The 144,179-nt window shown below is 45.1% G+C and overlaps 3 protein-coding genes across 14 annotated transcripts; 2 read left to right on the forward strand and 1 right to left on the reverse strand.

Moving 5' to 3' along the window:
- Positions 1 to 3,751: 3,751 nt before the first annotated feature.
- Positions 3,752 to 6,272, forward strand: CCIN (calicin). Its single transcript, XM_007066298.3, has one exon. The coding sequence runs from the start codon at positions 4,452 to 4,454 to the stop codon at positions 6,225 to 6,227; it is 1,776 nt and encodes a 591-aa protein (XP_007066360.2). The 5' UTR covers positions 3,752 to 4,451; the 3' UTR covers positions 6,228 to 6,272.
- A 9,587-nt stretch (positions 6,273 to 15,859) lies between these two features.
- Positions 15,860 to 39,715, forward strand: CLTA (clathrin light chain A). 4 transcript variants are annotated; one of them, XM_037902219.2, is made up of 7 exons: positions 16,036 to 16,349; positions 28,292 to 28,329; positions 30,472 to 30,589; positions 33,314 to 33,425; positions 36,704 to 36,757; positions 38,195 to 38,230; positions 39,261 to 39,715. In XM_037902219.2, the coding sequence occupies exons 1-7, from the start codon at positions 16,124 to 16,126 to the stop codon at positions 39,430 to 39,432; spliced, it is 756 nt and encodes a 251-aa protein (XP_037758147.1). In that variant the 5' UTR covers positions 16,036 to 16,123; the 3' UTR covers positions 39,433 to 39,715. The 4 variants fall into 4 exon arrangements, with proteins under 4 accessions (XP_037758149.1, XP_037758148.1, XP_037758147.1 ...); XM_037902220.2 differs by lacking the exon at positions 38,195 to 38,230 and having other exon boundaries at positions 16,024 to 16,349; XM_043546299.1 differs by lacking the exons at positions 36,704 to 36,757; positions 38,195 to 38,230 and adding an exon at positions 33,633 to 33,732 and having other exon boundaries at positions 16,037 to 16,349; positions 39,261 to 39,427.
- Positions 39,716 to 42,950: 3,235 nt separating this feature from the next.
- Positions 42,951 to 99,973, reverse strand: GNE (glucosamine (UDP-N-acetyl)-2-epimerase/N-acetylmannosamine kinase). 9 transcript variants are annotated; one of them, XM_037902216.2, is made up of 13 exons: positions 86,391 to 86,405; positions 85,370 to 85,666; positions 76,451 to 76,653; positions 71,134 to 71,585; positions 69,288 to 69,440; positions 68,370 to 68,582; positions 67,450 to 67,537; positions 66,661 to 66,871; positions 63,760 to 63,889; positions 56,914 to 57,135; positions 54,891 to 55,073; positions 53,787 to 53,903; positions 42,951 to 46,785 (listed from the first exon to the last, which is right to left on the reverse strand). In XM_037902216.2, the coding sequence occupies exons 2-13, from the start codon at positions 85,382 to 85,384 to the stop codon at positions 46,550 to 46,552; spliced, it is 2,223 nt and encodes a 740-aa protein (XP_037758144.1). In that variant the 5' UTR covers positions 85,385 to 85,666; positions 86,391 to 86,405; the 3' UTR covers positions 42,951 to 46,549. The 9 variants fall into 9 exon arrangements, with proteins under 9 accessions (XP_037758144.1, XP_037758141.1, XP_037758142.1 ...); XM_043546297.1 differs by lacking the exon at positions 42,951 to 46,785 and adding an exon at positions 51,318 to 52,754 and having other exon boundaries at positions 86,391 to 86,407; XM_037902213.2 differs by lacking the exons at positions 85,370 to 85,666; positions 86,391 to 86,405 and adding an exon at positions 99,626 to 99,973.
- Between the last annotated feature and the right edge of the window lie 44,206 nt (positions 99,974 to 144,179).

Here is a 144,179-nt window from a genome sequence, read left to right on the forward strand (position 1 = left end):
TGTCATTAGATCCCACCCAAATTCTGCCAATGAGTGACTTGAGACTATGAGAATGTCCATGTTTCACTCTATGCACTTCTATTAGTACAGTTTGACTGCAAGTCAAATAATGAGCTCTTTTAAAGCTTAATACTTTCTAGCAATTCAAAGATTCCTAAAGCCTTTGATGGATACACATGGTTAGGTGCAGGCTTTTGCAGTCTCATGGGAGTTGCAAAATCTTTTCTAACTGCTTAGAGGGGAAAGTGTGAGGCTGAGTTTGACTTTTTTCCCCCCCTATTGCAAAAGCCTGTTTGAACATTGCCTCAGAGAATCATTGCCTAGGATCAAGGCAGCTGTCTTGGATTTAGCTTCCTACCTGACACCACTAGCAGCGCAGCTGTACCTGGGACTCATTTCCCCCATCCTCAGTCTTCTTTTTCCCCTTATATTCGGCTCAGGTCTGAAATCCATAGGTGTTTCCCTTAAGTCCATCAGACTGCAGCCCTGCAAGCTCACATCTCAGGGGAGAGGACTTCCTCATCTGTGGTGGTCAGGCCAAGAATCCTGAGTTTCAATTAGGTTCCATACATCCTTTCTTCCCTCTTGTTAGAGGCTGGTGGTGGTTTCACCTCACCTGGACAGTCTGTAATTCTGTAAGCAATAGCCTAAGACTTAATGGAAAACAAGACATTCTAAGCCTCCATTGCCATAGAATCTGAGTGCCTCACATCCTATAGTGTATTTATCTTTACAAAGCCCTGTGCCTAGGCAGGTGCTATGTTACAGATGGGTAACTGAGGTAGACACACGAAGTGATTTGGCCAAGGTCACATAAAGGAACCTGTGGACTTGACCCCATTTCTCCTAAATCCTAGGTTAGCACCCTAACCCCTGGACCCTCTTCCCTTTTCCCATTAGAAATTCTAGGTGGGGCACCTGCTATTCAGCTTCTCTGCCACTTCCCATTCAAAGACTGTTTTCAGGTACTTATAACTTTACCGAATTTCAACCATTTGGGCAGAAATTCTCCATGCTGGGTGTCTGCCTCAGGCTGAATTTTTTTGGAAAATTTTAGCCAAAATAGTTCAGATGTTTCTGAGACTCAGGCTAGGGAAAAATATAATGTTTAGCCTACGTTAAAAGTTTTGGGGAACCTTTCCTTTGAAATGATCTAGTGCCACCATGTTTTGGAGAAGGAACTTGAAATTTGACAGGAAGGTGGCCTTTGTGTCTGGGATGTGACTTTTGCTTCCCTTGTGAAAATCTGCTCAAATGTGGCCTTTGAAAAATCACAGTTTGCATATGCACTTTACAGATTTAGATTTTAGAAGCCAAATTCTCTGAAAATTGCATCCGTACTCAGCATGCTCCAGCTAGATCATACTCTCTAGAATTTCAAAACTGTAGGCATTTTATCATGGAAGAAGAGCCAAGAAAGAAAGAGGTGGGGCAAAAACAGAGAAAGAAGAGAGAGATCATGTGTGAAAGAGACCAGATCCTGGAAAAAGAAAAATAAAGCAGAGGGGAATTTTAAATTATCTATCTATCTATCTATCTATCTATCTATCTATCTATCTATCTATCTATCTATCTATCTATCTATCTATTTCAGGGGTGGCCAACCTGAGCCTGAGAAGGAGACAGAATTTACCAATGTACATTGCCAAAGAGCCACAGTAATACGTAAGCAGCCCCCCATGAGTCCTCCCCCCCACTTCCAGCACCTCCTGCCCACTGGCAGCCCCGCTGATCAGTGCCTCCCTGCACCTCCCGATCAGCTGTTTCGTGGTGTGCAGGAGGCTCTGGGAGGGGAGAGGGAGGAGTGAGGGCACGGCAGGCTCAGGGGAGGGGGCGGGAAGGGGTAGAGTGGGATCAGGGCCTGGGGCAGAGCCAGGGGTTGAGCAGTGAGCACCCCCCGTCACACTGGAAAGTTGGCACCTGTAGCTCCAGCCCCGGAGCCGGTGCCTATACAAAGAGCCGCATAGGAACTTCTGAAGGGCCGCATGTGGCTCTGGAGCCTCAGGTTGGCCACCCCTGATCTATTTTGTAAATCCATTAATCGATGGATCTCTTATTTTAAAAATAGCCACTATTTTGTAGAGACACAACAATGAATCGTGTGAGCTTCTCCAGCAGGTATGAAGCCTCATGACAGAGACTGGGACATGTCCTGCTCACCGTTCTCATGTAAGTAGACTCGTTGATTCCAAATGTGAATGGACAAAATTAGGGCCCAGTCCTGCAACTACTTACTCCAAGGCCTAGTGCTTACTATGGAGTGTAATCCTACTGAAGTTAATAGAACTATGCCGGGATAGCAAGCGCTCTGGACCCTGGTAACACTAGAAGCTCTGAAAGACTTCCAGAAATCATATCCCTACTCATCATGGCTGGTGAAATCCAGCAAAAACTAGCTAAGTCCAAAATTTTAACAGGGAAGGCCATCTGCCCACATCCCTGTAGCATCTAATAGTCCAGCGAATTTTCCAGAAACCATCTTTGGACAACAATAGTCTCACAGCTCACCACCTGCCCTACCTAAGTAAAATCATACAAACATTATCAATGATGTGACTCCAATAGAATGTACATTTGCCAGTATCCAAGAACCTTCACAAGCAGGGTTCAGAGCAGGCCACAGTACAGAAATGGCTTTCGTCACACTTATGGTTCCTTGTTGTGGTGGACGGAGCTGAAACCTCCATGCTCATACTTCTTGACTGAGTCACAGGCATCAGCTGCAAGGTCTTACTGACCTGCTTTCATCACCTGTCTGAGTGATCAGCATAATTCAAAGTTGCTTCTCTCCAACAGATCAGAGAGTAGAGATGGGCAACAGCTCCTTGTCTCCAAGCCCTCACACAGAGATCAGTCCTGCCCCCTCCTTTTCAACAACCCTAGGAAAAATCATTAGGCATCATGGACTCCAGGGCTGTCAATGTGCTGATGTCACCAACAGGCTTTACAGCTCATTCTCAACAGTGCTGGTGTCACAAAGCCCATGTGAGATAAGCCCACAGATAAGACACAGACATAACAATACCTACAGGAGACAAGCACCTGACTGAAGCTCAATCGAGGTGAGACAGAAGTGAAAGCTGGTAGGAAGAGGTAAATGATCTGAGGATCTTAAAAAAATATGACCCTGTCCTCCATCAAAGGCACCTGTCAAGATTGCTCAGGTAACATGAAGCTTTGGAGTACTGCAAGACTCATCCCTGCTTCTTGGGAACCAGGTAACAACAATACCAGGAATGCCTTCTTCCACCTCTGCGGATCCAGGAGACTTCACCTCTTTGGATCAGACAAAGACCTCACAATCCACCTTGATTATCATACACATTGTAAGGAGAGTGATCACTTTAGATAAGCTATTATCAACAGGAGAGTGGGTTTGTGTGTGTGTGTGGGGGGGGGGGGGGGGGGGGAGGAAACCTGGATTTGTGCTGGAAATGGCCCACCTTGATTATCATACACATTGTAAGGAGAGTGATCACTTTAGATAAGCTATTACCAGCAGGAGAATGGGGTGGGGGGAGAGAAAACCTTTTGTAGTGATAATCACCCATTTTTTCATGGTTTGTATGTATAAAAATGTCTTCTTTATTTTCCACAGTATGCATCCGATGAAGTGAGCTGTAGCTCACGAAAGCTTATGCTCAAATAAATTGGTTAGTCTCTAAGGTGCCACAAGTACGCCTTTTCTTTTCACAATCCATGTTTGTCACCTCTAGATCGGGTGACTGTAATTCCCTCCACTTTGGGTGATCAATGAGGGCCAACCCAAAACTCCAGCTTCTTCACCTGGCAGCAGCCTCTTACTGAGTTGCAAGGAACACACGACACCAGAGTTCCACACTCCCCTTCTGGGAATGGGCCCAGTTCAATATCCGGTCCTAAACCTCAAAATCTTTAATGGGCTGGGGCCAGGTTAGCTGCTCATAAGACCACAGTGCTCTTTGGGGACACGGATGCTCCTAGAGTAAGAATATTGGCAGCTGAAGGCAGGGTGAATTGGGTACTGGACCCTACACAGTGAAATAATCTACCAGGGGAGACCAGAATGCATTCTAGACTCACCATCTTGAAAGCTCAGTGCAAAATGCATGTTCCTGCAAACGCCTAACGTAGCTGTAGTAATGGGGCAAAAATGATTTTATATAAATACATATACAGCTCTTACCCCAGGTAGGTGAGAGAAGAGCCCAGCCTGGTTTGTCTTGTGCCTCTCTTATTTTATTATCTCCATGCCTGGCTACTACAGCAATTCATACTCTCTGTGTATCACAGCTAGCCAGATTGTTAAAAGACTCTTTTTCTACATGTCACAGGTGTTGAATTGTGACCTGGCCGCTATACTTGATGACATCACTCCTCTGTCACCGAGTGGGGCTTTCATAACACCTGACAAGTAGTCCTCCTACAGCTTGCACTCTCATCCCTGTTTCTTGCCTAACCATACTAAGAACATGAGGATGCAGTTCACAGAAAAGAACCACAACAGCTTGGTCTTGCAGGCCCTCAACAAGCAGAGAAAGAATAGGGAGTTCTGTGACGTGGTACTCAGCGTGGACCAGCAGGTCTTCTCTGCCCACCTCAATGTCTTGGCAGCTGTGTCTACCCACGTGAAGAATCTGATCTCAAGCAATGACATGAAGTTAGGTGATGAGCTTTTTATCATCATCGATGCTAATTTCCTGAACCCTACCTTGGTGGAGCAGCTGCTGGACTATTTCTACACTGGTAAGGTGTTGGTGTCTGAGAAGAATGTGGAGGAGTTGCTGAAGGGGGCTAACTACTTCAACTCGGAGTCTCTAAGAGCCCACTGCTCTGACTTCCTCCTTAGGTCCCTTAAGAAGAACAACTGCCTGCGCTACCTGTTCCTAGCCAACACTTATGAGCTGAAAGAGGTGGCAAACAGTGCCTATGCTGGTATCCGTGACAACTTCCACTACTGGTCGGGCCCAGAGGGAATTTCAGACCTCCTGCGCTGCCCCCACCAGATCTTTGGCAAGCTGCTAAGGGATGAGAACCTTCACGTGCAGAACGAGGATCAAGCCTTCCTTGCCCTGCTCCAGTGGGTGAAACACAAAAGGGGAGAAAGAGATAAGTATTTCAAAAAGTTCTTCCCCTACATTCATTTAACTGGTGTCTCAACCAAGACGCTGCTGGCTGCCAGCCGCGAAGTGCTGCTGTTTGAGAGTCACTCTGGCCCCCTGGCTCAGATGGAGACCATTTTGAGTGACAGAAAGCAAGAAAGTCCTCAAAGTCTGCTGCTTTTCCAAAGAAAGGGGGCCTTAATGGACTCAGTGGTGATTTTAGGAGGCCAGAAAGAGCACGGTAGATTCAATGATGGGGTTTTTGCTTACATTATTGAGGAGAACATGTGGCTAAAACTAACAGAGATGCCATATAAAGCAGCCGCTCTCAGTGCAACTTCAGTCGGGAGGTACATCTACGTCTCTGGAGGAACAACAGAGCAGATATCTGGCTTAAAGACTGCCTGGAGGTATGATATAGATAACAACTCTTGGACTAAACTGCCTGATCTGCCCATAGGTTTGGTCTTCCATACCATGGTGACATGTGGGGGAGTGGTGTACTCTGTAGGAGGCAGCACAGCCCCAAGAAAATATGTCTCTCACATCTACAAGTATGACGAGAGGAAAGAGAAGTGGACGCTGGCTGGGAAAATGAGCATTCCTATGGATGCAACTGCATTGATCACAAAGGAAGACAAGTCTATTTATATTGTGACGGGAAGATGCCTGGTCAATGGGCGTTTCTCCCGAGTAGGGATGGTGGATTGTTTTAACACTCAGACAGGGGAAGTGGTACAGTACCTCACCTTTCCCATTGAATTCAATCACAAACCTCTGTTGTCTTTTCAACAGGACAACATCCTGAGCATACAGAGCCACAAACAAAGTCTGAACATAAACCTGCAGAAGATTAAAGCCAACAAGTCCATGAACACAGTGCCTCTCTTGCCAAATAACTATACTTTGGATTTGTCTCATGCGGTATGTTCTATTGGTGACAACAAGGTGTTCGTGTGTGGAGGCATCATTTGTGCAGGTGACAAGCGACCTGAAGATTATTCTGTCAATCCAAATGCCTACCTGTTAGACCAAAAGACAGGGGAATGGAAAGTTTTGTCTGATCCTCCGGAAGCTCTGGATTGCCCAGCTTGCTGTACAGTTAAACTACCTTGCAAGATTCTCCGAAAAATTGTAATAAGATAATTTGGAAAAAACAAATACAATTCCTAGCAATAAAGAATGATTGAATCACTGATACAAACAAATGATACATTATGAATTCACTTTGTTTCTTTATGTCATAGCAAATTCCAGTGGATGTTACTATTTAGCATGCCCATCAGTGGTTCCTCATTCCAAGGAATAGTCACTTATTTGTATCTCAAAATTACAAATTTGATGTTCCTTCACTTTGAAGATTCTTTATTTCACCAACAGAGAATCATGTGCCTGAGATTATAGAAAGCATTCTTAAACTGAAAGAAGGAGTCTGGTAGTGTTTTAAATTTCATGCATGAATATTTTTGGGGTGCCCCTCATTTTGGGTCTCAGTCACATGTTGCATTCCATATTTGAGTCTGGCCAGGTTCAAAAGAATGCTGTGCAACAAAGGATATCTACATCTATTTACAAATCAAGGGCCTGCTCTTGTTCGCATGGAAGTCAATAGTTGCTTCAAAAAAGAACTAGATAAATTAATGGAGGATAGGTCCATGAATGGCTATTAGCCAGGATGGGCAGGGATGGTGTTCCTAGCCTGTTTGCCAGAAGGTGGGAATGGGCGACAGGGAATGTATCGCTTGATGATTACTTGTTCTGTTCATTCCCTCTGGGGCATTGGCCCCTTTCGGAAAACAGGATACTGGGCTAGATGGACCTTTGGTCTGACCCAGTATGGCCGTTCTTATGTTCTTATGCTTAGCCATTGAATTACATGGAAGTAAGATCAGGTTGGGGGTTAGAAGATACATTAATATTCAAAGGAGGTATATTTAGTTGATATGAGTGGGTAGTCAGGGAAAACTCAGAGTTTAAAAAATACAGTGGTGGCCGGAGAGTGGTAAGGGGATATAGAGTGTGTCATTAGCTTGACCCAGGGTCCTGAAGTGACTCAAGAGCCTCGTCTATGCTACAAAGTGATGATGGCTGCCAGCAATGGATCTTCCCGAATGAATGTTGATAATGCTTTCATGGCTAGTGTCGATGGTACAGAACTGTTTTCCTCACAGTTACAGAAAGTGTGATTGAGACTTACCAAGAATATTTGAGGCCTTGATGGACTCAGGAATGATTATTTAGAGGCCTAGAAGGAGCATGGTAGGTGGATTGATGAGGATTTTTGCTTCCATTATTGAGGGGAACATAAGGCTGAAACTAAGGGCATGTAATTTCCAGCTTGAGGAGACATACCCACGCTAGGTCTGATCAAGCTAATGCGCTAAAAGTGTAGCAGTCCCAAGTACAATCCCATCTGAGACCATAAGTATGTAAGAGGAAAAGGAGTACTTGTGGCACCTTAGAGACTAACCAATTTATTTGAGCATAAGCTTTCGTGAGCTACAGCTCACTTCATCGGATGCAAGGTGGCTAGTTCCTCCTGCTGCTGTGGCTACACTTCTGTTTTAGCTGGTATGTCTCCTCGAGCTGGAAATTACGCCTCCAGCTCCCGTGAAGGCATACCCTGAAAGAGATGGAAATAAAGCAAGTGGTGCTGAAATTGCTCTTATCCTACCTACACTAGAAGTAAAACCTTTTTCATGACCAGTTCAGAGGGTTCTATTGCGGACAAGTGTTGGCAGGAATGGGCCAGTTTCCCAATGTAGATGGAGTTTTATTCTTTACTCTCTCCCAGTTGGGCACTGGATTACGTGACATGAGTTGAGGTATCAGTCCTGTTACTAGTAGATAGGTGCTTACATCAGAAACCACCAGCACTGTCCTTAGCAGCTTCAGCAGAGACCCCAAGAACTGAACGCTATGGAGAATGAATTGCTCTTCCACTTAGGTCAAGGTTAAAGCAAATTGGCAGGCCAGCCTTTAGCTGGAGAACTTCAGTCTTCACTGTTGTTACTCAGGCCACTGATATTAGTAGGACTACTCACATGTGTGAAGATAAGCATGTATGTAAGTGCTTTGCTGAATGGGGCCTTAGTGTTATCTTTTCCAGATTTAATTCACTAACTCGTTATTAAGGAAGTATTTCCATGTCACTGTCTATTTCTAAAAAAAGAAAAGGAGTACTTGTGGCACCTTAGAGACTAACCAATTTATCTGAGCATGAGCTTTCCTGAGCTACAGCTCACTTCATCGGATGCATACTGTGGAAACTGCAGAAGACATTATATACACAGAGACCATGAAACAATACCTCCTCCCACCCCACTCTCCTGCTGGTAATAGCTTATCTAAAGTGATCATCAAGTTGGGCCATTTCCAGCACAAATCCAGGTTTTCTCACCCTCCGCCCCCCCCCACACAAACTCACTCTCCTGCTGGTAATAGCCCATCCAAAGTGACCACTCTCTTCACAATGTGTATGATAATCAAAGTGGGCCATTTCCTGCACAAATCCAGGTTCTCTCACCCCCTCACCCCCCTCCAAAAACCACACACACAAACTCACTCTCCTGCTGGTAATAGCCTATCCAAAGTGACCACTCTCCTTACAACGTGCATGAAAATCAAGGTGGGCCATTTCCAGCACAAATACAGGTTTTCTCATCCCCCCCCTTTTTCCCAAAAAACACACACACACAAACTCACTCTCCTGCTGGTAATAGCTTATCCAAAGTGACCACTCTCCCTACAATGTGCATGATAATCAAGGTGGGCCATTTCCAGCACAAATCCAGGTTTTCTCACCCCCCCACCCCCATACATACACAAACTCACTCTCCTGCTGGCAATAGCTCATCCAAACTGACCACTCTCCCCACAATGTGCATGACAATCAAGGTGGGCCGTTTCCAGCATAACATTGTGAAGAGAGTGGTCGCTTTGGATGGGCTATTACCAGCAGGAGAGTGAGTTTGTGTGGGGGGGGGGGCGGAGGGTGAGAAAACCTGGATTTGTGCTGGAAATGGCCCAACTTGATGATCACTTTAGATAAGCTATTACCAGCAGGAGAGTGGGGTGGGAGGAGGTATTGTTTCATGGTCTCTGTGTATATAATGTCTTCTGCAGTTTCCACAGTATGCATCCGATGAAGTGAGCTGTAGCTCAGGAAAGCTCATGCTCAAATAAATTGGTTAGTCTCTAAGGTGCCACAAGTACTCCTTTTCTTTTTGTGAATACAGACTAACACGGCGGCTGTTACTCTGAAACCTGTCTATTTCTAGATTCACTGGTGTTGTGCATTCTTTCTTATTGTGGGGTTGGGAATAAAGTAAGTCTATTTAGATGGGAATTTGAAGTTGCTTACATTCCCCAGTGGAGTTCCTCCATGTTGTAGTACTTTTATTCTTTATAATGCAGCCTTTCCCCTGAGGAAGAGATCATTCAGTTATTTGAAAAAGTGCTTCAGGTATGGCTGCAAACAGGTAACTTGCTCTTGTTTCTTAGTAGATACTTATTTCAAGCTGAAAGCGTTTTATAGAGAGTTGAAATTGCTGCCTGCTGGTCTCTTTGGCATCCGTTCTCATGCTGTATAAGCATCTCTGATAGCTCTCCCCAATTATTGCATGGTGATGGGGAAAAAATCTTTACAGCATTAGGAAATGCTGTGAGAATCAGTTTTCTTTCCTCATTTCCTTGATTCTGCATTATTCTTGCTGAGAAGCAAATACCCCAAAGAGAATAAATTGAAAATCCAGGGAGAATGCCAGTTTGGTGACATTTTTTGATATTCTAAGGAAACCTGCTGAGCCTAACACTACTTTTTCTTTATCCGTATCCTCTGCCTGCTGTGCTGGCTGTCCTTAGACTGTGAATTCCTCCATGCATGTGCTGTCCCTTCTTGAATGTTTGCCCAGTGCCTATGAGCACTGCTGTAAATAAATGATCATGAGAACATGCGATTGCCCCACACATCCAAGACGGAATCAAATCTCACTACTTCTTTGTCCAGAAACATCTCTAAAATCCACCCATTTCTTTCTATCCCTTCAGCCAAAGCTCTCAACCAGGCCCTCATCATCTGCTACCTTGGTTACTGTAACTCGCTGTGCACTCCCAAACGCTCACATTGGCCTCTTCCAGTCCAGTCATAGAATAGCTGTTAAGATTGTGAAACTACCAGGCAAAGACACAATGTCACTCCCTCTGTGACTCATCCCCTAGCTTCCCTGCCTCCATTCCATTAGTTCAAGCTTGTTGTCCTTGCCTTCAAAACCCTCTTTACCTATTCTCCCTGGCCTCTTTTGACATCGCCCCCCCTTCCCTCCCTGTTGCTGCTGGTGCCATTTGACTGCTTATCTCTGCTTTTTTCCACCCAACCCCTCATGCATGGAATGCCCTTTCTGAGCTCGTCTGCAGAGCCACTTCCTTCTCATTTGCATACCTCCTGAAAACCCACTGTTACTGTAACCACTACCAAAACCTAACCAGTTTATAACAACAGCAAGGGTACAGAGTTATTTGGGATAGTCTATTTGGGAAAGCTCACGAAAGCTTATGCTCAAATAAATTGGTTAGTCTCTAAGGTGCCACAAGTACTCCTTTTCTTTTTGAGTAGGAACTGTGCCTTTTATCTTTGGAAAGTGATTAGCACCCTAAAGTGATTAGCACTGGGAGAAACAGAGAATAGGGACTGAGAGGTTTAAACACACCCTTCTCTTCACTCCACCCTGGTCATCTACATTTAATTAACTCTCAAGATGACAAATCTATCTGAAGAGTTGAGTCATATCCAGGTCCACTAGAGTGGGGAGGGGAATTGTAGTGGAAAGAAACTAGGGTGACCAAATGTCCCAATTTTATAGGGACAGTCCTGATATTTGAGGCTTTGTCTTATATAGGTGCCAATTACCCCCCACCCCCTGTCCCAATTTTTCACCCTTGCTATGTGGTCACCCTAAAAGAAACGGATATAAAGGAATTGTATGGTAAGTAAAATATGGACTGTCCTTGTAACAGAAAAGCTTTCACAGCAAGTACATACATAAGAGACGTTCCAAAAAGAGGATAGGTATTTAGAAATTTGGTCACTCTCTTTAGTGTACTCAGAGAATCTAGAGTCTTTAGCCAGGTTCATTGAATATTAATACCTGATTCTGAATAAGTAATAAGGAATATATGCTGTAGTATGTTAACATTAATTGTATCTTTGCTTTAATAAAAATTCAAAAAAAAAAGAAAAACTAATAGAAACAAAGAGTCTCATCTTTTTCAAAGTATGTATCAAATGGCTCTAGCTAAACTGGAGAATATATGCAAGTTAGTTGTCACAGATTTTAAGAAAGATGAGGATTAGGAATATGATTTATAGTCCGTGGAAGTCCGTAGGAATCTTTCCATTGACTTCAGTGGGCTGTGGATCAGACCCTAGTCACCTACACCCACTTAATGTTAACTGTCATCAGTTTTTGATTTCTGTTCCACCCCAGCTCTTGTACATTAAAGTTCTGCGACTGCCAGTCATTTTCTAGATAAATGCCCGTGGTAGGCAGGGGTGAAAGTAAGATAAATTAGTTACCAGTACAGGGGCCTTGGGTGGAAGGGGTGGGACTGGGGGTCAGCCTCCCCCAGCCAGCCCTTCCATCCTGCTTGGCCTGTGCCGACAGGGGCTCCAGTGGCAATTTAAAGCGCCCGGGGCTCCGGCCGCTCCTGCAGTAACAGCAGCTAGGAGCCCCAGGCCCTTTTAAATTGCTGGGCCCTGGGGCAGCTGCCCCTTTTGCCCTGCTCAGCGGTGGCGGCCCTGCTGGTAGGGTGTCTACCCATCGGCAGCCCTGGGGAGGGGGCAAAAGGGCAGCGACGTTAAAGCACTGCCGTGGCAGCGCTTTAACGTCAACTGTGTACGGGCTGGTACGGATGGCCACTTCTTACTGGTACACCGTACCAGCCCACTTTCACCTCTAGTTTTAGGAAGCCTGTCTCATTTACATGCCTGAAGAATTTTATACAGCTTGTAAGGGTTGGTTTTAAAAACCCTACAATAATCTGAAAAAGACATATTCATAGAATCATAGAATATCAGGGTTGGAAGGGACCTCAGGAGGTCATCTAATCCAACCCCCTGCTCAAAGCAGGACCAATCCCCGACTAAATCATCCCAGACAGGGCTTTGTCAAGCCTGACCTTAAAAATATCTAAGGAAGGAGATTCCACCACCTCGCTAGGTAACACATTCCAGTGTTTCACCACCCTCCTAGTGAAAAAGTTTTTCCTAATATCCAACCTAAACCTCCCTCACTGCAACTTGAGACCATTGCTCCTTGTTCTGTCATCAGCTACCACTGAGAACAGTCTAGATCCATCCTCTTTGGAACCCTCTTTCAGGTAGTTGAAAGCAGCTATCAAATCCCCCCTCATTCTTCTCTTCCGCAGACTAAACAATCTCAGTTCCCTCAGCCTCTCCTCATAAGTCATGTATTCCAGTCCCCTAATCATTTTTGTTGCCCTCCGCTGGACTCTTTCCAATTTTTCCACATCCTTCTTGTAGTGTGGGGCCCAAAACTGGACACAGTACTCCAGATACTGGATACTCCAGATACTGGGGGGAGGGATAGTTCAGTGATTTGAGCATTGGCCTGCTAAACCCAGGGTTGTGAGTTCAATCCTTGAGGGGGCCATTTGGAATCTGGGGAAAAATTGGGGATTGGTCCTGCTTTGAGCAGGGGGTTGGACTAGATGACTTCCTGAGGTCCCTTCCAACCCTGATGTTCTATGATTCTATGAGATGAGGCCTCACCAATGTCGAATAGAGGGGAACGATCACATCCCTCGATCTGCTGGCAATGCCCCTACATATACGTCCCAAAATGCCATTGGTCTTCTTGGCAACAAGGGCACACTGTTGACTCATATCCAGCTTCTCGTCCACTGTAACCCCGAGGTCCTTTTCTGCCGAACTGCTGCCTAGCCATTTGGTCCCTAGACTGTAGCGGTGCTTGGGATACTTCCATCCTAAGTGCAGGACTCTCCACTTGTCCTTGTTGAACCTCATCAGATTTCTTTTGGCCCAATCCTCTAATTTGTCTAGGGCCCTCTGTATCCTATCCCTACCCTCCAGCGTATCTACCTCTCTTCCCAGTTTAGTGTCATCTGCAAACTTGCTGAGGGTGCAATCCACACCATCCTCCAGATCATTTATGAAGATATTGAACAAAACCGGCCCGAGGACCGACCCTTGGAGCACTCCACTTGATACCAGCTGCCAACTAGACATGGAGCCATTGATCACTACCTGTTGAGCCCGACAATCTAGCCAACTTTCTACCCACCTTATAGTCCACTCATCCAGCCCATACTTCTTTAACTTGCTGACAAGAATACTGTGGGAGACCGTGTCAAAAACTTTGCTAAAGTCAAGGAACAACACGTCCACCGCTTTCCCCTCATCCACAGAGCCAGTTATCTCGTCATAGAAGGCAATTAGATTAGTCAGGCATGACTTGCCCTTGGTGAATCCATGCTGACTGTTCCTGATCACTTTCCTGCCCTCTAAGTGCTTCAGAATTGATTCCTTGAGGACCTGCTCCATGATTTTTCCAGGGACTGAGGTGAGGCTGACTGGCCTGTAGTTCCCAGGATCCTCCTTCTTCCCTTTTTTAAAGATTGGCACTACATTAGCCTTTTTCCAGTCGTCTGGGACCTCCCCTGATCGCCATGAGTTTTCAAAGATAATGGCCAATGGCTCTGCAATCACATTCGCCAACTCCTTTAGCACTCTCGGATGCAGCGCATCCGGCCCCATGGACTTGTGCTCGTCCAGCTTTTCTAAATAGTCCCGAACCACTTCTTTCTTCACAGAGGGCTAGTCAGCTCCTCCCTATGCTGTGCTGCCCAGTGCAGTAGTCTGGGAGCTGACCTTGTTCATGAAGACAGAGGCAAAAAAAGCATTGAGTACATTAGCTTTTTCCACATCCTCTGTCACTAGGTTGCCTCCCTCATTCAGTAAGGGGCCCACACTTTCCTTGACTTTCCTCTTGTTGCTAATATACCTGAAGAAACCCTTCTTGTTACTCTTAACATCTCTTGCTAGCTGCAACTCCAGGTGTGATTTGGCCTTCCTGATTTCACTCCTGCATGCCTGAGCAATATTTTTATACTCTTCCCTGGTCATTTGTCCAATCTTCCACTTCTTGTAAGCTTCTTTTTTGTGTTTAAGATCAGCAAGGATTTCACTGTTAAGCCAAGCTGGTTGCCTGCCATATTTACTATTCTTTCTACACATCGGGATGGTTTGTCCCTATAACCTCAATAAGGATTCTTTAAAATACAGCCAGCTCTGCTGGACTCCTAAGAAATCTTCTTTTCCTGATCTTGACTCCTCGCAATCATGTTGTTTGTGAGAATGCAATCATTTCCAAAGAAATACACTGTGGTGTAGAGCCAGCCGCTTCTCAGAGAGACAGGACATCAGGAGAGAGAAAGAGAGAGAGGAAGGCAGAACACTCTAGCTGATTAAAGGAAAGTATTAGGAATGAAAGAATTAGGAATGAAAGAATGGTAGATGAGAGGCCTTGAAAGGGTGGAATTGTGAAGTGAGAACAAACTACATGGTAGGGTTGCTTAGGGCTCCAAGAGGAACATGGAATACACCCCACTGAACTTGGTTACCTTCTTCATAGGGTGACCAGATAGCAACTGTGAAAAAATGGGGCAGGGGGTGGGGGGTAATAGGTGCCTACATAAGAAAAAGTCCCCCAAAATGGGACTGTCCCTTTAAAAATGGGACATCTGGTCACCCTACTCCTTCATATAGTACTTTGTGTTCTATGGATGAAAAGTGCTATATATAAGAAATAGGAATTATTTTTATTTTATTGTCTTCACAAGATTATTTTTTTAAATAAATGCATCGTTGCTCTGACTTCATGTTGGAGTTGAATTGCAAAACCTCCAGGAAATTCAGCATCTTGCTTTGGTGTCTCTGACTTTCCCCTAAATCAGTGGTTCTCAAACTGTTGTACTGGTGACACCTTTCACACAGCAAGCCTCTGAGTGCGACCCACCTTGTACATTAAAAAGTGCTTTTTTGTACATTTAACACCATTATAAATGCTGAAGGCAAAGCAGGGTTTAGGGTGGAGACTGACAGCTCGTGACCCCCCCCCCCATGTAATAACCTCCTGACCCTCTGAGGGGTCCTGACACCCAGTTTGAGAACCCCTGCCTGAAATACTCTTTTATTACACTTTTGGGAAAAACTCTTCTGCCCTACAGGCCCAGTGTTTACTCGCTTATTTCATAATAAAACACATCTGAAGCAGGAGGGAGTGGTAAATCTGCATTTCCTTTGGGCGGGTGATGACATTTGGATGGTATGTGATGACATCACACCACACTAGTTGTTCCATTTTAACAAACTCACAAGGGCGGGAGGCCACCTACTTCCACTGTTTTGTTTTTAGCTGACTGTGACTGTCCCTACACGGGGAGTCTGGAACAGCATCGGAGCCGTACCCAGCTGGCGAGCCGGCCCTCCAACGCCTCTGTCTCTAATGCACAATGTAACAGACACACAGCGTTTCACACGCGTGTGCAAGCAGAGTGCACACGCATATTTACACAGAGCCACGCGGAATACAGACAATGTAACCCCCACAGAGGACACGTGTATACAGAAGACCGCCGTGCAATGCCCCTGGGTGCACAAGAGCACACACAGCGCCATACAACGTAGCACGCTCCCCGCCCCTACTCCTAGCGGGAGCGAGGAATGGAAGGGAGGAGGGGACGCTGATTGGTCCCAGCCCCAGTCCAGTCCCGGCTGAGGCCGCCGCTGGAGTCACGTGCAGGTTTGTCATCCCCGCCCTGCCTCTAGCTGATTGGCTGAGTGTTTCCTCTATGCTCTCAGCTCATTGGTGAGTGGCGCCCTCAGTCCCCGCCGGGCCCTCCCCGGCGTTAGATTTCCGGGGGAGCGAAGGGGAAGTGTTGATTTGGACCGGAAGTCGTCCTCGCTCGCGCCTCGGCCGTTGCGCTCCGTGTCCGTTGCTGCCATGGCCGAGTTCGATCTGTTCGGCGCGCCGCCCGCCCAGCCGCCGGCGGGAGACAGCCCGGGCGTGGGCAACGGGGCGCTGAGTGGCGGCGAGGAGGACCCGGCCGCCGCCTTCCTGGCCCAGCAGGAGAGCGAGATCGCGGGCATCGAGAACGACGAGGGCTTCAGCATCCTGGAGAGCGGCGAGGTGCCGGCGGGGCTGCAGGGCCACGGCGGGCCCTCGCCGGGTAGGGCCCCTCTTCCAGCGCCGCGGGGGGAGGCCGCTCTGCGCTCGGGCCCGGGGGCGATTCCCGCGGGGCCAGGGCCTTGCCCTGTGGGCCTCGGTGCTGGGCGGCTCGTGGGGCTCCGGCGAGGCAGGGCCGAGCCCGGCGGCCGGGCCGGGGCGCCCTGTCTGGCAAGGCGCAGCGGCTCCGCTGCAGTCGGTTTGTTCCCACTCCCCAGCCGTCACTCGGGCCGCTCCCGAGCTGCTCTGTAGCAACGCTTGAGACGTGGCCCGTCCAGAGCCACCGCTGTCGCCCCGGGAGTCGGGACCTGCCCAGACCAACCCACTGGCCAAGTGACCGTGGCGCAGTACCTGTGGCTTTGGCTTCTCCTGGGGCCGGGGCTCTGTCTGACCTCTCGAGTCCTTTGGGCCTTTTGATCTCTTCTGTGGTAGCACCTGGTTGCCGTTGCGCTTGAGTAGCTGTGTACAGAAGCAGGGGTAACCATTGTTCAGTCTTTCTAGTTCCTGCCTGAGCTTCCTAATTCTCCCTAGAATCCTGTAGATGAACGGATAAAACTAGTTTTGGCCAATAACATCACTCCCCTTATGAGAGTGGTAGGAGTTGCAACACGTCTGGCTTTGGGTAGTGGTTGTACAGTACATGAATGGGCATCTTTTCTAAAGCAGAATTCCCCAGGCAGAAGTATTCTGTAGGCAGATGCGCTGTCCTGAAAAGTCTGTTTAGCCCTTCGCTTCAGTGTGTTACACTGTTTAAGCCTCCCATATCGGTGCATGATATTATCATTTCTCCCTCAAGTGTTTGAAAATAGTTCCTTTTAAAAATTACTAAATCAATGAAATCTAGCAATTTCAAATCATAGAATCTCAGGGTTGGAAGGGACCTCAGGAGGTCATCTAGTCCAACCCCCTGCTCAAAGCAGGACCAATCCACAACTAAATTAAACTTAATATTGTAAATTGTGGAATTTCTGGTTTGCTAGTATTAATATTGCTTTAAAATGAATAGTGAATTCTGTTTAATATTTTAAGAATATCTTACTTTCCTTGCATCTTGCAAAACAGATTCTTCAGTACTATAGACCTATAGCTTAGTAACAGTACTTTCCCCATCTATTTGTGATTGGTTTGAAAGAACCATTATTAGCCTCAGTTTATGGACTTGCAAACCAAAATAGTGCTGCTTAAAACAGCACGATGGTCCTGTATTGAATTTAACACTTCAGTCTTAATTTTGTGAATCTTTAGCTTTACTCTGAACTGGTCAGGATTCCTGAGACAAAAATAGACCAATGTACCATGGATATTGGAACACTGAGATTTGCTGAAGGATGCATAGAAGCACAGACTTGATGTCACTAAATTAGTACGTTCTATAAAGTTGAAAAGATTTAACGGAGGAAGCTTTGATACAGTGACAAGCTCCAGTATTGCCCCCAGTACTGGAGTTGCATCCTTCAGGTTTAGTTAAACATTCTTCTTCAGATAAGAAGTGGAGGCTTGGAACCAGATGTAGAAAAGAGCAGTTCCTATTGAGAATGTTGAGCACTTATGAAAATCTGGCCATTTCATTTAGGTGCACAAATAGAAGCTGATGAGCTTGTCTGAAAAATGTAGATGAGACTGACTGATCCAGTATATACTATACCTTCTATTATTTCCACCAAGGACAAGCTAAGCTCTGAAGCATTTGTGATCACCTCTTTCCGTATAGCGTTTTTTAGCCACTGGGCTAATGTTTAATTTATGTAGCCTTCAGTCATTGTTTCTTAGTAACCTTTGTACCTCTTTCTAACTTAGAAAAATTGCCTTTGCATAATACATGCTGCTTTTTCTTCAAAGGAAAGGTGCTCTTTGTATTTCTCAGCAAGCTAAAATTTGTTGACGTATTAGTTATATTGAGTATGTTGGTCTTGCATTCTTCTCCATGTATGTATACAGTGTAGCAGTGTCAGAATATTAGAGACACTGTGGGTGAGGTGATATCTTTTATTGGACCAACATCTGTTGGTGAGAGAGACAAGCTTTTGAGCTACACAGTTCTTCAGGTGACCTCTTTCTCACCAACAGATGTTGGTCCAATAAAAGATATTACCTTACCCACCTTGTGTCTGTTTTTCTCCATTATGCTTTTATGGGTACTCAAACTCTGCTAGACTTGCTACTTGTTTCCATATTTTAAGTTGAATAATGTAATTTTTTTTAAGTACTTGATGGATTACAACGTCTCAAATATAAAAAATCCTCTTTCTGTATAGCTTTGAAGTCGGAGATTTACTGGATGATTGAGTTTGCTTTTTTCCTATCTCGTATAGTCCCTTAACTGAACACTTCTACTCTGTAGAGCGTAGCTGGGATGACTAGGTGGACTGGAAGAGCATGAGACTTCCAGACGTAAAGCTTCCATGGTGCTTACTGTTCCATTAAGGGCTACTTCTAAACTAGTCACGGATGCAGCCCTTCTTTGTCGGTGTTCATAATGGAGCCTAAAACCTTCTGTGCAGCGTATTCTAACAACTTTCTACTAGGGATGTTTACATGAAGTCATTTCCTGAGCTCTGGTGTTTGGTCCTGTTTTCTATTTCCTGCCCAAGTCCATCCTGCTCTGATAGCAATTAGTGCCTGTATAGATGAGCGACTTCACAGAGCACTCTGACGTCAACCAGGAATAAGCAGCAGATGAATTTATAAGGAAGCAAGCACCTTGTTTTTTATCATGAAGTCTTTGGTAACTGATGTAAGCATAGATTTTAATGTCTTAAAATGAGTAGGTCTCTAAATGACATACAGCTGTAACTTCTTTCCAGCCTAAGTGACTGTTTAAAAAGCAAGAAATAATTTCTTCATTTTCACAGAGAAGTACTTCCCCTATGGGGAGCTTCCTCATGTCCCATGCAATCTTTCCTTTCTCCAGTGGAGCAACTGTGAAATAAATTGGTCTAAAGTCAGCCTTTGCTCCACATCCATAGTGTGGCTATCTCACTGTTATGAATCCTTCTCTAATACAGAAAACCCTGGTGAACCTTCCAAAACTAATTTGGCTTGACATCAAAAACTCTAATTTTTTAGTAAGCTTCTCTTTTAAATGACAGTCACACTTCTGACATCCCTATAGAAAAGACAAAATCCTGTTTCTAATAGATTCTAGAACAAATGAATAGGAGAGGATTATAAAATAGAACTTGATATTTTAGCTGGGAAGATTGGTCATTCAGTTCCACTTGAATTAAAATTTAATGGGTGTTCTTTCCCTAAAATCCAGTACAGAAGGCTGACTTTCAGTTTGAGCTGCTGTAATTAGTTCTCATGACTCCAAGAATTTGAACCTTCCTACTGACCTGCTTCTCTAGGAGGTGAGGTTACTCAGAATCCTTAGTTCCACCTCTGACTATAAAACTGCATAAAGGTTACAACAAAAGTGTATCAGGACAGCTGTCCAACTCTTCTTGGTGAGATGTAATAGTTTTGCACAATACAAGTAATTGGCTGACTGCAAGCAAACTGCTTTTTGCACCCTGTTAATTTTAAATACTTAAGCGCAGCAGCAGGGGATTTGTGGATTTACTTTTTTTAACTTTAACCATTTAACTGCCTTATTTACAGACAATACCAAATAGGTTGAGTTATATGTAAGGCACTGTATTACCAGAATAAAATCTGACTTTATACAGTAGTCATGAAATGAGATTATAGGTACCTCCACAGGAAATAACTAATTACAATGTAAAAAATTATGCAGTGAAAAGTAATCACCAGCTTCAGCTTGGGTGTTCATGAAAGGGTATGCTGGAGGAGCTTGTAAGAATGCTTTTTAAATAAAAAAAAAAAAAAAAAAGTGCAGTGTTCAGCTGGCTGCTTGGGCATGTGAAAGAAATTCCACTTGCTCAGTTAAAAATCAAACCAAAGGAAAGGTGGAACTTTACAAGATTTCTCAAGACACGGGACAAGTGTAAAAATGGAGCCATGTCAAACTTCTGACCAATTTTGACCCTCACTATGTCTCTCGTTAGGCACCCCTTCCCCAGTGATGGGCCTGTACCTATTTTTCTGTGTGGAATCCCACAATCCACACCACTCTCTCCTTGGTTCCCCAGATCACCACATCCCCATCTACTAGTTGTTCCCACAGCTGAGCCAACTGGGTGTTGGTCCCTGCTTTAGACTTCCTCTGCCATAGGAACATAACAGGGAAAGGGTTAAAACAACAAAAGGATTCACTGTTCTCCATTTGAGCACTGGCAGCTGAACTGCAGTAACTGCCTGGTTATCTGGAGAGCTCCAGCTAGAATTAACCTTTAGTTTTCCATAGAGCAAGCTACTATTCAGAAGTAGATATCTCCTGTCTTCCAAGGTTGCAAAGATCTTCTGGTCGAACAAAGCGTAAAGAACTGTTGTGTGGGGGGCTTTTTTTTGTGTGTTGCAGTTCAGGTTATGAAAATAAACCGCCTGGATATTGATCTTAACTTCTATAGCAAGAAAACTGCATCAACATGTCAGCATGTTTTTTCTTTCCATAAGAAGCACTGTGGAAACCAACACCACACTAAGCTATATTGGTGTCTCACGCATAAGGCTGCGATTTAGTCACGGAATCCATGACTTCCAAAGCCCTCTGTGACTTCAGCCAGCCTCAGCTGGGAGCTGCAGGTCCCCTGCTGCCTGTGGAGGCAGGGAGCTGTGGGGTACCCCAGTCACCTCAAGTGGTGGGAGCCCCTGGGTGGCAGGGGGGGCCCCTGCAGCTGAGAGCTGCTGTAGGAGGGGGACCCTGTAGTTCTGGCCCCTCATGTGGTGGGGTCCCCTGTAGCTCCCAGCCCAAGGCAGATGCCCAGGCTCCACATTCTGTCATGGATATTTTTAGTAAAAGTCGGGGCAGGTCACGGGCTTCTGTGAATTTTTCATTATTGCCCATGATCTGTCCATCACTTTTACTAAACATATTTGTGACAGAATCTTAGCCGTATTCATGTATAGTGTGTTCCAAAACGGTTGCTACTCAGTTAATGGGAGAATAGTAAATATAACATGATTACTAGCAGAGATGGGCAAACTGCTTACTGGTGTCCCTACTGTGGATGTCAGTGGTGTCTAAAGAAGACTATGTGGGCACTCTTCGGTTGCTAATTTTCTTTCCAGTCACTTTCCCAGTTTTCACAGGGAGTCTGACTACCTCATTATTGTTCTTTTAGTGTGAAGTGACTATTCTGGGAGTGTTGCATTTTTGGTCTGCAGTTGCTTCTGCAAATGCTTTAGACTGGGTTTTTCTGAACTCAGACCTATCTTTTGCAGTTGTACATGCTGTAGTTTAAGGGCTTGTCTAAACTGGCACTTTACAGCACTGAAACTTACTGCGTTCGGGGGGTGTTTTTTCACACCCCGAGCAAGAAAGTTGCAGCGCTGTAAAGTGCCAGTGTAGACAATGCACCAGCGCTGGATGTGGGTTTTTGTTTGGGTGTGTGTGTGTGTTTTTTTTTTTTTTTTTTTTTAAGAGCGCTGGGAGAGCTCTCTCCCAGCACTCTGCCGCGACCACACAAGCCACGTTAAAGCGCTGACGTGACAGCACTTTAGCATTGCCAGCGTAGACTAGCCCTAACTTTAATATACTACTGTAGGAGCCCCCATATATATGCTTTTTTGGGAGTGTCTGTGTAACCTCGCTCCGAAGCCTCTGCAAACATCTGGAAGAGAAGGATGGCAGCAGTAGACTTCCAGCTGCCCTCTTATGAGATAGGGGTTGTATTGAAAACCTGGTAAGAATTAATGGGTGCTGAAGGGTAACTCACTCTTCTCTGGGAAGAGAGCAGGGTCTGGAATCTACTTTGTAGACCCTCTGCTTGTGGTTCTCTTTAGCAGCAGGACAAAAAGGCATAATAGAAATTGGAGGTTTGTGGGGTTGGAGAAAGCAGAAGGTTTCAGGTGGGCTCCCTCCTAAATAACTGACTGGCTGGGATACTTGAGTCTTCTCTTCATTACCTCTTCCACAGGAGAGAATCTTGTGGGTATTAAGTTGGAGCCTTCCAAGCAATGGAGGAGGCAGTGGAAGCTTTTATAGGGGGTGAGGTGGGATAGTCTTGATTTGGGCTGTTGTCTGGCTTGATTGCTCTTCTGCTACTGCACCCCATCAATGCTGACTGAAATGAAGAAAGCTGGGGGAGAGGAGTGGAATAAAACAAAAATCGAGTCTTCCTAAGAGCATATTTTTCAAGTGCATTTACTAATTTTTTCCCCTGTGGTGATGAAGTTGATGTTGTTCCCCCATCTGGGGTTAATGCAAAGGTGTCACAGTTAGGATGCAAGATTCTTGGGGTATTTGCTGAGCTGACCTTTTCTAGAATACCTGTTTAAAACTTAGTGTTTGCAGGTTTACCGGGCATTGGGTTACAGCTTAATGTCCATCACACTTGAGTAAGCTTGTATGTTCTATTAACTAGTGTAATTTGCAAGGAAGGAAAAACAGTTCAACAATGTTAATTAATATTTTTAAATGGGACATTGACAAGGTAGAAAGGCCTGTCCCCAAAAGTTCAGTGTTGTCTGTCCTTTGACTAGTCAGCCCTTGCTTTGACTTGCTGTAGTGGGGATAACATCTTAACTGCAGATCGTTTACCCAGCAATGCACACTCCTGGGAGCCAGCCAGTTAATAGACAGAGTAGTCTGACAGTATGACTGCAAAGAGAACTAACACAGGGGTCGGCAACCTATGGCATGCGAGCTGATTTTAATGGCACGGGTCCCAGCCACCAGCCCCGGTAGGGGCAGGGTGAAGAAGCTTGGTCCTGGCAGCTGCTGCTGCAGGGCAGGCAAGCTCCCCTGCTCTGCTGCCTCTTTCCTCCAGTGTGCTGGGTTCCTCTCTCCCCACCCCCGCCCCCCTCGCCCATCAGCTGATGGCCCTTGTGAGGAGGTGGAGAAGCAGTGCGCTCGCTGCTCTGGGGAGGAGGCAGAGTCAGAGAAGAGGTGGGGACGGGGCCTTGGGAAAGGGGGGTGGAATCGGGGCATATCCCCTCCAGCCCCCTGCCGTGAGCTGCTCTGGGCAGGAGGCTGGGAGCACCCCCACGACCCTAGCCCGCACCCCTAGCCCTCTGCCCTGACCCCTACACCCTCCACACACAACCCCAGCCCTGACTCTAGCACCCCCGCCACATTCCCACCTGCACCCCTCACACCAAATGGGAGCTGCCCAGGTAAGCACTCCACACCCAAATCTCCTGCCCAAACCCTGAGCCCTCTCCCTCATTCTGGCTCCTGACCAGACCTTACACCCCAGCCTGCACCTTCACCCCCAGCCCTGTGCTCAGTGTACTCCCACCCTCTGCTCAGTGCAGAGAGAGAGGAAGAGAATGGGCTAGAACTAGGGAGAAGGTAGGTAGCCATTCTGTGGGCGGGGCCGGAATCCCAGACCGGCAGTGGGCTGGGCAGGGCTGCCACCAGGACCTGGGCTGTCAGTCTGGGGCCGGCCTAGGTGAACAGAACCCCAGGCTGGCAGCGGGCTGAGCGGGACGGCAGTGTAAGATCAGCATTTTAATTTAATTTTTTAAATGAAGCTGCTTAAACATTTTGAAAACCTTGTTTACTTTACATACAGCAATAGTTTAGTTATATAATATATAGGCTTATAGAGAGAGACCTTCTAAAAAACATTAAAATGTATTACTGGCATGTGAAACCTTAAATTAGAGTGAATAAATGAAGACTTGGCACCCACTTCTGAAAGGTTGCCGACCCCTGGCCTAATATTAGGTATATGTTCCATTATAGCCCTTTAAAGGAATTCTGGTCCTATAAATAGTGTCAAGTTTCACAATTAAACTAATACATCTCAGAAGGGGAAATATGTTGTCATTAAATGGAGCTTCTTAGCTGGCTATGTAGGGGAGACAAGCTCTAGCTCTTTCATACAGCTTGAGTAGGAAAGCAGGCCTCATGTATTCCTAACACAGTTGCTTAAATTCTGCCAGTTACACTTAGGGTAACACGGTGGTGACTTCTCTTGGCTCTGTCTTTAACAGCCGGGTCTATTTCAGGTTTCTTTAAGTAATTGGTACGAAAATGAAACCCTTGTTCTGCTACTTTTGTTTAAATTAATGATTTAACATTAGGTAAGAAGTGTCTTCTATTTCCCAATTCCACTAGGTTTTTTGTTTTGTTTTCCTGATACACATAGAGACCACTCCTACGAAATGGTAGGGTCATCTGTGAAATCTAGTTCGGGGAACTGTTTTAGAAGTACACTAGAAAGGAAGGTTCAGGTAACTGTAAAATGTTTTACTCAGAAAAATAGGGTAGAAGACTAACCTGTTTAAAGGACAGGAAATGTGAAGTTGCCGCCTACTCTCCTCACCTGCCCCTTTCTTGAGTGGGCTGCCTCCGTACAGGTGGAGTTTCAAATCCCTAAATTTGTAGAAATCTTGGGTTCTATGCAAATCTTGTGAACACCTGTTAGAAGTCATGGCCATCTACAGAACTACTGTATGTCGTCCTGGGTTCCTGGCTGCACTGTCATGGTCCCTGCAGGGACTGGTTTCCTAAATTGGCAGCAAGCCCGGGGAGGGGGGGAATAGGACAGCTTGCTGATGTAGGTAACCCCTGTCCCTTTTTCAGGACTGTGGGTGGCTGTAGTACCCTCCCCTTCCTGAATGTGTAGAGACCTAGTTGAGCAGCTTTCATATGAAAGGCCTTCATCATCCTCTTGCTAGGAGAGCATGCCACAGAATCACTTCCACATGCCGTGGGGCTTTTCTGTGTAATGAAGGGGAACACTTAGTTTACTAGATTGGAATGGGGATTAGAACAGCTATTCAAAAGAGTAAACCCTCAAGGAAAGAAATATTCAAGGCGGCTGCAACTAGGAGTAATGGAACAAGTTGGAAAAATGCTGAATCTGAGCTGTATGTGTGAAGTCTTGAGTATAGTGTCTGACACATTGGAAAATGAACTGAAAAACCACATTGGACAGTGCTGTGGAAAACCACTCTGATTAGTAAGGGATGGACTAAATTAAGAGCACTGCACTGAACACTTCGGAAGTAATTGGATTAAATACTAATGGTCACTAGGGCATGACAAGGCTGAGTGCGAGTTGATAGCAATAACTGGCATGGCTTTTCATGTTAACAGTATGTGGTTTTATGTTAGTAACTGAGCAGCATATCATACTAAAGAGAAACATGATGAAATTGGTTCTGAACTGTTATCCATGAAGAGATCCTTGATCTACCAATTGGGCCTTACCTTGAGTATCTGGTGCCCTAGATAAAGAGCCTTTGGCTCTTTTAAACTGCTCCATGTGAAGACATAGCCTTAGCTCACAAATCTGATTTGTACATTTGAGAGTTACCCCAGCCTGGCCTTTGGGGCATCAAACATTAGACACATTTCCTTGCTTTTCTTTTGCTCTTCTAGATGTCTCTTTATTGCAATCTGAATTAAAATATTTTCTCACTAAGTCCTCTTTCAAGTCCTGTTTTTCCTCCCCTCTTTAAGCTAGCCCTATATTTTCCTTTGGCCTTTGTCTCCCTCCTAGCTTATGCTGCAGACCTCTGAAATGTGCAGAGGAAATTGTTCATGGCTCTTAAGACTCATTTTCCCCCACTCTTTCCGCTCCTTTCTCCCCCCCAACACACACACAGTGGGACATCTAAGAAAGTTCTCTACCTCCCTAACTCTAGCCTCTCAGAGCTTCAGCTTCAAGTGTTTTTCTTCAGGCTTTGCCACTGTCTTCTGCAGCCCAGATCCACTAACATTTAATTGACTCTGGGGTTCATTTGTTACATCTCAAAATGCATTGCATACCAGAGTGTCAGATCTCCTCTCCCTGCAGCTCCAAGCTGAGACTGTTACAGCAAGGCAATTAGGTCCCTCAAAGTGCCAGCATGCACAACAGGATTGGTTACTGGAGGGACTTCAGGATGCAGTGGCACAGGCAATTCTTGTAGCCTGTCTGTCTAAATCTGCCACTGGCTCCAAAGCCACACTGAGTGGCTTTGGTATTGTTGGCTGATGGAAAGGCTCCCAGGCAGGCTATATTTAAGTTTTTCTCCTAAGGAAAGCAGACAGACGCTCCATGTTTCCAGAGCAAAGGCTGGCTGCTGCACAACTCATCATTATTTGTACTGGGCCCAAGGCTGGCAAGCAGACAGTTATTCCAGACCGCTGTTACTGAATTATGTAAACACTGTACCTGAATAAAGTTGCAATAAGAGAATGCTTGGCTTCTAGTACTGCTTCTATTTTCGTGCTTTTGTGTTGGCTTGTGGTGAATATTGGTACTGTATACAGAAGAGGTAATGGTGGTACGCCTGGATGAGATGGGATCAGTATGCTGACTTTGTATTCAGTTGCAAATTTTGAGACGCTCAAAGAACTAACATGCAGAAAGGAACTTACCACCATCTTCACTGCTTTCTTCTGTCTTTACTGCTGTCTAATACTAAGAGAATTGCTTTACAATGTCTAGACACAAGTAGTCCTAAAATGCAAAGGTGCATGTACATCCTCCTCCTCGGGGACATTCCGTTCATACTTCTAGTCAGCAATATTAACTAATGTATAGTATTGAAATTCATCTACAGAGGCCATGTTTCAACAGCGGTGTAATTATACAAGAAAACTGAACTTTGCTAGAATTGCAAAGTTGAGCATTCAAAAGTTAAACTCCAGATTTAAGGTTGCTTGTGCAACCTCAATTGGCTCTCTCATGCATATGTAATTACATGATCACATGTTCCATACAACCCTGCCTCGTTAGCTCACTGAATGGTAGCTATTGAGAACAGAAATTCCTTGCGAAACTTGCATAGGATTCTATGAATCACTGCACACATTTCAACAACACTATACCAAAACTTTAAGCAACTCCTTACCTGCTTTATAATCTCTAAGAACATAAGAGTGGCTGTGCTGGGTTTCCCCCATTGTCCATCTAGCCCAGTATATTGTCTTCAACCAGTGGTTGGTGCCAGATGCTTGAGAAGGAATGGACAGGGCAATTTATCGACTGATCCATTTTCTGTCCTCCAGTTCCAGTATCTGGCAGTCAGAGGTTTAGGGACAACCAGAGCATGGGGTTGTGTCCCTGACCATCTTGGCTAATAGCCATTGATTGGACCTATCCTCCATGAATTATTTAGTTATGTTTTGGCTTTCACACCATCCCCTGGCACAGAGTTCCACAGGTTGACTGTGTGAAGAAATACTTCCTCTTGTTTTAAACCTGCCTGTTAATTCCATTGGAATTAATTCCTGGAATTAATTATTCTTCTGTGAAGAGATAAATAACACTTCCTTATTCAATTTCTCCACACCAGTCATGACTTTATAGACCTCTCTCATATCCCTCTCACTAGTCTTTTCTTCTAAACTGAACAGCCCTAATCTTTTTAATCTCTCCTCATCTGGAAGCTGTTCCATACCCCTCATCATTTTTGTTTATCCTTGGTACCTTTTCCAATTCTAATGTCTTTTTGGAGCTGAGGCTACAAGGACTGCACACCGCATTCAAGGTGTGGATGTACCATAGATTGATCTAGAGGCAATATATTTTTCTGTCTTATCTATCCCTTTCCTAATGGTTCCTAACATGGTTAGCTTTTTCGACTGAGCAGATGTTTACAGAGAACTATCCACGATGACTCCAACATGTCTTTCCTGAGCGACAACCGCTAATTTAGACCGCATCATTTTGTATGTATAGTTAGGAGTACATTTTGCAAAGTACGTTACTTTGAATTTATCACACTGAATTTCATCTGCCATTTTGTTGCCGTCACCCAGTTTTGTGAGATCCCTTTGTAACTCATAATGAAGTCCAAAGCTGACTACAGTCTCTTGAGGAGTAATTTTGTATTGTCTGCAAATGTTACAATTAATACGCCTAATCATATTAAGGCTTTGGTATTGTGATTTTTAATGTTTTCTTCAAGACCTGTCTAACTACATTCACTATTACCTTACAGATGCTGTCGATGGGGTGATGAATGGGGAGCTCTATCAGGTAAACTGAAAGGAGATCTCTCTCAAACAATTAAAACCTGTTGGGTGAAATTAACATTTAGGAGGTATTCTAAGTGACTTCTCAAAAGCAGTTTCTAGCCTTAAACTAAAGCTTAAACTAGCTTTCTTAATCTAAATAGAAATGTTCCCCACTGTTTGCCTTTTTATTACACTTAAATCTCCTGACTTATTAATGAAGGGAAAAAACTAGTCCAGTCTCAAATTTTGTAATACTCTGAGATTCCATAGCTGCCGGGCAATTTGAGTACACTCCATCTTCAGGTGGAAGACAAATTACAGCAAAAATCCATGTTGACATCCTATTTTAATTGGTAACATGCCTTCCTCTTGGAAGACTGCCATGTACTCAGGTCCCACGTTAGGACTTGAGTTGGTACCTAGGGCTGGCACTACATTACTAGAGGTGTTATGCTTTGACTAACAAGTTTAATCACGGTCAGCATTGACTAAGCACAAGCTAAAGATTCTGTGGCCTTCCATAAAGAGCAGGGGAGAACTCATTTTGGCAGAACTCAATGTTTGTTTTATAACTTAAATGCTTAAGCAATCATGTTGAATTTTTATAAATTTTCACAGCTGTGGGGACTTACGGGGGGTGTCATAACAATTTAATGACAGTAGATATTGAGTTTCAGAGTAGCAGCCATGTTAGTCTGTATCCACAAAAAGAAAAGGAGTACTTGTGGCACCTTAGAGACTAGTGCCACAAGTACTCTTTTTCTTTTTTTAGTAGGTGTTGAGATTTAAAATCAAAAGTTTATCACTGTTAAAACACTGACATCAAAATATGCAAAGTAAATATCCTTAAATCAAACTAAGTTCTCAAGTAACATTTTCTTTCTTTGTCCATCTATTAACTTCAGTTATCAATGGAAAAATTTGTCAATTTGTGTATATATCATACCTGTTTACCAATATTTGCTTATTAAAAATCCAGTCCTTCTAAGCCTAGAGAGAACACTTGACTAAGACAAGTATCCTAACATTAAACAGTTCCTTTTAACATAAAACCCAGTTTGTATCCTATGCTCACTGCATTATCAGATCCAAACTCACTGTGTTTACTATTCTTTAAAATAGCTTGGGTGAAAGCTGTGATCAGAGTTCTGAACCACTAGCCAAATAGGCCATTACTGTCCAGTATGACAGAATTATAATGGACACTGCTTTATCAAGTGGCAAAGCAGAACAGATATTGCTAAGACTCTCCTAAATAGGGACAGTAGTGTATATGGCTGGCTAAACCACTCCACAAACCCCTTTAAAAAGTCTGTCATAGGTTTGATAAGAATGTTCTAAGTATACTTCATTGTAACCTAAAATTGTCTTGGTGGTTCATTTCAAATGTCCAAGTTGTTGATGCTGTTGCTTCCTGGGGCAAAGGATTCGTTAGATGACCCTGTTCAAATGAGTGGTTGGCCTTTGGTCTAGCCACTTACACCCAAGTGAACACTTCATTTCTCAATGTTGCTTGAGGCTCCAAAGCGAATGTAGAACTGATCTCTGTGGACTTTTTATTGTGACTGGCAGTGGGAAAGCTAAAATACTAACAGGCCTTTTTGTGCAACGTGGCTGAGATGCAAAATGAGATCTCTTGAGTTCTAATTCCAGCACTCTCACTCACTGTACCCTTGGAAGGAACCCCCACCCCCCGTGTACAAGGGGAACAACACCCACGTATAGAGGATGAATGGTATTTGCAGTGCTTTGAACATCTTAATTTCACTAAGAGGAGTTAATTTCCTGGCTGCTTTTTCTTTCTAACTGCTTGTTTATCCTCTTTAGTCCCCCCTGCCCAAACACAACCTCTTGTCCAAACTCCATTTTTATCAAAGCAGTCAGTAGACCTTGTCCACCGTAATTTTGCAACTGTCTGTACAAATATCTGCTCCCTAGCCTAAGATTCTAGCTGCTTTCTCCAGTAAAGCACTAATCCTACTGCAAGCCTCTCCTTGCTAGTTACCCTTGTTCATAATCCACTATAAGCATCTGTTGCTGGCATGCCCTGTTAGCACTTGAGAAGGCTATTGGGCGTTTCTAAGGAACACGTTCCATTTGTGTTTAGGGTATTTAAAAGTGTTTGTTCTTGTATGAGACTTTCCAATTGTTTCCCATTTTTAAGGAGAGCAATGGGCCAACAGACTGCTATGCCGCTATTTCACATGTGGATCGACTGCAGTCAGAACCAGAGAGTATCCGTAAATGGAGAGAGGAGCAAAAGGAACGCCTAGAAGTCCTTGGTAAGGAAAAGCATGAGGTTTCTGTCTCTGTCGGGCTTGCTGTTCAAATTCTATCTTGATTCCTTCGTACAAGAGTTGAATTTTTAACTTTCACTTGCCTATCTGCCATCTTAAATTCTTAACCCTCAGTTCTTGTTGACCAACACACTACCCAATCAGACTCCCTGTTAATGGGGAGCTGGCTTGATGCTGCCCACTGGAGGGGGAAATCTCCTAGTTGCTTGAGCATCTGAGATTTCCAGCTTTGAAAAACAGAACTGGAAATCTCAGGCCATTTCAAAATTGCTCCTCCTTAACCAATAGCGACCTTCATATTGGCATCTGGAGACTTGAACAGTGTCTTGCACACAGCAGCACCCTTCTGCCTGAAACCTGTCATGGAGAGAGCCCTACTAAAAGGAAAATACAAAGCAGAGGGTACCTTTACTCAGCCTCTTTCTGCAGCCTGACTGGAAGGGGTTTTAGCACTGCTATGTGCCAGAACCTCTGGGGTGACAGGATCTGCTTTAAGACTTCAGCCCTGTCCAGCAGCAATGGGAAGACAAAGGCCTCGCCTCTAAATACAGAGTATGGTGTAAGTGTGGCTTATACAAGTTAGCTAAACATGGACCATCCCCTTGCTGTCTCTTCTGGGGTCTGTTGCTACTGGATCAAATTTCATAAGGCATTCAACTGAAGCTAACACATCTGAGTGACCTGCCTCGTGTTTTAATGGGTGTCAAAAGGAAAACAGCCTCCCTTCTGCCAGCAAGAAATGGAGGGGAGCATAGTGCCAGTTCATGTGTAAGCCTGTTGCCCCTCATTACAATTTTACTGCATTTGCACAGTCTTTAATAGGGCATTGAAGTCATTTATTACCAAAAGGATCTCTTAGCACAGGGGTGGACAAACTTTTTGGCCCAAGGCCACATCTGGGTATGGAAACTGTTTGGCAGGCCATGAATGCTCACGAAATTGGGGATTGGGGTGCGGGAGGGTGCTCCAGGCTGGGATTGAGGAGTTGGGAGGGAGATCGGGCTGGGCCAGAGGTTTGTGGCACAGGGGAGGGTCAAGGGAGCAGGCTCCAGGCAGCGCTTACCTCAAGCAGCTCCCAGAAACAGCAGCATGTCCCCTCTCTGGCTTCTATGAGGAGGCGCAGCCAGGTGGCTCTGCGCACTGCACCTGTGGCTCCGGTTGGCTGTGGTTCCTGGCCAATGGGAGCTGCAGGGGCGGTTCTTGAGGTGGGGACAGCATGCAGAACCCCCGGCTGTCCCTGCGCATAGGAGCCGGAAAGGAGACATGCTGCTGCGGGGAGCTGTGCGTAGTGGGGCAAGACCCCGACCCCACTCCCTGGCTGGAGCACGGGAGCAGGGTAAGCTTCCTGGTGGGAGCTTGAGGTCCAGATTAAAATGTCTGGAGGGCCAGATGTGGCCCCCAGGCCATAGTTTGCCCACCTCCATCTTAGCGGTTGGTTTAAAACTGTTTAAAACTAGTGACCTGTCAACTGACTGAGGAATTCCTTCCAAGCAATGTGAATGCTATCACCTAGAGTCTACCAGCAGGTCAACCTGGCCAGCTTCTCGCTTCAAGCAGGGGAGAATGTGTTGTACTTCAATAGCTCTCCTGGTATATCATGAAATTGCAGTGTTGTAGCATCCCCTGCCTCCAGTGGGATAATATCCTTGCTTTTTCTGCCCTACTTGTTGGAGTGGGTGGAGTTGGCCTTATCTGAAAGATAAGTGTGCATGCCTCTCTTAGGCTTCCTGCAACCAGGCCCCCACAGTTTGCTTCACAAGGCACTGAAGAGGTATTTGACCTAAGGAACGCTAATAGCAGCACAGAGCTATCCAAGGTGATCACCCCCTTACTGCCTGGCTGGCACTGTTCTCCTCTGCCTTGGTTGCTAGTCCTACTTCTGGCAAGCAGCCAGGTTTTTGAGAACCTAGTTGAGGAAAGCAACAAGTACCATCTTGTTTTTAAAGTGGCCTGCTAATAGGATTGCTCTCCAGTAGATACCGACCAGATGAAAGCCCCTGGCATGTTAACTGAACTTGTTCTCCTAAATTCAAAGTCCCACAAAGATCTGTCGTCTTCTGCTTCACTGATGCCCATAAGTACCATTCTGGTGCTGGTACAGCTGCTGTAGGAGAAGTTAGGGAAATACATTAGGCTAGGCAAGACAACTGCATCACTTTATACCCTTTGGAGAAATAAGTGATTAAGAAAAGTAAATGCAGTAATCAGCCAAACTGCATCCAGCTTCAGATTGGCTCTGTAGTAGCTGTGTATGAGTAGACTTGTTGGGAGCGTGGGGAATAGTTTAGCTAGTCTGCAAATAGGATTAACATAAGGCTATCGCATGTGGCCACTTTTTGCAGCAAGCCTTCACCAGCCAGGCTCAGTAGCACATTTAGCCTGTCCTCAAAGAAGAGGTAACCTTGAAGTGGCTACATTTTGCCTCTTGTATGAGGAAAATTTCAGCAGGAAATAAATGTCTTCAGCATAAAGCGATAGTTGCTGGTACCCCTTCCTTGAAGGGTTCTGTGGTGTGGAGATGTCAAGGCATCTGCCTAACCTCTTTTTACACTTCCCTTGTCTGATCAGTTTGGGTCACAGTACCGCTTAACTTGTGCATCATTTTAATCATGACATGGGGTTCCTGTCTGAAGTCTCAAACACTGCAAGAGCCCCAAACTGCATGGTGTTGGCTTACAAGCCATGTTACGGTGTCTCTTAAATCTGCAGATGCTAACTCTCGAAAGCAGGAAGCAGAATGGAAAGAGAAGGCAATAAAGGAGTTGGAAGAATGGTATGCAAGGCAAGATGAACAGCTACAGAAAACAAAAGCCAACAACAGGTAAGGATTTTCTGCAGCTCATTGGAATGTTTGGTTGTGGAAGGAATGAAACGTAGCCAGAGTGCCGCTGGCATCTTGTATACTTGTCTCTATCCATTGTCGGAATAAAGACACACTAGTGCTTTTGGACCTCCAGGGGAACTGTCAGTAAGATTTCAATTGGTGAAGGGGGTTCTTAGTTGTAAATGGGTGTCTTCATCTTATCAGAGATCTTGTGGTCTGTTCCATGAGGATGTTCTTGGCACCTGGAGATGTGACCTTGCTTAATGTGGCCTAGCAAGTCAGTGTAGTTAGAGCCAGCACAAAGGTAAGAGATTTAATTTGCGCTGACTGGATGATTTAGTGGGGGATTGGTCCTGCTTTGAGCAGGGGGTTGGACTAGATGACCTCCTGTGGTCCCTTCCAACCCTGATATTCTGTGACTGGCCTGCTCAGCCTAGCTGGCAAGAACATATTTTTTGGCTTTCCCACAATAACCTCTCAATACTTCAGCACCCCCACAGGGTAAGTTTAAATAAATCATCTTGTTCTGCCAACTGGGTGGGTAGAGACTTGATTGATTGGAAGGTATCAATACCCCAGTGAGGGGTGACCTCCTATACTAATAACATTCTAGTGACAGGATGCATGGTGGTGTGGCAGACTTTGACCCAAAATCTAACTCTGATTATAATTCTGACCTCCTTGAATTTGTAGCCATGTTCTAATGGCTGGAGCAGGGAGATGAGTCTTGGGTTCTGCTCCCAGCTCTGGCACTGGCTTGCTGTAAACCTGGCCAATAATTCTCAACCTCTCTGTTTCTCTCTGCGTATGCACAGCGTGCCTCAGGTGGCACGTGACCAGGATTCATCACTGAGTCTGGTCCATTGATTGGATCACTAGCTTCCCTGGCTTGGGCCAGGTACTGACAGGGAATGCGACATGAATGCTGATCCATACCTCCTTCTCAGCTGCTGAACAATGCTATATAAAGTCATTACTATGGTCTTAATTTATAAAATGGATATAGAAGTCGGGTTCTTAAGAATAAACCCCTCATACCAGTCAATGGTTTGCCCACTAGATAGCAAAATTATGTTGGAAGTACAGAGATTTGTCAAATGGTCCACTTGGTCTCTTTAAACTTGAGTTTCCTGGGGCAACTCCCTCATTGGAAGGGGGTCAGTGTAACTCCTTATCTCTCCCTCACCTAACCATTGCTCCCAGGTGAGAAGCCTCTGCATGATGGGAGCAAGAGAGGCAGGCCTGGCTCTTTGGTGAGGTGAGAGAGGAGCTGAAGCTCCCATGGGGTTGAAGAGTAATATTTTGTAATAATCAAATGGAGAGCTTCCCCTCTGAACTCTAGCACACACCCCTTACTCTGTTTCTCATGCAAATGAAGTTTCCACACTGCTCACATCTTCCTTCTGACGGGCTGAGTAACACATTGCTGGGTAGACTGACAGTGAAGTTCAAAATGTCATCAAAGCCTCTCCTTTAGCTCAGTCCTGGAGTTCAGGTACTGTAAACCCTGAGATAACTGATGTGAACTTGTAACTGGGGGATGAGCTCAGAGTGTAGGAAGAGGGGTTCATTCCCCTCCTCCATTGTGGTAATGGTGAACTTGGAAGAGCATAGGCCCAAATGGGTGTGATTGACCATCTTTACAGCCCTTCGGATGGCTCTTCTGTAAGACTTCCAGATGGAAAAGTGGGATCATCCAAAGTTACTAAATAGGTCTCCAATACAGTGGACATACACGCTGAAGTGTGGAGTGGTTAAAAATCTGGTTTAAAATTTTTTTAAATTACAGTCTATTAAAAATAAATAAACAAAGCATAGGCCCTAACATAGATCTCTTAAAATAATTTAAATACAGAAATCTAGAACATTTTTTCCAGGTTTTAGAGTCAAATCACTGAGCTGGTGGAAGTCACTGGCTGAATCTGTTGAAGTGCTGCATCAGCAGTTGTCCCTTGCAGGTGCAGAGAGAATATTTTTGACTAGAATAAACTGAAATGATTCAGTGCAATGACTAGTTCATTCAAAGTTAAGAAACCAGTTGAGAGTTGAAAAAGCAGGAAAGCTTGCTTTCATCTTCTGATCTATGAATTCAAAACTAGATATGCCAGAATCTACTAGCTCTAAAATCTCAAAGGGCATGGTAACTAGAAATCAGTTCACAAACTACAAATAATACCTCCTGATAAATGAGTTTGAAATGCAAATGTTTTGATAGACTTTTTGATGTTTTTCTTATGTTTTAGTGCACTTCTAATAGAACTTGAAACATCACAAGTAATTTTCTTAATCTAGTACATGATCAGTAATTTTTTTTTAAATATATGTTAAGCTATATAGTTGCTTAAATAAAGACACATATGGGTGCATTATATCCTCGGTACGCACCAAATCTAATGTAAAGGCTATATCTAACCATCAGAATGTTTTAATGGCCATCAACCTTTGGCAATCAACAAGAGCAACAAAAAAATAAAAGGTTTAGAAAGTCTGACCTGTGAGGGAAGGCCAAAAAAAAGGCATGTTTTCTTGAGAAAAGACTTTTTGGGTGGGAGAGAACCTAGTAGCAGTTCTCAAATATGTTAAGGACTGTTACAAAGAGGATGGTGATCAGTTCTCCATGTTGTCCAAAGGTAGGACAAAGTAATATGTTTAATCAGCTGCAAGGGAGATTTAAGTTAACTATCCTTACAGTTCAAAAGTAGCTAAGTATTGGAATTGGCTCCAAGGGAATTCTCATCCCCATATTGGAGGTTTTAAGAACAGATTGGACAAACATCTGTCAGGAATGGTCAATGTTTACTTGGTCTTTCCTCAGTGCAGGGAGTTAGATTAGATGACCCCTCAAGGTCACTTCCAGCCCTACATTTCTATGATTCTATGAAAATAAATAAAAAGTACAAATGAAAACAAATTCATTTAAATCAAGGTTTCCTCCTTGCTGTAAAATCAGTGATTTTAAACAGCTTTGGTTTAAATCAGTACATCCTGATCTGTCTCCCTGAACTAGTCCAGAGTCTCCAGTCTACAGCTAGGTATCTCAAAGTTTGTCGAGCTGTTCCTCCATGGGGAAAACTTGATGCAGAACATGCAACTGAATATTAGTCACTTTCCAGCTCAGCATATTGACTCCAACTACAGATTCACTCTGATTTGGTATCTAGTTTAATACAGTTCTCTTGTTTTACCTAACCTGTCTTCTGCTATATTCTCTGCTTCTCATTCTTCTCTCTTTTCTCCTGCCTGCTTGCCTTCCTCTTGGACTACTTGCTGCCTAGAGTGGCAGATGAAGCTTTCTACAAACAACCCTTCGCTGACGTGATTGGTTATGTGTATGTTGCCTAACTACTAATTATCTGTCTGATCCTCTTCGTTATCCTTCAGAGACAGTTAATATATCTGGTGACTACATTAAACTGTGTATTTGGAGTCCAGCATCGGAGGCTGATGGGTGTATATATAGCAGTTCTTCCTACCATACAGCATGGTATTTGAGCTGCAGTACTGAAGAGTGAAATGTTCCCTTGATCTGTAGAGGGTCAGCTGAGACATACTGGATATCACTTGTACTAACCCATGCAGCATGCGTACCACCAATAATACACGGCTAAATGACAGCAAGACTAAACTCCTGCTTCCAGGCCAATGGAAGCTTGGTTGCACACTAAGGTGTATTATGAGCATGGAGGTAACAAACCTCTCCTGTGTTGGTACTTTCTCACCCAGATGCTGCTTTTTGGCCCTAGCCACCTCTACAGACAGGATCTTAAATAGAAAAGCAACACTTTCCTACAAACAAACACTTGAGGCTGGAGGGCTTGATTTGAGGGAGGTCTAAAAGGATTTAACTTGACCATCAGAGCTGCTGAGCACTTAAAGCTTGTGTTGAAGTCAGTGAGAATGTCCAGTGCTCAGCACCTCTGAAAATCAAGGCAGTTATTTAGCACTTAACTCTGTGCAGTCAATTGTGGAAAAGTAGGCCTTAATATGCAATCAGGGTGGTGGAGAGGAAGTTAGGATTGTTTGCCCAGTTTCATCTGAGTATTATTCCCATTTCGGTAATCTCCCAAAGGATAGAGTGGTGAAAGTGCCATTACATGCAGCATATGAAACCAGACAGCCAGAACATTGGAGAACAATGCTGTGTGTGCAGACAGACAAGTAAGCCCATGGGCCTTTCAGTCTAGCTCTACTTTTTCTAAGTAAAAGCCCTGGTCTCCAACCCCCAAAAAATGATGGGCATTTTCACTAATGGGTTTAAGGATTACAATGTGGCTTTTTTTGGCTTGTTCATATGCTTTAATTTCTTCCCTTACATTTATAGACTTGAATTCAAAGATGACCATTTCAGATACTAAAGCACCTTTTAAAGGTGTACTGGTGAGAACAGTAGTATGGCTTTGTCTGAGTGAATTAAGATTGAAGTTCCACTGTGGAATTGATGGCCTAACTGTAGGTGGATGTAAGCCAAGACTTGTGAAATGCTGGATTTACAGGTGGTGTTTGATCTTGTTCTGAAGTCTCGAAGTTTCCACTGAAAGACGTGGTATTAAAACACTTGTTTCCTGTACCAGTCTCCATGTAGCCAATGCAAAAGGAAATGTGCCGTGTAACGGCTGCAGACTAAAACTGGCAGCATGTTTCCTGAATGTAGACTGAGCTACTAGTGCATGTCCAGCTAGCTTATCATCTGCATTAAGCTCATTTTCATTTTCTATATCTGACTTAAACTTTCTCTCCTTGTTTCTTTTCTTCTCTTCACCTTTAAGCACAAACATAAACCATCCTTGCTACAGCCTAGAACAGTTAAGTAAAAATCTTCACTGCCCCCCTTAAGTGTCTTGTCACATGAAGTAGCAGTGTTTGTAGTGACCCTTGTCTTCAGTGGTGTTTGTACTCGAATCATCCCTGTGCCCAGTGCTGCCCCTTCCCTTCCATAGGATGATCACTGTCATTGCTTTCTCTGTACTGCTTGTTGGAGTAGATGGATTTGGTTTGATTTCTCTCAGTGCTTACTGCTTTAGCCCTTCTGCGGCTACCAGGGCCCCACAATTTGCTTAACCTAGGCATCAAAGGGTTACATGTTCCTTGGAGCAATGCTGCTAGCGGCACAGGGATGCCAAAAGGATAACACTGCTTATCATTTGTTAACCTACCTGTTGAAAAGACTTCACTGAGTACATTTGGGATAAAAGAAGGGGAAATGTTATCCTTTTAGCTGAACTCAGTGTAACCCTCCCCTTTGCCAAAACATGCCTCGTAAGTCTATAGCAGATGCAAGCATGGGAGCTATGACTTAAATTCCTCTTCAGTCCACACTGCTTCTCTACACCATTGGGAACCATCAGCACACAGTTTTACGATGGCCTGCACACCTTGGAGTATCTGTAAACCAAATGGAAGTTATTCCTCAATCTTGCACTTCAGTAGATGGTAAACTTCCAGTTGGCAAATGTCCAAAGCAAACTGATAAAAGTTGAAGGCTTAAACAATAAATGTACCATGGCATTGCTTTAAATTGTCTTGCAGAGTGTCAAACTTTTTGTGCGCATACTTAGGCGAAGATTGCATAACTGCTCTTAAACCAAACACCTGTATTCCAACATTTTACACAGCAATTTTCTGCACTGCTTGTGCATAGCAGATTACTGCAACCTATTCATCTCCAAGGTTGGGGTTGGGGAGCTTAACAAGCCTTAATGTTCTCAAGCAGCTGTCAGGTTACATTTTTCTTATGAAACGTGTAAAACTGAACCGTATTCTATGGAGGGAAAGGAGTGGCTTCCAGGAGGCATACAGATCCACCATTAACATGTAATATTGGATTGCTTCTAGGGCAGCTGAAGAAGCCTTTGTGAATGATGTGGAAGAAACTTCCCCAGGCACCGAGTGGGAACGTGTGGCTCGGCTCTGTGACTTTAATCCCAAGTCTAGTAAGCAGGCAAAAGATGTGTCCCGCATGCGCTCCATCCTTATTTCACTCAAGCAGGCTCCACTGGTTCGCTGAAGGAAAAGCACAATGGAAACACTACAAATGCAATATCTTAACCTTACTCAGAGAAGCTGTGTTTGCAGTAATTGGATTAATTATGTTTAAATGTGTTTTTTTGGACCAAACCTCATGAAGTATCTAGAGTTGATCATTGTTTGTGATTGCATGTTCTTCCTCATGTTTCCTTCCTCTGTCCCAAATGGGAGGAGAGAACCTCCAGAACTGTAGTCTCTCTGTACTCTTGTGCACTGAGATGTCACTTTCAACTGTACTGGTATTAAAGGTCTGTTAAGAGTTACATGTCTGTCCTCTTTTTTTTTTTTTTTTTTTCATAGACAGAGGTAGCTTCCCCACCTCCCCTTCTAAAGGGGAAATGATCAATTCAGATAGTGTCCAGGAGCAAACTTCTAGCCTTGTTATAGTGGCAGTTTAACTTTCCCAAAGAAGATCTAAAGCACTGGCCTCCCCCACTGTGTGGCATTACAGTGAGGTGACAGACTGGTGGGTAGGAGGACATCTACCTTGCTGCCTGATGGCAATGATCACACCTTTAAAGCCCGCTGTGGCTCTAATCTCAAGCAGTTAAGCACCTCTCTGCAACAACCAGTTGAAACTGACTTGGGAACATTAGCTCCATCCTGGCTATCTTAGCTAACTAGCATGCCAGATGGAAGCTCTGGGGAAAAGGAGCAGCTATAGAGCCATGCTGCCCACAGCCAATCTACTGGTCTAACATATTGAAGGCCCCTGCTTATTTTCCCTTCCTGCTGATTCAGAGACAGCTGCTTGTCAGCAATAGGAAAGGGGCAGGCTGGTAGGCTTGCTCCATGTGCTTCTATGTCCTGTAAGCCCAGCTGGGGTGGCTAAGAGGAAAGGGAGTGACATCACAGGGGAGTGGTAGGATAAAGGTATTAAAGTGGTCAGGTACTGTGGGAGTGGGAAGAATAACAATCTATGTGAAAGCACTTTATCAATCTTGAATCTGCCACTTATAAGTTTTGTTGAGTGCCCCTGCTTTGTGTGAGAAAGGTAGAGCAAGAGCTCATAACTGCATCAAGTCCCCTCTTTGTCTTTTGGAGACAAATTCCCAATATTTTCAATTGCTCCCCAAGAGCGCCCAAATGTAGATCAAATGGGAAGGGTGAAGAATCTGTCATTCACCTTAAGCATATATACTTTTCTTTTGCAGCAAGGAGGTATGGATATACTGCAACTGCCAACCATGTTAGTTTCCTTATGTGTAAGCGATTACCGAGAGCTAGTTCTTTCCACTACCTCGTATAATAGCTGGAAGGCAAGGCAAGTGAACTAGGTGGTGGTAGTTGAGTACACGTGCATTCAACCAACTCTATTATGTTAGGAGAAGGGAAGTTCTTAGGGCAAACAGGAAAATGTGAGATACAAGAAAGGGATAATACTTAATCTCTTCATTAAGCAATTTAAAAAAACACTGAAGTCCATGTGTTTAAAACTTCATGTTGAATATCCCATAAGTCTGTCTGTTACAAAGTACAGTTCATGCAACATTACAATTAAAATGAGTGAACTATCCAGACAACTGAAAGTTTTAACAAATACCCAGAAACCATAGAGTAAATAGTAGGAAGATAACTGGTATGAATGGGAGTAAATCCACTCATCTTGCTCAGTATGAGTGAGCAATCCTCCTAAACCAGTTTTCAACTGACTTGCTATATAGAATCAGTGTAGTAAAAGTACCAAAATCTGCAAGGACAAGTACATGCTCCTACCATTAGATTCTCATTACCAATTAAGTTACAGATGGCTTACCTGTCTAAAACAGCTCTAAATAGACAAGGACCTTGTTTGTCTTCAGTGTTTTCACTGAAGCTTCTAACATTTTTACTACATAATGCTGGTTCTTGCCTAAAAAAGGAACATTCCTCCTATAAGTTCAGTGTAGCATCAATAGTACTACAGAACATTGTTGACCAAGGATTTTTTTCAAGCAGTTGCATGTGTTCCCTGAAGATATGCAATCAATACATGCAGATAGTCTGCCACTGTCACAAACAATGCACAGACTACTCCGCAGCATCCCCCACAACAGACAGGACATGCAGCTCTCATGTCACAATAGAACAAAGATCAAATGTCCCCATGTTACTTTCCCAGCATTGTGAACTTTACACCTTTTTTTGTGTTTTTTATTCAAGTGCAACAATGCCCTCTACTTTGCTGTAATTCAGGCACACTAGATTGGCAATTCATTGGAAAGTGCTTTAAGCCCCTTGAAAAGCTGAACCATCTTGTTATAGCAAAGCCCCACCCAATTACTTAATTGAAAAGACTTCTTTGTGCAACATCACTGATTTCTAAAGGGAAAATCCTGGGAGAATGGTTGTAGCAGCTGCACTGACATCATAGCTCCTGCCCAGTGCAGGTGCTAGGGACCCAATTAACACAGAGTAAGTTTCAAAGGCATCTAAGTCCCATTTTTGAAAGTACCCAAGTCACTTGGGGCCAGATTTTTAAAGGTATTTAGGTGCTTGAAGAGCCAGATAGACAGCAGGTGAAATTTTCTAAAGCATCTAGGCCCCCTCACTAGTATTGAAATCAATGGGATTTAGGCACTTTTGAGATGTTGGACCTTTACTAGCAGGCCACTGTGTGTATCCCCTAGTGCTGCACCACAGTACCCCTTCCATAGGTTCACCAAAAGAGAAGAAAATTGCATGGGCAGGGGTGGTCCTAAAATCCCAGGTCTGATCAAACTTTCCCTCAGACCTTATTTCCCCCACCCATTTATGAAAAACATCTACCCCTTTTGCTGCTACTCCTGGCCCAGCAGCAGGTGGCACTATGGAGCACCACTGGTCTCTTTCCTTCATTCATGGGGATACCAACACTGCAGCCTAGTATATTACAACTGGACCCAGAACTTACACAAAGGGCCCAACTGAATGCTTAATGCAGCCTTGCAATGCCTACCTTCCACACCCCTGAGTCACCAGTTGGACAAGAGGGTACAGTCCTGGCTACTTCCCCATTCCTGAGCAGAGGGTAGGTAAGGCCACTTTGTGCCTTGGACCATGTTTGCAGGGCTGGTTTAAGGATGATAGGGTGGCCTGTGCTCCAGGTTAACCTGTATGGCTAGTGCAGGGCCCATCTTGCATTAAGTGCTGTCTTTCCACCTGCCCGGGTCATAAATCAGCAGCTCCTTCTTGGAGCCATGAGGCCAGACATGGCACTGGTGTGGCTCACTGAGGCCAAACACTGCTCCTCCTGCTGAGGTTTTGGCTGCACTTCTCCCCACCTCTCCTTACCGGTGCACACCATGTTACAGGCACAAGGCCTCCTTGTCACCTTCCTGCCACTGGCCCAGCTGGCCATCCACTACCCTAGGAAGAGGGAGCTCACTGGGGATGTTCTCTGTGACTGTGGAGTCAGTCTATCCCATACTTCAGCACAGTGTCCCCTGGCACTTTGGACTCCTTTGCAGAGTGGTAGGGCCTCTGCAAGGTTCTCTGCTCAGTGTCCCGACCCTATCATCCACCCTCTCCCCCATTCCAGTTTTCTCTTTTTTTGGTCCCATGCAATCACTAAACTCCGTGGCCTCTTCCTTGGCATTAGTTCTGGTGTGCTCTACTCCTTGCCTGACCCAGCTAGATATGCAGCAAGCCTGAGTAATGGAAGTGAGCAGCAGTGAAACCACCATGTTCAGAGGGACCTTACTCTGAACAAGTTCTTCACTGAGGTTCTGATCTGCAACAGCCTGGCTACCCCTGCCTCAAGGGAAGCCAAGCCCTCTCACTTGTTTAGTACAGGTGTGTACCTTGGCCCACATAGCTCTGAGTGCCCATAAAGCTGCAGCCGAGAGGGGACTTTGCTGAAGAGCAGGCAGGATCTCACATACAGCCATTCCTACCCTGTTCAGACCACCACTAGGTGTCAAAGGGATGCTCCTAGGGAATTGTTCAGCACATCCCCCATCTTCTGCTAAGTGTCCTCTTTCTCTTAAAAAAAAGGGGGGGAAGAACCCCATCAGGTTTGGAGGCCACACTGGGCCCTGCAAGTAGAATCTTGATTGTTTCCTTCACAGAGAACAGTGACCATCCCTGGGATAGATACTGGCGGTCTGAGAGAGAAGAGAACGCAGCACCTCTGCAAAGTACCTGAGCATTGGGGGACGTGGGTTGGAGTCTAAGGTCTCCGTGCTGTATTCTTGTGTTGCTAACTGGAATGTTTAACTGGGCACAGACTGTTCTCTTTGCTCTGGTGTTCAGCGCCCACTTCACATGCCTGGCTCCCAGGGGCTTGACTGTGCCCTCTGCCCATGCACGGGGGCAGTGCCCCCTGCTGAGGCAAAGTGCTGGTGGTTCAAATCTGCTACTCCACACCACATAACTTATTTATAGATTTCCAGGAAGGCTAATTGCACAGCTGGCACCCCAGTAAGTCTGGCTGCCCTTCTCCCCTGTTTGACTGTCCTTCGCGAGAGTGCCTTTCTGACTTCCACTGGTAGGGAAGCCCCACTGGCCATATTCCCTGCAGGATGAACTCCCAAACGGCCTTGAGGAAGTCTGGGCCACGCGTGCACATCCATTCATGATGCCATCATGTTGGACTGCCTCTTCTGACGTCTGTCCTGAGCCCTGGTATGGTGTCAGTGAGCACCCTGGAGATGTTTTTCAGACCTCTCCTAGGGATGCAGAGGCTTGGGCTTACATTTATTGTCCAGTTTATACTGAGCACCAAGTGCAGGTTCTCCAGGGGCACCTGAAATAATATTTAACCCCCGTCTGCCAAAGAGCACTCTCCATTTAACATGTTAGCGTGACAAAAGAAAACTAGCCTCTCCACCCTTTCAGGGCCCTGCAGGGCAGCAAAGTCTCAGGGAGCTGGGGGAAGCCAATTCCATAACTGAGGGCCCTGCCTGGAGGGCACCGTGGCCCCAACCATCTAGGGCCTAGCTGCTTGAGAGTTCCAGCTCAGGATTAAGCACAGAGACGCTGTTCAGAGCCCCAGAGCTCTCCGGTGTGTTTAAGGTTCTGAGCTAGTAGAGTAGGAGGGAAGGGGCCCTGTCACTTCCTTGACTATTTCCTGAGTCCTAGCTAGAGTGTTTCTGGCTTTTTCAATGTCTGGAGAAACAGGATGAAAGCTGGTCAGGGTACTATGGGGCTGGGCTGAAAGAGCCCTAGAGAAGAGATGCAAGCCACATATCGAGGGGCTCCCTGCTGAAGATTTCAGGAGGGATCAAGGAAGGACACACTGCGAGGTCCCCACAAGGGAAGTTTTCCTGCGGCAAGAGAAGCCTTTGTCTGAGATGATTAAAAACTTCCCATGGGGCTGGGAAATGGGCTGGTTCTTGGTGCTGGCTTTGAGCAACGTCATTCCATTGAGAGCTGCAGCAGCATCCTTGCAGACTAGAACGGAGGAGGGATCCCATCCATTTGCAGCAGTTTTGGTGGCTGAAGATGACAGAGAGGACGCAGGATTGCTCATTCAGGAGCAAGCTGGAGGGGAGATTGCATGTTATCCTCATAACAGGACAGAGCCATACAGGGAGCTGAAAGCTCTCCACCCTGGATGAGGAGCTACAGTCTCGTCAGCTAGCCTGTTCTATATGGGCGCTCAGCTCCATAGTATCTGTGCACCTTCCAGCAGCGCATTAAGCAATGGGACTAACCTCTGTCACATGGTGGTTTGCTCATCCCCCTCGATGCGGAGAAGTGTGTTTTGTTCTGGAAGTTTTATACTAGCATACACACAGATACACTGGAAAGGGGGGAGGTGCATGTGTATGCTAGAGAAGACATGGTCCAAGAAATGCCTCTGATGCTTGGAGCGGAAGGTGGGGAGGTTTGTGATAGTCTCATTTCTTGGAGAGTCTGTTCCAGTCTCAGGCCGGCTCATGAGAAGGCTGTCTCTCCTGCTCAGATAAGCCTGACATGTAGGGTAGAAAGTTTCATTGTGCCAGAGGAGTGCAGTTGTCAATCACGATCTTCATACCAGAACTTTAGGCAGTCTTTTAGATACCTTGGGCTCAAGCCACAGAGCACCTTGAAGATAAGAGCCACGACCTTGAACATGATTGAGTAGTCCATACTGGTTTAGGGAGCAGAAGGCAGGTCTGATGTGCTTGTGGTAGCCTGGGTTTCCAAGGAGATGTGCTGCAGTATTCTGCTGGAGTTTCCTGAGTGCTGATGGCTTCATGCTCAGGGCTCTTGCACTGCAGTAGTCCAGCCGACAGGCAATGAAGGCGTGAATAATCCTGGCTTGTTAACATGGGACAGACTCATGCTGTGGCAGACCAGCAACTCGGAGAAACTGAAATCCTCCCTAACCTACATCCAAATTAGTGGAACAGGTCAAATTCAAATAACTCACTGCTGGTCACTGCCAGTTGCTGAGGAGGCACAGATGACACTCTGCTACCTTGTTCCCACACTCCCCAGTTTGTCTGGCCACATGTTGCATCTTGTAAGCTTATGTGGACAGGGACAGTCTTTCCTTTTTCACAAACAGGGCCCCGATCCCTGACTGGGACCCCTAGGCACCAACAATACAAATAAACAACAACAAAAAGAATCCTTCTCTGAGAGGAGCTCTGGCTGCCACGGTTGCCTCCTGAGAGGCAACCTCTGTGTTCTTTCCACCCAGCAGGATGACGCCCTATGGGTTAGGATTGCAGCACATCCACTTGTGCGTGAGGGCGAGGAAATTCAAAGCTGAGTCAGACCAAACCAGTACTTGTCTGCAGGGTTTTCTAGTTTTACATAGTTACGAGACAGGACCAGGGTCCCCAAGTGTTGTCTAGAACTTGGCACACCTCACCAAATATATCCCGGGAGAACACTGGAATGTGCTTATGGATAAGTCTTTCTAGCATTGCTTAAGCAACACCTGAGCTCCCAAGCTACAGAGGTGAACAAAAAAATGGAAATGCACATTACTTCATCTGAACTTGGCTAAAATGTAGAAAAAAATACAAAGAGGTATTACTACAATAAGGAAATACTGAAGTAGTAACTAACTACCTAAAACACTAGTCTGCTTTACTACAGAAGATAAAGCTGATGGTCAGCAGGAAATACTTTGGGCACAGTATTTTTCCCCCTCAGAACAGTTATACAGCTGGACTGTCCATTTCAGTAATTTTCCCAGGTACCTAGTATATTCGGCGTGTACTGTAATCTAGCACCAGACTAGCAGCTCCAAGCAGAGCAGGGTCCGCCAGATTTGAGACAACCACATCCACTGTCTCAGCAGAGAACAAAGCCTGCCGACGGATCACGTCTTTGACGATGTTAATGTAATGGCCTGCTAAAACTCCAGAAAGGATCACCAGAGAGGGGTTCATGGTGTGCAGGATATTCACCACTCCAAGGCCTAGAGCTGTGCCAGCTGTGAAAACAAAGGAAAGAGACATTACAGCAAAAAGACAATATCACAGAAGAATCTGAACATCAGGGTCTGACCTAATGTCTCTAAACACATGAATTACTCCTGGGAGAATTCTGTGCCACTGCATGCGCACAGCATTCATGTCCCCCACAGATTTCTTTGCTTCCCCGCAGAAAAATGACTTTCTGATAGGGAAGCAAAGGGAAACTGCAGGAACAGTCATGCACCCCTCTCCAGCAGTGCAGTCGTGTTGTTTTGGGTGTCTGTGGTGAGGTAAATCACTGCAGGGGAGGGAGTGGGGGCAGAAGCAGGGCTAGGGTAACCTCGGCTGGGGGCTCCTATGCTGGGCCAGTCTCAACTTCTCTTTCCCTGCAAGGACCCACCCCCAGAAACCTCCCCAGGCTGCAGGAAGATCCACACCCCCTGCCCCTGCTTCCCGCCCCCATCACTTCTCAGCCACAGTGGGAGGGGTCACTTTATGGGGAGCTGCTCCCTGGTCCACCCAACCCTGGTGCATCCAGAGCCCCCCATACCCAGACCTCCCTGATGAGTATCACTCCCTCTGCACCAAGACACACCCCCATGAGTCCCCTACATAAGGTGACCAGATGTCCCAATTTTATAGGGACAGTCCCGGGATTCGGGACTTTTTCTTATTGGTGCCTATTACCCCCACCCCATCCCGATTTTTCACACTTGCTATCTGGTCACCCTACCCCTATACCTGAACCCCCATCCCACCAAGCCTCACCCCCTGCACCCGGTTCCCCACCCCTGCACCCAGACCACCCCACACCCTGATGAGTCCTCTGCACCCAAACCCGCACCACACTGAGCCCCAAACAGCGGTACCTGGACCCAAATCCCACTAAGCCCTACTCCCCCAGCACCCAACCCCCGCACTGAGCCCCTTAGACCCAGACCCTGCCTTCCGAGCCCCATCCCCCCACACCTAGACCAAACCTGCTGAGTCCCAATCACCTTTACCTGGACCCCACTGCAGAGTCCCACTGCCCCTGCACCCAGGGGGAGGGATAGCTCAGTGGTTTGAGCATTGGCCTGCTAAACCCAGGGTTGTGAGTTCAATCCTTGAGGGGGCCATGTAGGGATCTGGGGCAAAAATTGGGGACTGGTCCTGCTTTGAGCAGGGGGTTGGACTAGATGACCTCCTGAGGTCCCTTCCAAACCTGATATTCTATGAAAGTGAAAGTAACACCCCAATGAGCCCCTGTGCATTGAGATTGGGCCACACAGAAACCTGGATCCCCCCCACACTAAGCCCCTCCACACTTGGATCCTGGTGTGCCAGGCACGGAGGGGCAGGGCCCCGGGGTGTTTCTGGGCCAGGCCCAGCCCTTGTGCTGTCTCAGAGTCACGTGCAGTCTCACTGCCAAGTCCATGCGCCAAGGAGGTGGGGGTGGGAGGGCCCTGCAGGGTGATCTCCCACTGCCACGCTGGAGCCTCCACATTTATTTATTGACAAATGAAATTTGAAGAATTTAAAAATATTGTGAGCGGAATTTTTAACTTTTTTGCTATAGAATTCCCTCAGGAGTAATTAATTCCATATGGCAGATGTTTATGATTTTTCTGTCCAGAACACCAGAATTACAACAGAATGTATTCCTTTTCTTGAGAGAAAGTGTTAGTGTATAATACTGGGACAGCTAGCGCTCATCATCCTCTTTTCTTTCAAGAGTAAAAGAAAAATTCAATTGTTTATAGCTGGGTAATGTTATACCATGATATAGATGAGAGAGGTAAGTCAACACATATTGCCGTGCTAGGGGGAACAAAGGAAAGAAAATACCTCTGTCGGCTATATTGGTTACACATAAGGAAACTGGTTACATTTAATGCTTGTTCTGAAAACTCAGAAAAACTGTGCATTGTAAAGTATTGTATAAACTGGAAAAACGCTTCATAGAAACAGTTTCATTTTGGTTGCCTAGCGTATATATTTAGTGGCCCATCACTGAAGTGTCCCATAATTTCCCATACCAATACTGAATGATCAGAACCTGTCCTTTTTTTCCAGTGTGAAACCAGAGCTATTTTGCTTGCCACAAGAAAAGGAAAAGCATGATGTGTTAATATTCTAATCCCCTGGAGCAGGAAATCCCAATCAAATCTCTAACACTGTCCCAGATAACAGTCTGTTGGAGACAGGACAGGATCACTAGCCCATTCTCTTCACAATTCCCCACTAGCCATTGGTACCACTCCTATCCATGACGCCACGCCTAAAGGGCCGGATCCCTCACTCAAGTGTAATTCTGTAGAAACATCACAGCTGCACTGAGGATTTGGCCTGCTGTGGTGAAATACCAATTCTACAGCTTTGAGAATTTCTCTCTCATTCTAAGCCTTGGTCTACACTAGGAGTTGAGGTCGAATTTAGCAGCGTTAAATCAATTTAACCCTGCACCCGTCCACACGACGAAGCCCTTTTTCACCCCAACTTAAAGGGCTCTTAAAATCAATTTCCTTACTCCACCCCCAACAAGGGGATTAGCGCTGAAATCGGCCTTGCTGGGTCGAATTTGGGGTACTGTGGACACAATTAGACGGTATTGGCCTCCGGGAGCTATCCCAGAGTGCTCCATTGTGACCGCTCTGGACAGAACTCTTAACTCAGATGCACTGGCCAGGTAGACAGGAAAAGGCCCGCGATCTTTTGAATTTCAATTTCCTGTTTGGCCAGTGTGGCAAGCTGCAGGTGACCATGCAGAGCTCATCAGCAGAGGTGACCATGATGGAGTTCCAGAATCGCAAAAGAGCTCCAGCATGGACCAAATGGGAGGTACGGGATCTGATCGCTGTATGGAGAGAGGAATCCGTGCTATCAGAACTACGTTCCAGTTTTCGAAATGCCAAAACATTTGTCAAAATCTCCCACGGCATGAAGGACAGAGGCCATAACAGGAACCCGAAGCAGTGCGGCGTGAAACTTAAGGAGCTGAGGCAAGCCTACCAGAAAACCAGAGAGGCAAACGGCCGCTCCGGGTCAGAGCCTAAAACATGCCGCTTCTATGATGAGCTGCATGCCATTTTAGGGGGTTCAGCCACCACCACCCCAGCGGTGTTGTTTGACTCCTTCAATGGAGATGGAGGCAACACGGAAGCAGGTTTTGGGGACGAGGAAGATGATGATGATGAGGTTGTAGATAACTCACAGCAAGCAAGCGGAGAAACCATTTTTCCCGACAGCCAGGAACTGTTTCTCACCCTGGACCTGGAGCCAGTATCCCCTGAACCCACCCAAGGCTGCCTCCCGGACCCGCCAGGCGGAGAAGGGACCTCTGGTGAGTGTACCTTTTAAAATACTATACATGGTTTAAAAGCAAGCATGTTTAATGATTAAATTTGCCCTGGCATTTGCGGCTCTCCTGGATGTACTCCCAAAGCCTTTGCAAAAGGTTTCCGAGGAGGGCAGCCTTATTCCATCCACCATGGTAGGACACTTTACCACTCCAGGCCAGTAACACGTACTCAGGAATCATTGTAGAACAAAGCATTGCAGTGTATGTTTGCTGGTGTTCAAACAACATCCGTTCTTTATCTCTCTGTGTTATCCTCAGGAGAGTGATATCATTCATGGTCACCTGGTTGAAATAGGGTGCTTTTCTTAAGTGGACACTCAGAGGTGCCCCTTCCTGCTGGGCTGTTTGGCTGTGGCTGAACAGAAATGTTCCCCGCTGTTAGCCACAGGGAGGGGGGAGGGGCTAGCGACGCGCTGGGGGGAGGCAAAATGCGACCTTGTAACGAAAGCACATGTGCTATGTATGTAATGTTAATAGCAAGGTTTACCGTGAAAGAGTGTACCCATTGTTCTATAAAATGTGTCTTTTTAAATACCACTGTCCCTTTTTTTTTCTCCACCAGCTGCATGTGTTTCAAGGATCACAGGATTTTCTCCTTCCCAGAGGCTAGCAAAGATTAGAAGGTGAAAAAAACGCACTCGTGAAGAAATGTTCTCTGAGTTCATGCTGTCCTCCCACACTGACAGAGCACAGACGAATGCGTGGAGGCAGACAATGTCAGAGTGCAGGAAAGCACAAAATGACCAGGAGGACGGGTGGCGGGCTGAAGAGAGGGCTGAAGCTGAAAGGTGGTGGCAGCGTGATGAGAGGAGGCAGGATTCAATGCTGAGGCTGCTGGAGGATCAAACCAATATGCTCCAGCATGTGGTTGAGCTGCAGGAAAGGCAGCTGGAGCACAGACTGCCACTACAGCCCCTGTGTAACCAACCGCCCTCCTCCCCAAGTTCCATAGCCTCCTCACCCAGACGCCCAAGAACGCGGTGGGGGGGGCCTCCGGCCACCCAGCCACTCCACCCCAGAGGATTGGCCAAGCAACAGAAGGCTGGCATTCAATAAGTTTTAAAGTTTTAAACTTTTAAAGTGCTGTGTGGCCTTGTCCTTCCCTCCTCCACCACCCCTCCTGGTGCTTCTCTCCTCCACCACCCCTCCTGGGCTACCTTGGTAGTTATCCCCCTATTTGTGTGATGAATTAATAAAGAATGCATGAATGTGAAGCAACAATGACTTTATTGCCTCTGCAAGCGGTGATCGAAGGGAAGTGCGGAGGGTGGTTAGCTTACAGGGAAGTAGTGTGAACCAACGGACGGGGGGTTTCATCAAGGAGAAACAAACAGAACTTTCACACGGTAGCCTGGCCAGTCATGAAACTGTTTTTCACAGCTTCTCTAATGTGCACTGCGACCTCCTGTGCTCTTCTAACCGCCCTGCTGTCTGGCTGTGCGTAACCAGCAGCCAGGCGATTTGCCTCAACCTCCCATCCCGCCATAAACGTCTCCCCCTTACTCTCACAGATATTGTGAAGCGCACAGCAAGCAGTAATAACTGTGGGAATACTGGTTTCGCTGAGGTCTAACCGAGTCAGTAAACTGTGCCAGCGCGCTTTAAACATCCAAATGCGCGTTCTACCACCATTCTGCACTTGCTCAGCCTATAGTTGAACAGCTCCTGACTACTGTCCAGGCTGCCTGTGTATGGCTTCATGAGCCATGGCATTAAGGGGTAGGCTGGGTCCCCAAGGATAACTATAGGCATTTCAACATCCCCAAAGGTTATTTTCTGGTCTGGGAATAAAGTCCCTTCCTGCAGCTTTTGAAACAGACCAGAGCTCCTGAAGATGCGAGCGTCATGTACCTTTCCCAGCCATCCCATGTTGATGTTGGTGAAACGTCCCTTGTGATCCACCAGTGCTTGCAGCACTATTGAAAAGTGCCCCTTGCGATTTACGTACTCGCCGGCTTGGTGCTCCGGTGCCAAGATAGGGATATGGGTTCCATCTATGGCCCCACCACAGTTAGGGAATCCCATTGCAGCAAAGCCATCCACTATGACCTGCACATTTCCCAGGGTCACTACCCTTGATATCAGCAGATCTTTGATTGCGTTGGCTACTTGCATCACAGCAGCCCCCACAGTAGATTTGCCCACTCCAAATTGATTACCGACTGACAGGTAGCTGTCTGGCGTTGCAAGCTTCCACAGGGCTATTGCCCACTCGCTTCTCAACTGTGAAGGCTGCTCTCATCTTGGTATTCTTGCACCTCAGGGCAGGGGAAAGCAAGTCAAAGTTCCATGAAAGTGCCTTTATGCATGAGAAGGTTTCGCAACCACTGGGAATCGTCCCAGACCTGCAACACTATGCGGTCCTACCAGTCTGTGCTTGTTTCCTGAGCCCAGAATCGGCGTTCCACCGCATGAACCTGCCCCATTAGCACCATGATGCCCACATTGCCAGGGCCCGTGCTTTGAGAGAAGTCTGTGTCCACATCCTCATCACTCACATCACCGCGCCGACATCGCCTACTTGCCCGGTATCGCTTTGCCAGGTTCTGGTGCTGCATATACTGCTGGATAATGCGTGCGGTGTTTAATGTGCTCCTAATTGCCAAAGTGATCTGAGCGGGCTCCAGGCTTGCTGTGGTATGGCGTCTGCACAGAAAAAAGGCGCAGAACGATTGTCTGCCGTTGCCCTGACGGAGGGGCGACTGACGACATAGCTTACAGGGAATTAAAATCAACAAAGGGGGTGGCTTTGCGAGAAACTGAATGGCCCCCTCAAGGATAGAACTCAAAACTGGGTTTAGCAGGCCGTTGATTTCACAGAGGGAGGGAGGTAGGAGAAAATGAATACAAAACAAATCTGGTCTATTTCTTGTTTTGAGCCACTTCATCTATCTTTATACATCTTGCTGGCAGCAGACTGTGCAGTACCACTGCTAGCCATCGTCATCTCCTGGGTGCTCGGCAGAAGACAGCGTAGTACGACTACTGGCCATCATCTTCTGCTGGCTGCAGATTAAAAGACAGTGCGGGACTGAATCGCCACGAGACGAAACAAGGGAAACGACCTGGCTGAGTCACTCCCATGTTTGCCCAGGCGCCTGGTTAAAAGAGCACCCAGGACTACGTCGATGACGGCTACCAGTCATACTACACTGTCTGCTGCCAAAAGGCAATGAACTGCTGCTGTGTAGCAATGCAGTACCGCGTCTGCCAGCACCCAGGAGACATACGGTGACGGTTAGCTGAGCGGGCTCCATGCTTGCCATGGTATGGCGTCTGCACAGGTAACTCAAGAAAAAAGGCGCAAAACGATTGTCTGCCCTTGCTTTCACGGATGGAGGGAGGGAACAGGGGCCTGACGATATGTACCCAGAACCACCCACGACAATGTTTTAGCCTCATCAGGCACTGGGATTTCTACCCAGAATTCAAATGGGCGGTGGAGACTGCAGGAATTGTGGGATAGCCACCCTCAGTGCAACGCTCCAGAAGTCGACGGTTGCCTCGGTATTGTGGACACACTCCGCCGACTACATGCACTTAGAGCATTTGTGTGGGGACACACACAATCAACTATATAAAAACGCTTTCTACAAAACTGTCTTCTATACATTCGACCTAATTTCGTAGTGTAGACATACCCTAAGAGGGCTTCCCACCCTAGGTCTAGGTTCTTACCTGTTCTGAGAATGCTCTCAGCCTTTGCATTCCCAAGTTTAGCTGCCTGAATGAGATGCACAGCACTAATGGTCTCTTCCGTCTTCACTGACATTCCGCCCACTAACAACAGGTCCTCTGTTTGGGGTGAAGAGAAAGCCCACAGGGAAACATTAATAACAAATCTGCAGTTGGAATAACAGGGTGTGTGTATCTGTAAAAAGGAAGGTAACTTTTAAAAAGAAAGACCTTATTTACACACTTAGGCCCTGATGCTGCAAACATACATGTGGGCCGTGCCACTGAACTCAACGGGGCTAGTCAGGTGCCTAGTTATTCATGTGTGTAGCTGTTTGATGGATCAGGGCCTTAATTATGACAGATCCATTGTGATAGCAAACTGGTTTGTTTTACAAATCAATCACTCCAAATATAGATGTAAAATATAATTAAGAGCAGAAACTGTCCACATTGTATTCAAGACTGGGGAGCTGTTGATGAGAGGTTCCAATTCCACAAGGAACAAACAACTGAGCTCATCAACAGGACATAGCGAAACAGCCAAGTGGCTAGTAAGAAGGTTAAGTATTTGCAGTAGTAGAAATAACATGCCACTGAGAGATCTAAAATCCAAGATATACAAAGGTGTGTTAGTCCAGAGAAATATAATTTTCCAAAGCTCACATGTAACATTGCCTTTAAAAGTATCACAATATATTACTTTAGTGCTCTTGCTGCTGTAAGCATTAATTGCTGGGGCGGGGGGGGGGGGGAGGAGTTACTAACCCTGAAACTAGGAAAAAAAAATTCTAAGGAATATTTTAAATTCAACACAATACATTTGAGTTAAAGCTACGTTTTGACTTCACTGGAAGCAGAATTAGGCCAATGCAGCACTTTCCAAAATCCCACCCTACATGCTCTCTCTCTCTACTGAGGTTCACACTTATTAAACCTATGATCCAATTTTACCATTGCTGAAGCTCCTTCAGAATGCTTGTTAAAAATGGCTGCCCCAGTGGCATGCCTAAAATGCCATTTTAGGCTGGACGCTCTTTGCATTTGCCAGCAGCATCACAGAAGATTGAACAACTACATTAAAAAGAGGGTAGAAAATACACCTACCATCATGTAGTTTTTTAGCTTCTCTCTGCAAGGCTATTCCAGAGGCATATGCTTCTATACATCCATGGCTCCCACACAGGCACTCTGGTCCTTCTAAAGACACCACAATGTGTCCAAGTTCAGCAGCACAAAAGGAACTTCCATGGATCAATTCATGTTGATGAATGATTCCACCTCCAATTCCTAAAAGCATATACAAATTTCTGACAGTAAAAGAACAGTCATGTAATGGCCTGGATTCAGCAGGGCACTTATATATCCTTATCTTAAAAGGGAAGGGGTTAAATATATGTATCTGTGCATCACTATATTAGGACCAAATAAAGGAGTAGTCATTACAAATCTCTTCTCTGCTTAATGCACTTGGTGCAATTAAATACATAAGTCTCCCCTGCCCCTGGATGGCAAGATGAACTTACACCTATAATGCATAGTTCATTGGTCATGTCATGGTATAATTTGTTTATGAGTTATTTAGCCAAAGAGGGTTATTGAGGGGCACATGTAGACATTATGTCTCAGCCTGTGAGTTCATAACTCCTGTCATAGTAGTTGTCATAAATATAAAGGGAAGGGTAAACATCTTTACAGGTGAAAGGGTTTTTCCTCTGGCCAGGAGGGATTTAAAGGGTTAAGAAGCTAAGATAACCTCGCTGGCACCTCACCAAAATGACCAATGAGGAGACAAGATACTTTCGAAGCTGGAGTGGGGGGGAACAAAGGGTTCTCTCTGTCTGTGTGATGCTTTTGCCGGGACCAGAGCAGGAATGCAGGTCAGAACTCCTGGAAAAAGTCAGTAAGCAATCTAGTTAGATAGGCGTTAGATTCTGTTTTGTTTAAATGGCTGACAAAATAAGTTGTGCTGGATGGAATGTATATTCCTGTTTTTGTGTCTTTTTGTAACTTAAGGTTTTGCCTAGAGGGATTCTCTAGGTTTTGAATCTGATTACCCTGTAAGGTATTTACCATCCTGATTTTACAGAGGTGATTCTTTTACTTTTTCTTTAATTAAAATTCTTCTTTTAAGAACCTGATTGCTTTTCATTGTTCTTAAGATCCAAGGGTTTGGGTCTGTGTTCACCAATGCAAATTGGTGAGGATGTTTATCAAGCCTTCCCCAGGAAAGGGGGTGTAGTGCTTGGGGGGATTTTTTTTTGGGGGGGGGGGGGGAGGAGAGACATTTCCAAGTGGGCACTTCCCCTGTTCTTTGTGTAACACTCTGGTGGTGGCAGCATTTAACCTAAGCTGGTAAGAATAAGCTTAAGGGGTCTTTCATGCAGGTCCCCACAGCTGTACCCTAGAGTTCAGAGTGGGGAAGGAACCTTGACAGTAGTCCTAAATTCTTTATGCATGAAACAAATATTTAAATCACCCTTAAGAAGCAAAATCTTATCAAAACTTGTAAATACTAAAGTAGAAGTCAATCACATCCTTCAGATGTGATGCATCTAGAATTCTTGTCCTAGAGCTAGTATAAAAGTGTGATTTGCATTACAAAGGATTGTTTATTGTTCATTAGCATTCTTCCCTCACTAATTCGGATGGCAATGGGCAGGCCTGGGTGACGCAATGCAGCGGTGGTGATATTGAATGTGCGAAGTCAGGATCCTTAGCTCAAGGTCAGCCCAGATTACATCTGTTAATATCTAGTCTACACTAGTAGAGACATAACTAGCCATGCATATGCAAGACTGGTTTGGGTTGGCTTTTTTGTTTTTTTAACAAGTGAGGATTCTTCAGCGGAGGTGACTGACACCCGTGTAAATGGTCCGTATCTTTTTAATCAAACAAGTGTGTCAGACCCACCGTCCAAGTGCCACAATGTGCTACTAGGATGATGTGTCAAGCTGAGCTCCTCATTCAGATACTCCATATGGCTCCAGATCGGACCTACATTTTCTGCAGCCGGAAGGGAATTATATTACAATGTTGGAACTGGAGGAAGGCCCTCACTAATGCAGCTGCTCTGTGACATAAAGACAGCAGGAATTCAGTGCTTTCATTTCCAGGTGTTCACACTTACCTGTACCAGTGATTAGCGTTACAAAATTTTCCACTCCTTTTCCATGCCCAAATTTCCTCTCTGCCAGAGCAGCACAGTTGCCATCATTGTCCACCCAGACTGGTAAGTGCAGAGCATCAGATATCGGGGTTCTCAGATCAACAGAACTCCACTCCTGAATAAGCTTTGTGGAATGAAGCACAATTCCTTCTCGGGGATTCACCCGTCCACCTGTAGAAATACCTGAGCCCCAAAACACATAAGAGAAAAATCAAGGCTAAGGCTAAATAACTCTGGAACAACCATCTATTTGCTCCTCGGGAGGAAAAGGATTTTTATTTTTAAACACTAAATGATATATTTCTGAATCTAAACAAAAACAGTCCTAAGCCTCACTTGCAATACATTACATCAGTTATGATACGAAACAAGAACTAACAGAATTCTACCATCCTTATCAATATGTGCTCAGTGTCCCAGCTAACCAGCTGGGAGGTGTTATCATTAGCAGCTGAAAATGCAATTTCTTATTTTAGGCGGTGTTGGGTAAGTTGCTTAACCCTTCTGTGCCTCTCCTTAGCCACATATAAAAAAACCTGTATAATACCAAGGAGTTGTCCATCTTAAAGAAGTGTCAAGCACCCCAGACTTGTTGAAACTCTCTGGGTAAGGATAAAAGGGGTAAAAAGCAAGGGTGATGTCATTGTAGGGGGCCTACTACAGATCACCAAACCAGGAAGAAGAGGTGGATGAGTCTTTTTTTAAACAACTAACAAAATAATCCAAAGCACAGGACTGGTGGTGACGGGGGACTTCAACTACTCAGACATTTGTTGGAAACACAACAATGCAGGGCACAGATTATCCAACAAGTTCTTGGAATGTATTGTAGACAATTTTTTATTTCAGAAGGTGGAGAAAGCTACTAGGGGAGAGGCTGTTCTAGATTTAATTTTGACAAACAGGAAGGAAATGGCTGAGAATTTGAAAGTGGAAGGCAGCTTAGGTGAAAGACTATGAAATGGAAGACTTCATGATTCTAACGAATGGTAGGAGGGAAAACAGCAAAATAAAGATAATGGATTTCAAGAAGGCAGACTTTAGCAAACTCAGGGAGTTGGTAGGTAAGATCCCATCGGAAGCATGTCTAGGGGGAAAAACAATTCAAGAGAGTTGGCAGTTTTTCAAAGAGACGTTATTAAGGGCACACGAGGAAACTATCCCACTGCGAAGGAAAGATAGGCAGTATGGAAAGAGACCGCCCTGGCTTAACCAGGAGATCGTCAATAATCTGAAACTAAAGAGAGTCCTACAAAAAGTGGAACCGAGGTCAAATTACAAAGGATGAATATCAACAAATAATACAAGTATGCAGAGACAAAATTAGAAAGGCCAAGGCACAAAACAAGATTCAACTAGCTAGAGACATAAGGGTAATAAGAAAACATTCTACAAATACATGAGAAGCAAGAGGAAGACCAAGGAGAGGGAAGACCCTTTACTCAATGATGGGGAGAAACAATAATAGAAAATGTGGAAATGGCAGAAGTGCTAAATGATTTTTTTTGTTTCAGTTTTCACCAGAAAGGTTAGTAGCGACTGGACATCTAACGTAGTGAATGCCAGTGAAAATGAGGTAGGATCAGAGACTAAAATAGGGAAAGAACAAGTTAAAAATTATTTAGGCTATGTGTATATTACGGACCTTGCAGCAGCACCGCTTTATCGCTACAGCTAGGCCGCTGTTAAGGTCTCCCGTGTGAGAGCTCTCCTGCCAGCATAATTAAATCACCCCCAATGAGCGGTGCTAGCTACGTCGGCAGGAAAGCCTCTCCTGCCGACATAGCACTGTCCACACCAGCACTTGTGCTGGTGAAACTTATATGAGTCAGGAGTGTGTTTTTTTCACAATCCTGACAGAAGTTTTACCGACAAAAGTGGTAATGTAGACAAAGCCTTAGACAAGTTAGATGTCTTCAGGTCACCAGGGCCTGATGAAACACCTCCTTGAATATTCAAGGAGGTGACTGTGGAGGTATCTGAGCCATTAGCAATTATCTTCGAAAAGTCATGGAAGACAGGAGAGATTCCAGAGGACCGGAAAAGGGCAAACAGAGTGCCAATCTATAAAGAGGGAAATAAGGACAACCCGGGGAATTACAGATCAGTCAGCTTAACTTCAGTACCCACAAAGATAATGAAGCAAATAATTAAGCAATCAATTTGCAAACACCTAGAAGATAATATGGTGATAAGCAACAGTCAGCACAGATTTGTCAAGAACAAATCGTGTCAAACCAACCTGATAGCTTTCTTTGACAGGATAACAAGCCTTGTGGATAGGGGAGAAGTGGTAGCTATGGTATATCTTGACTTTAGTAAGACTTTTGATACGGTCTCACATGAGCTTCTCATAAACAAACTAGAGAAATACAACCTAGATGGAGCTACTATAAGGTGGGTGCAAAACTGGTTGGAAAAACCATTCCCAGAGAGTAGTTATTACTGGTTCACAGTCAAGCTGGAAGGACATAACAAGTGGGGTCCTGTAAGGATCAGTTCTGGTTCTGTTCAATATCTTCATCAATGATTTAGATAATGGCATAGAGAGTACACTTATAAAGTGTACGGACGATACCAAACTGGGAGGGATTGCAAGTACTTTGGACTATAGGATTAAAATTCAAAATGATGTGGACAAACTGGAGAACTGGTCTGAAGTCAATAGGATGAAATTCAATAAGGACAAATGCAAAGTACTCCATCCAGGAAGGAACAATCAGTTGCACATATACAAAATTGGAAATGACTGCCTAGGAAGGAGTACTGCAGAAAGCGATCTGGGGGTCATAGTGGATCACAAGCTAAATATGAGTCAAGAGTATAAAACTACTGCAAAAAAAAGCATACATTGTTTTGGGATGTATTATCGAGAGTGTTGTAAGCAAGAAATGAGAAAAAATTATTTTACTCTACTCTGCGCTGATTAGGCCTCAAGGAGTATTAAGTCCAGTTCTGGCCACTACATTTCAGGAAAGATGTGGACAAACTGGAGAATGTCCAGAGAAGAGCAAAAAAAATTATTAGAAGTCTAGAAAACATGACCTATGAGGTAAGACTGAAAAAATTAGTTTTGTTTAGTCTGGAGACAAGAAGACAGAGAGGACGTGATAACAGTTTTCAAGAATATAAAAGGCTGTTACAAGGAGAAGGGAGAAAAATCGTTCTCCTTAACCTCTGAGGATAGGACCGGAAATAATGGGTTTAAATTGCAGCAAAGATGTTTTAGGGTGGACATAAGGAAAAACTTCCTAACTGTCAGGGTGGTTAAGCACTGGAATAAATTCCCTAGGGAGGTTGTGGTATCTCCATCATAGGAGACTTTTAAGAGCAGGTTTGACAAACCCCTGTCAGGGGTGGTCTAGATAATACTTAGTCCTGCCATGAGTGCAGGGGACTGGACTACATAACCTCTTGAGGTCCCTTCCAGTCCTACGATTCTATGATCAGTAAAATCTGCTGAAATTGGCAACACTTAAATAAACATTTAGGATGAATGAAAGAGAAACAGTGGAACTTGGATAATAAAGTATCAAAGTAAGCGTCTGAATGGGACTTGTCCTGGAGAACAATACACAAAGTAAAGAGTTATTAGTCAAGTTTATATTGAGAAGACAATGGTTATCATCAGATGAAAACTCCTGAAGTCAGTGGAACGTGAGTGCAAAGCACCTCTAAAAGTGGGACCACTTACTGAGGTGTCTAAATAAATGCTAGGGTGCCTAGCTTAAGATACCCAAGTATAAACATTTTGGTCACTGCTTTTATACAGAGAACACATGATGGTGTGGCATGATATAAAGGTGTTACCAGCATGAGTTTGGAATAGCTGCATTCCTCATGAGTGGCAAAGACAAGAATGAGTTATACAGGTCAGCCTTAACGAGTGCAAATAAATGTTTATACCACTAATCGTGGGTTTGGAATATGCCACATGTTAGAGAAAAATTATTTTAGAAGTGCTTGAGGCTTAATTTTTTTTAAATTATTCCTCTTATTTCACACCCCTTACCTGTACATTGTACAGACTTTGGATGGACAGGATAATTATAATTAAGACAGAAACCTCTAAAATTACTTAAATTTGCATTTTTACTTCTATAGATCATAGCATCTGGATTTCAACATCTGACAACTTACTGGAAAATGGAAATTTTTTTTAAAAAAAAATCTTCCTAATGGAATAAAGCTCCCATTGTTCACTCTGATACTTTACAAAGTACTGGATCATGAACCTAACACTGGTGCACAGCTGAATACTAGCAGGAACTACTGGATAAAAGGATTAAGAGTTAAGTCACGGGTATAAATTCATGCATTGTACAGGAAAGTAATGTTCAGCAGAAAGTCATTAGTCAGATATTGAGCAAAGATAACTCACTATGATAGTTAATTTGTGCAAGGACAATAGGGTCTTTGGTAGATATTATTTAAATCGCCAGTTAAAAGTTTAATGGGCCTGATTTTGATCTCTCACCAATGTAAGTCAGGAGTGACCCAGAGAAACCAATGGAGTTACATCAGAATCAGGCCCAACAGGTTTGTTTAAACAGATCCAAAGATTTTGTTAAACACTGGAGCGCTCACTTCCATCAGGGTCCACACTACCCTTTGCAACAGTCCCTCTACTGAGAGTTGTAGGATTAAAGGGGAAAGGACAGCTTTCTATTATTATAAGGGTTCATTTGATTTTGATTAATTAGAACACTCCAAAAATGGTATCGTCCAGAAATCCACAGACCAGAATTACAAATTCCACAAATTAACATGTGGTTTGATTGTTGAGCACCTCTGAAAAATCAGTCCAATAACTATAAAAAAAAGTGACAAAAAGCCACATGACAAGTCAACTAAATTCAGCATTACAGCTATGATTCTTTGTCCAATTCAGCAGTGACATAAGCAGCTGTGCAAGTCTCATCACAAAAAAATAGGTGTACACAGTGCAGCTTGCACTGGGTTAATATTCAGTAGTTGTGCAAAAATGAATACAACTTGCACAAGGAGGAGGAAAGGGAAATGTAACAGGAAATGCAACTAACAGGGGGAGATAAAATAAAACAGCCCCTCAGGCACACAGAGCCAAACACAAGTGGAAGAGAAGAATCAGGCCCACAGTCTTTGGGTCTGATTTTCCACTGCCCTGCACCTTGGGTCATCATTTGCACCTGAATGAAGTGGATGTACAATACCACTCTGATCTGGTAGCATGTGACACACAAACTGCACAGGTGTGCATGGTGACAAGGCGCACAGCACTGGAGAAATTAACCCTTTTATAAGATGTTATTTCTAACATCTCTCCTCCCTTTCAGCATGTAAGTTACATGCCTCTTGCACACCCACTGAATGCCACACCCATGCAAATCGCACCATTTGGTCACTAACACCTAATATCTGACTACCTTACACTCAACGTCCGAAGTTTGCCACTGTTTAAGTCACTGCTGAATTTGGCCAGGAGACTTGCAGAGGTGCTGGACCGATTTACTCCTGGTCTCTGTTTGTCCTGCTGAAAAAGTACAGAAAACTTTTAGTCCAAGTGAAACATCGGATGTCAAACAGGACCTTTTGTTCACTGACATTATTCTGAAAGATTCTGTTATTTAATGTAAAAAGAAAAGGAGGACTTGTGGCACCTTAGAGACTAACAAATTTATTTGGGCATAAGCTTTCGAGACTAACACGGCTGCTACTCTAAAACCTGTTATTTAATGTAGTAGCATAATAATTTAAGATAGAATTTTCTCAAAAAAGTTCTCTCTGGCAATAAAGAATTTATAAATTGCCTTTTTGTAATCCCTCAGTTCAGGGATTTGGATCACACACGTATACATTGCTTCTTTTGCTTTTTTGTACTCACCATTGAAGTTTTTCCAGGCTCATTATGGCAAATACGAATTTTCAAGAGTTGACAGTAATATTTTTATACCATGTGATTTAAATCAGAATTTCAATTTTAGAGCAAAACTTGTCTTTGGCCAAAATGGAATGAGGTTCTAATATTCTGGTTAAACAGAATCCTTTCCACTAAAATAAATGTTTCAGAACAAAGCTTTTAGTCAGTCATTAAGAGGAATAAAGCTTGGATCAGTTACAGTATAAACAAAATAATTTAAAATGAGTTTCTGCTACAGTGAAATTGAAATAGCAAATGAAAAGCTATTTTGCCTTCCAACTCTACGGACATAAGCATCACTTCAGGACTTTGTTTTGGCCTCTTTATGCTGACCTGGTGAGTCAAGGGGGTTGGCACCCAAGTTATTCGCCACAAGCAACTGTAGGAAGTGTCTGTCAGTGATGGCAGTTTCAGGGGCTGCTCTAACTTATGCTCTTCAAATTCTGGTGCTGGGCCCCCCGTGTCAAGGTAGGTTAAAAAACAACCTTTGCCACCCACCACCCTGAGGGCTGTATCTCCTCAGCAACACCAGTCAGGCAGTGCTGTTCAGAATCATGGCCCTAAAATCAAAAGCCACAGAAATCAGCATGAATGAAAAGTTCTTCTTATGAAATGACTAGTTCTGGAAATACTGTGGTGTTGTAGGTTGGGACTGAGGTGCATTGGCATAGCTTTGTGGATAGCTTTCACAGTTCCTACTCAGAGAGAGCTGACTCTAGGCTGTGTTTTCAGCCCCCCATTTTCACACGCATTTAAAAAGCATCCCTTATCATACTCACTAAATAAAGGAATAAAACTATCAATATAAAAGCTGTGAAAATGCGAGGGATCAAATTTTTAACACAACTGGAACAATCTCGTTTAGTTTTTAAAGTCTTGGAAGAAAAATTCAATATTCATTAACTTACCCACTCCCAAAATTCTACAGTTCAGATTTACAGCTTCTGATGCAGCCTCCATACACATCTTGAGAATCAATTCTATTCTGTCCTCATAGGTTTTAGGATTGAGCTGGGTATATTTCTTCACTATTTCACCCTAAGAGGGAAAAACAGTCAGGCTTGTCCACTTATATAAATGCCCTGCAAAATGAATGACTTCTCTTCTGTTTAGACTACAGACCCATCAGCTTTAAAAACAATTTTATATTTTCAAAGGGCCACAGCTCTACCTCCAACTGGGGAGAAAAAAAAGATACAAGTCTTAGGCCCTGACCCTGCAAGATTATCTGTGTGGGCAGGCCCCTTGCACCCATGTGCAATCTGGTTTCGCTCTGTCCCAGCATTGAAAGGGAGGAAGGGACAACTCAAATAGCTTTACGATCAATGGCTGGATTAAAAAGGAAGTGTTTTTTAGTTTTAAATATGATAAAACAAAAGTTTGTTTGGTGTCATAAATATTGCTATTTTATTGGCAACAGGAAACTTAAGTAGACACATACTTGGAATTCAGATGCAGGGATTGGTCTTATAAAGGGCATTCGTTATAAATATTGTTTCTTATACAGCAATGCTGACTCTGAATATCAGTCTTTGAAACATTTTTTGCAGTAATGTAATCTCTGATGTGTGTGTGTGGGGGATGAAGGAGGGGAGGATTTTTATAACTTAACACTCCTAAAACAATGAAAGCATTCATTATGTGTGGGTGCAGGGGGAAAAAGAAAATTAATGTAATGGTAAGCTTGCAAGATCAACCACTAAGAAGTGAGTACATTTCAAAAGTGAACGTATGCCCTGGTGATGTTATCTCTGTCACAAAGCACATCCTGTGTATTTTCTGGTAACAGAATGTTACACTGTGGTTTACAAGGGAAAAAGGAATAGACCATGCTGTATATATACCATGTGACTGGCTTAATGTTACCAAAGCAACTTCAGCTTTGGGAATTTCCTGACATTTGAGTGCTGGTTTGCACTCAAATGTCTGCATTAGATCAATGATGGTGTTTTATCTTCATTTAGTTTCCTCCACCAGTTTTTGTTTTTTCAGGAACAAATAAAAAAAGTAACTAGAGACAGTTTTTAGAGGTAATCTCTTTGTTCTGGTTTTGCCAGAAGATCTTGAAAGCTCTTTGAAAGCAATGGTTTCCAAACTTTCAGCAACTGAGTCCCACCCTTCAGGGAAATTAAACCAACTGCACCTTCAGCTCTGCCATATGTTGTTAAATGCATACTCAAAAACAGGGTATCACTCAGGCCTGGTCTACATTTAGGGCTAGATCGACATAGCTACATCTGCCAGGTGTGCGAAAAACCCCCAAACCAAACCACAGACTCCTGAACACTGTAGTGATGCCAACCTAACCCCAGGGTAAATGTGCTACGTCAACGTAGCCACCATCGCTCAGTGAGGTGGTGTTCCGACACTAATGGAAAAACTCATTCTGTCTGTGTAGGCTGCATCCACAGGATAGGGTTAAGCCGCTGTAGCTACAGGGACCTAGCTACGCTAGTGTGGTCTCCTTAGCTTAGACATACCCTTACAGTAGATCAGAGTAGACTGTGTAGATCTTCGCACTATAACACATTCTCGCCTGTGTTAGATGCTTTGAGTGGTGAAATCATTAAAATGGTGACCAAATTTAAAGGAACATTATTGGTACCTGAGTTGTACCCAGTCAATTGAATGAGGAAGTTAACACTTCCGAGCTCTTGTTTCAGGCTTTTTGCCAACATCTCTTCATCAGTTATGCCTGGATCACATTTTCTTCACAATCAGATTTCTTCACAATCAGAACAGCTAGGCACCATTTTTTTTTTTTTTTTTTTTTTTTTAAATTAATGCTAAAGTTTCTGGGAAACAACTGAGAGGCCTATTTGTGCTTCCCTGGCTAGTTCTTCATGCCAGCCCCAGAGGCATTCCACCCACTCTGGGAAACGTCACTTAAATGAGCTAGCTGTGTATAAGCTGTTCAACTCTAGGCCAAAGAAAAATGTTCTACGTTCCATGAATTCTTTGGTGGTGAAAGATGATGGGCTGACAGCCCTGGAGACTGAAGTATTTTATTCACAGAACATCTACCATGCAGGCTGTGATGGTGCACGTTTCCCCATACTGCCCCACAGCATGCCCTAACCTGTTCTGGAGCAATCACTTTTAGGAGAGAAAGGGGTAGGTTAGTCTTCAGGCTTACGCAGTCCTGGGTTTCTCCGAGAATTCCAGCCTGGGTGCCAATTACCTTCTATTCTGATGATGGTTTAGAGTGCTGAGCTCCTGTTCTCACGTATCAAATGGAGAACTATCACCTACTGTTGATCCAACAGCCATCAGAAAGTAACAACTTTTGGCCTAGCTGTGTTTTCACTGTTAACAGAGGTGAAAAACTCCCTATCACATGACCTGAGCCATCCATTCCTCTTCAGTGAATTATCCTTGGAGTCTAGTTTCTTTTTTTCAGATATTCTGCATGTCCATTACAAAGGCATACGACGGGGTGGTGTGGGAAGTGAGGAAAATGGCACCAGGAGTCTCTCCCCTTGTGTGTGGGCTATATAAAGGCACAAGCTGAACTGCAGTCCCTGTGCTCAGGGAAGTGCAGGAACTGCTCCCTGTCTATTCCTCTGCGAGCGCATCGCTCCTCAGACAGAAGGAGCCAGTGGGATCATGGCTTTGCCTTGCTCCACATTGGCCGGCAGACCTGGCCAGCTGCACAGTCCATAAAGGAACACAGCAGCAGGCACACTTCATCAGCTCACGTGGGATCTCACCCTGGGACAGGGCGGCATTGCATTATCCCCAGTGCAGTGCTTTCCCATAGAATACAGTGGTGTCTATAGACATGTATAAAAGCATGGTATAGTACTTACTTTCATACTGACTATCGCTACCCGGAGATTTGTTCCGCCTAGATCCACAGCCAAGGCACTCTGGGTTTCTAGGATATGGTCAATATCTTGTGAGATGTTCTCCTTTACAGGAGGAAAGCAGAACTTCTTCTGCAGTGGCTTTTTGAGGTCAATAGATTTGAGGAACTTCAGAATTCTTGGAACAGCATTACCATCCCCGTATATTTTTGAGCTGTAATATAAAAAAGCACTAATTATAGTGTAAGCAAAACAGCAAGTCTGTAAAGCACTTATAAAATAGAAGGCCACAATATTTCACATCTCAAAGGTTATTAATAACTATAACGTTATCTGCCATGACAATAATGCCTTTCAAGTCTCTGTGAGTGTGCCACAGGATGTGTTGGATGCTTTAACAATCAGGAATGGGTTGAGCGTTATCCAGCTACAGGTAGCACAAGTGTGCAATTACCATCATTTTTTCCCCTGGGCTCTCATTTAACCATGTTCCATAAGGTTACAGCATTATCTGTTTTTTTTGTAAAGTATTCTATATGTTGATACTGAATCCTAGATATCAAGCCATTTGCAGCAGAGCTTTGCTGTATGAGTTCCAAGCTGCCAACGCTGTACGATTCCGAGATTCGCAGACTGCTTTCCTTTGTATGTAGTAAGATATCTAAGATGATTATTTCTTCCTAGAGTGGTGAGCTAATCTTGGATAAATATGGTGAAGTCTTTTCTCCATCCCAGTACTAAGGGACTTATCTCTGGTCCCCTGAAGTGCAGTGGGTGGATATATATACTTACCAAGGATACTGTTTTCCAAACTGGAGATGCAAAGCTTGTAGTATTTTGTCCTGTGTGTCAGCATCACGAACATGAAGAACATTTTCACCTAGATAATCAAAAATGCAATGTCATTCTAGTGCATGCCAGCTACTTGATAAATAATTGGAGGAGGGGGGCTGGGGCGGAAGAGAACAGAATTTGAAATGGACAAGCAATTACTTGTGTGTCCTGGCAAAATGTGTTAAGACCTCACACCTACTCAAAAGGAACATGACCTATGTGCACACAGTGCCCCTACTTCTGTATGTGTCATCTTCGTACATGCAGATGCTACACTGACATTGCTCTGTTAGGACCTGCTCCCACTGAAGTCAATAGCAAAATTGTCACGGTAGAGTATTCTGCCTGCAAAGCACTCAGAGAACAGAATTCTTATCAACTCCAGTGTAATTCCCACATATAAGAACAACAGAGAGAACAGGAGGGTAAACTGTTGTTTATGTCTTATCTAAGGCACCTGTGTGATTGTGAAGAAAAACTATACATTTGCTTTTTATACCTATTGCTGGTTGTGGTGTACGTGTATATTAAAATTTCAGGATCATACCAGAGTGCATAGTTTTATGCCTGTCACATGTACGGGCACCCATAAAGAAAACGTGCAGTGGTTTATTCTGGCAGGTGGAAGCCACTTCATATATTTATTTTAGTTGGACTATAGATAAAAAGCTTTTCTACAAAAATAATCAGGACAGAAGGAACAGATCAATGAAGTTATTAAGATAGGTCAAAACTGCCCTGCTGTGATAATGTCCATTAAAAATAAAATTGACATGCTTGTTAAACTCGGACTTTACCTTCTGTAATGATGCAACCACATGACCGTACCCAACACCCAGGAAGTTAATTCAGCAGAGAACTTAGCAGCAAACACATACCTGTTTCTCTTCCTATTTGACGTGTTCCCAGATTGATGACAGGGGTTCCAAACGCTCCCACCTCTCGAACACCACAGCTGCTGTTACCAATCACACAGCCAGCATGTGCCACTAACTGGATGAATTGCTCAAATGGAACATGCTTTACTGCTCGAAAATTGGGATGATGCTCAATGCCCTTCTTCCTCATCACCCGAACCATCTCTTTGCTTCCTGTAGAAAAAGCCAACAATTGAGAACAAAATGTTAACCGATAGTTGAATTTTCACTGTGGCTACTGAAGGGGCTACTGTATACACTGTAATTACATGTTAGTAGCTGTCATTGGTGTTAACACAGAAGTACTGCGAAAGCAGCAAGGCTGGTATTCCTAGGACTGCCCCCACCCGTTCTGTGTACATGTTCCCAACCACTCTTTGCTCACCAGCCCTCCACAGGACTCTTCGCAGCTGTGTCATTGAGCATAGGGTTTCAGCTGTGAGTCTGAGATCCAATGTGGAAACACTTCATTACTATTATATTTTTAAGCATTTTAGAGCCCGTGGGTTAGCAGAATAGCTTGTCTGTCCCCCAAAATTGCAATGCTTTCCCTTTATCTTCCTCAGAAGATTGAAGGACGAAGGTGATCCTGCATACAGCACATGGTTCCAGTGAGTTCAAACGTTACACCTACATCACTAAGCTACCTCCATGTGGGTAGATGAAGTAGCACAAGTGAAGATGCAGAGAGGAAAGAGGAAGTCAGATGGGAGGGCTGCAGTGAACAAGGATGGATGCAGGTGGATTAAGAGGTCTAGGAGTGAGACACAGGGTGAAGTGACTCCATGGAGAGTTCTGAAAACCTGGAGGGCAATTCTTCACCAGTTTAAAACAAAAACAAAAACCAAAACAAGTATAAAAAGTACCTGTTTCACTCACCTGCATCAATATTTGGGAACAGAACTAGTGTCCTTTTGTTAAAGGAGATGAGTGCATCCAACGTTAGTTCAAACATCTTTATGGAATGTTTAATATCTGTGGTCACAGGGTGCTGCAGAGCGACTATGTAATCTCTAGGTTTTACATCTTCACCTGTTTAAAGGGAGCCCAAAAGAGACTGTTTTATTAGCAGCATGGTGGTTGTGGTGGAAGCATGATTCTGAAGCCATTGAAACAAAAACCTCCTGAAGTCCTAGACAGCAAAATCTGATTTCTAGTACAATGAGTTCCAATACTACACGAGAACATAAGGGAGCGACAGAAGAATATGGGTTTGAAGTTTATCACTGTAAGACTCAGAACAATTGTTATTGTCTAAGGCCCCAGCACAGGGTCAACTGCAATACTGGATCCTAAAACTTTACAAGAATACTTTGAGCGCAGACTGAGGCCCCTAGTTACACCAGCATAAAACTGGATTAACTCAGTTGAAGCCAATTAATGTATTCTGGATTTACACTATTGTGAATGAGAGCAGAATTTGACCCTGAGGCTGTGGCACAACAACAAACAGGCAGATCTGACAGAGATTTTCATTGTGATCATGTATTCCTTTCAATCCATTTGTCTACTCAGGTTTCCTGATAGTCTTCTGGGCCTCAAGAGATGGATTTTTTACCATTTGCTTAAAAGAAATGAGAGAATGACTACCATAAATACTTTATTTCACTTGTTATAAAGAGGAGCAGGTTCACTTTACTTTATTCTGAAAATGACTAAACTATTGAACTAACAAGAACCCAGTTCCCAATTGACAGGGGCTGAAGAATTTTTCCTGTCAAACACCAACAAGATATGCTGATTTTTATGGAATGATCTGAAAGTAAATGGATGACATACAACACAAGTCTCTGAAACAGATCATGCTACTGTATTGTACTGCGCAGGAGACAATGTACAGCATGTAAATTCCCTTGATTTTCTTCAAATTAGCTCCATGCACAATCTCTAACATTATTAGGTCAGACCTGCTCCCTGATGTCTGGTTATAAAGGATATGAACAAGATTCTGAACCTCTGTGTATCAAAGAAATAGCTCTGAGTTCTAATTTATTTTTTAACAAAGAACTCAGCAAATTTGACTCTTGTTTTTTGACTCAGCAATAGGGTTTTAGATGTTAAAGACAATCTCTTTTTTTGGTCATGTAGGGTTACTTTCTCCTGACTACAAATACGAGAATGGAAATTGTAGAAATGAAGGAGTTTCTTGAAGAAACCAACAGAGCCAAAATGTGACATTTGGGTCTCTAGAGAGGAAGGGGCTCCTGAATATTTAAGCATTACATCTGATATTTGATGGGATGTAATTATGTTAAATAATATGTGAGGTTGGGGCTCCTATTTCTCAGTCTTCCAGGCTACAGACCAATTGGCCTTGTTATTAATCTTGCCCTGGAAACAGACTATTGTGGTATGATAACATTTGAAAGTTTTATGTTGTTTTTCCTCCCTTTGATTTACCAAGAGCTTTTGTTCTCAAAATAATATGCACATTTCCTTAAAGTGTGAAAGGCAGAGCATATGGGCATTTTGCTTTAAAAAAAGCAGGGGAAAAGACATAGGGAATAGCATTCTATGAAAACCAGCATACTAAGGTTTTCAGTTACACCTGTGTTTACTGGGTCTGTATGTTTTTCTACGGTGGGAGACAGAGAACCGAATAGCACTGTCAAAATGTGCTTGTACCCTTCATAAAATCCTGTCTCATCTTCATGGGAATGCCAACAAAAACACGTCTGCCTGCTACAGAAATCTTATGAACTTTGAACAGAAGTGCAATACACACCTATCCACATACGTATAATACTCATATAGTCTTTATTTTTGGAGGAGAGAAGCTTGTCATATGAGGGACAGCCAGCCAAGAGGATGCAATCATGATCTTCGCACATGGATATCAAATGCTGCTCTGCACTTCTTGTGCAACACACATGGAAATGAGCCAGTTTGGTTATGGCATGTCTGATTGAGTCATCTATGGTCCCACTGACTTCCCCGCCTTCAATATGAAGAATCCGAATATTCATCAAAGCTGCAGATGTGGCCAGTGCCAGAGCATCAAATCTGTCCCCATGAACGATCACAATGTCAGGTTTCAGGCGGTTGAGGACATCTGGTAGCTTTACTAATGCAAGGCCTACCGACTCCACCATGGCTGCCTCATCCTCGCCTCTCACTATGGTGTGCAACCTTGTGTGAATGTCAAAGTCGTCTTGTTCAATCATACGGTAGGTGTTACTGAAGAGAGGAGCGAAAGAAAATAAATGCTCAAACTGCAATACTGCTTGCTTTCACGCTGACATATCTTATGACAGTAGAATGGCACACAAGCATTTCATTACCAGTTTGCCCATTAACTAACTCTGAGGAAGCAGCTAGATTCTCTCCCTCTGTGGGAGACACCTTTTCAAATTTGTAATGATCCTTGTTCACGAAGGCCAACATTTTCCATCTAGGGTGCCTAAGATAGTACTTGATGCTATGCTTGTGCAGCAGCACAGATGTGCCTGATTTGCAGTGTGCTTGAGCACCCACAGCTCCTGCTGACCTCAGTGGAAACTGTGGCTACTTAGCAGCTCTGAAAACCAGTCCATTTTGATTTAGGTACCTAACTTTAAGCAGCCTAGTTTGAAAGCAGTGACCTGCTTTCTACAGCATGCACTTAAAGTAGCACCTTACAGATTACAAAAAATAAAGAAGTAATCCAAGAAACCAGATTTTTAAAAAGGAGTCACACAAAGGCTGTAAGCACATGGGACTTCTAGGAATCTATTTTTTTAAATACTTACTAGACTTCACATATTTTAAAGCCTGTATTAAATATCACAAGCCCAGAAAAAGTAAAGACTCTTTAACCATAAGCTATTTACTTTAAACTTCACCACCAGACATTTAGTTAGCACAACTCTACCAAGTTGTTACACAGGCTGGGTAGCAGAGGAAAAGGTTGAGCTTCTTCCACAGAGTAGAGTTCGAGGGTGTGGGGGGCTTAAAAGGAAGTTTAGTTAGCAGACTTCCCCATCACATCTCTGTAGTTTAAATTACATGTGAAAGGCTTCCAGAGGGCTACCACGCAACAGGACCAGTGATAGCTAGCATGCAGACCTGAGTATTGTATATACACTAGGGGGAGCAGCTGTAAGGCTGTTTGCATTTTTCTCCCTTGTACCATATTTTTCCCATTGCTATTCAGCTGAAGAGCCACTACTATCGATATAATAATTCCAATTTACTGCCTGACCAAGCAGTTCCTCAGCCTTCTAGAGTATGTTAGGAATTATATTAAAACTAACAGAAAGTGAACTAAGTCCAGGAACAAATGAAGACCGTTATAAGACCTTGAATAGTTGCCGCAGGAGGCGCAGCAATGCCACAGAGAGAGGGTTCATTTTATGCTGCTGAGATGACAAGTACTAATAGCAGCTTAAACCCACAATGGGAAAGCCGTAATATTTCTGATATGTTGGAGTCATTATCACCTGCACAAACACACTTGTAATCTATAATAGGAATGAAGGACAAGAGGCAGGAGAATAGGAGAAAAGACGGCTGTTCTGATTACAAGTGTACAGTGATGCACTTGCATACCATATTCATTATACCTGACCGTATAAATGTTCCAGACTCTCTGGTTGGAATGAGAGATGAGAAATCAAAAGGGTTCTAATTCTTTTCCTTAAGAGAACTGATCCATTCACCCTCCTTAGTGGAAAGGAGCAAACTTCCCGGTAGGATTTTTTCAGATTTAACGCTTGGTGAATCCACTTGTCCACTTGCCTGTTGCAAGTTAAAAATTGTGGCTGGCAAGAGTGGTGGCAGAGCAACGGTTACAAGCACGGCAAGGAGCTCAGCCTCAGCAGGGGAGGAAATCATTCTTCTGTTGAGCTCCAAAGAGCCACTCTTGCCACTCCCAAATTCTTCTTACTGCAACTGCATGCAGGATAAATCTTGGCCAGTGACCTCCTACATGATTTGTTCAGAGCTGATACTATTCCCGAAAAACTGTCTTTCAACCTCCTCACTTTAAATAGTTTCCTCTGCATTATGTTTTTGGCTCTGTTTACAACTACCCTCCGCTCACCACTGCATCCTCATATTCAATAGCTTTAGGACATTCTGTGAGTGCCTTCCTCACTGATACCTAGCAATCAGCAGCAGCAATGGTGGTGGCTACAGTCTTTTTCATGTTCAATGCCCAAAGTCCCCCTACACCTTGAGCAATGCAGGAATGATGGTGACCCTGTGAAGGGGAATCTGTTTGAGACATACTCTGCAGCGGCAGCCTGCTGCTAACTAACTGTCTGCTGCTTCAGTCACAAGAGACAGCAGGCCCAATCATGCTCCCATTGAAATCAAAGGCAAGGCTCTCATTTATTTCAATGAGAGTGTAAACAGGTCCACTGACTTTCCTGGGAGTAGATAAAAAAAATTAAACAAAAGAAATGGTATTTTTCAATTCACTTCATACAAGTCCTCCTTCTTGTTCAGCTAATCTCTGAGACAAACAAGTTTGTTTATATTTATGGGGGATAATGGTGCCTGCTTTTTTACAGTGTCACCTGAAAGTGAGAACAGGCATTCACATGGCACTGTTGTAATCGGTGTTGCAAGGTATTCACATGCCAGATGTGCTAAACATTCATATGCTCCTTCATGCTCTGACTTATAGTTTTACATTGTTTTGTTTTTGAGTGCAGTTACGTAAACAAAAATTCTACATTTGTAAGTTGCACTTTCATGATAAAGAGATTTCACTACAGTACTTGCATGAGGTAAATTGAAAGATACTATTTTTGTTTATCTTTTATACAGTGCAAATATTTGTAATCAGAAATAATATACAGTGAACACTGTACACTTTGTATTCTGTGTTGTAACTGAAATCAGTATATTTGAAAATGTAGAAAAACATGCAAAAATATTTAAAATAAATGTAAACTGGTATTCTATTATTGTTTAACAGTGCGATTAAAATTGATTAATTACAACTTTTTTTTTTAATTTCATAATGAATTGTGATTTTTTTTAATCGTTTGACAGCCCTAGTTTTTAGTGTTTCAATCTACAAGAATGTCTTTGTTTGGAAGAAGCCTTCCTAATTGGTTGTGCAGGAAAGGCCATATACCCTACAGACTCCTCTCGCTCCTCAGTGTGCCCAGTCCATCGGATTAGCCCTTCCTGTCACCAGATGAATACAAGAACATGGGACTGCCATTAGAAATAGATGTGGGCTGTTTGGACAAAGTTAACTTTCTCAGACAAAATCACTGTTTTCTAACAGACTTTGGGTAAAGATTTCCAAAGTACTTAAGTGACTTGGGAGCCAAAGTCCTATTTTCAAATGTGGTTTAGGCACCTGGGAGCCTATGTCAGACTGAAAGTTGATGGAATTTAGTCTCCATCATGCCTAAGTAACTTTTGAAAATGGGATTTAGGACTGATGTGTACTCAAGAGTGTTTGCATGGCTCTAGCTCTATTAGCTTAGAAACTGATAAAAGGGATACAACATGCTCAGAATAAACTGGAAAAGATAGAGAACAATATTACAGCAACCATAACTATTACTTGTTACAACAGAAGGCAAATCACTTCTAGGAAGATGAGTAATTTAAATTAATTTATATTTATTCAGGCTGGGATTTTCATAGCAGCCTAAGGGCTTGGCTACACTTGCAAGTTAGAGCACATTAAATCAGCCCTGGGCGCCCTAACTCACGACCCATCCACAATGGCAAGGCACACAGAGCGCCTGGACTCTGCAGCTGTAGCACCCCTGGTAATCCACCTCCACGAGAAGCATAAAGCTTGCTGCACCCCAGCTGAAAAGCCTAGGTGTCAGTGTGGACCACATGTTGCATTGCTGCGCTGTGACTGGCTTCCAGAAACGTCCCATAATCCCCGGAAGTGGCCACTCTTGTCATTGTTTTGAACTCAGCTGTAGGCATGCGGAAATCCCCTTTCAAAGCTCTGTTTCTGACAGCTGGCTGCTTATCTGCTCTGGAACCAAGCAACCATTACTGTGGAATGCTGCTGCTGTGAGTGTGTGAGAGTGAGAGATGAGGGGAAGGGGGTCTGCTGCTGTCTGAACTTACAAGACAGCACGCTGACAGACACTCTGCCGCCCAAAACACAGTCTCTCCCCCCTGCCACACTCCACCCCCCCTCCCCCATTTGAAAAGCACGCTGCAGCCACTTGCACTCTGGGATAGCTACCACAATGCACTGCTCTTTGTGGCGTTACAAGAGCTCCTAAGGTGGCCATGCAAGTGCACTTGCAGCTGACAGTGTAAACACATGGCAGTGTTTTCCCTGCTGCAGTCTCCAAAGGCTGGTTTAACTCCCAGCGCTCTACACCTGCAAGTGTAGTCAAGCCCTACGACTTTGTCTACACTGCAGGTTACTTCGTTATAACTTCTGTCGCTCAGGGATGTGAATAATCCACACCCCTGAGTGACATAAGTTGCACCAATCTAAGCACCAGTGTGGACAGCGCTACACTGGCAGGAAAAGCTCTCCTGCCTCTCGTGGAGGAAGGAGTTATTAAGCCAACGGGAGACCTGTCTCCTGTCGGCTTAGAATGTCACCACCACAAGCTCTACAGCGGTGCAGCCACATCGGGGCACTGGCACCGGTGCAAGTGCTGTAGTGTAGATGTAGCCTGAGAGAGTTGGGCTCAATTCCCAGGGACTTTCAACCACCTTGGAAAAACCTGGCCAAAGTACTCAGATCCTCAGTTAGGAGGCGCTAAGTAAGTACTAAGTTTGGTATTATTACATGATTGATTTGAAAGAGCGTTGTGCAGGAGGTCAGACTAGATGATCATAATGGTCCCTTCTGACCTTAAAGTCTATGAGTCTATGAGGAATGATCAGCCTAACAAGGACATTTTCCCCTTTACTGAATGTTAATAGATAACACGATCTAATGTATCAGATCTGAAACAATACTTGGTTGAACATATGTGGGTCCCAAAATCCAGTCCTAAGGATGAACATTTCCTGCTTCTCTAAGAAATAACTAACGTACCATTCTTTATATAGGATCTCAAGTTGAAAAGGATTTGCCACTAACAAAATGGCAGAGATGCAAGTTTCCATCTTACCCATAGTCATCAATCAGATGGGAGCCAAGCACCACTACATCAAGCTCAAAGAATTGTGGTTCCGCCTTAATGCCAAACATAATAGGAGCTAATTTTGAATAATCAGCTCGGTTGCAAGTAGCAACGCAAACCCGAAGTTTTCGGTTGTTCCCATTCTTCTCCATGATTTGTTTTTGTTTTGAAAGATTCTTGAAATACAGTTCCTGAAACAACAAAAAGCAAGGATTAGTATTTTTCTGTACAGCCATAAAATTGCATGCTTAAATAATGAAAGACATGCAATAGAATGCTATGCTATTCCAGTGTGGAAATTTGGACAAGTGCTAACTGATCAAAAGATTACCATTTAGATAACAGGTACCTTGCTGGGAAAAACATGCTTCCAATTATAGGTATAATCTAAGATTGTATGTGTGTAAATGCACGCGCATATGTGCTTTCACAAAGAAAATAGTTGTTTAGTGATTGGAATCATAGAATATCAGGGCTGGAAGGGACTTCAGGAGGTCATCTAGTCCAGCCCCCTGCTCAAAGCAGGCCCAATCCCCAATTTTTGCCCCAGATCCCTAAATGGCCCCCTCAAGGATTGAACTCACAACCCTGGGTTTAAATTAGCCAATGCTCAAACCACTAAGCTATCCCTCCTCCAGTGGTTTGAGTATTGGCCTGCTAAACCCAGGGTTGTGAGTTCAGTCCTTGAGGGGGCCATATATGGATCTGGGGCAAAAAAAATTGGTTAAAGCAAGGGGCTGAATGTCAGGACTCCTGGGTTCTATTCCTGGCTCTGACACAGACTTGCTGTGTAACCTTAGGAAAGTCACGAAGGCCTAAATTTTCAAAAATATCCACTAATTTTGGATGCCCAATTCAAGTGATGCAAAGTCTGATTTTCAGAGATGTGGAGCTATCCTGACTTAAAATGGGAGCTGTGGATGCTCAGTTTTGTTGAATATCAGGCCCCAAAAGTCTCAAGTTAGGCATTCAAAAATTGAGGCATCCAAAAGTTGTGGACACTTGTGAAAAATGTAAGTTTTAACACCTTTGAGCCTTAGTTTACCTGACTTTAAAATGGAGATAATGATGCAAACACATTGTGAGGTTCAACTGTAATTAAAAGCCTGCAAAATGCTTTGAAATGATCAGATTAAGTGCAAAGTTAATACTATCTTCCTGGGTGACAGTCATATCCCAAAACCCCATCATGGGGAGGACTGTTGGGAGATACCAGGGCTACACTAACAAAGACATTATGTGATCACCAGAAGAAAGTAGTTCCTAAAAATTAGGCATCAACTCTTTTATCAGCAATGCAGAAACACTATGTAAGTGACAGGCTGCCATTAAATCAGGCTTGTAACTATAACCCTGATTGTGATCTCATTTGCATTGATGTAAGTTATGAGTAATTCCACTGCAGTCAATGCAGTTACACCAGTGTAAAACCAGCTTGGGATCAGAATCAGGCTCTAAAACATTATAATTCTTATCACTCTTCAGCTACTACTAGATACTGAGTTCTCTCCTATTTCCCCTGACACACACGTGCAAGTACAGGACACAGTCCCCTAATTTTAATGTACCTGTATATAATAAACTGGCATTACATCTGATCTTTTTTTTAAACAGATGTTCAAGCTTCACGAACAAGACAAAGTAAAAAGAATGATCACATTATTCCTTATATTGGTGTAATGTTGTAATGGAGTATTTTATGAGTTTAAATGACAAGCTTCACAAAACAAGACAAATTTTGTACCACTCATTTTCCTACTCTGAACCTCCCCTTCAACAGAAAAGGAAGATCAGTTAAGTATCAGCTCATTGACAGGGATTCAGTTCAGAGATCTTCACAGATCAGGGGATGAAAACACAATGAACTTCTGGACTGGGGCAAGGAAACACTTACTCCCCATTCCATGGGATTCTGCGGAACTGGATCTCCACAGTGGGCTTCCACAGATCCATGAGGGTGAGCAAAAGGTGACAGGCATTTTCCTTTCATTCTCCGTTGGAGCTGTACTGCTGTGGAGACTGGAGTGAACAGGAGTGGACCAGAGGCTCCAAAGACAATGTAGAAGTCAGATCTTGGGTCTCTGTTGGGTTTAGGGGCTGAACTTCTTTTCATTCCATGGGAAAGCCATCCACAGGAAACTCAGTGAGGGAAATCTGAGTTTCCAGTTTCACACACAAGTTTGTAAGAGGCTGGTAGGGTTTACCTAACACCCCTCACCTTGTTAGCAGGTGTTGAGCCTGCTGGGAAAGGGTTCAGTGTATTAGTCAAATCCACTGAAGACTCTTGTTACCCCAATCTGGATATAAAGGAGGCAGGAGTGGCCTCTGGGGAGAGGTAAAGGCTGAGCATCCCGAGGCAGGAAACCTTCAGTGAATGTCTGTAGAACAGAGCTGAGAAAGGTGCCAGCTCACAGTTTGGTGCAGAAGTGGTGACACAGAGGAGAAAAATAAAGGCATAACGCTAGAAGTCAAAAAAGGAGAAATCTACCACAAGATACTTGAATTCACATCACTGCACACAGTGTACCTGGCCTCCTATGCCACGAGTGCTTTAAAGGAGTCAACTTGTAATAGGCATGTACATTTAATTAAATGCTTACCAAGGGCCTGAAAAATTAACAAGGAGTTAAAGGGCTGTGGGATCAGGCCCTGAATGTTTTCTGCTCCCACCTACACACCATTAGTCTCTTGTTGTCAAAAGGTCACTTGTCACTTCCAAACAGGTAAGCTACACAGAACAAATATTGGGAAGTCTGTCATATTGTGCACATTGCACAATAAATATCCTCCTCCCCAGAAACTCTTACATTGTTTCAATCTCCTGCTAACTAATAGTCAAATAAGAAAGTTATATCCTCCTACAGAAGTGACTCAGTTTTTGTGGCTTCATAGTAATATATTAGGTAAATATTTCCTTCTATTATGCCTTCCCGAGGCGTCACAGACCTCTTCTCCTCACTGCTCCATAGCAAATCCCGCTTCTGTTAACTTGAGTCCTGAGATCACTCAACCCTGATAGTTCATGAACACTCACAGTATAACATCAAGCTAATTAGATCAGAACACTCATAGAAACTGAGTTCTTCCTAAGATCAACAGACTTGCTTCTAGCAAAGCCATGTCTTGATCTGAAGTTGCTGCCTTTTAAAGTTTATCTTCACTGGCAGACCATCTTGTCTTCCTCGTTAACTTTTCCCATCTTTAGTTTGAGTCACTACAGTTTCCTAAAATCCTGAATGAAGAGTTTAGATTTCAGTTACTGTGAGGAGGCTCTCTGTAAACGTGGCCAAATACTGTACTGCCAATGCATCTCTCTTTATAGGTCAAAATGCATCAAGGTTACAGTAATATTACAATACTCCGAACACCACATTCTCTTTTTTAATCAGATATTTTTATATCACTTTTTGGAAATGAATCAAAGATTATTTTAAAAAACTATCATGCAGTTCAGTGGAATAATGTGGGCTGTATTTTAAAAGTGAACCTGTCAATTTAAAAGCCACACCTCTTTTCAAAACCTTCTGTAGTTACTGTTCTTACAAGTAACACTTAGGATTACTATACTTGAAAGATTAGAGAAAAATATTTTTGCACGTCTACACTAGAGCTCTTACAGCAGCACAGCTGTACTGATGCAGCTGCATCGCTGTAAGATCTCTTGTGTAGTCACTCTATGCAGATAGGAGTAGGCTCTCCCCTTGACATAATTAAACCACCCCCAACGAGCAGCGGTAGCTTTGTCAGTGGGAAATGCTCTGTCGCAGATATAGCGCTGACCACACTGGCGCTTCTGTTGGTGTAACTCGTGTCGCTCAACAAGGTGTTTTTTCACACCTTTGAGCGACATAAGTTATACCAACAAAAGTGGGAGTGCAGACATAGTCTCGGTTTCACTGTTTCCTCGTAAGAGTTCATTGGTCAGTTTACCCTGCTGTTTGTGTGGGTATTACACACAGCAACAGAGGAGACATACTTTGTAGAAATAAAAAGAAAAGGAGTACTATGCTCAAATAAATGTGTTAGTCTCTAAGGTGCCACAAGTCCTCCTTTTCTTTTTGTGGATACAGACTAACACGGCTGCCATTCTGAAATCTGTAGAAATAGAAAACTGTGGTTGTGAAAACACAAAAATAGGTAGGGGAAACTTGGTAGCAGGTGCACTACCTGAAAGCTACTTTTAACACACTTCTTGAAACAGGACAGCTTTTAAAATTATAATAATGTCCTTTTGACAAGTTATGAAAACTAGGAACTGAAAATCTCCTACAATATTTCTCAGTGTTTCATTTTTGTGTAATAACATGTTAAACAAAAGGTTTCACTTTTCCAGAATGATCCAGAAGCAGGACTGTTCAACTTCAATTGAATCAAATAAACAGAATACATTTTAAAAAACATTTTTGTTCTGTTTTGATAAATAGGTGAACAACTGAGTATGTACAGCTATACAGGTATGCCAATTAACTTCCTTCTGTGGCTTCTCTCACACATACTACTACCCCTATGGTTGGGCCCTTTTAAGAGCCAGGCAGTGAGTTCCCAGGCAGGACAGAGCCTTTAATCACACTGCACCAGAGCAGGACTGATTTCACACTCACTTTTGAAAGACTGCTTCCTTCTGCCAAACCAAATATCTCTGCTATCTATCTGGGCACAAGCACCAGCCCTTCTCCCTTCTCTTAATTATGCAATGGCAGGAATTTCAGACCCTCTAGAGCATTGCTTAGGGGCTGCCATGTCAGTAGCACAAAGCACTACTCACAAGAGTTAAGAATGTTACCACCACTCCCTAATTAATTAAATGAAAGGCCCTGGGATTCAAACTCTGACCCTCCATTTGGCAGCTTGGTGCAATAAGCTAGCACTATGCCATCCTTCAAAGTAGACTTTTACTATCCTTCTGAAATTCTTTAGAGTCTTAAGAATTAGATTTCTTCTTGCCCAATTTCAAGTGCAGCTGGAAAAGTTTTCTGTGTTTACAAAGTTTGACCATTCAAAGACACATATGAAAAGCTATCACATTTAAACAAACATGAAGTAGAAAAATAAAAATGAACTGAGCAACCTTTACAACACAGGCTGTCAGTGCTAGACATTATATCATTTACTTGGCAATAAAGGCAGTTCCTTTTATTAAAAGGGTAATGGAAAAAGCTAGAACACATCAGGCTACCAAATCTAGGATTTATTTTTAAACCTATCCTTTTAAGTTTAAGCAAAACACAACAGGCCAATTCAATTAGCTGACTTTTCTCAATCTGTTTCTCAGAAACATTTCCAGTTTGAGAATTTTATAGAGCAATTGCACCTAGTTTCCCCTGAAAAACCACACGTGACATGTAGGGGCTCTGGCTATGTGGGCTGCAAGAAACTATAGGAACTAGTTTCCTTCAGGCATTTCAGTGCTTTAAACTCAAGACTTCAAACTAGTTATGGGGTAAGAGACCTGATCTGGTTAATCGAGCCCCAAACCAGAAGCTCTACTTTCCCTTAGTGCCAGGAAGGGGTTACCACTGCTATCCATGTAATTATGTCTCCAGCATGACAAATCTATTTTCTCTTTTATACAGTTAGAAACCTTACCTTTCGCTTTCTTCTACGCAAACTGCAGTGAAGTAAAAAGGATTAAATATTAATATATATGAAAAAAGAAGCTATGCTATCTTCCATTGGCTAATTCCACTGACTTTTCGCTTCCTCTACACAAACTGCAGTGAAGGTAAAAGAGGATTAAATATTAATGTATAAGCAGCAGCTCTCCTATCTACCACTGGCTAATTCCAACCCCCGCTCTTTTTTTTTTTTTTTTTTTTTAAAAGAAACTGTAAATCATGTTTAACTCCTGAATCACTGCACAGACTGGTTTCTAACTCCTCAGCTAAAACAGCACAATACCTAACAAAACAAAGAGCTAACCTCCAGTACTCTGTGGGCCAAGTTATGTCACAGGTACAATACACCTCATTACATTACAATGGATTGTCTTTAATCTCTCATCTAATGGGCACACTGCACCAGATTTAATTTCCTGGGGTTTTGTGTTTTTGCTTTTTTTTTTTTCCCCAACCTTTATACATTCCTCTACAACTGAGGTTTGTGGGAAGGCTTATATTGAGATTACTGCTGGAGCTATATTCTGAAGAAGCAGATAATGGCCCTAGCTAAGCCTGCATGAGTCAAGAGTAAGTCAGATTAGCCCAAGTGGAGGGGATGGAAAAGTTTGCCCCAAGTTTTGAGCAAGCAAAGCAATACTAAAATGGACCACTTAAAGTCACAGACATTTCCACTATTTCTACAGCAGCAGTAGACTATTATCTTCTCAGATGGACATTATTTCTACCTTCTACAGCTGATTAGTTGAGTTTAGTAATCCTACTACTCAGAGGACTCATCACTAACAGCAAGGTTTCTCCCCTAGCCCTGTCACCTGCTCCAGAGTCCCTTTCCCCTCCTATTTCATGACCTCACTCTTAACCCCTCCTTAGCCTCTCTACTCCTTCTGGTTCTTTCCTCTCATAATAGAAGTCTGGTCTGATCTTCCCAAAGGCCCCACGTACCTGTAGCAAACTGAATTTAAGTTCTGCAGCTGACTGCAAAGTTTGTGGCAACTTCATTATTAAATATTCCCCTTTTTATAACAGGAAGGAAATACAAATATGAATAGACACTGCGAAGTAGTCCCTTTTATAAACCATTATACTAAATTCAATTTAGTTTATGCCATCCCCACATTTTCAGTGTGCTGCAGATATTTCTACTGACAATGCATAATTCCATCATAGAAGTTGTCAAAGGAGAATGAATAAGAAATAGCTGGGGCTTTTAGCAACTACAGAGTTGAAAGAGGCCATCTGGGATTGTGATAAGCACATCATCTAGATCTTTGTGCAAAAATGATCAGCAATGAAATAGTGCTAACACTAAATTGTCATTAGGTTTCTGATGAAACGCTGCTCCACTTAGAGGAATCGAGCAGTCTGTAACTCTCAGATATCGTTTCAAGCTATCTGCATGCTTACACAGGCAACGCTCTATTGACTTAACCTTGAAAACATGATCCAAGTATATCTGTGTAAATATGAGAAAAGGAACATTTCATTTAAATAAAAGTTAAGATTCAGGACCACAACACTATTGCAAGGTGCAGATTCCACAGCAAATCCTGCAATTTGGGAATTTACAGGATCCTGTAGTGTTCTCATCCAAAAAAGGTTATCCCATTGACTCCAACTACTGTCTTATCTCCCTTCAAATCCAAACTCATGGAACCCTCCCCTGCACTTCTCCATCTACAATCCCTCTCCTTCAACTCCATCCTGGATCCCTTCCAGTCTGCTTTCCATCTTCTCCAGGCTACACTATCATCAATACCTCCAATAACGTCAGAAAGAAAAAGGTTGAGAACCTCTGGTCTAACTAATAAATTACAAATACATAGAGCCTTTCAAACAGTGATCTCACAGTGATTTATAAAAGTGAATACGTATTCCCCTATTTACAGTTGGAGAAATTGAGGCACGCAGATGTGAACTGACTTTTCCAAGGATACAGAGAGAAGGAGTGACAAAGTCATGAACAGATCCCAGGTCTCCTTATTCCAAGTCATGTGTGCTAAACATCAGATATCCCAACTCCCTTGAGACAGGACTTTATCTGCTTATTTATGCAAAATAGGCTTAAAAAGTAGTATTGGTTCAATTAAGTATTCTAGCTTTCCATTCAATTAAGTATTCTGTCGTTCCAGGCCCTTCTGGAAAAAACTCTTATTTTAATATCCTAAGGCCATTCAACTAAGATCTAGATAAGATCGCCCACCCTAGATGAGGAAAGAATTCACCCTGAGGATGCCAGAAGTCAAAGAATCTCTTCAGACACACAATAATGACCAATCTGTAGAAAATTAAGTAGACAGATTGCACATCTGTATAGCAACACATTTAAAACTTAAATGATCAGCTACTGCCTGCTATAGCAATGGCCTCTTACAACTAGTTTGTAAAGTATCAGCAGAAATCAAAGGCAGATTGTTATGACACCTGCTCTGAGTTGGCTAGAAACAAAAGAAATTCATACTGTAGAAGAGCATTTCAGTTATATTTAGTGCTAATAAGTTTCAATCAACCCGCAGCAGCATTATTTTTAGTTTTGAGTTTAACCTCTGTAATGTCTGGATTCAACAATGAAACTACAACAATAGTTAGGACTGATCTGAACAGTTTTTTGTCCTGATATAACTGTTTCAGTTAGGGGTATGATTATTTTTAACCCATATACTTTTATCAGTACAAACCCTCGTGTGGGCAGTTATTGGTACAATGATACTAGGTGAGCTGCACCACTTCAGCTGTGTCAGTGTAGTTAAAGCTGGTCTATACACAAGCCCTCAGTGGTGGCCTTGTACTCGGATTCTGAGTTCTAAAGAAATAGAATCTTTCAACTGGATGACACATTGCAAGAAGCAATTTAAGAGCACAGACAGAAGTTATTCTCCCTTATAGGCTCAAAAGAGATGAGAGTTGAGATCTGATTTCTGTGTGTTTGAACTTCTCCCAGGAAATTTCTACCGTGATGTAGCTAGCCAAAGTGAATACAATAACCCTAACCTGGGTTTGACCTCACCTAGCTCCACCATGGTAAAAGCTTGTCTCTATTAGGATTTTACAGCAAGATAACTAAGGTGCCTTAGCTCTCTTTCTGTAAAAAACAAACAAAAAAACCGCACCTTTTTTGGCAGAGAAGATATAGGCAAAACCCTTTTTAGCTGTTTCCTTACACTGTGCTCTGAAGCAGCTCTCTGTCCTACTATTAAAAGGTAGCCACCTCTGCCACAGAATGTAGACCCATCTTGGCAGGGGATGCATAGATAAAAACCAGTAAAATTTGTTTATACTTTACATTACATACCTTTAATTTACGCATTAAGTGCCTATTCTGCAGTACTGAAACCAATGGAAAAACGGCCACAAAATTAAATAGGCCTTAAATGCCCAATTCTGAAAAGTCCTCTGTAACCTCAACTTCCACATAAGCCAAGTAGAGGAGTGGACACTCAGTGCCTTCAGTGTATAACATCTTTCAGAACGAATTAACAACAGTGGAATGCAAGGTGTTGGTTTGGTGCTATGTAGTCTTCAATGGTTTGGGATTTTCATATCTGAACAACCACTTCTCTCTCCAGGCTGTGACCAGTGGAGCCCTCTCCTTTAAATATAGGGGAGAGCTAGTCAGACAGCACTCATCATGAGAAATCAGCTCAGCCCACCTTGACCGCAGCCAGTCTGGGCCTGTTGGCCTTCATAAGGAAGTGAAAGAAATATTTAGCAAACAGGTAAATGACAGCCCCTGCGCTTTATCCTGGATCCAGGGCACTGCAGACGCAGGTGGCTCTTTAACCCAGGGAGAAAACAAGAAGGAAACGGGGCAATCGCACGACGGGCACGGAACTAAGAAGAGACAACCTGAAACTAGGCCCAGGAGAAACAGCAGTCCCTGCCCCCAAATCCTGAGGGTGCCTGTGAGGGGGTCCCCTTGTCTCCCCCTCCCCACTGAGAGCAGGGGCTGAGTCTCCCCCGCCCCGTGTGGGTGGGAGGATCATTTCCTTTACCCTCCCCCACTGAGAGCAGGGGCTGAGTCTCCCCCGCCCCGTGTGGGTGGGGGGATCATTCCCTTTACCCTCCCCCACTGAGAGCAGGGGCTGCGTCCCCTCCCTCATCCTGTGTATGTGAGGGGGGGTCATTCCATTTACCCCCCCTCCCCCCAAAGCAGGGGCTGGGATCCCTCCCCCCACCGCGTATGGGGGTCTCGCCCTGCCCCCGCCCGGGGCTGTGACGCGCTGTGGCAGGGGCGGGGCTATCTCCCGGCAGGGGACGGGCCCTGCCCCCGGGCGATGGCGCCAGAGCCCCGACGCTCCCCGCCCGCGCCTCACCTCCGCTCCGACCCCGCTCGGCCGCGATGGAGGCGCTCGGCACATTCAGCCACCGGCTCGGGCCGCGCGCGCAGCGAGCGCCGAATCATCGACCCGCCGGGGCCGGGGGGGGCGGACGGCTCGTCAGAGAGCCCCTCCCCTCACAGCCCCCAGCATAGGGGAGCTTAGCCCCGCCCACAACCCCTGGGCGCGCGGCCCTTCCCCTCACAGATCCAGATGGGGGGGGGGGCGCCCTTCGTAGCCCTCTTCCCCTCTTCCCCGCCTCCCATCCACTGGTAATCGATGTCCGGCACCGTTCTGCTTTGGGGACAATCCCCATGACAGTCTCTGTGTGGCAGGTATGGAGAATGTGTGGTTGGCTAGGGTTAGTATTTATGACAGCGACTCTTCCTTTGATGGATCACGTATTGGCCTTTACCAAAGGCTAGCTACTGCACTCGAGAGGTGAGCCGAGAGTCTGCTTTGCTGTGGCAAATCATCTGGTCCTAACGAAATACCAATCCTGTCTAGCCTGTGGGCATCAGGTACTTGCATTCTGGGTTATTTTCTCAAGCAAAATTGCATTGATGAACACACATCAGTATAGCAAGGGGAGAGGCTCTGTGCCCCTACACTTCTCTCTCTTTCCATCACAAGCATATTAGCCCTAATTTCTGCTCCTGCTGCTTGATGTGTCTGGAAGAGGGTAGACGCATGTGTAAATGGCGAGCATGTGGACTGGAGCACATTTATCTTTTCTTTGGAGGAAAGAGCATACCCTTCTGAGGTGCACTTTTTAGCAGCTTTCAGAGTAGCAGCCGCGTTAGTGAACATAAAAACTTTAACGGGACAAATATTAAGGGTTTATTTAGTTAAGATCTTTATTTACTTGAAGGGGAGTTTTGCCTGAGTCAGTCTTGAATAACGACTGCAGGGTTTGTCTTCAGAAAAATTCCAGCGTCTTACTTCACTGAGTTTTGTGGAAAGCAAAAGAATTAACTGTAGGACATACAGTAAGTCCCCAAAATGGGCTGTGCTGCAACAGTGAGTCATGGCCTTTCAAAGCGCCAGTGACTTATACATAATTGCAGTATGCCTTCTTCTCAGATTACCATTACATCCGTGAGGATCCTAATTTGAAATGCTGATCGGAGGTAGAAGCAGCAGCTGGGAGGGACCCTGGACTGAATTCCTGGCAGACTTAAGCTGTTTTCATAATTTTCTGCACATCAGTGAATATTTATGTATATTGTGCACATTGCTTAAAACTCTATGCATGTTTAAAAATGTCGCTATAGATTAGTGCACTGTGTCCTTTGCACATTTCTTTGGTCCCTGATATGATTTCTTTAATAGTACGTGAAAATGCATTCACTGGAATGAAAAGTTTGAATGATCTTTCAGAGTTAGCCTTTTTTAAAAAGATATATTTTGAATGTTTCTCATGGCTGCACAAGAAATACAAACTTGGATTTAAGTGTGTTGGGGATTAATGATCCTTTATGTATAGAGTCCTGCGTGGATATAACATTTGTATCTGCATCCGATCAGCACTCCGCAAAAACAGTCCGCGGATATCTGCGGATTTGCAAGGCTTTATTTATGCAGAATCCTTAGCCTTTTAATCGACTGTCTACAGAGGTATTATACTATAATGGTGTGTCCAGCAGCCTGCAGTTCAATCTTGTCTAAAACAGAAAGAAGAAAGAGTCCTATAAGGATGAATACTTGCCCTCTTGCTTTGCCACCCTCCCCGCCCCCCCCTCACATCATCAGGTATGTGGACCAAGGCATCCTCTCGTACTTCAAAGACTGAGGGAACTCTCTCCACATCCCTACAGCATTAGAGAGCAGGCCCCTGCTGACCCCACTATTACCACTGAAGACTAGGCAGTGACAGAGGCAACACTCTACCCTGCCCTGCTTCAGCAAGCCTTGGTCACTCCAAATCTGTAATGATCTCTGTGAAGATGAACCCCTGTGCCCATGCAGAGCCCAGTTGACTGCAGTGGGGCCATCACAGGGCTCCCTGCCAGATTGGGACCTCAGGGATGACAAAGAACAGCTGGACTTTTCCTCCCCTCTTGTACCTATGCAAAGCTGTAGTAACCCTTGCAGCCCCGGTGTGAGGTTGTGGGAAGAGGGACAGATTCTGGACAAGGAATAGCAGAGTGCAGGAGGTGGGGACCTTATTTACACAACACTTCTCTCCAGTTCTTGATTTGCATCCCCCAGTCACTCAGAGGGGTTTTGATAGTACAAAGTGGGCAATCCTCTCTTTAATTTACTGCAGGTCCGATATCCATGACCTGTAGCCCATGGAGGCTGTGGGTAGTGCAGCAGAAAGTATCAAGAGCCCATAGGATATGAGAGAGAGAATCAAGAGGTCTACCAAGGTGGTCTGAAAATAATACAATTGGCACATGGCAGAACCAACACAACTACAGTATTTTTGCATCATTCAATAAGTTTAATATCCTAAAACGTTGTCCCTGTTACTGATAAAAGGCACTGGCTAATTTCTCCTGGAGAGTGCTCCTGTCCGTCTAATGCTAGCTTTGCTAGCCACAATTTTTTTTGCAGTGAATACTCTCTCTCTCTGACCTTGTTAATACAAGCAATAGCAGAAGACGACATGAAAAGTATCGTAATGAACCTGCTTGTATCATGTTCAGTGGAACTGGAGTCAAGAGGGCCAGTGTTTCCTGGAGGGACTGTTACGGACAGGACACCAGTGGAACAGGGAACCTGGGAAATTAGGCTGGCAGCAACTCAGCCACATGGACAGGGCAGTCCACAGGTGGGACAGCCACCTGTCCAGGTTGTCCTGGGATCATCCTGTTTGAGGTAGCCATCCTGGGACCTCTGAATGGGTGCTCAGTGCACATGGCCAGCTGTCCAGTTTTAGGGGTTCAGGATCATCCTGGATGTCCCATTGGTTTGTATCTCAGAGGTGGCAAATCACATCACAGGGCTTAATAAAGTTACACTTCTACTTAACCTACATTCAGATACCCTCTTTGTGAATGAAACGCTGCTGGCTCTTTACTGGGTACTGCGCTAACCTTCCCATGCAACATCCAGTTAGCAGAAGGCTCCCCTCATTGCTTCCAGTCTGGGAAAGGGAAGTTAGTGGGATTTAGCACCAGAGGGAGCGGAAGCAGCAGTGACAAAGCCAGGCAGTTTAGGAGCTGGGACTGAAGGGCTGAGAATGGGATGCAGCCTTTTGCTGTCAAGGGAGCCCATGGTAGCTGCAGCTGGAGGATAACCTAATGGCCTACAAATAGAGATCTGTGTGGATGGGCCCGAATGAGGCTACACATGTGGGATAAAAGGACTGGATTCTGTCCAAGGGAGCTGCAGCTGGTGCATGATTGACTCCAGGGCAAGGGGTGGCCTGGATTGAGCATCCCTAGCACTGGGCTGGCAGACCCCCACCTTCATCCGACTGGACTGGAGTGCTCTTAGGGGCTGGGCTGGGGCCTGTTATGGGTTGTATCGTTTTTTGTTGGTAACCCAAAGCAGTGGTACCTGGGGAAGTTGCGGTATTTATTTCCAGCAGCCCTAGAAAAGCCTCCTTTGTTAAACATCAGCATCTGGGAGTAAGTATGGGCACCCACTGAGGGCCAGAGCCCGAAAGGCCTGGCGGTTGGAGTACCTACAATGGCATGTGCCTCTAGGATTGTCATGGAATCTCCAGGAATTAAAGATTAATATGTAATTAAAGATTATGTCCTGTGATGAAACCTTCAGGAATATGTCCCCCAAAAATGGACAACTCTAGTGCCTCGGCACGCGGGGTGCACTCAGCATGCTACCAAACATCTAAGGGGGTACCACAACTGACCTGCATCCCGTATTACCAGTGTAATAGTCACTAATTCATGGCTATGGAGACCATTGTACTAGCCAAATACCATATTACAAAAGTAATTTTAACATACATTTCATTTACGCTATGGGACTCTGATGCTGCGTTTCTTTGCATGGGAGTTTTGCCTGAGTAAAGCGCCTAGGACTAGCCAGTTGTCAGCATGTACTGCATCTAAGATGGAGCTACTTCGCGTTCCTTTTTATAACTAACTCTTCATTTGCATTAAGTGTATTTATACTGAAACTGAGACCTAACTAATGACAGGGATGTGAAAATTCAGGCCAAGATTTTTAAAAGCAACTCGCAACGTTGGGCACAGCAGAGATGAGGCAGCCAAACTTAAATCACTTTAACAGGGGTCTGAACTTTAAAGGACAGCCACTCAGCACTGTCTAAGAATCAGGCCCCTGCAAGGTATCTAAAGTTGGGCACCCAAATCACTAGTCACTTTTGAAAGTCTTGTCCCTAGGGCACAGTCACTATGAATTACCTCAGTAATGAATGTACCACAGGACCGTCCTGCCCAGCCCTTGAGCTCCTGGCAAGGGAGGCTAGCCCCCAGTACCTCCCCTGCTGTCACCCCTCCCCTGCAGCCATGCCGGCAGCGCAGCTGGCTCCAGCTGCTCTCAGCTGCATGGTAAGGGGGCATGGAGTGGGGGGGTTGGATAAAGGGCAGGAGGTCCCGGGGGCAGTCAGGGGACAGGGGGCGGTTGGATAGGGGGTGGGGTCCTGGGGGGCCTGTCAGGGGGTGGGGGTGTGAATAGGGGTCTGGGGAGGCAGTCAGGGGACAGGGAGCAGTGGGGGTAGGCTAGGGGGTGAGGTCCCAGGTGGGGGCAGTCAGGGGACAAGGAGCGAGGGGGAGGGTTGGATGGGTCAGGGGCTCTGAGAGGGCAGTCAGGGGGTGGGAAGTGGGAAGGGGTGGATAGGGGGTGGGGGCCAGGCTGTTTGGGGAGGCACAGCCTTCCCTACCCGGCCCTCCATACAGTTTTGCATCCCAATGTGGCTCTCGGGCCAAAAAGTTTGCGCACCCCTGCCCTGTGTGAATTTACTATAACAGTACCAAGCAACAAGTACTACTTGTTATAAGCACCAAAGAAAAATATTAGAGCAGTCAGGAAGGAGGGAGGGGTTGGATGGGGCGGTGGGGGGCAGTCAGGGGACATGGAGAAGGGGTGGTTGGATGGGGTAGGGGTCCCGGGGAGGCAGTAAGGAAGGAAAGTGGGGGTTGGATAGGGCGGCAGGGGGGCAGTCAGGGGCAGAGGTTCCGGGGGCGGTCAGGGGACAGAGAGAAGGGGTGGTTGGATGGGGCAGGGGTCCCAGGGGGGCCATCAGGGAACGGGGTGGGGGTTGGATGGGGCAGGAGTCCCAAGGGGGGGGCTGTCAGGGGGCGAGAAGCAGGGGGGATGGATAGGGGGTGGGGGCCGGGCCACGCCCCTCTCCCCTAACCAGCCCTCCATACAATTTTCGAAACCTGATACATCCCTCAGGCCAAAAAGTTTGCCTGCCCCTGCTATAGACGGACATCTTGATTCGGACGAAAAGAAAAAGCAACCCCCATTGTGGGGATTAACATGGGTGGAAGAGTCAGATAGGGACCTGATCCAAAGTCCATTGAAGCCAATAGGCTCCCATTGCGCTTTGGATCAGGCCCATAATCACAGAAGTGTAGGACTAGAAGGGACCTCAATAGTCATCTAGTCCAGTCCCCCTGCACTTAAGGCATGTAGCTCGGAAACCCTAGGCTCGTTTGGTTACAAGTGAAGATGGATATGATGGTCTTGTCTTGTCCTCACTTGTGCACGTCAAAAACCCACCTGGACACAACTGGCAATCTGCTCAAGAGGTGCTGTAGAGCCGCCCTGCCAGTGTGTCGCACACATTGAGGTGAATTAGCACTGCTGTGTGAGGACGGATGTACAGCACCTGCCTGACCCACACCAATATCTTAGAGCCTCAATTTTCATTAGCTTCAATAAACTTGGTAAATATGAGTCAAAATCCACAACCCTGGCTCAGCCCTGAATGGAACAGCTAACATAAGTCTGGCTAACAAACCAGGATATACTCCTACAAGAATGTCACCCTGCAGTTGACTTAGGGAAACTTCCTGCTTGTTTAAATTGTTCAAACTATGATTTACACAGAAAATAAACATACACAAAATAAATCTTTAGTTGCAGCCACACAGGAATGAACGGAGCTACTTGTCCTTACTCAAAGCATGTATGCAATGGACAAAAGCCAAATAAGAGCTCTAGTCTGATACAGCTCAGTATTGAGAAACTGACATGATTACATCCTAAAACACTGCACAAAACCCATAATGTAGCCTGGACTCTGGCACTAAGATTGCGCCTCCTTCCCCCCCCCCGCTCAAAAAAACCAACCAAACAAGACCTTGTCCATGTAGTAGGGGTAGGATAATCATCTTTACCAAATTCCAAATATCAGACCTCTGTATCTATCAGCGAAGAGAATTATTATCTGTATTGTGACCGTTTAGGATGTCATTCTTATTCAACAAAGCACTTAGGCATAGGCTTACGTCCATCTCTATTCAGCAAAGCACACATGCTTAAAATTAAGCATGCGCTTTGCTGAATAGAGATAAATGTAAGCATACACTTTCCTGAATCGGGGCTTCTAGTAGCACCTAGAGGCCCTAACTTGGTTCCTAGCCCCATTGTGCTAGGGGCTGTACACAGAGATAGTCCACACCCTCAAAAGATTACAGTCTAAATACGCAAGACAGACAAATGGTGGAGGGAAGAGATGATGTGAAGTGATTTGCCCCAGGTCAACCAGCAGAAGAGCTGGGAATAGAACCCCCGTCTCTTAAATTCCAGTCTAGCATGCTATCTATGCTGTCTCTCTAAGCAAATTAATCTGGTTACTGAAATGGAGCGGGTCTGAACATGCTTGCTAAGGGTGGGTGGGAGATGAGTGCTAGGAGTTGGGGTGCAGGAAGCAGACTGTGCGGGTCAGGGGATGGTGGGCGGAACTGGACCATACTTAACAAAGGTTGATGATGGCCACTGCCATGAGGTGACAGCCAATGTTTTCAGATGACTTTTGTGTGAATATGGACCTGAGCAAATTGCTGGATTTGTGTACAGATCAGATCCAAGCAGGGGATTCGTCCCAACTCTACTTTTTGAGCTCAGCAGTAGGGTTTGACATTACTTTTGTAAACAGGTGATTAATTCCACTTTGTGCTGAACTGGTTGTCTCTTGCAGGAGTGCTTCAGCCAATACTGAACAGGTTGGAATCTAGTCAGTTTTTTTTTAAAGAGTGGGTTACAGGGAGTGGCTGTATGTAAGGGTCTGTCACACAACAAAGGAAACTGACAGTTCAGGAGAAACAGTGAAACTAACGATACAGAGTGCTGTCAAACGTGGAAAGAGAACTGAAAAACAGAAATATTTTTCTTTCATTGCTTTCAGTTGATGTCATCTTGAACACTACACTACATCATACACACTGCCTCTCAAAATGAACGACATTTTATGTTTAAGTGCTCTGCTACCCACCCTGAAGTCTGACACCAGGGTCCTTGGACTTGGGTTAAAACAACAGCATGTCAAAAACGGAGAAATAAGTGTGATTATTTTTCACAAAGCATCAAGACTGCAGTCAATGGGCCTAATCTTCCATCCATTGGTGCCACTGCTTTCAGATGGAGCAGCATGTATGGAATTTCTGCCCCAGATTCTATGGGAACTTGGGAAAAGGCTGCAGGACTTTTTAAAAGGAAATTAACTCAAAAACATATTAAAAACCACTACCTTATGTTTTATAAAGAGCTATTTGTATCCTAAGGCCTTGATCTGGCAAAAACTTAAGAACGAGTAGCTTTATGGATGTGATAGTTCCACTGAGTTAAAAGTTATTCTCTCACATAAGAAGAACATTAAAAAGAAAAGTTATTTCTACTGTGAATTAATAAGAAGCAGTTCAATTTCACTGCTTTTGTTCTGTGCTTGTACAGCACCAGTGTAATGTCCATGATTGCGGCTCTTGATCTGTGCCTAATAAATAATATCCTTTTTGTTGTATCCCATTCCCTACCCTTTATCTGTTTATTTGGACCCCAATCCAGCACACCACTTAAGCATGTGCATACTCCCACTGAAGTTCAGTTTTTACAAATATAACGTCAAGAACCTTTTTTCAAAAATTAAATCTTATTTTATGTTGAAAACAATAGGAATGCTACAAGACATCGCAGACCTTAAATCCACGTTAGAGCTTTTTTCTGTGGAACTGTACTTATCTTCTCTGGTGCTCATGACCTTGGTGTTATCTTTTGAGCACGCTGCCAGCCACGCAGGAATCTAACATCGTGAGCAGCCTAGGTCCAGCTGCAGTATAAAGCATGAAGCAACAGTAATACATTTCTCAATATCAACAAAACAACAGAGGCTGGTGATGCTTCTGGCGGGAAAGACTCGATGTTAAATAAAGTAGGCTCTGAGGACAGATATTACTGCACATATTTGCTTGAGGGGGGAAGAACTGAAACTAATCGTCTACTGATAGTTCTTCATGATTTTTTTCAGTTTAAATTGTCAAATAATCATGAAAAAGAAATTATCTTACTGGTAATACAAGCTGATAATAAGAAATGCAGCATCACACTGTGTCTTGCTGCCCTATTTTATATTTCACATTTTTAACCCAGATCCAAGGACCCTGGTGAACTGGAGTTCAATTCTGAGAGGCAATGTGATCTAGTGCATGCAGCACTGGACTGGGACTCAGGAGACCTGTGTGCTATTTCTCACTCTGCCATCGGACTCCCAGGTGACCTTGGGTAAGTCACGTCCCCGCTCTGTGCCTCAGTTTCCCCTCCCACCCTTTGTCTGTTGTGTCTACTTACACCATATAAGTTCTTCAGGGCAGGGACTGTTTCTCACAGTCCTGGCTCCACTGAAGTCAATGGGACTTTGCCTTCAATAGGATCAGGACTTCTCTGTTTGTTTGTGCAGCACCTGGCACAGTGGACTTGGGGCCTCTTCACACTCTCATATACAAATAGTAGTAATAATAATTTAGTAGACATCAGAGAAGATCAGTCAATAGCAAATTTGACCAGCAAGAAACCAGTTTTAAAGGTAATTTCCCCCCTGCCCCCACTGAACATTTTAAAACCAGTGCTGGTTATTATATATTCACTGTTGATAGAGCAGGATTAGGAGTCTACTTGGCTATATTAATTTCTTAAAAGTTATGAGTATTCATTTTCTTTCCCCACGTCAGTAACTATATTGCCAGTCCTACTCTGGTTATAGGATTTTCTCCAAACATACCGATTAACAAAACGGTGCAATACATGCGTGCCTCTCTTTAATTTGCATGGAAGACACCCTGCTTTTTTAAAGGGCTGTGCACAAAAGCATGAAGATCTTCATTTTGCCCATATGTCTCTTTTGCTTCTGAGTCCCCAGATTTCCTTAGGCAACCTAAAATGGCTGCAAAGAGTAGTGCATGCTGCATGTTTCTAATGGCTGGCTGGGCACAGTGGGAGGCACCCCCTGCATAGTGCAGAGAGCTCTAGGAGACATTGTGTCTCTCTCTGTGTGCAACATGGGACTCCCTGTGGGGCAGGCTGGCTTCAGATTGCTCCTAACAAGGGCCAGGAATTCACTGCCACAAGCTGGCCGGTAGGGTATAATCCAGCTGTGATTGAAATCAATGGGAGTCTCTCCATTGAAGTCCATGGAAGCTGGATTAGGTCCTTAATGGACTGTTAGGGTAGGATGTGTTTTATCCCCTCTCTTAACAAAGTCATGATAATAAACCAATGTTTATTATTGGAGAACATCATTTACGAAGGAAACCAATTTCATTTCACTTTCAAATCCCAAAGGCGTTACTAGATCACACTGGTTTTATAAACTATGACAGCAGTGCTTAATTTGTAATGAAACAGGTGCCGGGGTTCATGCCATTAGGTGCCACAGTTTAAACAATTTTTTTTTCATTCGTAACTGATGCAGCAACCCCAGAGGTGCCGGCGCTCTGAACTGCCAAGCCTACAGGTGCTGGCACAAATTAAGCCCTGAATGACAGATACCATGCTGAAGCCCTTTGCATCAAAGCCTGTATCAAGTTAAACAGGCCTTTCTGTTTGTTTGTTTTTTAAAGAAAGATTGGCTTTTGTTTAGATCTTAACTAGAATTATTGTAATGGCAGGTATTTAGCAGACGCCCCCACCTGATTTACTACTGTCCTATGATAAGCCCTGATCCTCCAGTGGGCTAGTGTTAATATAGTGGAAATCCACAGCTGTACAGGCTCTGATGTGGGAGCCTGGGCCATAGACACATGGTTTGTTTATGTTAGAACACGTGTCATGTTTCAAGTGGTGGCATTTGTTTCTCATGGAGGGTTGGGAATTCCTGGGCCTCCTCCCTACACCAGGCCTAAAATGCTAAATATTATTGTTGTCCTGCTTGCAGATGAAAAGGGATGAATCTAGCTCTCCCGAGGACCTAAATATTGCTCCAAGCACTAGCCAGAGGCTGACATATAACACCTAAATCAAATGAGCTGTCTTAGCTTAAATCCCCAATGCTACTGCCAGACACTATAGGAGCTGAAAATGCTCTTAATGCAATGGAGCAGAGGCTAGGCTTGAGTTTCATCCACAGTGGCTACACCAGGGAAGATCATATAAGCTACCACTTGCACTTCATGCTGTTTTCATTGGAATTATTGTTTTAAAAAAATAAGTGTCACAGAAATAGTTTCACTGACATTAGAAGGCTTTTTCTGCAAACCCTAATTTGGGGTATAAATTAAGGCCTGCATCTTGGAGGTGGTTCTCTGTCTGCTTACATGGATCCAACTGTGGGATCAAGGCATTTATTGAATACAAAGGCCATTGTTGCTGGAGCTGTGGCACCAAGGTTGGTCTGTCGGGTTCCCTGTGCATTCATGCTAGAAAAAACATCTTCCTCTCCTGAACCTCTAAAGCCTCTTTTAGATTGCACTCTCTTCAGACTGGACACCCGGGGTGAATTTGTAGCCATGATCTCCTCCGAGGCTAATCAATGCCAGTGTCACCCGAGGGAGCGGCTGTGAACAAACACCAGTGGAGAAGGAGCCTCTAGAATCTGCATTTTGCGACACAACTGAACATTGCTAACCCAGTGGATGCTAGAGCTGAGGTCAAACCTGGCCAGGCTGGCTGGGGAGGGGGGCAGGGGGGAGGCAGCAAAGCATGTTTCTGTGGGAATCACTGGGGAATGGAGAGGGGTGATTCCAGGTTAAGTGACAAAACATTCAGATTCTGGGAGGACCGGTGGGGGTGTGAATGTCAAATCACAGATCCTGAATAATCAGGGTCAGATCCTCAGCTGGTATAAATTGGTGTAGCTTCACTGATGTGTCAGGGAAGCTATGCCAATTTACACCAGCTGAGGATCTGGCCCACAGGCTCTACATGGGTGGAGGAAACGTCATCCTCAGTACGCTGAGCATGGGCCCATCAGTGTCTGTTCAGTAGGACAGTACAGTTCACAGCGTGGCACAGAGCAGTATCCGGGCATTACAGCTAGCATCTCCAACCCAGGGAAGGCACAGCAATGCCTCCTGGGGTCTTGAACAGCCTAGACTCCTGCCCCCTGCTGACTGGCTATTGGCTCCAACTCTTTCCTTCCCCCAGTCTCTTCATCTCAGCCTGACTTCACTCCTGCCTCTCTTACCTTCTTCTCCTCTCCTCTGTCCCCTTCACCCTGCTTCCCTTCCCATTTAACTGATCTCCTCCTAACTAACCCTCCCCCCAAATAAATTGTGGAATTAATATAGCTTACACTATTTGTCTACCCCTTCCCCACCCTGGCTGTCTGGTTGAATTTGATTGTAAACTTTCCAGGCAGGGACCATCTACTATTGTACAGCGCCTAGTACAATGGGGTCCCATTCTGCCTCAGGCACTGTCATAACAAACATCATTACTATTTATTATTAATTATTATTATTATTAACACCACGCTTGGAATCGGAGTCTCCTAAACTCCAAGTGCTATCAACAGAGCAGCATAACTGAAATCTTTTCCACCCAAGGAGTACAGAGGTGGGGGAGTGGGGGTGGGGGTGGGGTGGGGAAATAACTTGATAAGAAATAAAACGTCAGCTTTAGGAAGTTGCCAGATGTCCCAACATCTGGCTATAGACGAAAACGGATGGAAATAGATGATGTATAAAAAGACTACTACTTTGCATATGTACAGTGCCTTTCGTCCAAGAATTTCAATGTGCTTTACAAACCAAACCTCACAGCTGCTAATCACTGTCACCATTTGACAAATGAAGAAACCGAGGCACAAGAAAGCTAAGTGACTTGTCCAAGGTGACACATGAAGTCTGATAGGAGCCGGGGGGGGGGGGGCGGGGGGGGAGAAGGGGCGAGAGAGAATCCTGGCCCTATGGAAGTCAATGGGAACACTGACCCGGATACTGCTCTCAGGCCTGTGTTTTAAGCACAGGACCACCCTTCCTCCTCTAATATTTTCACAAGATTTATCTCCCTGAGTGACAGATCACACAACAGCAACACTCTGCATTTTTCATGCTTGCGACTTTGTTGTGGTTGCTGCATGGAAATGGCTTGTAACAAAGACAGGCGACTTTCACAAGTCGCCTGCTTTCCACAGATTATAATAAAACTCATTAAAAAAACAAAACAAAACAACTGAACCCACAACAACTCCCAGAACAAATCAGCACAAGGCAGAGCTTCCCCTTTCTGCAGCCTGGGGATTAATTTACTCCAGTGACCTGTGTCAGATTTGCTCAGTTAAAGAAGCAAGGACACCAGGGTCTTAAAGCAGCCACATCACTTAACAAGCAAGTCAAATTAGACTGTATTTTTTTTAAAAGCGACCTCACTACTTTAAGTATCAGAGGGGTAGCCGTGTTAGTCTGCAGCCACGAGGAGTCCGGTGGCACCTTCAAGGCTAACAGATTTATTTGGGCATAAGCTTTCGTGGGTAAAAAACCCACTTCTTCAGATGCACTCCTTTAGTATATAGATATATATATTCCTGGCCATTGTTCCTTTGTTTGGAAATAGACCTGCCTCACATGGCCGAGAAGAGGAAAGCGAGGAAGACAAAGCCCGCTCCATTCATGGCTTGCCACTGTAGCAGCAAACAGAAGGAAAAAACCACAAACCCTTCATACATTTTCCGCCTCCACTGGAGAAATGCAAAAACCAGCCCTTGCTTCCCCGCACCAGCTGAGAAAGGCAGGATGCTCCGCCGCCCATGCAAGCCAGAGAAGCCACATTTAAAGCAGACGTTCAGTTATCCTGTGTCCCTCCCTCCCCCCTCCTTCTCCTGTGGGCTCGCTCTGCTCCTGCGGGCTCTCACTTACATGCGGCCCTCCGACGCCCCGCTGCCTGCGAGGGTGCAGGTTCGAGCCCATCCTGCCGCGCTGGACGAGCAGAGCCGCTGCGGGCTCCCCGGCGTCAGCTGCCACCGTGGAGCTGGAGCGAGGCACCTGAATTCCATCCCGACCCAGACGCCCCACCCCTCGGCCAGTCAGACCGGGGCTCTGAGTCATGCCCAGATGCCTGCCGGCCAGCGGCTGAGTCTCTTCTTCCCCCTTCCAGTCCTGGGGAGGGAGGAAACACACACACACATGCCGCGTTTACTTTTCCACTAAAGTCATTGCAGTCTCTTCAGCTGCCTGGATCTGCCAAGGAGCAGCGAATGCCAGGCTGCCTTTTCCTGAGAGCTGGCTGGCTGAGAAAGCCTGGTTTGTAGATTCTCAGCCCCATCTGCCCTCTGGGGCCAGAGCTTTTCCTTGGCCTGTTGAACCTTCAGCAGTTGTTACACATGCTTCCAATCGTCTAAAAACCTAGAGAAAACAATACTCTGCTGGGCATCAGGACACCATAATACCACCTAGTTCTTATAGAGCACTTTTTATCCATTGATCTCAAAGCACTTTACAAAGGAGAGGTCACTGTCCCCATTTTACAGATGGGTAACTGAGGCCCAGGGAGGTGAAGTGACTCCCTCAACGTAAGAATGGCCCTACTGGGTCAGACCAAGTTCCATCTAGCCCAGTCTCCTGTCTTCCAACAGTGGCCAGTGCCAGGTGCCCCAGAGGGAATGAACAGAACAGGGAATTAGCAAGTGATCCAAGGTCACACCGTAGTGGCTTAGTAACAGAACCCAGGTTTCCCAAGTCCCAGTCCAGTGCACTATCCACTAGGCAACAGTGTCTCCCTTTGAGGCAAGGCTGTCTTAGGAGAGGACAATGAAATCTTAAATGCCCCATTTTCAAAAATGGAGGATGTGTGCGTGCAGGTCTGCAGACAACACTCCACGTGTAGGTACATGACCACCCTTGTGCCTTCAGAGCCAGGAACGGTGCACCAACCAGGCAAATGCAGGAAAGGGGCACCTAGATGTTTAACTGGCCATTTGAATGCACAGCTACCCTGTGTGCACACAGCTACAGGGTGACCATATTTCCCAAAGGGAAAATGGGACACCAGATGTGGCTGGCCCAAACCTGCCCTGTGGCTGGCCTGAGGCCCCCCCGCCCACTCCACGCGTCGCTGGGGTGGCTGGAACTCTGCCTGCCCCCCGCAAGAAGCTGTCACTGGAACCCTGCCTCCCCTGCACCAGAGCCCGGCCTCCCCCCTTCAAGGAGTTGGTATCTCTGCTCACCCGCACCTCACACCACCTTTCTTTTTTTTTTTTTACCACAGTGGGTGTTTGTCCCGTTTGCTCTTGCCAATGGATCAAATCAGCAAGAGCAAACGGGACAAAGGCCCACTTTTGCCAAAAAAGTCGGGACAGCCGGGACAGAGCTTAAAAAAGGGACTGCCCAGGCCAAAATGGGATGTAGAGTAACCTGAAGCTACAAACATTGTGCAAACATTTTCAATGAATGCAGAGACCAGCTCATTGGTTGTGGTGTGACAGGAAAAGCTGAAGGAGTTGTGAAGGGAAATCCAGGATGTTTTTGACCACATGCACCTGGCGGAAAATTTTATGAGACATGCCCAGCATTGTTAGCAGTTCAGCTCCACCACTGTTCTCAACAACTGCTGATTAGAGCTGCTCTAGACAGGGCACTATGCTCAGAATGATAGAGACACCCAGGCTCCCAACTCCCATAGTAGCAGACAGGACTGTGAGATCATAACACAGGGCACTAGTCTTGCTTCCTCTTTCCTTTATTAAAAGGAATTCAAATCGCCATTTATCAGGATGCTCAATGGTATTTTTGGTATCATTGTCTGAGCTGTTTCCTCTTCCTAAGAGCTTCTAAGCTGGACAGTGCTGAGATGCTGTATGTGTTCAAACACTTCTTAAATGGGTGGATTGACAGTCATTTTGATAAGTCTGGGCTCAGACCCATTCCCAATCCCAGGCCTTGCTATGGTCCCATTTGTGCTACTCAGAGCTTTGTGCGAAGGACCAGGATTTGGATCTGTGCGCTGACAGGAGATAGACAACAATAGTTATTGTTGTGGACTAGAGAGAGCTTTGAACTGGAATTGGATTGGCTGTTCTAGGGCCTTTTGAGCCAGCCCAAGTCTAATGGAACAGTTTGCTGGGACTTTATTACTTCTGTCTCTGAGTTATTTTTATGACTATTAATCACATGGACTTTTTGTTCTGTGTTTGTATGGCGCATAGTACAGGTCCATGGTTACAGCTCCTAGACGCTACAATACATGTCTTCTTCTTTCTTGCCACTTCCCCAGTCGAGGTCAGGGACTTTTATAGCCTTCTTCCAAAACTCATGCTCATATGTCAGGCTGTCGTGCACATTGGATATCCAGTCCATGTACCAAGTCTTTAGTGTCCCCCTGCTCATCTTCTGTTGAGTCTTTGCAAGAACCATCCTACTGATAGAACTCTCCGGTCTCCACTGGATATGCTCATACCAGCACAGCCTAGCCTCACTCAACTTGTCTTCAACTGGAGCAACCCAGGTTAGGCCCCTTACAACCTGGTTACATTTCCGGTCACAGAACGTTCAACCATTTGACAATCTCGACATCTTCACTGCCATAGTGCAGAGCATACCGATTTCCTTTCTTGTGGTAAAGAAGAAATAACTTGTACTTATGTGAACTACACGTGTCCTTCCAGCTGTTACCTTGGCAAGCTCTTGTGGCACAGGCTAATGAATAGGAAATCACCTTCCCTCACTATGCACCTGAGTGAGAGTTGGGATCTTGTTAATTACTTTTTAATCTTCTTCCTTTGAGGTACCAATGTACCAGGCCAGGCAGGATCCCAGATTTACTGGTCGAGTTATCTGCTCCAATGTCACAAACCCTGTTCCCCACCTCTTGGAAGGATCTGGATTCATAAGAAGTGCTAGAGAGAAACTTTAACTTTGTTCACTTATTTTTAATGGTCTTAATAAAACACAGACACAATCATTCATACTATACGAACAAATACGTATCATGAAAAGGTCAGTAGTGCAATGAATACTACATACAGTGCACCATTTAAATACTAAAGCCCACACAAAAAAGGAACTTAAGTGCACATGAATGGGCTCTCTGCCCAGTGAATTTCACCCCATATGAAGAGTACCTACTAATCCACACCTAATTATGTAGATTAAGAAGGCAGACCATAATATACTGTGTACATTAAAAAATGTACTTTGCTCAGCATCCTTAAATATGTTCCTCAAAAAACAACCACCAGCCAACAGGCAACGGGGATCTCTTGCCGACACTCAGTGAAATCCTGGCCCTATTGAAGTCAATGGCAAAACTCCCCTTTATTTCAATGGGGGCCCAAGACTTCTTTCACCTATGAGCGAAAGCTAGTTTGGCCCTGAGTAGAACAGCCTTTGTAAAACTGCACCTAGCAGCCAGGATCTCCAGCATAAAGAGAGAAAGTTTTTGATTTGTAGGAGGATGATTTGGAGGCAGGGGCTCTGGAACAGTTTGTATGGTGGGGGTACTGAGAGCCATTGAATCAAACTGTAAATCCTGGATATAATGGAAACCACTTCATGCCAGGGGGTGCAGCAGCACCCCCAGTACCCCTAGTTCCAGCACCAATGTTTGGGGGAGGTTTAGTGGTTCTCAGTTTATTCTATACCACAAACCCCTTTTCTATAACAGGACCCTTTCCTATCTGGATGTAGCCAGGATTGCCCTCCCATTTAGCAATATGGGAAGGGCAGGGGGTTCATGACCCCCTGTCACCTGACTGCAACCCTCCTAGGGGTCACCACCTCCAAGTACAGGACCCCTGTTTTTTTCCTCCCATCACATATACATAGGCACACAAGTGTATTTTGACGTTTATGTAGTTTTAAAATGTTTTTTTGCATGTAATAGACTTAGAGCTGCATTTGGACCCAGACTCATAATAAACAGTCTATTAAAAAGTGTGGATTTTTGGTAAAAAAATTTCCTTTGCAGTTCGACCATGAGGATGATTTAATCTGTCTAGTAACTGCAGGACTTCCGAAGCTAAGGTTTTCCAGCAGAGAATTACAGGAACAAACAAACCCATTCTCTCTAATTTACCAACATACTTTCCCACTCTGGCTCAGAGTTAAGACTCTTATTCTCCAAAGGCCACTGAGAGTTCATCTGACATAATGGGAACTGCAGTTCCAGCCATTCCAATGATTTGTCTCCTACAGGAGTTTTACGTCAGTCTCAAGTTACTTCCTCAATGTAAATTCTTTCATCTGTCTCGAATGCTTGTTTCATGTACACTGCCCTGTAAGTCTGCCAGGGACCCAGCCCTTGATCCTTGGAGTAGTGCCATATTAGCCTGAGCTCACCTGGAGAAGGCCTCCTCCTGTTCTTTGAGTCAGAGGAATGGCTGTGCAAAGATCCAAGAAAGGCAGAACTCAAGGGAAGGAAACTCAAAGGGTCATGGTTTGAGTCTCTTTCTCAATGTGCTCAGGTTTACATCAAACAAAAACAGTCAAACAGCGTTTCGAACAGGCATAAAAAAATGCTTTTGCAAAACATACCAGGCACAGCCATGTGTGTCTACGCACCAGCTTCATCTTGGTATATGCAGATTGGGTAATTGCACACTTTAATACCTGTTTACACATGCAGTGCCCCCTGTTGTGCACACAAAGATAAGTACCCACAAACATTGGAGGCACAATTCAATGACGCAAAGCAAATCTGTGTGTCTGCAGGTGATGCCTACCTGCCACAGCATCTGTTCTGTGTCTTTTCTTGTTTTCAGTGCAACAGCTGGGCTGTTGCTTTTCAGTGTTCCTTTCCTTAGCTTCACACATGCCATAGTTATATCAGTGTTGCTCTTTAAGGGACACACGTGGTGTATATTTACTGCCCATGAATGGTGTTAGATGGGTGGGCCTGGAGAATGTAGCCTTCTATTTAGCCAGCAAATGGTGCAGTGTGAGCACCCAGGGCCAGCTTCCCCACACCGTCCCACCCACAGATTCAGAGGTCACCACCTATCACGATGAAAGTTCCTTCTCCCCACACATCCACTTTGTCCCTTCTGCATGACAGCCTGCCGGCCATGGGATGGTAACAGGCTTGGTGTAACAACTGTCCACCAGGGTTTGGACGGGTGACCTCCAGAGCTAGCACCAAGGCTCTGTAACTGGGGCCTGCCGATCTCCATGGAATGGCAGAGGGGGACCTGTCACACATACTCATCAGTGGGTTGCATCCGGGAGCCAGATTTCACTGTCATTTGGGAAAAAATAACTCCCACTTACCAGCAGGATGGTCCATCACACTGGCTCCGTGGAGGGAAATAAAGAAGCAGAAGGCTGCCCTTGTATTTCCCTCCAATTTAAGGGCTAGGCACCCAGTGGCTCCCAGTGCAGGGAAGACAGCAGATTCTATAGGGCTGCTACTCCCCGTCCTGCGCAGGCGGCTGGGGAGTGGATATGCAAGGGGTGGGGAATGGCGGAGCCAGGCATCGGCCAGGCCAGCACGACTGAGGGAGACGGGGAGAAATCAGCTGTTGGTATGGATCAGTAGCAGGATACTTGCCTCCTGGTGCAGGAGGGGAGCCACGGAAGAGAACAGCGAATGCGGGTATGTCTACGCAGCAGCTGGGAGGTGCGATTCCCAGCTTGGGTAGACATACATGTGCTAGCTCCACCGCTACTAGTGCCTAAAAATAGCAATGTGGGTGCAGCGGCATGGGCTAGCTGCTGAGAGCCTGTGGGAGAGCTAACATGAGCCACCGCCCATGCTGACCGGCTCTAGCTCGATCAGAGCTAGTGGGTACATCTGCCCCTGCTGGGAATCACACCTCCCAGATGAACCCTCGGAGAGCCACCTTCTCTCCCTGCCTTGCTCCTGGAGCAGCACAGCTCTGCCCCTGACATGGGGCAGATGACATGGGGACAAGCAGCTTGATAGAATTGTTTTAGGAGGGAATGGTCACCTACTTTAAACGAATCCAGATGACCTTGGGGCTCCTGGATCACCTGCTTTGGAGACTCCTTGTCTGGAGCCCAGCTTTGTTTCTGTTCTCCTCCAGTTAACTTCATTTTTGTGGTCCATCCCCTGCATTTTGTCCCCTTTAAGCCTGCGTTGTTTCTCCTGTTTAATCACCCTGTTTGTGTTACTAGAGTCTCAAGTCCCATGGGGGACAACAGGAATTTTAGCACTGAGTTCAATGGGACCTAGATCGGGCCCTGGCTTTATCAGAAGTTTATTCTTGTGACTAAGTGCTGATACTCACATGAAGGCTCTTCCAACCCACAGCCAGCGGGGCAGGAAGCTAACTGTTAATTTTAACTTTGCATGACCTTTGCTGCGATATAAATCTCTTTGCTTTGGGGCAAGAAGCACCAGAACCTGCTTTTCCATTGACTCGCTATGCATATACATCAGAGGTGAGTGGTTGATAGCACATTTCTTGTAACACCAGTTTGTCCTGTCTGCGATTAACCTTGCTCTCTCTTCCTGTCTTTTCCTCCCACGCTCTGGCCTGTGAGAACCCAGGTCTGGAGGATGGTGTGGATTGCACCATCAGCAAGTTTGCAGACGACACTAAACTGGGAGGAGAGGTAGATACACCGGAGGATAGGGATAGGATACAGAGGGACCTAGACAAATTGGAGGATTGGGCCAAAAGAAATCTGATGAGGTTCAACAAGGACAAGTGCAGAGTCCTGCACTTAGGACGGAAGAATCCCGTGCACCGCTACAGACTAGGGACCGAATGGCTCGGCAGCAGTTCTGCAGAAAAGGACCTAGGGGTTACAGTGGACGAGAAGCTGGATATGAATCAACAGTGTGCCCTTGTTGCCAAGAAGGCCAATGGCATTTTGGGATGTACAAGTAGGGGCATTGCCAGCAGATCAAGGGACGTGATCGTTCCCCTCTATTTGACATTGGTGAGGCCTCATCTGGAGTACTGTGTCCAGTTTTGGGCCCCACTCTAGAAGAAGGATGTGGAAAAATTGGAGAGAGTCCAGCGGAGGGCAACAAAAATGATTAGGGGACTGGAACACATGGCTTATGAGGAGAGGCTGAGGGAACTGGGATTGTTTAGTCTGTGGAAGAGAAGAATGAGGGGGGATTTGATAGCTGCTTTCAACTACCTGAAAGGGGGTTCCAAAGAGGATGGATCTAGACTATTCTCAGTGGTAGCGGATGACAGGACAAGGAGTAATGGTCTCAAGTTGCAATGGGGTAGATTTAGGTTGGATATTAGGAAAAACTTTTTTACTAGGAGGGTGGTGAAACACTGGAATGCGTTACCTAGGGAGGTGGTAGAATCTCCTTCCTTAGAAGTTTTTAAGGTCAGGCTTGACAAAGCCCTGGCTGGGATGATTTAATTGGGGATCAGTCCTGCTTTGAGCAGGGGGTTGGACTAGATGACCTCCTGAGGTCACTTCCAACTCTGATATTCTATGATTCTATGATTTCTCTTGGTCCGGGACACTGCATTTTAAAAATGACTCAGGCATTTTTAACAAAAGTTTAGTAAGTTCTAAGCTAATAGTCACTGCCACTGTAGGACAATTTGTTTAAATTATTTTGACATTTGCCTTTTTCTGATCCATGAGCTGAAGTGCAGTTACATTTAGTCCTTTATGCTTGGAATATATTTTAATGGAGAAAAAAAAAAACCCAAAGAGTCTATTGAAGAGAACAATTTAGACATTTGTAATAATGACTTTAGTCCGTGAGGACATTAAAAGCCAACATTTGCAATCAGTTCCCATACGAGGTGGTATGTGGAACGCCATAGGTTTTCCCCTGTGTGTAAAATAGGAGATTCCAAGACCTCTATGGGGAAAGCTGTTTGTAAATGTTCACCTTTTAATAGTGGCCACTGTACTAATATAACTGAAAAACATCCAAGCACTGGATTCAATCAGATTCTGTTGCTCTGACACTAAGCTGTGGTTGACTCTTGTCGCTCATTTGGATTATGACCAGCTCCTTCTTTTCACCTTTGAAAAGAGGAGACTAAGGGGGTGGAGGGGGGATATGATAGAGGTATATAAAATCATGAGTGGTGTGGAGGAAGTGAATAAGGAAAAGTTATTTACTTGTTCCCATAATATAGGAACTAGGGGCCACCAAATGAAATTAATGGGTAGCAGGGTTAAAACAAATAAAAGGAAGTTCTTCTTCACTCAGCACACAGTCAACCTGTGGAACTCCTTGCCTGAGGATGTTGTGAAGGCTAGGACTATAACAGAGTTTAAAAGAGAACTGGATAAATTCATGGAGGTTAAGTCCATTAATGGCTATTAGCCAGGATGGGTAAGGAAAGGTGTCCCTAGCCTCTGTTTGTCAGAGGGTGGAGCTGGATGGCAGGAGAGAGATCACTTGATCATTACCTGTTAGGTTCACTCCCTCTGGGGCACCTGGCATTGGCCACTGTCGGTAGTCAGAATCCTGGGGTGGATGGACTTTTGGTCTGACCCAGTATGCCCATTCTTATGTTCTTATGTTCTTTTCTCTTTTATACAACTGCGGTAATTTGAATCAGGAGGCCTGTCCATTTACTTCAAGCCATTTGTTAGACCAGCCTGGGTGTAACCCCCCAGAGATGTTCTGCAGCAGGGGTGGGAACTTTTTTTCTATCAGGGGCCATTGACTCACAGAAAAAAATCAGTCTCGGGCTACACACAGCCCCACACAGGGCAGGGTGGGGGGGAGAAGAGGGCATGGAGGCTTGGGGCTTCTCCTTGGCTCTGGGATGGGGCCAGAAATGAGGGGTTCAGGGTATGGGAGGGGGCTCCAGGCTGGGGCAGGGGGTTGGGATGCGGGAGGGGGTGAGGGCTCCCGCTGGAGGTGTGGGTTCTGGGGTGGGGCTGGGGATAAGGGGTTTGGAGTGCAGGAGGGGGCTCCGGGCTGGGGCCAAGGGGTTTGGAGTGTGGGAGTGGGCTCAGGGCTGGGGCCAAGGGGTTTGGAGTGCAGGAGGAGGTTCGGGGTGCAGGCTCTGGGAGGGAGTTTGGGCATGGGAGGGGGCTCAGGGCTGGGGCAGAGGTTTGGGGTGGGGGTGAGGGTGCGGGATCTGGGAGGGAGTTAGGGTGCAGAAGGGGGTCCGACCTGGGGCAGGGCGTTCAGGGTGCTGGCTCCGGACTGGCGGTGCTTACCTCAGGCGGCTCCCAGTCAGCGGCACAGCGGGGCTAAGGCAGGCTCCCTGCCAGCCCTAGCATCCGTGCAGCTCCCGGAAGCGGCAGGCATGTCTGGCCCTTAGGCGGAGGGGCCAGGGGGCTCTGTGCAGTGTGCGCTGCCCACACCCACAGGTGCTGCCCCTGCACCTCCCATTGGCTACAGTTCCCAGCCAATGGGAGCTGTGGAGCTGGCACTGGGGGCAGGGACAGCGTGCAGCGCTTCCCCGATCACTCCTGCTCCTAGGGGCCGCAGAGACATTCCGGTCGCTTCCAGGAGCTGCGCAGAACTGACTGGACTTTTAATGGCCTGGCAACCCTAGTTTCCCCTGCAGTGGGGTGAGCCAGCACTCACGGCTCCAGCCCCGCAGCGGGTTTGGGGGGGAGGGGAAGCCGAGACTTGGGCTTTTGGCCTGCAGCGCAGAGACTTGCTGCGGGTCAGATGAAATGAAGCAGCGGGCCAGATCTGGCCTGTGGACCGTAGGTTCCCCACCCCTGTTCTACAGCTACGTAAGGAGCTCTTTTAAAATGACCACTCAGGGGAGTTGTGGATCTAGCCTGTGTCCACACTGCAGTGTGCCCAGACAAGTTCTCCCACAATTCACTGAGAAAGAATTAGAGTGGTGCAGCTTAGTGGAACACAAAGAACCGGGGGCTGTACAACTCTGAAGTCTTAGCACCACATCTGAGTGAGTGTAGCCCCAGAGTGAACACAGCAGCTTGAGTATTATTTAAAGTGTGACCACTCTCACTTGAGCTAGGCTAACTCAAGAGGAGTAACTTGAGTGAAGATAACTCAAGTTAGCGCTGCAGTGAAGACCGACCCAAGTCATTCTAGTTTTGCCCTGTACTCATTTGAGTAATCCCCCCCTACTTAGATTCATAGATACCCAGGCCAGAAGGGACCATTTTGATCTAGTCTGACCTCCTGTATAACACCGGCCAGAGAACTGCCCCAAAACAATTCCTAGGGCAGATCTATTAGATAAAACATCCAATCTTGGTTTTAAAATTGTTGTGGAGGATTCTCCATCACTGACCCTTGGAAAGTTCTGCCAATGGTTATTTCCTATCACTGTTGCAAATTTACACCTTATTTCCAGTCTGAATTTGTTTGAGTTAAACTTCCAGCCATTGTACCATGTTACACCTTTCTCTGCTAGATTGAAGAGCCCATTATTAAATATTTGTTCCCCATGTAAGTGCATACAGACTAATTAAGTCACCCCTTAACCTTCGTTTTGGTAAACTAAATGGATTGAGCTCCTTGAGTCTCTCAATAAGGCAGGTTTTCTAATCCTTTAATCATTCTCTTCTTTGAACCCTCTCCAACTTACCAACATCCTTCTTGAATTGTGTGGGCACCAGAACCGGTCAGCAGCGGTCTCACCAGGGCCAAATCCAGAGGTAAAATAACCTCTCTGCTCCTACTCCAGATTCCCCTGTTTGTGCACCCCAGGATTGGTCACAGCCTCACACTGGGAGCTCCTGTTCCACAGATTATCTTTTTCCGAGTCACTGCTTCCCAGAGTAGAGTCCTGTAAGTACAGCCCACATTCTGTGGTCCTACTTTGAAAGCTGCTGTGTTTTAGAGGTGTTCTCTCTGGTGCCTACAGCCAGACCTTAGTCACTCAGTGTAAAGGGACTGAAAGGTCTGTGGGGCTCAGTTGTGCCCTGGCTTACACCCGGTTACAACCCCATTTTTGCCTTGTGTTGGCCTCAAACAGCTGAAGAAACGCTAGGATTTTTAGGTCTCAGAATAAATACTTAAAAACCTCTAACAGCTGACAGGACCGATTAGCCTGCCTAACAAACATCTGTGTCAAAATGAGAAATCGCCCTCAGGTTACACCATGAATCAGATTATTTGGGTAGTGGACTAGGTCTTGGGAGACCTGGAGTCTGTTCCCAGCTTTACCACTGGCCTGCTGGGTGACCTTGGCCAAATCACTGCCCTGCGCCTCAGTTTCCCCATTTGTAAAATGGGGAGAATGACACTGGCCTCCTTTGTAAAGCGCTTTTAGATCTACTGAGAATAGCTAGGCATTCTATAGGCACTGATCCAAAGCCCACAGAAGTTGAATCCTACCACTGACTCACATGGGCTTTGGATCAGGCCCTGGTAATGTGTATACACAATTATTTTTGCCAGAGCGATGTATGCTGCTAGTTTACCACACAAGTTGCGTGGTGCCAGAAAGAGGAGTCATTAAACTTGTGTGACTAATTTGAAAAGCTTTAGGCCCTATCTGAACCTGCAGGATACCTAGAAGTACCTGAGTAAACCGTGTTCACGAGGGGTTCCCAGGGCTTACACAGCCTGAGCTGGACTTCATCGCATATACCAAAGCAGCAAGGACATGAAAAATGCTGCATTTGTACATATATATTATAGTAAGGAAGCAGCATGGATGAGAGGATGGCACAGGAGTTATCTTCACAGGATTCAATAGAGTTCTGTGCTTTATTAAAAAAACCCATCATTTGTTTATTGAAAAATAGTACTTTTGAACACAGCATAACTCCAATAGACAGTATCTTACAGCTATGCTGTTTCTTTGATGCTAGATAAAGGCAAACAGGAATGAGAAATATGTGGGTAGAGATAAATGCTTAGCCCAAAGAAAGTAATGCCAGTGGTAAAGCGCTCTCTGAGAGCATGTGACTGCATGCAGCAATCATGAGGTCTGACCAACCCAGTACTCTCAGGCAAGTCAGACGATCAGACACTCTTGCAAGTGATCGTTTAAAGAGCCTGCAGAATAGTAAGAGCTCTTATAACTTTCAGCTGCAACCAAGATGGCGCAAGGTAACTTTAACGGGGCCTCAGCTAATTCCAAAATCAGGCCTGGTGCAGGGAAGGAAGGTAATATACAGCAACTTCTGCACCCCATCCCTACATCACCTGTGCTGGATGCTGTTCTGACACAGCAGAGGATCCAACCAAGGTCTTATTGCTCACTCCAGCCACCTCAGATTCGTGATCTTTTCAGTTCTTTAGATGCGACTGCAGAAGTCAGGGTGAAACAGCACAAATTCCTATTGCTCTCAAGCTTTCAGCTCCTTTCACCTTAGCTAGGGCCAAAAGGCAATGCCGGAAGTCCTTACCTGACACTGGCAGGACACAGTCTGGCTTTGAAGGTCACTTGTGATACCTGGTTTTGATAAGCTCCAGCAGGAGAAGATTCTATCCTACCGCTTTGATGCCCACATACCAATCCTGCTCTTGCCTCTGTTTTGAGGGGAAGTCCGTGACTATTTCCACTCCTGAAAATACCTGGCAAGTGGGGGGGGGGAATTTACATGCCCACGAAAAACTAAAAACTTTGTGCAAGAGTCTTGATATGCAGCATGGCAGCTATATTACTACTACAGCCTGTCACAACGCATGTACACTTGCCATATCACAATAACGCCTTGAACTTCAGTAGGCTCTGTTATCAGAAGGACTCTGAGCTTTCTACAAGGAGTTATTAAACCTCACACACTCCTCAGAGCTAGGTAATCAGTATTATGCATTTTACAGGGTAAATGAAGGCACCGAGGGGGTGGTCAGTTACTTCAAAGCCAGCTGCCTATGCTTTGACTCTGAACTATATGTAGGCATCTGAATAGAAGGGGTGTGATTTTCAAGAGGTCTGATAACTTCAATGGGATTTGTGGGTTCTCTCAACACTTCTGAAAATCAGACCATTTCTACGTAGGTTGCCAAATTACCGATCAAGGAGCCTAACTTTAGGCGCCCAGGTTTGCAAATATCAGTCTTACAGGGATTGCTTATGGTCAGAAGGCAAGTCAGCAACAGATCTAGGATTAGGGCCCTGAAGGGAATAGAGCACATGCGATCTAGGTGGATCCCCTTCCACCTGGGGGGGCACATGCTTGCCCAGAACAGAGCCCTTTATAGCTTTCTGGAAGAGCCAGTATTGTTGTAGGATCAGGATTCTTCAGGGGCCATGTGGCAGGCTGCTCAGAGGTGCCAGGTCCCCCCTATTCTTCCAGAAAAAGTGACTGTTTTCTTCTGTTTGCTCTCTTTTCTGAGCCCATGGGCTCTGCAGAGCCAGACCCAGCTTTTCAATCACACTAAGAGTCACGAATGGCATGGCGATGAAGTAAGAGGTGTGTGTTTCACGAGGAGGAAGTGTCTTTGCTGAGGGAGACACAGCTTGTGATGTCTTTTTCTAGGCCCCATCTCCACGGGAGATGCTGGACTGGTGTCACTCTATGGGAGTGAGCTTCCCGGGTATGAAGGCTACCTTACACAGGTGTAACATGTCTGCATTAGGGGTTTGCTGTGGTTGATGTGTGTGATGCTGGCTCTGGTCAAGGCTGCAGGCATTAGCTAAGAACTGACAAACTCATAGCTGGAGAGCAGGCTAGTTCACTTATGTCTTAGTGTTGCTCAAAATAGGTATTACTCTTATAAGAATGTATTTAGTGTTTAGATTCTAAGGTATGTCTGTAAGTTGCTATAGGCACTAATCTTATTTGTCATGTCTGCATTCCAGGCTATAAGGCAATATGTAAGGTTTGTTTTATAACTTTGAAAATGTTTGCTCTGAACTTGTGAACTCAGATGGGAAGAGTGTGTCTCCCCCGGCCCCCGTGCAACCATCCAGAAGAACTATCAAAATCAGATGGGCCATCAAAGACCATCACAGTACAAAGAATTGGTGAATGGCCCTGTTCCACCTTGGAAATGCTATGTGCAAGGTAGCTTGTCCTATGGACCTGGAGGCTGAATGAAGGAAATAAAAACAAAGAAACAGGAAAATTTGTCATCTCTTTGCTGTTTGAACTCTCAAAGGGCCAGAGGCACTAAACTAAAGCCAGAGATCCCCAGTGGTTACCCCTGGGTCTGCCCTGAAAGACATTATGAATTGACAGATCTCTACAACTCTTTCACTCTTAGACTGTAGATTGCAACTCATGTGTATATATGTTTGCTTGCTTTAATCTGTAAATAACTCTTATGTCTTTTTCCTAGCTAATAAACAGTTAGTTTATTACAGGACTGGCTACAGGCATTGTCCTTGGTGTGAGATCTAGGGTACCAGTTGATCTGGGGTAAGTGACTGGTCTCTTGGGACTGGAAGCAACCTGAATATTGTGATTTTTGGTGTAAGTCACCCTTTGTCACTACGTTCATCTTATCTGGGTGGCAAGATAGATTGGAGAGTCCAAGGGGACTGTCTGTGATGCCATGGTAAGATGTTACAGTGATCCATGAGTGTGTACTTGTCACTGGCTTGGTGAAATGTAATTACAGAATCATAGAATCATAGAATATCAGGGTTGGAAGGGACCTCAGAAGGTCATCTAGTCCAACCCCCTGCTCAAAGCAGGACCAATCTCCAACTAAATCATCCCACCCAGGGATTTGTCAAGCCTGATCTTAAAAACTTCAAAGGAAGGAGATTCTACCACCTCCCTAGGTAACGCATTCCAGTGCTTCACCACCCTCCTAGTGAAAAAGTTTTTCCTAATATCCAATCTAAATCTCCCCCACTGCAACTTGAGACCATTACTCCTTGTTCTGTCATCTGCTACCACTGAGAACAGTCTAGATCCATCCTCTTTGGAACCCCCTTTCAGGTAGTTGAAAGCAGCTATCAAATCCCCCCTCATTCTTCTCTTCCGTAGACTAAACATCCCCAGTTCCCTCAGCCTCTCCTCATAACTCATGTGTTCCAGTCCCCTAATCACTTTTGTTGCCCTCTGCTGGACGCTTTCCAATTTTTTCACCTCCTTCTTGTAATGTGGGGCCCAAAACTGGACACACTACTCCAGATGAGGCCTCACCAATGCCAAATGGAGGGGAACGATCACATCCTTCGATCTGCTGGCAATGCCCCTACTTATACTTCCCAAAATGCCATTGGCCTTCCTCGCAACAAAGGGCACACTGTTGACTCATATCCAGCTTCTCGTCCACTGTAACCCCTAGGTCCTTTTCTGCAGAACTGCTGCCGAGCCATTCAGTCCCTAGTCTGTAGCGGTGCACGAGATTCTTCCGTCCTAAGTGGAGGACTCTGCACTTGTCCTTGTTGAACCTCATCAGATTTCTTTTGGCCCAATCCTCCAATTTGCCTAGGTCTCTCTGCATCCTATCCCTACCCTCCAGCATATCTACCTCTCCTCCCGGTTTAGTGTCATCTGCAAACTTGCTGATGGTGCAATCCACGCCATCCTCCAGATCATTAATGAAGATATTGAAGAAAACCAGCCCCAGGACTGACCCTTGGGGCACTCCACTTGATACCAGCTGCCAACTAGACATGGAGTCATTGGTCACTACCTGTTGAGCCTGACAATCTAGCCAGCTTTCTATCCACTTTATAATCCATTCATCCAGCCCATACTTCTTTAACTTGCTGGCAAGAATACTGTGGGAGACTGTGTCAAAAGCTTTGCGAAAGTCAAGGAATAACACATCCACTGCTTTCCTCTCATTCACAGAGCCAGTTATCTTGTCATAGAAGGCAATTAGATTAGTCAGGCATGACTTGCCGTTGGTGAATCCATGCTGACTGTTCCTGATCACTTTCCTCTCCTCTAAGTGCTTCAGAATTGATTCCTTGAGGACCTGCTCCATGATTTTTCCCGGGACTGAGGTGAGGCTGACTGGCCTGTAGTTCCCAGGATCCTTCTTCTTCCCTTTTTTAAAGATGGGCACTACATGAGCCTTTTTCCAGTCGTCCGGGACTTCCCCCAATCGCCATGAATTTTCAAAGATAATGGCCAATGGCTCTGCAATCACATTCGCCAACTCCTTTAGCACTCTCGGATGCAGCGCATCCGGCCCCATGGACTTGTGCACGTCCAGCTTTTCTAAATAGTCCTGAACCACTTCTTTCTCCACAGAGGGCTGGTCACCTCCTCCCCATGCTGTGCTGCCCAGTGCAGTAGTCTGGGAGCTGACCTTGTTCGTGAAGACAGAGGCAAAAAAAGCATTGAGTACATTAGCTTTTTCCACATCCTCTGTCACTAGGTTGCCTCCGTCATATAGAACACACCCAAACTGGGGGTGTCTGCCCTGAGGTAGGCACTCACAGTCATGAGCCACTCCAGACAGCATGACAGTACAGTTTTACACTGCTGACGATTTCTCTAATGTAGATAGGACCCTGAGGCAGCTCCAGCTTTGCTTCACTCCTGGAGTCAGGAAGCCCCATAAAGAAGCAAATAATAGCCCTGATTTGTTAGTATAAGACTGACAGCACCTGGAGCACTAGGATTTAGGGCCATTTGGGGCATCTGCAGTGTCCTGGTCATCTGCAGCATGAGCCCCTTTGGAAAAGGGCAGCGGGATGAGTATTGTAATCTACACTAGCATAGGGTAGATTCCCGCTAGTGTCTAGGTCTGTGGTTCTCAACCAGGGGTACATGTACCTCTGGGTATATGCAGAGGTCTTCCAGGGGTACATCAACTCATCTAGATCAGTATTTCTCAATCTGTGGGTCACCAACCCTGGTGTGTATGTGTGTGTCACAGGAAAGGTTTTGAGGGGGGTGGGGCGCAAGTGCTGGGCTGTTGTTAGAGAGTGGCAAGCCGGGCAATTGCCTGGGCCCCCACGCCACAGCGGGAGCTTACGTAGCTAAATTACATGTCTCAGCTCTGGGAAGCGGGGCTCAGGCTTCAGACTTCTGAAAGGGGTACAGTAATCTGGAAAGGTTGAGAACCATAGGTCTAGACCATGGGTAGAGGTCTGAGTCTGGCAGAACCTCCAAGCTAACAGGCCTTGTCCTTCAACTCAAGTAATATATGCTCCTGCTTTTAAGTCCAGGGTTCAATTCCTGTAGCCAACTTGGTTTGGTTTTGGGGTGTCAGAATGTACTCTTCTAAGTTAGACTTTCATGTGTCCAGCTCCTTCGAGCTGATTTTTCTAAAGTGCTTTACAAACACTGATGGATCAAACCTATGTGAGGTAGCAAAGTATTATTCCCATGTAAAGGATGGAAAAGGCCAGGGCCATAGACGCCGAAGGACCTGCCCCATGGTACACACAGGGGGTTGTGGTATAGTCTGGAATGGAACTCAGGTCTCCTAGCTCCAGCTGGTTGGGAGTTTAGTGAAACCAAACATGTTCACAGAAATGTGCCTTTTTTGACAAACCATTCATCAGGAGAGGTCTCTGGTCTGAGATGAAGAGGAGACAGCGTGGTTAGAACTGATAGCCAAGTGGTAGGGCACTCACTGGGAGGTGGGAGGCCAAGGTTTGAGTCCTGAATCTGGAGCAGGAACTTGAACCCAGATTCCCAAGTGCATCTCTCTTTGGGGCTTTCCATCAACCCTGCCCCAGAGGTTTGAGTTACAGACCAGGACAGCCATTTCCCCCCAGCTCTACCTCCTAGGCTTGAGCGCAAACAGAGGTAGGCTCCCTTATTCTCTCATCTGTAAATGTCATACACTCTGGGCTTACCTACACTGGGTTTTTCACTTAAGTTGATTGCTAGTTAACTCAAGTCAGCTAGCTTGTACCAAAACGCTGGGTACCTATCTCACAAGGCATCTATTTAGAGGTGCCTAATACTTTGCAAATCCAGTCCTAGATGCCCAATTCCTGGAGGATCCTTGGACAATCCCAAGAGGTAATTACTTAAACTAATTATTCTGCCCCTTTTGATGAACTAAGTAGACTTTCGAGTCATTCAGAACTGCCTGGGGCTGCCGCTGAAGGATGGGCAGATGTTCACAAACATCAGTGGTGAATAGGACTGTGGGACCCAGCACCATGGGGGATACCTGCTGTGGCCTCCACTTCCTAAGAGGAATAGGGGAGGGATGCAAACCAAAAGAGCAGCTGCGATGGAGTTTATTTAATTTCTCTTCCCTTGTTTCTTTCTCTTCTCCTCAGCGCATGTTCACAGCACACACAGAGACGTTAGATAAGAACATAAAATGTTCTTGCTGGAAGGTTGCAGCTTGGCGTTACTTTACTTATTAGAGCTCAGCAGATCAAACAGCAACAAAGCAGGCTGCTCCCTAAGGCAGAGAGGCACAGCTGTTGCCACCTGACTGCTCACCCGCTTCTCCGCAGAGCCCCGGAGCCTGCGGGCAGGGCCAGGGCTGCGGAGCATTTGAAGCGATAGTGCTCTAGTTTTAGTACAGACACCCCAGCATGCAGCTGTTTTTATGAAGAGTTAAGGTTCCCATAGCGACCCTAATTCTGCCCACCCTCTTGCGCAAACGGTTACAACACAGTACATGATTGCATGACATTGAGCAAACAACCAGCGTATGCTATTTGGCCAATACCAGAAGTGGAAAGAAGTGAAAATATTGCTTCTGACCCTTATATGCGACTGTGGTGGCATGTAGGGACCACATGGGGGCTTGCAAGGGGGAAGATTTCCCTTCAGTAAAGAAGCAGCATAGGGCCAACATAAGCAGGGGTTGAGCTGAGAGCAGGCTGCTGGTGAGAACAGGCAGGTATGTCACCCTGAGTGCTACAGGGGGGTCTCAGTTCTGGTGTAGGTCACGGGCAGCCCTGGAGCAACCCAGCATCTTGTCAGGAGCATGCGTGACGACAGGGAGCCACCATTTCCACATCCTCTGACTTGGGCTGCACCTCTCAGGGGACACAGCACAGCCTCCAGCCTGACCCCTTCCGCCAGAACCGTGGCTGCAGCATTTTGGATTGTGGCACTGTGTGGTGGGGTAGTGACCGTCTGTCTTGGCTTGCGCGCAAGCCAGGGCGCTGAGCTCGTGTCAGGGTGGGATCTTTCATAGCGTGCAATGAAAATATCAGCTAACTGCTTAAGCCATTGGCATATACTGCATTTTTTTAGCAAAACACTGCTAGCCTCCCCCTGCCCCCAGTCAAGCAAAATAGACACAGAGCAAACGCAAAGGACCCAACTTAACACACACAAATAACTCTGCCTTAGTACTAGGGCCTGTGTCAGGGGCTTCACTCATTGCTGTGGCATCTCCTAGTGGCTCATCTGGGGATTAGCTTGCTGCTAATTGGCTGCCTCCTCCTGTGGTTTCTCTGCCCCTTGCCCCAATCTTTCACTTGGTGGCCTCTCTCACACTCCATGAGTTGTGCAGCGCTTCTTCTTTGTGGCTTGGCCCCCCAGCCTCCTTCCCATCAGGGTATCAAACACCCTGCCTCAGGCAGCCTGCCAAGTCCACTGCCCTGTGCGTGCCACTCGCCCAGTGGCTGGAAGGGGAACCCAGGCCTGCCTGCTACACCGGGTTCCAGCCTAGGGACCCTACAATCAGCAGCCAAGGTCCAGGGGGTCTCACCCTGGCTGCTGTTTTGCCTAGGCTTGTTCCTACCCCCATCTCTCAATCCAGGGATGGCCAACACTCTCCCCCTGCAGCAGCCCCCCTCTGGGTGCCTCTCCCTGGCTTTATACAAGCCCATCTGGGCTTCACATTCAATTAGGGCTGGATAGCCACCTCACCCAGGTGTCACCCATTCGGGCCATTTTAACCCCTGCAGGGGTGGGTTGGGGTGAACATCCCATTACACCCTGATTCAACAAGGCACGTAAGCACATGGTTAACTTTAAGCAGGCACTTAAGTCCAGTTGAAATCAGTGGGGCTAAAGCATGTGCCTTAATGCTTATGAGCCTAACCTGGGCTATTTCTCAGCCCTGTTCATTCTCCTGTATATTTTTCTATTTTCACAGCAGCATGAGAAAAGGCGGGGGAGGGGGGTAATCCCGGACCTGCATCCTAACCGCCATCTTCTCGAGGCTTGCCTAGCACCATAAACATTATCTAATCAGAAGATGATTTTGATGATTGTCAGAAAGAAAACACAGGCACATGTGTACAAAGCGGGAGGTAAATCATTCATCTCCTGTGGTCACAAAGCTTTATCTTTGTATAGAAGAGGAATATAGTTCTGTGAAATTGCTAACCTCAGTTTATGGCAGTGCCAGGTACAGAGTATACAATTCTATCTATTTTATAGTTCCAAATTATTTAACTATACAGGGCCCAACCCTGCTGTATTTCAACAGGCTAAACTCCCATTGAAGACATCGGGCCGGAGAAGGGTTCAACCTTCACTGGATTTTTGTGTTTTGGCGTTTGTAAGATTCGTCACTCTCTGTTTCAGCAGAAGCGGATAATAGAGAAACACATCTTCCATTTGTTTTTTCCGTCTCCTGATTTCCAGATCCCAAACCTGTGTAGCTCCACAGGAATTAACAGAGGAAGACTTAGTTTTCTTCCCCAGCAGAGATCCACTTTTCTCTCACTGTTGTTTTCAGTTAGCAACATTTATTATGACACCTACAATCCTGCCTTGTGTGGGTTTTTTGACTCTTGTCTATTACACTAGCTTGATTGCTACTCCCGCAGCCTTAACGAGGAAACATCCTAATGTTCTGCCCTCTTCTATAGTGTGGGAAGGATTTTCTCTAGAAAAAAAACCCCTAAAATTTACCTGTCACAACCCTCCCTCCCCTCCCTCCCCTCTGTCGAGAAAAAGAGATAAAATGACTTTCCTCCTCTTATTTCCTTCCCCTTCCTTTCTCCCCCCTTCATTCATAATGTGCCCATCCTATTAATAATAGCTGGACATGTGTTAAAAAAAAAGTTTCCCCAAGCATAGGGAGCAAATACTCCATAATCCGAGGACCTAGACTGAAAATGTACACAGCAGAATTCCCCATCTAGCCTGTAGCCAAACACCTGGTTAAAGAGATCTGTTCTTACAGCATTTCCTGAACTGGGCCAGGCTTTGGATTATTATATTTCTGAGCGAGGGGAGTGAGGGGAGGGAGTGGGAATACCCTGCCATCTGCTCCCAGGAGCTAGGTCACTGAAACTGGTTGGTTTTAGACAAACGGCATGCTGGGTTACAGGGAGAGAGATCGTCTCTGGAGTACCCAGGATCTAGGTCTGTTGTGAGCTTTGTAGACAGCCATGAACACCTGGGATTTCACCGAGAAGGTGACTGGCAGCCAGTGGTGAATTCAGAGCAAAGGTGTAATATGCTATTGCGGGGCCAGCTTGCTAAGAAAGCAGGGAACTGTTCATCAAAGTTCAGGGCAATTGCACCTGTATTTCCCCTCAGTGGTCCAGCCAGGGCACCCAAGGTCAGTCTTCCAGCTCCCCAGACATTTACTTTCTTGGGTGGAGATTCCCACTCCCCCCTGACTGGGGCATCTCGAGGCTGCACAGCTCCCTGTGTTATTCTCAGCAGAGACAGGCTGCCCAAGCATACTGGCTTGCTTTCTCTTCAGGGACAGTTAACAGTGCGCCTGCCCCCAGTGACAGACACCACACAGCTGTTTTCATGCAAGCCTGTGTTTTTCTTGAGGTAAAAGCACTATAGAAAAAACATATTAAAATAAAAGAACCTACACACGTGCTAATAAGCTTACCAGAGATCACCCCTACCCTAACATAGGCTCTGGCAGGAGCCATCTTTACATACCCCACCATAAGGGTTTCTTTGTGGTTTCAAGTTCTTCACAGCTTCATCTCAGAACTAGCACGTAGTCTTATGGGCCCTCCGTAGGCCCAGTCCTTCCAACCCTTCCCTAACGATTGGGGCCTTCCGTGGACCCAGAGATCCTGTCAGTTTTCTGGATCAGGAAGAAGGCTCTGAGCCTGTTTAAAAACAGCCTATTTATCCAAGTATCCTTTCTTTGTCAGTTGGGCCCTGGTGAATCCAATTTCAATTAGTATATGCAAACCCCTCCAGGGGGTGGCTTCACAGGACTGATAACTGGATGCATTACATTACCACCCGCCTGCCACTAGAGGGGTTACACACAATTCCACAATAACACACGATCACATTTTAACACAACGGGATCTCACAAAACTGGGTGACTGGGAAACAAAATGGCAGATGAAATTCAGTGTTGATAAATGCAAAGTAATGTACATTGGAAAACATAATCCTAACTATACAGACAAAATGATGAGGGTCTACATTAGCTGTTATCACTCAAGAAAGAGATCTTGGAATCTTTGTGGATAGTTCTCTTAAAACATCTGCTCGATATGCAGCAGCGGTCAAAAAAGCAAACAATATGTTAGGAACCATTCGGAAAGGGATAGATAAAAGACAGTAAATATCATAATGCCATTATGTAAATCCATAGTATGTCGACAGCTTAAATACTGCATGCAGTTCTGGTCGCCCCATCTCAAAAAAGATAGATTAGAAATGGAAAAGGCACAGAGAAAGGCAACAAAAATGATAAGGGGTATGGAACAGCTTGCATATGAGGAAAGATTAAAATGACTGGGACTTTTCAGTTTTGAAAAGAGATGACTGAGGGGGATTATGAGAGAGGTCTATAAAATCATTACTGGTGTGGAGAAAGTAAATAAGGGAGTGTTATTTACCCTGTCACATAATACATGAATACATGACCCGATGAAATTAGTAGGCAGCAGGTTTCAAATAAACCAAAAGAAGTACTTCTTCACACAACACACAGTTAAGCTGTGGAACTCATTGCCAGGGGATGTTGTGAAGGGCAAGAATATAACTAGGTTCAAAAAGGAATTAGATAAGTTGAGGGAGCATAGGTCCATAATGGCTATTAGCTAAGATGGTCAGGGACGCAACCTCATGTGCTGGGTGTCCCTAAACCTCTGACTGCCAAAAGCTGGGAATGGGTGACAGGAGATTGATCACTCAAGAATTGCCTTGTTCTGTTCATTTCCTCTGAAGCACCTGGCATTGGCCACTGTTGGAAGACAGGATACTGGGCTAGATGGACCATTGATCTGACCCAGTATGGCCGTTCTTATGGAATCCTGTGATTAAGTGAGACTCTCGGCTTTGATTTTTTAAAATTAAAAGTACATGTTGTGCTCTCACACCAGGAGATAAATTAAGAGCTCCAAAAGCCACTTTAGAACGTTTCACAATTTTTAAACCAATGTCTTAATTTTTGGGAGCCTGACTCATTTTTGAATGCCTGGGGTTGGCAACGCCATCCCTAGGCCAAGCGCCCATCCCCTGGCCAATAAAGCAAGTACTAATGTCCAAGGAGAAGTGGGAGCTATTGAAAAGTGCAAATCACTGGGCCATTTACCTGCACAGCCTTTCCCCTTCAGGGCTCTCAGATAGACATCTCAGCTATGAAAGGAATCCTACAAAACCCAGTCTAGTCCAGAAACCACCAAGAACAGCTCACAGGCCAACTCCAACCTCAGATACCAGGGATTGGTTTCTAGTGTAACAAGAAGCGCTAGTTGTCAGGAAGCTATTTAAAACCTGTTTATTAAATTAAACAAAGGTGTGGCTTGCTGAACATTGATGGAAGGCAGCATTGTTCTGAGACCATTCCCTTTATCTGCCTGCCCCGTGGCTTTCACCCACCTCACGCTGCTACATCTGTACAATAGGAACAGATGCAAGCTAATGATGTCTTGCAGGGGGCTCTGCCCAGGGGCTAGGGGAGATTCCTTGACGGACATGGAGTGAATTGTAAATAGGGCTGAAGGGAGCTGCAGAGTCTGGAGTCTGGATTGTTTTTCCACAGTATTCCCACCTCCCCACCCCCGCCCATGGTTTCTACCAGCGCAATGGCATAGGATCTCCCATGGCAGCGATCGAGCATGCAGCTCCCTCAGGCTGCGCAGGGTTTTGAAGACCAGTGGGCCCCTCAGCTCAGCTCTGACCCATGGTCTGTTAGCTTTTAGAGCACTGTTCTCCCGGAAATAGAGGGCAGCAAGAGGATCTCCTTCCTCCAAGGAGCATCTTCCTCTACGTGTTGTGCAGCGTGGACTAGATGACAGGAGCTCCCGCCAGCTGAGTTCTTGCCAGCAGTACTGGGATTCCAGTCAGGACCGGAGCCTTGGTGCAAACAGACCATCACAGGCAGGCCCCACCCCAAGATGCTTATAGTCTAAGGCTCCAATTGAGGAAAGCGCTTCATTAGGTGTCAATTGGAGTTACGCATGTGCTTGGTTTTAAGAATGTACTTAAGTGCCATTCAGAATCGGGGCCCTTATTGCTCATCTCTGCACAGAGAAGGACTGCAGCAGGAAGATTACCCAGGAAGTCAGTAAAGGGGTAAGGACCACTGTTGGACTGTCTATATGGCCCTGGCCATAGCATTGCCTCTGCCGTCACATTCCTATTTTAGCACTGGGTCTAAATGGTTTTGATTGCTAAGGAGTTCCTCACCCACACATTGTAGTTAGTCCTTCCCTGCAGGTACTCTTCATAGACTTCAAGGAAGCAGTCATTTAGGGCTCCACCTCGGCTTGAATCATTTCTTCTCAAGAATCTCATGCAAATGCTGTTTGATTTTCCTAGTATAAATCTGTATTAGTCACATGGAAAAGATTCAATGGCAACAGAATGAGTCATTGCGCTGTTTTGGTAACTTACACAAATTCCAGCCTGAAGTTCCAAATCTCTTAGAACAGGTTAATTTTCAGAACTCAGGGGCTCAGGGGATTCATGTCTGGAATGACAATACAGCTTCCTTTCACCTCTAGGTCACTGATTGGGTTTGGGTCCGTCATGGCTGAAAATCACTGGCCCATGGAAAATGAATTATTGGTCACAGTCCTGTTCCTAAAGGCCAGATTTCCATATCAGGGAACCCACCTGCATCACAGCTGGTGCATTTGTTTTGCAGGTAGATAAGAGGGTGAAAGTCCTCAAGCTGGCATGTTTCAGGAGTCCAAATTCACTCCCATTTTTTACTGGGAAAGTGGCTTTAATTTCATATTGACTCCCAAGCTAATTTAGTCTGTAGCTAGTAATTCTAAGTGCATACCACTTTAGAGCTGGGCAAAGGGTTTGGGCTCTAATTGTATGACAGAAACGTCATCCTACACCCAGGAAAGGGTAATAAATGCACCCTTAAAAGTATCTGAGAAGGAAATGGAAAGGACACAAAACATATGCTCCCCAAAGAGGCTAAATATAGGAAGAAATCTAGCAATGGATCAGGGTAGGCCTAGCAGGCTGCCTGCATGACTGCTACTATTATTTCTCTGCAGATAGTGACAGTAAAAATGGCTTTTTTTATGTAGGAATGAGAATTTGTTTATCTTTAAAGAATGGAACATTTGCATTTAGGCCCAGATCCTGCAAAACACTTAAAATTCAGCACATGCTTACGTATTCAACTATTCTCCTTGAAATCAATGCATCTAGTCACATGTCTGAAATTATGCATGTGCTTAACGGTGTTGCTGGATTGCAGCCTTAATCTTTACCCACTTTACAAAGCTTATTTTTATTACTGCTTTTGTGATAGCGAGTTGTCTGCATTTTTTTCTGCACTGTTTTTTTCCCTGCACTCCATCTCTCGCACAAAGCTAAATGTTTTGTGCATCGTCAGTCCTGTGTATTATTCTTATATATTTGTATTACAGGGGTGCCACTCACTCACTCAGTGTCGTATTGGGCTAGGTGCTCCACTAGCAATAACAAAGATGACAATTCCTGCCCTAGACAGTTTCCAGTTTCAGTGTCTTTTGCACCTGTTGTGGCCTGTCTGATAGGCAACGAGGGTGCTGGAAGGTGAGGCAACTGGCAGAAAAATGGACATCTCATCTTATCTGTATAAGACAGTAATGACTTGTAGGCAATTAATTGGGTTAAAATAGCATCCGCAGACCATCAAATGCACTGGGGAAACGGTCCCTGCATCAAAGAGCTTTCAGACTTGCTCAAGGTCACATGCAGCAAGCAGCTGGGAACAGACCTTGGGTCCTCTGAGTCCCAAGCTAGTCACAAGCTGATACCACCACTCTGAGCTGCTGCTGCTAATGACTGTGATTGCTGTTACTGATATGGATTCCTGCTCCCTTAGGCGATGGCACAGACCAGTGTACTATTTAACCCGATGAATTAAAAATAATGAATGATTCAGAGATAGCTTTTCCTTTCCTGCAATCCCAGAGATGCAAATTTCCTCCTAATGGCCATAAACCTGCTGCTGTTCAAAGGTTATTGTCCATGTGCAAATATTCGTTTAGACGTTAACACAGAGAATGAGAGATTGCCCTGTCCCGGATTGCCAATCCCTGTAAACATAGATGGCGTCTGTTTGCAATGGGCGGGGATGTTTTAAAAACACATCTTTGCTTTTATTTGTCTTGGCCTGATCCAAAGCCCATTGAAGCCAGTTGGGAAAGGCTTGTTGATTTCAAGGGGTTTCAGATCTGGTCCTTGGTGAGATTTTGCCTGGCTTTTCCTGGCTGTCCACAGTGTGGAAGGCCATGGAGCGCCCACCCGGTTACTTGGCCCATGTGAGAGCCCGTCAGAATTCCAGCCCTGCCTTCAGTGGGTTGCAGGGACTGCTCCCTAGCTGCTTCCCCAAAAAGAGATGGGGAGAAGTGGGACCGTGGCTCAGCTTCCACAAGGCACTGGCAGCAAGCTACACTCCATGCTGGTGTGCTGCAGCGGGCTAGAAGCACTGGAGCACCAGGAGGTGCTCCATTCCTGTTAGCAGGTACCAGCTACAGATGTTCCTTGGTTTGGGGTGGGGGTATGGAAGGCTCTGAATTCCCTGCAAGGCCCATTTGAGACCTTGCCAGCTGCCCCTTTGCTTCTGAGCTGGGCAAGTATTTGCCCATGTCTGATCTCTGCTACATGTTCATGGGGTGGCTCATGGTCTGGGCTGTGGCCCTATTCGCATATTGCTGCCCCTGTGTCGGCATATTGCTGCCCCTACTGGCATATTGCTGCCCCTGTATGCCCCTATGTTCTTCATGCCTTCCAGGACCCCATGGCTGCTTGTACCACTCTGCCAGCTGGTCAGCCCCTTGGGTAGATGCACGCTTAGATCCCCACCATCCTCACAAACTGCTCTCTATTTAACAGCCTATAGTTTCCCCACAACATTGCTGTGCAGCACCCCCTTTCATTAGGACCCTGGGTAGCTCTGTGGGTAGAACATCAGACTTTCAATTTGAGGTTCTATGTTTCACTCCTCTGTTCAGGGACCAGTGCTTTCCTGGGAGGTTATAAGAGCTTTGCGATAGGGGCCATCCTGCTGTATGATTATACAGTGCCTAGCACAATGGGGCCTTGGTCTAGCCAGCTTCTAGGCATGACCACAATATAAGTGTTAAATAATAATAAATCCTCATGCTTTCTACCGTTTGTGCAGAGGAAACGCCATGAGCCCTTTTCAGGGATGGTGACTAAAATGCTGTGACCGAATGCGCCCCTGTATTCACACCCTACACACCATTGTAATAATCTTTGTGCATAATATGCATTGTGAGGAGTCATCTGAAAACTAATAACTTGCTGGTCAATAATATCGGGGGTGGGGAGGGGAGAGGAAATATTTGTAGCAACATTATATGCAAAGTTATAAATTTATAAATTCCCCAAATGATGTTGGTGGCACATGTTCAAACCCATGTAGCCCCAGTTAGGCAGAACTGGTCAAGAAGGTCTTAAACAAAGGAATCTGTGCTTATTTCAATTTGCATATACGTTGTAAACAGAGTCCTCAGATAGCGAGAGGGGGCAGATAGGAGCCAAGGAAAATCTGCATGTTAGCAAACAGCAGTGAGAAGAAACAGCATGCAGCCTCTTTCATGACTAGACACCACATGGCCATCTTTACTGTTTGAATAAACTTTGCTTTGAGGGGTAACCTTCAGGGAAAATGCATCTCAAAAGGGGACTGGACTAAAAAAGTGAGGGGCAAAAACACCCCAGGTTCTCTCTCCCCTACCCATCTCTCTCTTTTCATCCATGAAGAAAAAAGAAACAGCTGTTGGACTTTGGGAGTAGATCCTGGCTTGAGAGTTTGGTCAGCAATGTTACTGGAAACATGTGGTAATGAACTTTACAGTGAACTCAGTCTAGCTTGTTAAATTTAGAAAGCCGTTTATCTTTATTTTTCTTGTAACCATTTCTGATTTTAATGCCACATTATTTCTACTCAGTATCTATCTCTTTGTAAGTAGGTACACTTGTTTTATTCTTTAATTAAAACTAATCCAGTGTTATGAATTGTTTGGGCAATTCTATTTAAGGTAGCAGGCTGTTGTATATTGATCCCCTTAGATGTGCAACAGACCTAATATAGCTGGACTGTTGAGGCATGGGCTGGACAGTGCAGAACATCTGTTTGTTTGGGGAAATCTGGGACGGGGAGTGTGTTGAGGTCACCCTGCAAGTGAGAACCCAGGCTGGAGGAAGCCAGAGGATGGCTGGTGTGCTGCTGACAGGCTGCTGGGGTCCCAGAACGGTAGCTACACCCAGACACTCAGGATGTGACCTGCATGCTGTTTCTAAGGAGCCCAGGCTGGGAGCTACAGCAGCAAAGCATCGTGAGGCACCTCAGATTACAGTCCAAGTGGCATTGTCCACGTGGCCCAGTGCTTCAAAAGCAGGGGAGGGGGGAACACCAATAATGCACCAGTCCAATTATGCATGGGGGAAAAAAGTCCTTCCTGACCCCTGTAGCAACTGTGTAAAACCCAAGAGGATGAGACTAATTCTCCTTGCTGTCTTACCAACACAGCTATATAAATCCCTAGCAATAGGTTCTGGCTGGGGAAGCCTGGCCATTGCTGGGAAAGGGGCTTCTCTATGGTGTGAAAAATACTGAGTTGCCCTTGGCCACCCATTTCTTTGCCATGCCCTGATACTGAGTGGCTGGGATTGGTCGTGGAGAGATGAGGTCATCAGCATTATGACACCCCATTGATGACTCCACCCACTCAGCGCGGCTGCTGGTCAATGAGATCACACCATTTGGAGTGATCTCACAACCAGAATCCCAGGTTCTCCCCCCGCACCGACTGCAGCTACTCCTGGGGCTCTCCTCCTTAGACTTCATGGGGAAGGGTGAGGGCCCCTTTCTGACACAAGTCAGGGTAGCTCAGTCGGGTGCCAGACCTCAGCGTGGGGAAGGGCTGCTCCATGGTCACTGCTCCCCATGGGGCTCTCCTTCAAGGGGCCCAGCGGGCATCCCATTGCTCAGCTGCAGCTCCTTCCAGTGCTCCTTTCCCTGGACTTGCAAGGGGGAAGGGACCAAAGATCCTCCCTGCTCAGTGGCTCCCTCTGGTTCTGCAGAGTGTCTCTCCTCTTGCCCTCTAGGGTGACACGATAGCAAGTGTGAAAAAACAGGACAGAGGGGTAGGGGTGGGGGAATTGGAGCCTATAAAAGAAAAAGCCTTGAATATCGGGACTGTCCCTATAAAATTGGGACATCTGGTCACCCTACCGAATAAACTCTGAGTCTGTCCTTGGCTCCCCCTTCGTACCAGGGACAGTGCCCCTCCCTGAGCTACCTGCACATAGAATCATAGAATATCAGGGTTGGAAGGGACCTCAGGAGGTCATCTAGTCCAACCCCCTGCTCAAAGCAGGACCAATCCCCAATCAAATCATCCCACCCAAGGCTTTGTCAAGCCTGACCTTAAAAACTTCCAAGGAAGGAGATTCTACCACCTCCCTAGGTAATGCATTCCAGTATTTCTCCACCCTCTTAGTGAAAAAGTTTTTCCTAATATCTAACCTAAACCTCCCCCACTGCAACTTGAGACCATTACTCCTTGTCCTGTCCTCTTCTACCACTGAGAATAGTCTAGAACCATCCTCTCTGGAACCACCTCTCAGGTAGTTGAAAGCAGCTATCAAATCCCCCCTCATTCTTCTCTTCCGCAGACTAAACAATCCCAGTTCCCTCAGCCTCTCCTCATAAGTCATGTGTTCCAGACCCCTAATCATTTTTGTTGCCCTTCGCTGGACTCTCTCCAATTTATCCACGTCCTTCTTGTAGTGTGGGGCCCAAAACTGGACACAGTACTCCAGATGAGGCCTCACCAATGTCGAATAGAGGGGAACGATCACGTCCCTCGATCTGCTCGCTATGCCCCTACTTATACATCCCAAAATGCCATTGGCCTTCTTGGCAACAAGGGCACACTGCTGACTCATATCCAGCTTCTCGTCCACTGTAACCCCTAGGTCCTTTTCCGCAGAACTGCTGCCTAGCCATTCGGTCCCTAGTCTGTAGCTGTGCATTGGGTTCTTCCGTCCTAAGTGCAGGACCCTGCACTTATCCTTATTGAACCGCATCAGGTTTCTTTTGGCCCAATCCTCCAATTTGTCTAGGTCCCTCTGTATCCTATCCCTGCCCTCCAGTGTATCTACCATTCCTCCCAGTTTAGTATCATCCGCAAATTTGCTGAGAGTGCAATCCACACCATCCTCCAGATCATTTATGAAGATATTAAACAAAACCGGCCCCAGGACCGACCCCTGGGGCACTCCACTTGACACCGGCTGCCAACTAGACATGGAGCCATTGATCACTACCCGTTGAGCCTGACAATCTAGCCAACTTTCTACCCACCTTATAGTGCATTCATCCAGCCCATACTTCTTTAACTTGCTGACAAGAATACTGTGGGAGACCGTGTCAAAAGCTTTGCTAAAGTCAAGAAACAATACATCCACTGCTTTCCCTTCATCCACAGAATCAGTAATCTCATCATAGAAGGCTATTAGATTAGTCAGGCATGACCTACCCTTGGTGAATCCATGCTGACTGTTCCTGATCATTTTCCTCTCGTGTAAGTGCTTCAGGATTGATTCCTTGAGGACCTGCTCCATGATTTTTCCGGGGACTGAGGTGAGGCTGACTGGCCTGTAGTTGCCAGGATCCTCCTTCTTCCCTTTTTTAAAGATGGGCACTACATTAGCCTTTTTCCAGTCATCTGGGACTTCCCCCGTTCGCCACGAGTTTTCAAAGATAATGTCCAATGGCTCTGCAATCACATCCGCCAATTCCTTTAACACTCTCGGTTGCAACTCGTCCGGCCCCATAGACTTGTGCACGTCCAGCTTTTCTAAATAGTCCCTAACCACCTCTTTCTCCACAGAGGGCTGGCCATCTACTCCCCATGTTGTGATGCCCAGCGCAGCAGTCTGGGAGCTGTCCTTGTTAGTGAAGACAGAGGCAAAAAAAGCATTGAGTACATTAGCTTTTTCCACATCCTCTGTCACTAGGTTGCCTCCCTCATTCAGTAAGGGGCCCACACTTTCCTTGGCTTTCTTCTTGTTGCCAACATACCTGAAGAAACCCTTCTTGTTACTCTTGACATCTCTTGCTAGCTGCAGCTCCAGGTGCGATTTGGCCCTCCTGATTTCATTCCTACATGCCCGAGCAATATTTTTATACTCTTCCCTGGTCATATGTCCAACCTTCCACTTCTTGTAAGCTTCTTTTTTATGTTTAAGATCCGCTAGGATTTCACCGTTAAGCCAAGCTGGTCGCCTGCCATATTTACTATTCTTTCGACTCATCGGGATGGTTTGTCCCTGTAACCTCAACAGGGATTCCTTGAAATACAGCCAGCTCTCTTGGACTCCTTTCCCCTTCATGTTAGTCCCCCAGGGGATCCTACCCATCCGCTCCCTGAGGGAGTCGAAGTCTGCTTTCCTGAAGTCCAGGGTCCGTATCCTGCTGCTTACCTTTCTTCCCTGTGTCAGGATCCTGAACTCAACCAACTCATGGTCACTGCCTCCCAGATTCCCATCCACTTTTGCTTCTCCCACTAATTCTTCCCTGTTTGTGAGCAGCAGGTCAAGAAAAGCTCCCCCCCTAGTTGGCTCGTCTAGCACTTGCACCAGGAAATTGTCCCCTACGCTTTCCAAAAACTTCCTGGATTGTCTATGCACCGCGGTATTGCTCTCCCAGCAAATATCAGGAAAATTAAAGTCACCCATGAGAACCAGGGCGTGCGATCTAGTAGCTTCTGCGAGTTGCCGGAAGAAAGCCTCATCCACCTCATCCCCCTGGTCCGGTGGTCTATAGCAGACTCCCACCACTACATCACTCTTGTTGCTCACATTTCTAAACTTAATCCATAGACACTCAGGTTTTTCTGCAGTTTCATACCGGAGCTCTGAGCAGTCATACATAGAGCCCCAGGGACCTAGCCCCAGGTACCATGGGGCTTACACATATGCGGTGGAGCAAAAGCGGCATCTATTTAAAAATAATTGCATGCAAAATATGATCTATGTTGAAAGTTTGTTCATGGACTTTCCGACACTCGTGGGACCCACTTTTGGGTCGTACCTCTGGGTGGAGAAAAAATGCTGCTCTGGAGCCCGTCCTCCCCACTCCAGAAAGGGCCACCCAAGACACACGGTGTCCACTTCCCTTCACAGTCACAGATGCTGTGCCCGCAGCGCTCTCCGTCTCTGCCCAAACCTCCCCTTGAAGTAGCTTGATGAGGCTCTTGAGGGGTGAATCCTCTGGCTAACTGGTCATATTGCCAGGAGGCCACGGTGGTTAAAATGACCCTGGAAGGTGACAGTTAAAGGGAGCAGTGGTGTGATCCCATCCTGTTCTATGTGGGGTCAGGCTTGTGCACGGGATTTGTCCCAGCCCCACTGATGGTACACTGAGAGCCTGCTGGACTATGCTGGCTAGTCTTTAACGTCTATGCTGTAATCTTCCAGAGGCCCTGGGAAGTCCAGTTCTCCTCCCCACCCACTCTTGCAGCAGGACTTACCTGCTTTGCTCTTCTTTGCAATTTCACCCCAGGGGCCCTGTGGTTCCAATCTCTGGGATGCTCTTTGCCAGCCCACTGCTGAGGCATCTTCCTCCCTCCCCCAGCTGCAGCCTTTCAGCCCAACTTTTTGCTGGTCAGTTGACCGGCCGCAGGTCGGGAAGAGCATCTCTGTTTGTTAATCTCTTAGGGGGTGTTACCATGTAGGGTTTATACACCCCCAACACCAGGCTGAGTGGGCCCCAGCAGACATGTCAGCCCAGGGTTACTGTAGCCGTATCGCACTCGATGGCTAAAATAAATCATGAGAGACTTACTGCCGATAAACCGGGGAGCTGTTTCTGAGCAAAGAGGAGCATGATAAGCAACACACAGTTATTGCAATAAAAATATACGTGATGGATCAATCACTGGGCTGATACTAGAGGGGACAAATGTTCAGCTCTGCTCATCTGGGAGTTTAAAGGCAATGGATGTGGTCCTTGAGATGTGTTTGTAGGATGCTGGTGAAAGGTTGTATGGAAATTGCTATGTGCTATCTCCATGCCAGGCTGGATATGACTGGGACCAGAAAGAGGCTATCCACAGGACCCCAGCCCACCAAAACCAATGCTCTGGCCATAAGAAGTGAAGAGGGTGGGGCTACAGTCACCCATATCCGACTGAAAGGTCTGGCAAAGGGACGTCAGGCCCAGGAGAAAAAGGAAGCAGATACTCCTGCACGGCACCAAACCAATGATTTCTCAGTGTGCTGCTGGCCTTCTGTGTGCAGCATGAATGGATGCCCAAGTGCAAGCTTAACCCAATTAGCCCAGGCCTGTGTTCTACATACAGAGAAAAGGAGGGGGGCCATGGGGAGGACAGGAGTACACAGAGCTGCCATGGAGGTGCTTATGTATAAGAGGAGCCATGGAACCAGAGACTTCAAGAACCAGGGGAAAATGTTGAATGTTTTATAAGAGCTCTGCATACATCGGCTGAAAACTGATTTTGGGAAGCAAAACAGGAAAATATCAGAGACAGTCTGCTTATTGGATTAACAGCAGCTACCACGGACGAGAGATTTAACCCTAGCCACCATTATGCAGAGCGCAAAGCAATCAGCATTCGTCAAATGACAGAACAAAAGATAGGGACAAGTCGAAAAACCTGAAACTAGCTTTGAAGCTATAACCAATGTTAAAAATCAATATTGTAAAACCCCCGAGGTGAGAAGAGAGAACTCCCAAACTCAGAGAGACAAATTCCAACTTACATGCTCAAGGTGTGGAAAAAGTCACATCCCAAGATAGGACACATTTCCAGCCAGAGGCACATGGTGTAATACATGCATGAAATCTGGACATTTTGCAGCTGTTTGCCATGCCAAAGCAGTCAACTCATATTACAGACAACCAAGAGCTACTGTTTCTGGGATCTCTCACTTGTGATGACACAGAGCCTGCCTGGGAAAGTGAAATTGAATATTTCTTGCAAGACTATTGACTTTAAAATTGACTCAGGAGCTGATGACACAGTCATCTCAGAAGGGATTTACAAATCACCGTCACTCCTCCCAGAGCTGAAGTCACATGACACACCTGTGACTAGCACTGGAGGGATTCTGCACTGCATGGGCCAGTTCACTACAGAAACCACTTACAAAGGCAAAAGCTTTGCATTCAGAGTGCATGCAATCAAAGGATCAAAGACCACCAACCCTGTTTGCCACAGTGTGGCAACCGTGATGGGCCAAGTGAGAAAGGTGGAAGAACTCGATGGACTTTTGGAAGGAAACCCAGTACAAATAACCTTAAGAGACAATGCTGAACCATATCATGTATATACACATTGCAGGATTCATAGGTGCCAACTCTGTGGGTGCTTTGGGGCTGGAGAACCCAGGGGGAAAAATTTCCCACCAGCAGACCCCCATCCCCCCATCAGCTTCTGCCACCTCCCGGGTGCCTCCTGCCCGTCAGTGGCCCTGTGGATCAGCGCCTTCTGCCTGCCGCGAACAGCTGGTTTGTGGCATACAGGGAGGCTGGGAGGGAGGGGGAGAAGTGGGGACACCGTGCTCAGGGGAGGGGGCGGAACTGGGCAGGAAGAGGCGGGGCAGGGGTGGGGCCTTGGGGTGGAGTGGGGATGGGGTCTGGGGCAGAGCCAGGGGTCGAGCACCCCCCGGCAGTTTGAAAAGTCGGTGCCTGTGGTGGAATTCCTATCAGTTTCTTCATAAAGTGGAAAAGGAATTAAAGGGATTGGAATGGCTTGGCATCATCAAGAAAATCTGTGTGGATCTTAAAAGACTCAGTGAAGCAGTTGGGAGAGAAAAATCTATCCTCCCAACACTGGATGACTTCCTCCACAAAGTGAAAGGAGTGACAATTTTGCCCAAACTGAATGCCTCAGGTGGATTCTGGCAAATTCCTTTAGCCAAAGGAAGTGCTAAACTGACTACATTGATCACACCCTTTGGGAGATTTTGCTTTTGAAGGTTACCTTTTGGGATTACCAGTGCACCTGAAATTTTCCAAAGAAAGATGGCAAAACTGTTAACAAACACAAATGGAGTTATACTTGTCATGAATGATATTCTGATATATGAATCTTCGATGGAAGAATGCATCAAAACTTTCAGTGAAGTCCTAAGCCGAGTCAGTCAGTCTGGTCTGAAGCTAAACAAGGAAAAATGCATTTTCTGCGTCCCCCAAATTGAATTTTTCTGACAGACAAACAAAGATGGAGTCAGTCCTAGCCTTGAGAAAGTAAAGGCAATTAGATAATTGAAGGCACCAATTAGTGTACCAGAACTGAGACAGAGTGAGGAATGGTAAATTACCTTGGTCGACACCTAAAACATCTTTCTAAAGTGACAAAACCACTGAATTGGGGCCAAATCAAGAAATTGCCTTTAAAAAAGATAAAATAAATGATCGCAACAGCTCCAGTTCTCAAGAATCAGGATGTGAACAAACCCACAATGATCAGTGCACATGCAAGCAGCTATGGCCTAGGTGGTGCATCGTCGCAACAACATGGCTCTGAGTGGAAGCCAGTTGCATTTTGTTCTCACACACTTGCAGAAGCAGACAAATGATATGCACAGATTGAAAAGGAGTGCCTGGTAAGTGCATGGGCGTGTGAGAACTTTTAGAGATGTCTGAGTCAACTGGATTTGTTTACACTGTTAACAGGCTATAAGCCACTTGAAAACCTGGATCAAGCACCTCTGAGATGCCAACATTTCTGGCTATGCTTAGTGCAATTTAACACAATTGCTAAATATGATCCTGGGAAAAATCTGGTAGTAGCAGACACTGTGTCATGGAGCCCAGCATCGCATTCAATTTCCTGAAAGCTCAAAAATGTACTTGAAAGACATAACACGTCAGAGTGTTGCTGAGAAACTGAAATGCGCTTTTGCTCAGTTTGGTGTTCCAGAACAACTAGTGATGGACCACGGACCACAATTCACTGCTGCAGAATTTAAGTCCTTCTGAACGAAATATGATTTTGATCATATTACTAGCAGCCCACATTACCCACAAACAAATGAAGAGGCTGAGGGAGCTGTACAGAATGCCAAGAAAATCCTACAGCAGGAAGATCCATTCTTTGCTCTTCTGGGTTACAGATCAACACCAATAGCAGCTACTGGATATAGTCCAGTACAACTCCTGATGAGAAGACAACTCAGAACTACTGTTCCAGTTTTGGAAAATAACCTATTTCCAATGTGGCCAGACATGAAGAAAGTAGCCAACTCAGATAACAAGGCTAAAATAGCTTATGAACACTTTTGCAACAGATGTAAGAGAACTGCCAGGTCTAGAACCTGGTGACCGTGTTCACATCCAATTAGATGGAGAAAACGTATGGACAACTCCAGCTGTCAAAGAAAAAGAATTCTGTGCCCAGATTGTAAGTGATTGAGACAGACAGTGAAGAAGATCAACAGAAAACCATCAGCATCTACAGATTGTTCCTCAGAAAGAGGAATCAAGAGGGCAAACTCTACAGATGGCAGATTGAGATACAGGTGGCAGTGTATAAAATACCCTATTTACGATATCCTTAGCCAAACCTGGCAGAGCGTTAAGAGACGTTCTGATGAACACAGCAAGCTCTGTGAGCAGTCCATGTCTGGTACAGAGGAACATGGCAGAAGAGACCCAGCCATGTTCTACTGGTATCTGCTGCGAGTAGAGGTGGATGGGCTGATGATTCACGAGCAAGTCAGAGGTGGCGAAACTAAATCTCAACACTGGAGCTGGCTGAGAAATCCAACTTTATTGCTGCGGCAAATTTTAATTAAAATTTTTCATTTAACTTTTTTTTTAAACTAAAAATTCAAAATGAAACTTTTGTCTCGTTTTGGTTTTTGAAGACAAAGCTGAAGGAGAAACTCCAGTTTAAAAAGGGAACAAAGTATTGTTTTGATTTTTCTTTTTTTGGGGGGGTGTGGGGCAGGTTGGTCAGGGTGTTGATTTTTGATAAACCTGCAGATTTCAAGAAACCCCTGCCCCCCACCTTTTGGTTAAAATCACGTTGAGCACTTCTGCTCTAAACAAGCTTCCCCACAGACTTGTTTGGCTGGCTAATGATTCATTATAAACTTTATTACTGTTCTGCTCTATTGAAGTTACCCAATCTATTAATTTGGAGGGCTTTGCAATTTTTCCCCATAGTGTATGTTACACAGTTGTGTCCGTAACGTGCATTTGCCCTAGTTAATGAACTGGCCTTATACCCACAGGGTCGTGCTCACTAGTTGGACGGAGAGAGTGTTGGATCATATTAAAGAAGTTCTGTATTAAAATCACAAATGAGTTTGATTCCCCATAGTTTAAATTCCAGGGTATTACTAATTAAGAGGTCTCTTAGTTTTTGGTACTGTTTCTCTCCCTCTGTGTGTGAAACTTGCAAGCTGCTAATTGTGTTAGTACATTCTAAGACAGAGTCTGTTCTCAAAGCAATTCACAGAGACTCAAAGCAATACTCTAACAACAGAAACAGCACCCAGAGACTCCCCGCCCTTTTGTTGTATTAACAATTGTGATTAAAATAGAGATAGAGGATGTATGTGGATGGATGCTTGGTGTGGATAATAACTGAATGATCAGGGAGGTGCCAGCCTAAGAATCCAGTGTCCATCGGCTGAAGAAGGCGTCAAGTGGAAATAACCAGAGGACCCCCGGAGGGCAGACTGGAATCCACCCAACAGCCTCAAGAATGGGAGAACCAAAGAACAAGATAACATCTTGGAGCCGTCAGGAATGTGCCATCTGCTGATTGATTCAGCAACAGCATGATGCAGCAATTCCCAGAGACTGGCATAGGAAGAAATTCCTATAAAAATAGACTCTAAAAAGTGAGAACTTTGGGGTCTGATTCTGCAAACCAACTTCCAGGCGCATCAGATGAGCATCTGACAAGGCCCTGCTCCCTCCTCATGTCCAGGCCACCTGGCCAGTGGCTTGGCATGAGCAACTCTAAGGCTGGTAACTATGATAACAACTTTGCAGAACCTGTGTGTGTGTGTGTGTGTGTGTGTGTGTATGAATGAATGTGTGAATAAATATGAGATTGAATGGAATGTTATAGCTATAACTAACTGCTTACTATGATAACAACCTTGCAGAATCTGTGTGTGTGTGTGTGTGTATGAATGAATGTGTGAATAAAGATGAGATTGAATGGAATGTTACAGCTGTAACTAACTGCTTACTATGATTCTTTCTGTATTCACAATAAATGTGGTATTTTGCCTTTTTCCCTTTAATAAGATCCTGCTGGTTTTTATTTTATTGGTACAACATTTTGGTGGAGAATTGCGAAAGGGGGAATATTGGTAAAAAACCTCAGTTATTGTAAATATTGGTGTGCACACCGCCAGCTCTAGTGAGCTAGGCATTTCTATTAGGTTAACCAGACCTGCTGGCATCCGAGAAGGTAGCAGGGAAAACAGATTAAACCAGACCTGCTGGCCTCCGAGAAGGTAGCAGGGGACCTGCTGGCCTCCGAGAAGGTAGCAGGGAAGAACAGATTAAACTAGACCTGCTGGCCTCCGAGAAGGTAGCAGGGGACCTGCTGGCCTCCGAGAAGGTAGCAGGGAAAACAGATTAAACCAGACCTGCTGGCCTCCGAGAAGGTAGCAGGGGACCTGCTGGCCTCCGAGAAGGTAGCAGGGGACCTGCTGGCCTCCGAGAAGGTAGCAGGGGACCTGCTGGCCTCCGAGAAGGTAGCAGGGGACCTGCTGGCCTCCGAGAAGGTAGCAGGGGACCTGCTGGCCTCCGAGAAGGTAGCAGGGAAGAAATAGGTTAACCAGACCTGCTGGCCTCCGAGAAGGTAGCAGGGAGAAATAGGTTAACCGGACCTGCTGGCCTCCAGGAAGGTAGCAGGGAACCTGCTGGCCTCCGGGAAGGTAGCAGGAGAAAAACGCATAGATTAAGCTATGATTTCAGAATCTAGGCTGTGTCACTTGCTAAGTAATACCATCAGTGACAAAGAGATTGAAATATCCATGTTAAGATGTTTAAAAGAAAACAGGGTAAGCCAGTACCAGAGGGAGGAATGGAGTCAGAAGGAACTCCAACCTCACCTTTTGTTAAAGAAATTACACCTTTTAAACAAATCCTTCAAAAATTTGGCCACAGTCCTTGGACTAAACAAGCCCTAGCTGATGTCTGCACTATTTCGGACCTAGAGGATAGATTGGCTCAGTATATCCTCATATACAAACCTTCTAGTGCTGCCATAAGAGATGCAGCAGCAATTTGGTTGTTGTGGGAGGCAGGTAAGGATTCTTCCCTCCACTTGTCTTCATGTAAAGAGGAAAAGGCACAAATGGAAAAGGGAGCAGACAATTGGAAGGTGCTGGCTACAAATACCCAAAGCCAGCTGAAAATAATGAAAGAGGCACTCCAGGAATACAAAAAGAGTGAAAGTTAACTCTGCAGAGGCTGGAGGGAGGCAGGTAAAGGGGGAGAAGGTCCTATGTACGGCACCCCCAGGCATAATTACAAAGAGAAGAGAGTAAAAAAAAAAAGTTAACTCTGCAGAGGCTGGAGGGAATTAAGCAGTTAAACTTTGTGAAAATGTTAAGAAGGAAAAAAGTGTTAGAGAAAGAGCATTCTTGGTTTCTTTGCAGCCATTCTGAAAGAAAAATGGGCCCTTTTCCAAAGGAATGTCTGTAAATTAGCCAGGCAAAAATAAACTATCTGATTAAAATCATTTGACTGGACAATTTAATCAAATTTGCTAAAAGAATATAAGAGGCTTCTACTGGAACTTAATTGCCTCAAATGTATAAAGGGAATGTAAGCTGTAAAAAAAAACAGAGCAGTGTGGAAGGGATGTTAAGGAAAAGAAAATGTGTATGTATCTGTCTGTGTGTGTAAATATGTAAAGTTCTAAGGACCAGTTGGTTTTGTTTTTGTTTTAAATAATGCCACTAAAAATCCATTTGACTCTTTAATTCAAAGTTGCAAAACTGACAGACCTTTTTGCTAGACACAGGTAATTAGTGTTGTTTGGCTTTGGGATTTGGCATTTAACCCTTAAAAGGTAACTCAATGCTTTACAAAATTTAAAATGTTTCTAAGTTGTGGCTGCAGCAGGGCAGTCAAAATCAGGAGAATATAAAAAAAAAAATTCTGGATTCTTTTTGTTTGTTTGTCTTTTGTTTGTTTGTTTTTGTAACAAAATAGCAGATGAGAGTTGTAGTAAAAAAAAAAAAATTAAAAAAAAAGACAGTGCCTCTCTGAAGCAACAGCAGGGGTGAGGTGCACAAAACAAGAAGAAGCAATGTTAGAAACACTGAGTCTTAAAATGGCTCTGAGTAATCAGACTGTCACTTTGATAAAGGTACGTGAAAACTCTGTAAGCAAAAAAAGAAATAGTGACACCTTATCTAAAAATGGATCTGGATAATGTTATAGAAGTTAAACTATGGAAGGAATGTGCATTTGCCCCAGAACATGTGCAGGGTATATTGTAGAAGGGGCAAAAGAAATGCAAAAATACCATGCTACTTAATTAAAGTGCTATTAGGGCTCCAAAGGGAGCCACAGTAGGTTGGGTTTTCTTTTTCAGATTGCTGTGTGTTTTGGAAGCAGAAGTTAAAAGTAATCAAAACTCTGGTGAAAGTTGATTGTGCCCCTTTTAAGATAGAGTCTCTGAGCTGCTGATGGCTTTAAATCCAAAAGCAGGAAGCTTCTGTGAAAATGCAAATTACCTAAATGATAAAGGAAGGAAAGAACTAGCAGCACAAAGGAGCTGCAGATAAAGGACAAACCTGGTCAGCAAACAAATTGTCTAAATAAAAGGCATGGGATAACAAGATAATTTTAATAAATTTAATGATAATAAGTATCCCTGTAACAACGTATAGTGTGTATGATTTTTGGAAAAACCCTTTAAGGTCGTATGGTAATGATGCTTCTCAGTTATTACCTGTAAATAAAACTTAAAGCTTAACACAGCAGGAAAAACATTATAAACTTGGTCTGCTGTATAAGAAGGAAAACTCAGGGATTTAATGACTAAACAGTGGGATAATTTCCCCATAACCCTTAAAAGATAAAAGCCATTGAAACCTGGCCTGCCTATAGAACAAAAACAGGAAAATGTGGGGGCAATTCCTCTGTCTTGCCTGCAATCAGCAAGGGTATTTGTAAAAGAAATATTTTAAGCAATAATCTGCCACCCCAAAAGGGGTAGAAACATGTTCTTTTTGTCTTTCAGAAAATCAGAAAAGCTGATGCCAGCTGAAAAGAACCCAATACCATGAATCTACTGTCACAATAGAAATTGTGTTTTGTGTTCTATGTTTTGTCTTGTTGCTAGCACTGTTGTGTGTTTAAAAAAAAAAATACTGAAGACCTGCAGGAACTTAAAAATAAATTAAGCTTTCTGTCCCAACTACAGGACAGCCTGATACAAAAACAAGTACATGCCAATGTAGACTTGGTCCAAATTGGTCTGGGTAACCTAAAAGGCCGATGGAATCTTTAGTAATGGCTTAATACTATCACATGGCTTATCCATAAGAAAAAAAAATATTAGAAATAGGAAACTACACAGCCATAGCTATGGGACGCACTGAAATGCAGATACTTGCACTAGCTACTTTGGAACACAAAATGTTCTGGGTCATATTGGGAAATATTATGGGTTTGATGCATTTGTTAAAAAAGAAAGAGATCATTGTTTGACACTTATCAATATGAATGGATGCAATATGTTTCCAGTATTGTAAAACCAGACTTGTTAATGGGAGAAATTGTTGTCAAAATTGCACACCAACAGTCCCTGGGGGCAAAGGTATTGAAGGTTAACCCACTCCCCATATTACACATGGGATCCTTCTGGCTACCCTGGACCTCGAGCCAGTGGGCTGGGGAGGGAGTGAAGCTATTGGACACTAGAGGTTGTACCGAATGGACTCCTCAAAAGTGGGTGTGCCTCACCTTGCCTGTTGCCCCAGAACCTTGTAGTAAAGATACATCACTAGGATCGTGTATGTGGCATGAATTGGAATCACAAACTCAAATTGCCTCACAGTACCTTCTCTTGAATAGGCTACATAGAAAGTGACACTGACGATTATAAATCTTAGTGTCAAAAGGGGGATTATGTTGGATCATATTAAAGAAGTTCTGTATTAAAATCACAAATGAGTTTGATTCCCCATAGTTTAAATTCCAGGGTATTACTAATTAAGAGGTCTCTTGGTTTTTGGTACTGTTTCTCTCCCTCTGTGTGTGAAACTTGCAAGCTGCTAATTGTGTTAGTACATTCTAAGACAGAGTCTGTTCTCAAAGCAATTCACAGAGATTCAAAGCAATACTCTAACAACAGAAACAGCACCCAGAGACTCCCCGCCCTTTTGTTGTATTAACAATTGTGATTAAAATAGAGATAGAGGATGTATGTGGATGGATGCTTGGTGTGGATAATAACTGAATGATCAGGGAGGTGCCAGCCTAAGAATCCAGTGTCCATCGGCTGAAGAAGGCGTCAAGTGGAAATAACCAGAGGACCCCCGGAGGGCAGACTGGAATCCACCCAACAGCCTCAAGAATGGGAGAACCAAAGAACAAGATAACATCTTGGAGCCGTCAGGAATGTGCCATCTGCTGATTGATTCAGCAACAGCATGATGCAGCAATTCCCAGAGACTGGCATAGGAAGAAATTCCTATAAAAATAGACTCTAAAAAGTGAGAACTTTGGGGTCTGATTCTGCAAACCAACTTCCAGGCACATCAGATGAGCATCTGACAAGGCCCTGCTCCCTCCTCATGTCCAGGCCACCTGGCCAGTGGCTTGGCATGAGCAACTCTAAGGCTGGTAACTATGATAACAACTTTGCAGAACCTGTGTGTGTGTGTGTGTGTGTGTGTGTGTGTGTGTGTGTGTGTGTGTGTGTGTGTATGAATGAATGTGTGAATAAATATGAGATTGAATGGAATGTTATAGCTATAACTAACTGCTTACTATGATAACAACCTTGCAGAATCTGTGTGTGTGTGTGTGTGTATGAATGAATGTGTGAATAAAGATGAGATTGAATGGAATGTTACAGCTGTAACTAACTGCTTACTATGATTCTTTCTGTATTCACAATAAATGTGGTATTTTGCCTTTTTCCCTTTAATAAGATCCTGCTGGTTTTTATTTTATTGGTACAACAAGAGTTGCAGTCCCACTGGGGATGCTGCTGATCTGCCTTGGTTAGATCATGTGAGTTGCATTGTTTTCAGCATCCATGCAATCTGTGCCATGATATGTTCCCATTAACTCTAACCTCTCACAGTCCCCTGGGAGAAGATGCGGTGCATTCATCCCACTGCTGATTACTGTGTTTGGGGTGGTATGGTGCAGGACTGCATGTGTTGGGTGGAAACATTTTGCAAAGGGTCGGATTCAGGAGGTACCATGTTTTATTTAAAGGAAGGTGACAAGAGATTGTTGAATAATACTTTGGTGCCCATGATAAGAAACAATGAACCGAGGAAACAAACACACAGTGATGGCTTTTTACTAACAGTGACAGAATGAACTAACAATAGAAGACGCTTAAGTCTACCTTGTTAAAGCTGAACAACGACAATCGTTGTGGCCGCATGGTCTAGTGACTTGGGCACTGTGCTAGCACTCAGGACACCAGGATGCTATTCCTGGCTCTGACACTGACCTGTCAGATGTGTCCTTGGACAAGTCACTTCCTTCTGTCTTGTTCATTTAGACTGTAAGCTGCTTGGGGCAGGGACCATTATCAGTGTGTTTGTACAGCGCCAAGCACAGTGCAGCCTCCATTGAAAACCCTCTAATTCTGCTAGCTGCAGAAGCGTATGTTTGCTGCCCTAATATTCCAAACTACCCACCGTGAGCCTTCAACCTTTAAATCACCTTATTTACAGCCAGATTAATGTGCTGGTACCTAGTTCTGTGGAGCAGCACTGACCCTCAATGGCCTTTAGTGGAAGTACAGCATCTATATCGTAATATCCAACAAGGGTATGATCCCTGAGCTGCCGGAGTCTCATGTTATTTTTTTCCTTTTGGTTTATACAATTGACCCATCCCTTTCTCTTGGCATGTTTACTACAGTATTTCAAAAACACTGACGTACCAAACACCGCATTCAAAGTATCCCCAAACCACACTGAGCAATAACTCAATCTTTCCCTAGCTGGCGCCCTCCAAAGATAAAATTTTGAGAATACAGGCTTGGCAGTGAGCCCTGGTGGTCACCAGGCAGAGAGGCAAACAAACACCGGAGCCCCCGCCCCAGCATGTCACTGTACCAAAAAACCCCCAAAACCAAACACAAAAAAAGAGCTAGTCTGGGGAATGTGACCTGAGGATGTGACCAGGGCATGTATCTAGGAAATGGCTCTATTA

The sequence above is a fragment of the Chelonia mydas genome, chromosome 5 (genome assembly GCF_015237465.2).
Source record: "Chelonia mydas isolate rCheMyd1 chromosome 5, rCheMyd1.pri.v2, whole genome shotgun sequence".
Classification (NCBI taxonomy): Eukaryota; Metazoa; Chordata; order Testudines; family Cheloniidae; genus Chelonia; species Chelonia mydas.

Coding starts and splice junctions, on each gene's coding strand:
- CCIN (XM_007066298.3), top strand. CDS start 4,452: ATGAGGATGCAGTTCACAGAAAAGAACCACAACAGCTTGGTCTTGCAG.
- CLTA (XM_037902219.2), top strand. CDS start 16,124: ATGGCCGAGTTCGATCTGTTCGGCGCGCCGCCCGCCCAGCCGCCGGCG. Junction 33,426..36,703: donor AAAACAAAAGCCAACAACAG/GTAAGGATTTTC, acceptor CTTGCTGCCTAG/AGTGGCAGATGAAGCTTTCT. Junction 38,231..39,260: donor CCTTGCTACAGCCTAGAACA/GTTAAGTAAAAA, acceptor GATTGCTTCTAG/GGCAGCTGAAGAAGCCTTTG.
- GNE (XM_037902212.2), bottom strand. CDS start 78,575: ATGAAAAGAAGTTCAGCCCCTAAACCCAACAGAGACCCAAGATCTGAC. Junction 57,136..63,759: donor CTGTAGAATTTTGGGAGTGG/GTAAGTTAATGA, acceptor TTTGGGGCTCAG/GTATTTCTACAGGTGGACGG. Junction 53,904..54,890: donor AGCTAAAAAACTACATGATG/GTAGGTGTATTT, acceptor CACCCCAAACAG/AGGACCTGTTGTTAGTGGGC.